Raw genomic sequence first — 144,179 nt, forward strand, 5'->3', positions numbered from 1 at the left:
ACGAGAAACTACAATTCATAGAAGAACCAGTCAAAATCATGGATCGTGAAGTTAAACAACTCAAGCAGAGCAACATACCAATCGTCAAGGTTTGTTGGAATGCTCGAAGGGGTCCCGAGTTTACTTGGGAACGAGAGGATCAGATGAAACAAAAGTATCCACATTTGTTTCCCGACAACGCAAAATAGGTACAACTTTAAAATTTCGGGACGAAATTTATTTAACGGGTAGGTACTGTAACGACCCGGATTTTTCGATCGTTTTATACTTATGAGATTAATATTTACATAAAATAAACCTTACCAACATGATAAGCAATCCAAACTGTTGAGACTTATGTTTTCGAAAAGAGTTTCACACAACGTTTGACCGTCCAATTTGACCGATGATATCACGAACTATATAACACACGATAATTATACGATTATGTATATGCACATATCTATACATATTTAACATGATTTAAGGATGGTTTAACATTTCATTGTGAACTAACAACAATGAGTTATAAGTATACTTTGAGACCACAAACTTAAGTTTTCAAAACGATAACTATATGTAACGTTCTTTGACATATATACTTACAATTTATAATGTGTTGGTGATCTATGTCACCAATATGATTTAAGTGTAATGGGATTAATTTGTAACCAAAATAATCTTGATAAATATCGAACAAGTTTGGGGAAGTGTGGAGTGCACACTTGTTTGAACTTATCTTGATTATGGCGGGGTCCAAGGGGCAGAGCCCCTGGCTGGGGTCGAGCTGCCAGGTCAGCTTGGAAATTTTTTTTTGGGCTAACATTGCTTTATTAAAAATGTCTTAAAATTTTATTTTGGCCCGGTTTGACCCAAAAATAAAAGCCCAGTTTTGAGCCTCTTTTACAGTTATAAACCCGTCCATATTTGAATTCTCGTTCCGATTCCTCAAAATTTCTACAAGTATATCTAGGGTATATGTAACCGTATCATACCCAGCTTCTATACGTATTTACTATTGGTATATACCAATAATAAACTTCAATGATCAGCCACTAGACATGATGTTACATGTGGGAACCAGCCATTTAACCTCATGTGTGACTTTTGTGCAAGAAAACAAACTAAATCTCCTATATATCCATCCCATAATCATGCTATTTTGCACACACACATACAATTTTATTTCCAATTTTCTTTCAAGTTAATTCACTCCCTAATCTCTCTTCATTTACCTACTCAAGAACGTATCAATATAGTCATCCGATTTCAAGGATATTACTTCCAATCTTTCAATCCCACTCCACCACTCTTTTGATTCCAAGATTTTTCTTACCTTTTCCAGTAGCTTTGTTCAAGTAACTTGAGGTAGTAACCTTATTCATAACCTTATTCGATTCATATTTATATAGCTATCTTATTTTGTGTTATAAAATTTTAACAACAAGAACATAGTTTGAGTCATTTCAAACTTGTTCGCAAACTAAATAGATCCTTCTAATTTGATTTTTAATAACACTTCAAGACCTGTAATATATCATATTATGACAAAATCGGATTAATCATATCTTGGCTAATTAACATAATATTTAATATATATTTACTTATGATTTTATTTTATATATTTCAGGACCACCCGTAAACAACACGAGAAGATTAATCATAAGACCTCATGATTGTACGCAACACGCCATTTGACAACACGGTACTTTATGTACGCAACACGTCATTTGACAACATGGTACCATGGGTCAAGATTAATTCTGATCAACACGAATACGATGGGGTCTTTATTTATTTTATTTAAGCAACTAATTGTGGATCACTAACATCGGACTGCTAACTACGGACTAAGAAAATATTAAAAGTATTAAAAGTATATATATATATATATATATATATATATATATATATATATATATATATATATATATATATATATATATATATATATATATATATATATATATATATATATATATATATATATGTAACGATTACTTGAAAAGAAAATATGTTGATATATTATATATATGGTTAGGTTCGTGATATCTATCGGAGACCAAGTCGAGTTAAATACCTTCAAGACAAAAGTGAGTATATAGTCCCACTCTTAAACTCTAAATATTTCGGGATGAGAATACATGCATTTTATGATTTACGTTATGGACACAAGTGATTAAAAATATATATTCTACGTTGAGTTGTACCACTGGCATACTTCCCTGTAACTTGGTAACTACTATTTACATGAGGTATTGTAAACGCGAATCCTGTTGATAGATCTATAGGGCCTGACAACCCCAACCGGACTGGACGACCAGTATTCAACGGTTGCACAGTACTTCGTTTCGGTGACTACACTTGGTACGGTTTAGTAAGATTTCATAATAAAGGGAATATGCGACGTTGTTTAAATGTTAAGTATGGTTATCAAGTGCTCAACAACTTAGAATATTTTTATTAAAACGTTTATATATGAAATCTTGTGGTCTATATTCATAACGCTGCCGGCTTTAAACCTATATCTCACCAACTTTATGTTGACGTTTTAAGCATGTTTATTCTCAGGTGATAACTAAAAGCTTCCGCTGCAACATGTTGAATTTAAGCAAGATCTTGAGTATGCATATTTGTGTCAAAAATAAAACTGCATATCGGAGGATTTGTAATGTAAAATATGTTGGAGGTCGTATTGTTATTATCACATGTAAAGTTTGTAAGTCTAAGATTATCGCTAAACGATAATCATTATTAAGTTGTTTAAACCTTGTATTTGTAACAAAAGCTATGGTTTGTATTGTAAAAACGAATGCAGTTTTTGAAAAATGTCGCATATAGAGGTCAATACCTCGCGATGAAATCATATGTTATTGTATTCGTCCTTATGGTTAAGGTCGGGTTATGACAAATAATAAAAGGTGAAGATAAAAGACAGATTCAACGAATTGAAGACGCAAACGACCAAAAAGCTCAAAAGTACAAAATACAATCAAAGTGGTTCCAATTATTGATAAGAAACGTCTCAAAATTACAAGAGTACAAGACGCGAAACGCAAAATACAAGATATTAAATTATACGCAAGGACGTTCGAAATTCCGGAACCGGGACCAAAGTCAACTCTCAACGCTCGACGCAATGGACTAAAAATTACAAGTCAAATATGCACATAAATATAATATAATATTTAAATAATTCTTAAAATTATTTATATATTATATTTATTTATTAATCCGTCGGCAAAGAAAGAAACAAACTCTTGTGAGCTGGAAAAAGTGGCCATGCGATCGCATGGCCTGGAAGTACATTTTCCATTCGATCGCATGGCAGTAGGTGACATGCCACATCTATAAATTTCACAGTTTTTGAGCAAATATATCCATCTTTTTCTTTCCTTTCTCTGAACGAAAACATATATATATATATATATATATATATATATATATATATATATATATATATATATATATATATATATATATTATAATTTTAATTTTAATTTTAATTTTAATAATAAGGGTATGTTAGCGAATGTTGTAAGGGTGTAAGTCGAAATTCTGTCCGTGTAACGCTACGCTATTTTTAATCATTGTAAGTTATGTTCAACCTTTTTAATTTAATGTCTCGTAGCTAAATTATTATTATGCTTATTTAATGCCGAAGTAATCGTGATGTTGGGCTAAATATTAAAATTGGGTAATTGGGCTTTGGACCATAATTGGGGTTTGGACAAAAGAACGACACTTGTGGAAATTAGACTATGGGTTATTAATGGGTTTAATATTAACTAAATGATACCTCGTTGATTTAATATATAGACTTATAATTTGACGTATTTATATATAACCACATACGTTTGACTGGGTACGGTGGGCGGGATATCTATAAATACCAATAATTGTTCATTTTACAGGACACGAAACTGGATTAATAGTTAATAGACTTGTTGAAACAGGGGTGGATTACATTCATGGGTAATTAGTGTAATTGTTAACAAAGTAGTAAAACCTTGGTTTACACGCAGTCGATAACCTGGTGTATTCATTAAACAAATTATTAAGACCTTGTTACAATTTGAATCCCCAATTAGTTGGAATATTTGACTTCGGGAATAAGAATAATTTGACGAAGACTTCCGCATTTTATGATTATGACTGATGGACTATTATGAACAAATCCGTATGGACATATTGAATAATCCAGGACAAAGAACAATTAACCCATGGGAATAAACTAAAAAAAAACACGTTAAACATCATGATTACGGAAGTTTAAATAAGCATAATTTATATATTTCATATTTAATTGCACTTTTAATTATCGCACTTTTATTTATTGTCATTATATTTAATTGCGCTTTTAATAATCGCACTCTTTAATTATCGCAATTTTATTTTATCGCACTTTTATTTATCACAATTTCATTATCGTTATTTACTTTACGCTTTAAATTAAGTCTTTAAATATTTAATATTTTACTTTAGGTTTTAACTGCGACTAAAGTTTTAAAATCGACAAACCGGTCATTAAACGGTAAAAAACCCCCTTTATAATAATAATACTACTTATATATATTTTTGTATTTTTACAATTATAAGTTAAAACTAATATAGCGTTAAACTTGGCTAGAGTTCCCTGTGGACGAACCGGACTTACTAAAAACTACACTACTGTACGATTAGGTACACTTCCTATAAGTGTTGTAGCAAGGTTTAGGTATATCCATTCTATAAATAAATAAATATCTTGTGTAAAATTGTATCGTATTAAATAGTGTTTCCTTGAAAAAAAATATAACTATTTTATACACCACCTCGCATAACATTAAGTATTTTTGGCGCCGCTGCCGGGGAGACTAAAACGCCGGAAGCGAAACGCTATAAAAAAGATTTTTTTTAGTTTACTTTTGTAAAAATACGCTTTTGTAAAAAAATACGTTTTAATACAAAAATATAAAAAGAAAAACAAAATATATATATTTTTAAGAGTTTGTTTAAAATATATAAAATTATAAAGTTCCTTTATTTTTATTTTAGTTTTTAAAGTACAAGTTTTTATTTGTTTATATTTATTAAAACAGAAAAAAAAATATAAAAATACTCGAGGCCCGGTACTGTAGCAGCCCAACTCTGGCCCGAAACCCTAGCTCATGCGATCGCATGAGCCCGAAGGCAAAACTTCATGCGACCGCATGAAGCTGTCTGACACGCCACAGTTGACTGGTTCCAGCAATAATTACGTAATTATTATTATTATTATTATTATTATTTAATTAAACCCTAATTAGGTTTTTATTTATTTATAATTTAGTTTAGTTTTATTAATTAATTTGTATTTTTAGTTTATTTAGTTTTATTAAATATATAAAATTAATAGTTTTATAAAATAAATAATATAAAAATAATATTTTTATAAAAATTGTACTTTTTTCAACTTTAAGTATATTTTTATATTTTGTACCCTTTTAATCGTTTATTCATAATATTTGTATTTTTCGCTCGTATTTAGTTTTAAGTCATAGTATTTGTCATAGTTATTTTTATTTCTAGATTTTTAGGCTTTGCCGTAAAATCCCTAAAGTGCTTTTTCTTTAGAATAAGATTTAGGTGCTTTAGAATTTTGCGACGCCGTTTTTATATTTTAGTACCTTTTTAAATAATTGCCGTTTTTGAATATAGAATTCATTTTTAAGCTTTAATATCTTTACACGCAACTTTTAATTCTTAGTTTTTAGTTCCTTTTTAAGTTTCGACGCGCTACTTTCTTTTTATTTTTCGACCTTTTATTTTTTGACATTTTTCGACGCGCAATCTTTTTCTTTCTTATTTATCGACGCTCTAGTTTATAGGACATAGAATTTTTTTTCTATTTCTTCTCTAAAATTTCAAAACGAAAAATTATTTTAAGTGGTTAAATTGATAGACATCCATTTTCTGATTCGTAGTAATAGTTGGATTTGTACGTGGACTGGGTTATTGGAGCCAAACAGTACTCAATTATATTGAGACCAAACGAATCCTGCCCCTCTGCTGCATCTTTTGGCTATTCGAAACGTGGGCAAAATCAGAAAAGTCTATTAATTTGATAACTTATATAATTTTTCTTATTTTTATAACTAATAGGATATTCAGTGAATGCACCGAGCAAAACGTTCACCACCTTTTGTAAGTTCACCACCTGTAACTCGATCAAGACATCTAGCAAATATTGTGGCCGTTGATTTTTCTTTAGAATCGTCATCCAGTCGACCAAGTACTCCAACTCAAATTTCCGATAATCCATTTTTTGAACCCGACCTCACAATTGAGAATCCGGAGAATATTCAGGGACGATTTCGAGATCCTGAACCATTAATCTTTCCTCCCGAACCACCAATCATTCAAACGGAGATTGTAGAGGAACCAACCATTAAATCAGAATCCTATACTGATTCAGATTCAACAAATTCAATCATGGAGAATCTGGAACCTCTAAGTATGGAAGACCGAATGCGAGCTAAACGCACTGGCCAAGGTCACGCAATTACTCAACCAGACATTAATGCACCAGATTATGAAATTAAAGGACAAATCCTACACATGGTAACTAATCAATGCCAATTTAGTGGTGTGCCGAAGGAAGATCCAAACGAACATCTTCGTACCTTTAATAGGATCTGTACACTATTTAAAATCCGAGAAGTGGAGGATGAACAGATATATCTCATGTTATTTCCCTGGACTTTGAAGGGAGAAGCCAAAGATTGGTTAGAATCGTTACCTGAAGGGGCGATTGATGCATGGGATGTTTTAGTTGAAAAATTTCTTAAACAATTCTTTCCGGCATCTAAAGCCGTGAGACTTCAAGAAGAAATTGTTACATTCATACAAAAGCCAAACGAAACTCTATATGAAGCGTGGACAAGATTTGGAAAGTTATTGAGAGGATGTCCGCAACATGGTTTAGACACTTATCAAATAGTACAAATATGCTACCAAGGATGCGACATCACTACAAGAAAAGATATTGATATAGCAGCTGGTGGTTCCATTATGAAGAAAAACGCAACTGACGCTTACAAAATTATTGATAACACTGTTTCCCACTCACATGAGTGGCATCAAGAAAAAGATATCGTTAGATCATCTAAAGCAGCTAGAGCCGATTCTAGCCATGACTTCGATTCCATTTCTGCAAAGATAGATGCTGTCGAGAGACGAATGGAAAAGATGACTAAGGATATTCACTCAATAAGAATTAGTTGTGAGCAGTGTGGAGGACCACATTTGACAAAAGATTGTCTCAGTATTGAACTAACAATGGAACAAAGAAAGAATGTTTCATACATAATTATCAGAATAATTATCAACCGCCAAGACCGATCTACAATCAAAACCAGAATTATAACCGAAATGTTCCATACAACAATCAACAAGGTCCTAGTAATCAACAAGTATCCAACAATACTTACAATCAGCAAAGATCTATTTTTCAAAATAAACCACCACAAACCGATGATAAAAAGCCAAATTTAGAATACATGATGTCAAAGCTAGTTGAATCTCAAACACAGTTTTTCACATTTCAGAAACAAACCAATGAACAAAATGCTCAAGCATTTAGAAATCAACAAGCTTCTATTCAAAATCTGGAACAAGAAGTGAGCAACCTAGCAAGGTTGATAGGTGAAAGAAAACCGAGAAGTCTACCTATTGATACAAATGCTAACCCCCGGAATGAAACAGCTAAAGCCATTACCACAAGAAGTGGTATTACACTTAAACCACCTGAAATACCTGTAATTTCTGATGAAGCTATTCCTACTTCACAAGAACCACAACCTGATCAAGATAAGGAAACCGAACCGGTAGTTGAAAAGGTTAATGAAGATAACACAGTTAAGGCAAAACCTTATGTTAAACCATACCAATCACCACTTCCTTACCCTAGTAAAATGAGAAAAGAAAGACTTGAAGCCGAGCAATCCAAATTGTTGGATATGTTTAAACAAATAAATGTAAATCTTCCTTTCATTGATGTAATTTCAGGAATGCCTAGATATGCTAAATTTCTGAAAGATCTAATCACGAATAGAAAGAAAATGGAAGAACTCTCGGCTGTTACTATGAATGGTAATTGTTCTGCAGTGCTGTTGAATAACATACCAGAAAAATTATCAGATCCAGGAAGTTTCACAATTCCATGTTTTCTGGGTAGTCTTAGTTCAATAGAAGCATTGGCAGACTTAGGTGCTAATATAAATTTAATGTCGTATTCACTATACGCTAAACTAGACCTTGGAGAATTGAAACCAACACGAATAAGCATACAACTAGCAGATCGATCAGTAAAATATCCTAGAGGGATAATGGAGAACATGCTAGTTAAAGTTGGTACTTTAGTATTTCCAGTAGATTTTGTTATTCTGGACATGGAAGAAGATTCTCGAGTACCTCTCATATTAGGAAGACCATTCTTAAACACGGCTAAAGCAATAATAGATGTGTTTGGTAAGAAACTGACCCTAAGTATAGAGGACGAGAGTGTTACCTTTTCTGTTGATTGAGCCATGCAACAACCGCAATCTGTAGATGATACATGCTATTATATTCAAACTATAGATTCACATACAGAATTGTTAGAAGAATTTCCAGAATTACAAAGAACAGGAGAATGTTCTTTAGAAGAAGGAACTGAACCAATTGATGAAACTGAAATGTTAGCTACACTTATGGCTAATGGATATGAACCAACAACAGAAGAAATTCAAATGCTAAAAGAAGAAGACAGATATCGATATAAATCATCGATAGAAGAACCACCGACATTAGAGTTAAAGCCACTTCCAAATCATTTGGAATATGCTTATTTACATGGTGAATCTGAATTACCTGTAATAATATCGTCTTCTCCTACTGAAAATGAAAAATCTCAACTCATTTCTGTGCTAAAAGCTCATAAACCAGCTATTGCATGGAAAATTCATGATATTAAAGGAATAAGTCCTTCGTATTGCACACATAAAATCCTTATGGAAGAAGGTCATAAAACGTATGTGCAACGCCAACGAAGACTAAATCCTAATATGCAAGATGTTGTTAAGAAAGAAATTATTAAACTGCTAGATGCAGGTTTAATTTATCCAATTTCTGATAGTCCATGGGTAAGCCCAGTTCAATGCGTACCTAAGAAGGGTAGCATGACTGTCATCACAAATGAGAAAAATGAGCTTATTCCTACTAGGACTGTAACAGGATGGCGTGTTTGTATTGATTATAGAAAATTAAATGACGCCACCAGAAAAGATCACTTTCCCTTACCTTTCATTGATCAAATGTTGGAAAGATTAGTCGGAAATAGTTACTATTGTTTTCCTGATGGTTTTTCCGGATATTTTCAAATTCCAATAGCACCCGAGGACCAAGAGAAAACCACGTTCACGTGCCCTTATGGTACTTTTGCTTACAAACGCATGCCATTTGGACTTTGCAACGCCCCTGCAACCTTTCAAAGGTGCATGATGGCGATTTTTCACGACATGATAGAAGAATGCATGCAAGTTTTCATGGATGACTTTTCAGTCTTCGGTGATACATTTGAAACATGTCTACTTAATCTTGAACGAATGCTTATTAGATGCGAACAATCAAATCTAGTACTTAATTGGGAGAAATGCCATTTCATGGTTAAAGAAGGCATCGTTCTTGGTCATAAAATTTCAAAGAAAGGAATTAAAGTGGATAGAGCTAAAGTAGATGTAATTGCTAAACTTCCACATCCCACCAATGTTAGAGGAGTTAGGAGTTTTCTAGGGCATGCCGGTTTTTACTGACGTTTCATAAAAGATTTTTCTAAAATTGCCACTCTTATGAATAAACTCCTAGAAAAAGATGCTCCATTCATCTTTTCAGATGAATGCATCAAATCTTTTAATATTCTTAAAGAAAAACTCACTAATGCGCCGAACATGATAACACCAAATTGGAATCTACCGTTTGAACTAATGTGCGATGCAAGTGATTTTGCAATGGGAGCCGTTTTAGGACAAAGGATTGAAAAATGATTTCAACCTATTTATTACGCTAGTAAGACATTACAAGGAGCACAAATGAATTACACAACTACTGAAAAAGAACTCCTTGCTATTGTCTTTACTTTTGACAAATTTCGTTCATATCTCGTTCTAGCTAAAACGGTGGTCTATACCGATCATTCTGCTCTTAGATACCTATTTTCAAAACAAGATGCCAAACCACGATTAATCCGTTGGATCTTACTCTTACAAGAGTTCGATATTGAAATCCGAGATAAAAAGGGAGCAGAAAATCTCGCCGCTGATCATCATTCTCGTCTTGAAAATCCCGAATTAGAAGTTCTGAATGAATCGGCCATACAAGACAACTTTCCTGATGAATATCTATTGAAGATAGATTATAATGAAATTCCATGGTTTGCAGACTATGCAAACTACTTAGTATGTGGATTCCTTGAAAAAGGGTTGTCGTACCAAAAACGAAAGAAGTTCTTTAGTGATATAAAACACTATTTCTGGGAAGATCCACATTTGTTTAAAAATTGTCCCGAAGGAATAATACGCCGATGTGTATTCGGAGATGAAGCTAGTCAAATCTTAAACCATTGTCACACAGGACCAACAGGAGGGCATTATGGGCCTCAACTAACAGCAAGAAAAGTTTACGATGCTGGATTCTATTGGCCTACAATTTTCAAAGACGCACACCTTCTTTGCAAATCCTGTGATGCTTGTCAAAGGGCCGAAAAAATAAGTCAACGTGATGAAATGCCACAAAATGTCATTCAAGTATGTGAAGTATTTGACATTTGGGGTATTGACTTTATGGGTCCATTTCCAAAATCTCATAATAATCTCTATATTCTCGTTGCCATTGATTATGTATCTAAATGGGTGGAAGCACAAGCTCTCCCAACTAACGATGCACGAGTTGTAGTCAACTTTTTAAAATGCCTTTTTACAAGGTTTGGAACACCGAAAGCTTTAATAAGTGATCGGGGTACTCATTTTTGTAATAATCAACTTGAGAAAGTTCTTAAAAGATATGGAGTAACTCATAAAATCTCCACTGCTTACCATCCACAAACAAGTGGACAAGTTGAAAATACTAACCGAGCATTAAAACGTATTCTAGAGAAAACCGTAGGATCAAATCCGAAGGAATGTTCCATTAAATTGGAGGATGCACTTTGGGCTTTTAGAACAGCCTACAAAACTTCAATTGGAACCACACCTTTCAAACTAGTTTACGGAAAAGCATGTCATCTTCCAGTAGAAATTGAACACAAAGCATTTTGGGCTTTGAAGACATGTAATCTTGATTTACATGAAGCCGGACGTCTAAGATTAAGTCAACTAAACGAATTAGAAGAATTGAGACATGAAGCATAAAAAAATTCGTTAATCTATAAGGAAAGAACGAAGAAATGGCATGATAAAAGAATCAGAAGTTCAAAAGAATTTAAAGAAGGAGATAGAGTTCTTCTTTTCAATTCACGATTCAAGCTATTTCCTAGAAAATTGAAATCAAGATGGTCTGGACCATTTATAGTCAAAAGAGTTTTCCCATACGGAACAATAGAGTTAATAAATTCAAATGGGATTGAATTTAAAGTTAATGGTCACAGAGTTAAACATTACATACATGGTCCGATGGAAGTTGACAATGAAGTCAATCATAATTTCACCACCCAAAAAAACCTTCAAAATGAAAACATAAATATGTTATCAACAACATATGAAAAATCAAAATTGGTAAATAGGGAGGATTCAAATTGGAGTGATGAAGAAGAATTCCTATATAAACCTTCCATTCCAAGAAATGAAGAAAAAGAAGTTCAAATAGAAGTGGAAGAACCAAGAAAAGAACACCCGAAAAAGGTTTACAAACCAACTCGACTTACTAAAGCAGGAGACCCGGGTGAATTTATAATTTCTTGCTTGCTTAATGATGGTGTTGTATATAATGGACTTGAAGATTTAGGAGCAAGTGCAAATATTATGCCTCTTTCCTTATACAAAAGATTATGTATGGGTAAATTAAAACCAACCAAAATAGGTGTTCAATCATTTGACCTAACCATTAAACACCCGGTTGGAATAGCAAATAATTTACTTGTTAATGTGGGAAGTTTGGCCTTTGTTGCAAACTTCATAGTTATTAATATGGAGGAAAACCTTGATATTCCTCTAATTTTAGGTCGCCCATTTTTAGCAACCACCGAGGCGTTCATTGAAATAAGAGAAGGTAGAATGACACTTAGGGATGGTGATAAATCGATCACCTTTGTGAACCGAAAGTTTAGATCTCCACCAACCAAAACTGTTAGACCAATAAAAATACATAAGTGTGGGGAAGATGAAGAAACACTTAATGATGATCCAATCACAAAGAACCCCGTTGATGATACAAAATTAGATGAACTCATTTTTAACAGTTCAATGAAGAAACTTTATAAACGGATTCACGATGCTAAGATTAAGGGAAACTTTAAGTTATGTAACCGATTAGTATCCAATTTAACGCCAAAAGAAAAGGCAATGTTAGTTGAATTTGTGAAAGTTACGGAGAAAATCAACAAATGGATTGAAGCAAAAGTCAAAGATATACAAGTTGTTGATAGTCCAATTGAAAACAAAGTTAATCACAATTTCAGCACCAAATCTAACTAAGTGTGGGGAGGTTCAAATTTTTTAGGGTGATATGTATTTCTGTTAGAGTTAGATATTCTGTTTTCGTGTAGTTGTCGAGAATGGAATTAGAATGGTCTTTCCCTAGCAGACCCTAAAGAACTAGTCTTCTCCCCCCATTCTGAATTTTTATTTTTTTTAGGTTTTACGAGATGAAGACTTCCTGTGAATTAAACCATGGTCTAATGCTACACGCTTTGATCACTAAACGTAATAATGACACCCTTCCAAGTGAATTGGTATCATTAATCAGAGGCAAATTGGACGGGGTAAGAAAAGAATCCAGGAACAAAAATAATAAGTTATATTTTGGTAAAGGAAAATCAAAATCCGCAGCGAAAAGAAGAGCACGAAACCTTGAAAGATGTCACAAATGCGGAAAATGGTCACACGAAGGTAAATGTTTAAATAATCAAACATATTCAAATACCGAATTTGTTACTTTATGCAGAGAAGGACCATTCATATGTTTCGAAGAAAAATCGTTGAATGCTCGAGGTTACGCCTATGTAGCTATGGAAAACCAATTAGTCCGACTATCTTATGAGTGGGCTAAAGCAGGTCACTGAAAATTCTATTTCACAGGTAGGTATGTACAGTTTTTATTTTTATTTTATTGTTTTTAACCTTTTGATAATAAACGCTAAATTGTTCCCTATAAAGTATTAAATTGATACTCAATAAAATTAGGTTTTGCGACCGAAGTTATTGATATCATACAAAAATTTATTACATCACTGCAAAATTTACCGTTTATTCTTAAGGTATAAATATCTTTAATCAATCAACCCAAAATATTTCAAAAATTCGTCAGGAGTAAAACTAGGTAATATAGCCGAAATTACTTTACCGAAAAGAGGGGCGTATATTTTTGATAATATTTGATTGATTAAAGTGGGATAAAAGACCAAAAAGATTTTTAATTTTTATTTTTACTTTATTTTTAAAATTAATATATTAATATTAAATTATTATTGTAAACTTTTTAAATCAATATATTTAAATTTATAAATATTTAAAAAATTAATATTTTTAATATAAGTTTGTATGTATAAAAAAAATATAATATAAGTTTGGTATGAATTTTTAATAAAATGAATTTTTAATTGTATGCATTTTAAATTTAAGTTTGGTGTGAATTTAAAAACAAAAATTTACTTTATTTCGTTAAGTTAAAAATATGATTTTTAAAATTCGTCGTAAGTTGAAGACTAGGTCATTGAACCGAAATTGCTTTACCCAAGGGAGGGACGAGAACTTTTATTATCATTATTTTTAGCCTTATTGAATTAAAGTATACCAAAAACATTTAAAAAACCCAAAAATCTTTGCTTTTAAAACTGAGCTTAAAAATGATAAATTTTAAAATTTTGTCGAGGGACGGACTAGGACAACGATCCGAAATGCCCTCATCCTAAAAAGAAATAAATTTTTAAAATTTTATTAATTTATGTTTTAAAAGTTATAAGGTTTTTTTTTTAAAAAAAAAATAGCAGACCCATGCGATCGCATGGGGTTTGCACTGCAACCTCATGCGATCGTATGAGGCTGGAAATCAGGCCAGAAACAAAACTGGCAGCGAGCTGCTCTCTGTCTCCACTTTCACACATACACACATACGAACATACACACACAAACACCTCTAAATCCATCATTTTAACACACCAAAATTCACCAAATTTCTCGCTACAATCCGCTCTAAACATGAATTTGATAAGGACTTTATCAAAAAGGGTAACAATTTCACCCCTAAATCTCTTTAAATTTAATTTTTAGTGTTCTTGAACTATATTTTACCTAATTTGATTTTGTTAATTTCTAGTGTAATTAGTGTTAAATTGTTAGTATATTATGCATGTATAACCTAGATTGATGCTATTTAACATGATTTGAAGCCAAAAACTTCAAAATTTTTAGAAATCTAGGGTTTGTGTTCTTGAACAATTTGGGTTTTTTTTTTATATAAATAGGTTATGACTGATTTTTGTCATGAATTATTGCTAAATTAAGTAGTGTAACATGTTTAGGTAGCTAAATGATCCAAACTTTGATCCTAAACATGATTTTTGAGAATTAAAGTGGACTTTTTAGGTCCAAAATTCATGAACTTGATTAATTTGATATAATTGTCATTTGAGACTTGTTTAATTGCTAGTAATGAATATTTTGACATGTTATTTGAGTTAAATGCTTATGAACTTTGTATACATTTTCATATATGCTTATTTGAAAAAGTGTAGAATTGTTAAAATTGTGAAAATGTGTATAAGTTTAATTTTGATTGAACATGTTATTGTAATTGTGTTAATTTGTTATTTTGCTAACACTAATGCATATTTGGATGCACAAAATTTGTGTTTAATGTGTTTTGCAGAGATTTACTAATACTGAAACTGGAGGTTCATCATCATCATCTAGACGACCTGCTCCAGAACTTGAGCCAGAAATGCAATACGAGCCCGAACAAGAACAACAACAGGAACCACAACAACAGCCTGATCAACACGTACCTTATTATGATCCGCTACAATTTGTTGATGCCTTTATAGTATTTCCGATACATCCGCCAGTAGAATACCCAACGATTCCTGAACACACGTTGCATCCTAATCTGAGATTCGATAGAAGCTGGAGGGATTACCCGGCATATCAAAGTAATAAATTCAAACTAATACCGAAAAATGTAGAAGTGCCAAGAGTAATCGATTGGGATCCTTCGAAAAGGGTCCAACTAGCTAACTCAGTTAGAGAGCATCTGATTCAAAGGTATGGCAGTTCTTCTTTTACCGATTGGGAACGTCTATTCACCATTCGTAGACCTGTATATAAGGAATGGTGTATAGAGCTTATGAGTACTATAGCATTAAATGTAGATGTAGATAGATTAGATGATAGAAGTTTTCTTAGATTTATACTTGGCCGTAGGATGTACTGGATGTCCATGCTGGACATGGCCAGGGCATTACAGATTTACACTCCTAGTGAATTGCTACTACCCGATTGTATGAATTTGATTTATCGTGGTGAAAGGGTAGATAGGAATTTTGACGCTAACGCCGTCTGGAGGCGTATGTCAAACTATAATGTTTTTACGCTGGGAGGAAAACACTCCTACTTGCATATTAACAAAGCCGAACTTCGTATAATTCATAGATTTCTGGCTAACTCGATTACACAGAGAGGTCACAACAAAGACAAAATGACCTTACATGATTTATTTTACCTAAAGTGTATTCGAGACCCAAGAAGCTTTGTTAATATCCCATACTGTGTTGGTTTTTATTTATCAAAAATGGTGGAAGGAATACTGGAAGGGGGGATTATAGGAGGAGGTATTTTTGTTACTCTCATTGGAGAGTATTTAGGTGTAGATAGGGACCAAGGGGGTTCACTTATGGTATGTAGGGAACAGGTTGAGCCTTTAGGATTGAAGGTCTATCAGGGTGCTAAGGTATTGAAGAGCAGACGTAACCAGGCAGTACCCTATGAAGGTAGTCATCCTCAGGTAGAGAGAGTTTCAGATGAGGAAATGGAGGAAGTGGATGACATTAGGGATGTCATTAGGGAGGCTATGACTGATGTCTACCAGCGTGTAGACGAGGTAGATATGACAAACGGAGAGAGATTTAGTCGGATGGAGCAGTGGCAAGCCCAGAATGATTACGAGCATTCCATGTAACGACAGAATGATAGATGGGACTATCATCAGTGACAGATTATGAGCCGGCTGTCACCTCAGGATCACTACATTCCGACCCGACCCGCTTACTATCCTCCACACCAGCCCGAGATGAGACCACCATATACTCTCTACGACCCTAACCAGGCCTACCAGTACACCTTTCACCAACCATGGAACCCGGACGACGACATGAACTCGAACCCCTATCCAGATTGATAGTTCCGTTGGTGATTTCTATGATTTTTATCTTTTTATTATATCTATTTATTTATGTTTAAACATATGATATTGTGATACATTATTGTATTGTTTAATATTTTTATTATTTTGTACTAATATTTCACATTTGATTTGAAAGTGGGATTTTAAGTTCCATTTCAAATTACCATGCATGTTTATATTTGTATGTATGTATATTGTCAATTGTACACAACAGGGTAAAACAGCGCATTTTCAAAGACTGGCATTAAGTTCAGCAAAAACTAGTACTTTTGACAACAAAACGAAAAACAAATGTGATGTAACAACAAGACGGAACGAATAAATGATGTGCACCATTTATCATTCAACAAACAAACACCAATATGTTTGGAAACTTTCGTAAAATTTAATCATTTTTCTACGCTAATCACCCTCAATAATTTAAATTGTTACTGATTTCTTGCAAATGAGGGCATTGCAAGATCTTAAGTGTGGGAAGGGGTTAAATTATTTCGGATTTTTAAAAATTTTAACTTAAACACTTGGTTACCATTAGAAATACTAGTAACGCAGTAGTTGTATTAGAATCTAGTGCTCTCTGATAATAAAGAATAGCCCTAGTCTTATATACTGACTACCCAATTCTAGTAAAAAATTTTCAAAATTTTCAATTAAATGAACTCAAAATCATGTTTATACATATTTATGAACGATAAAACTAGGTGTTAACACCGAAATTATTGTTACCTCGGAAAGGACATAAATTGAGAAACAACCCAAAATGTTAGAATTCATTTAAAATAGAATAGAGGACAATAAAAAGGCAAAGAAAGGGAAATAAAAGCCAAGTGTGGGAAAAATTTATCAAGTTATTTAAAAACATATATCACATATTTTTGTACAAATAATTGATGATACTTTTGTTTTGGACAAAATTAACCGTTTTACCCGGTAAATTGTAAGATATTTGAAAGAAAGATGGATCTACACGATGAATCAATTCCATCATTAAAAGGAAGTAAAGTCTTCTGAAAAAGACACGCGCTTCTTGATTTAGGTCAGGAAGTTGTCGTCCAGACCAGTTGTAGAGTCTACGAAAAACCTTGAAAAGTTTTCTCGAAAATCAGCGGGAAATCCACGGACCTCGGCATCAAACAGGGTCGCCAAGTGGTCAGACTTATCCTAACCATGAGAGGATCTGTCTCGTAAAATGGGGAGGGCGCCGTGCAAATTAGCTTGATAAGACTAATGAATCAGACCCCTATAAAGGATAATCTCCTTAAAGATTAAAAATCAGCTTTTAAGCCTGATATTACTCAATCCTTGAGATTGACTTTAAAGATTGAGAATTACAAACTCATGGAATTCAATGATATCTAAACTCGAGCTTGAACGAGAAAATATTTTGATCAAAATTACAAACCGATTTGTTTTCTGAAAACCTATTTTCAATGCGTTCATTACTTTTGAACGTAAAATCCTAGGAATTCACCTGGAATTCATTAGGTCACCTGAACCAAATTGGGTATCAACCGTAAGAACGGTGGTTGCATATCATGGTCAAAGACAGGACCTTGTGGCAAACCGAAAAATTATAAGGTGATCTTTACTATTGCTCCTACCAAGGATAGTAATTGCATCCGACACATTATAGACCATAATTAAAAGCATGTCAGGGGACATTGCCTTAACTTTTTGCTTGTTCAACGCTTTCCTTTACAACCGGACGGTAGTTTATCGAAAGGTAATATACGGAGCAAGTATACTGGACGTGTTGCTTTCCCAATACAAGGTTAGCTAGTGGGTGACACAAAACCGCAAGTTTTGAACTAAAATTTTCAAATCTGAAACCCACAAAACCCACAAAACCCACAAAAACAATTTGCAAACACCGGTGAAGGGTTATTCCGAAAAACTTATCTAGGGTAAAAACTAGATTTAATTTTCAAAAGATCAAATGTTTTCATAAAGATCCAATTTCCTTAAGGATCTAAATTTTTATAGTCACATGGGACTGTAAACCACATCGTTACTACCATTGTTTATGTAGTGACCCGAACTTTTCCATGTTTATATATATTAATTGAGATTGATATTTACATGATTAAATGTTTCCAACATGTTAAGCAATCAAACTTGTTAAGACTTGATTAATTGAAATATGTTTCATATAGACAATTGACCACCCAAGTTGACCGGTGATTCACGAACGTTAAAACTTGTAAAAACTATATGATGACATAGATATGGATATATATATAGTTAACATGATACTATGATAAGTAAACATATCATTAAGTATATTAACAATGAACTACATATGTAAAAACAAGACTACTAACTTAATGATTTTTAAACGAGACATATATGTAACGATTATCGTTGTAAAGACATTTAATGTATATATATCATATTAAGAGATATTCATACATGATAATATCATGATAATATAATAATTTAACATCTCTTTAGATATAATAAATAATGGGTTAACAACATTAAATGAGATCATTAACTTAAAGGTTTCAAAACAACACTTACATGTAACGACTAACGATGACTTAACGACTCAGTTAAAATGTATATACATGTAGTGTATTTAGATGTATTAAAATACTTTTGGAAGACTTCAAGACATATATCAAAACACTCATACTTAACGAAAATGGTTACAGTTACTTTTCCATTCTTTTCTTTCATCAAGAATTCTAGTCGTATTCTTACCCGTATTATACACAACTTCAAAACGTACTTACTATGAGTATATACCAATAGGAACTAGCATGGGATTCCAATCTTGATTATGTCATGTATGACTAATCAATTTTAACTTCTACCATGAGCTAGTCAACTAACTAGAACTCCTTTTAACCCCACTCACCACTCACCAATTACCACTCATCATTCACTCCATTTCACTTCCAATTCTCTTTCTAATTCTCTCTCAACACACACACACACACTATTATGAACGTATTTTTCCAGTAGTTAATCATCATCTCCATCAAAAATCACTTCAAGAATCAAGCTATAATCATCATAGGAAGAACACTTCAAGAACACTTCAAAAATCCCTTCAAGTTTACTAATTTACTTCCAAGCTTTCTATTCCATTCCAAGTAATCATCTAAGATAAAGAAACCTTTGTTATATACAGTAGGTTATCTTTCTTACTCAAGGTAATATTCATATTCAAACTTTGATTCAATTTCTATAACTATAAACTATCTTAATTCGAGTAAAAATCTTACTTGAACTTGTTTTTGTGTCATGATCCTACTTCAAGAACTTTCAAGCCATCCAAGATCCTTTGAAGCTAGATCATTTCTTGTCACTTCCAGTAGGTTTACCTACTAAACTTGAGGTAGTAATGATGTTCATAACATCATTCGATTCATATATATAAAACTATCTTATTCGAAGGTTTAAACTCGTAATCACTAGAACATAGTTTAGTTAATTCTAAACTTGTTCGCAAACAAAAGTTAATCCTTCTAAATTGACTTTTAAAATTAACTACACACATGTTCTATATATATATGATATGTTAACTTAATGATTTAAAACCTGGAAACACGAAAAACACCGTAAAACCAGATTTACGCCGTCGTAGTAACACCGAGGGCTGTTTTGGGTTAGTTAATTAAAAACTATGATAAACTTTGATTTAAAGGTTGTTATTCTGAGAAAATGATTTTTATTATGAACATGAAACTATATCCAAAAATTATGGTTAAACTCAAAGTGGAAGTATGTTTTCTAAAATGGTCATCTAGACGTCGTTCTTTCGACTGAAATGACTACCTTTACAAAAACGACTTGTAACTTATTTTTCCGACTATAAACCTATACTTTTCTGTTTAGATTCATAAAATAGAGTTCAATATGAAACCATAGCAATTTTATTCACTCAAAACGGATTTAAAATGAAGAAGTTATGGGTAAAACAAGATTGGATAATTTTTCTCATTTTAGCTACGTGAAAATTGGTAACAAATCTATTCCAACCATAACTTAATCAACTTGTATTGTATATTATGTAATCTTAAGATACCATAGACACGTATACAATGTTTTGACCTATCATGTCGACACATCTATATATATTTCGGAACAACCATAGACACTCTATATGTGAATGTTGGAGTTAGCTATACAGGGTTGAGGTTGATTCCAAAATATATATAGTTTGAGTTGTGATCAATACTGAGATACGTATACACTGGGTCGTGGATTGATTCAAGATAATATTTATCGATTTATTTCTGTACATCTAACTGTGGACAACTAGTTGTAGGTTACTAACGAGGACAGCTGACTTAATAAACTTAAAACATCAAAATATATTAAAAGTGTTGTAAATATATTTTAAACATACTTTGATATATATGTATATATTGTTATAGGTTCGTGAATCAACCAGTGGCCAAGTCTTACTTCCCGACGAAGTAAAAATCTGTGAAAGTGAGTTATAGTCCCACTTTTAAAATCTAATATTTTTGGGATGAGAATACATGCAGGTTTTATAAATGATTTACAAAATAGACACAAGTACGTGAAACAACATTCTATGGTTGAATTATCGAAATTGAATATGCCCCTTTTTATTAAGTCTGGTAATCTAAGAATTAGGGAACAGACACCCTAATTGATGCGAATACTAAAGATAGATCTATTGGGCCTAACAAACCCCATCCAAAGTACCGGATGCTTTAGTACTTCGAAATTTATATCATATCCGAAGGGTGTCCCGGAATGATGGGGATATTCTTATATATATGCATCTTGTTAATGTCGGTTACCAGGTGTTCACCATATGAATGATTTTTATCTCTATGTATGGGATGTGTATTGAAATATGAAATCTTGTGGTCTATTGTTACGATTTGATACATATAGGTTAAACCTATAACTCACCAACATTTTTGTTGACGTTTAAAGCATGTTTATTCTCAGGTGAATACTAAGAGCTTCCGCTGTTGCATACTAAAATAAGGACAAGATTTGGAGTCCATGTTTGTATGATATTGTGTAAAAACTGCATTCAAGAAACAGATTTCGATGTAACATATTTGTATTGTAAACCATTATGTAATGGTCGTGTGTAAACAGGATATTTTAGATTATCATTATTTGATAATCTACGTAAAGCTTTTTAAACCTTTATTTATGAAATAAAGGTTATGGTTTGTTTTAAAAATGAATGCAGTCTTTGAAAAACGTCTCATATAGAGGTCAAAACCTCGCAACGAAATCAATTAATATGGAACATTTTTAATCAATAAGAACGAGACATTTCAGTTTATACCGCCGCATAGAAATCACTGATGTACAAAGTGTGAAGAATAAAGAAGTGATTCTAGTATTTTCATTTCAAGACTATATTGTTTGAGGACAAACAACGCTCAAGTGTGGGAATATTTGATAATGCTAAAAACGAACATATATTTCATAGCATTATCCCTCAAGAAAGACAAGCTTTTAGTTGCAACTGTTCTATTTACAAGTGATATTCGTTTAAATAATAAAAGGTGAAGATAAAAGACAGATTCGACTAATTGAAGACGCAAATGACCAAAAAGCTCAAAAGTACAAAATACAATCAAAGTGGTTCCAATTATTGATAAGAAACATCTCAAAATTACAAGAGTACAAGACGCGAAACGCAAAGTACAAGATATTAAATTATACGCAAGGACGTACGAAAATCCAGAATCGAGACCAAAGTCAACTCTCAACGCTCGACGCAACGGACTAAAAATTACAAGTCAACTATGCACATAAATATAATATAATATTTAAATAATTCTTAAAATTATTTATATATTATATTTATTTATTAATCCGTCGGCAAAGAAAGAAACAAACTCTTGTGAGCTGGAAAAAGTGGCCATGCGATCGCATAGCCTGGAAGTACATTTTCCATGCGATCGCATGGCAGTAGGTGACAGGCCACATCTATAAATTTCGCAGTTTTTGAGCAAATATATCCATCTTTTTCTTTCCTTTCTCTGAACGTAAACATATATATATATATATATATATATATATATATATATATATATATATATATATATATATATATATATATATATATATATATATATATATTATAATTTTAATTTTAATTTTAATTTTAATTTTAATAATAAGGGTATGTTAGCGAATGTTGTAAGGGTGTAAGTCGAAATTCTGTCCGTGTAACGCTACGCTATTTTTAATCATTGTAAGTTATGTTCAACCTTTTTAATTTAATGTCTCGTAGCTAAATTATTATTATGCTTATTGAATGCCGAAGTAATCGTGATGTTGGGCTAAATATTAAAATTGGGTAATTGGACTTTGGACCATAATTGGGGTTTGGACAAAAGAACGACACTTGTGGAAATTAGACTATGGGCTATTAATGGGTTTTATATTAACTAAATGATACCTCGTTGATTTAATATATAGACTTATATTTTGACGTATTTATATATAACCACATACGCTTGACTGGGTACGGTGGGCGGGATATCTATAAATACCAATAATTGTTCATTTTACCGGACACGGAACTGGATTAATAGTTACTAGACTTGTTGAAACATGGGTGGATTACATTCAAGGGTAATTGGTGTAATTGTTAACAAAGTAGTAAAACCTTGGTTTACACGCAGTCGATAACCTGGTGTATTCATTAAACAAAGTATTAAGACCTTGTTACAATTCGAATCCCCAATTAGTTGGAATATTTGACTTCGGGAATAATAATAATTTGATGAAGACTTCCGCATTTTATGATTATGACTGATGGACTATTATGGACAAATCCGTATGGACATATTGAATAATCCAGGACAAAGAACAATTAACCCATGGGAATAAACTAAAAACAACACGTCAAACATCATGATTACGGAAGTTTAAATAAGCATAATTTATATATTTCATATTTAATTGCACTTTTAATTATCGCACTTTTATTTATTGTCATTATATTTAATTGCACTTTTAATTATCGCACTTTTTAATTATCGCAATTTTATTTTAACGCACTTTTATTTATCGCAATTTCATTATCGTTATTTACTTTACGCTTTAAATTAAGTCTTTTATATATTTAATATTTTACTTTAGGTTTTAACTGCGACTAAAGTTTTAAAATCGACAAACCGGCCATTAAACGGTAAAAAACCTCCTTTATAATAATAATACTACTTATATATATTTTTGTATTTTTACAATTATAAGTTAAAACTAATATAGCGTTAAACTTGGCTAGAGTTCCCTGTGGACGAACCGGACTTACTAAAAACTACACTACTGTACGATTAGGTACAGTGCCTATAAGTGTTGTAGCAAGGTTTAGGTATATCCATTCTATAAATAAATAAATATCTTGTGTAAAATTGTATCGTATTTAATAGTGTTTCCTTGAAAAAAAATATAACTATTTTATACACCACCTCGCATAACATCAATGTGCATTAGCTGTTTTCTAGCCATTATGCTGTCCGCGTGACCTATGATGTTCAGGATGTAAATTCTGAAAATGCATAAGTGTTAGGTGGACTTTTAGCGACGCTTTTTGTGACTGATTTACTGTACTGTCCTGTTTTGTGTTAACGGGCAGAAACTAACTTGATTTGCCTTATATTCAGGTGATAAGGATAAGGAAGCCGCTCAGTGATAGATTATCTGAGCTTATTGCTGGTATTCGGTGAGTGGGTCTATCTCCGGATAGAGTATTAAGTAGCTGACACGCTACTTGTTCAGACTCTTTATTATTATGTTTATGCCTTTTATGATTGCCATGTGTAGTTAGATATTGCCATGCTAGTTAGGACGATTGCATGACTGAATATCTGTGATATTATGTGTGCACTGTTAGTTGGACACCAACCGAGGAGGCAAGGTTGGGAACCCACCGAGGCGGCAAGGTCGGGTTGATGTAAGGTCGACTGTGGTAGCCTGGTTGGGTCATGGTATTACTGATTGTTTAGTATAGCATAGAAGGACGCATGTGTTGCGTCTAGATGGTTATGCAGTAGAGTTAGTAAAGCGGACTATCAGTAGACTGTAGCTTGATCAACTAATTCTTGTGCTCGTACAAGCCGCCGATCCTCATATTGTTAGTTGTTATTATATGCTAGTTCAGGACGTTAGCATATTTGTGGCCTTTGCATGTTCAGTTGCTTATGATTGATCTGTTAGATAGTATCCATTCACTTAGCAGTTGTGCTTATTCCCCCACATTTCCATCCCTTGCAGGTTTAGGTACTACTGTTTAGGATAGGTGTTGCGGACGGGTTTGAAGACATGTTTGACTATGTGATTAACTCTGATGTTTTCTATTTTAACTAAATGTACTTCCGCTGTTATAAAAAAAATCAGGGTGTTACATAGCCCTAACCCTAACTACAAAGGTAGCCTTCCTCAGTGTAAGAGATGCTACAAGCATCATACTGGATACTGCAACGTAGTGTGTGAGAAGTGTAAAAGGACTGGACACGTCGACAAAGATTGTATGATCACCGCCCCAGCTGTGAGGACAAACCCAAATGGACCAAGGAAGTGTTTTGAGTGCGGTCAGCAGGGCCACTTCAAGAATGAATGTCCTAACAAGAAGAAGGATGACGGGCCAACACGTGGAAGTGTCTTCAACATGAACGCCAGAGGTGCCCACGAAGATCCTGACTTGGTTACAGGTACATTCACTATCAATAAACTATTAGCTTCTGTCTTGTTTGATACAGGTGTCGATAGGAGTTATGTATGTAGACACTTTTGCTCTAAGATAGATTGGACATTAGTACCTTTGGATGAGAGTATTCTTGTTGAAGTAGCCAATTGGAAACTTGAGAAAGTTGACCAAATTGGCCGAGGAGGTATTATAAACTTAGCTGGTGTGGATTTTGAGATTGATTTGATACCCATTAAATTGGGGAGCTTTGATGTGATAGTCGATATGGATTGGCTGTCCAAGGTGAAAGCAGAAGTTATCTGTGGTGAGAAGATTCTTCGTATACCTCGCGAAGATGGTGAGCCATTAATTGTTTACGGGGATAGATGTAGCCCAAAGCTGAACCTTATTAGTTGCATGAAGGCAAAAAAGGTCATGAGAAAAGGGCGTTTTGCTGTTTTGGCGCATGTGAAAAAGTTGGAGGCTGAGGAGAAAAGCGTGGATGATGTACGAATTGTGAACGAATTTCCCGACGTCTTTCCAGAAGAGTTGCCTAGATTACCTCCGCAGCGATCAGTGGAGTTCCAGATCAACCTAGTACCGGGAGCTGCACCTGTAGCTCGCGCACCTTATCGACTTGCACCTTCCGAGCTGCAAGATTTGCAGAGTCAACTGCAGGAATTGCTAGACCGTGGATTTATTCGACTGAGTTCATCGCCTTGGGGCGCACCTATTTTGTTCGTGAAGAAGGACGAATCTTTATGCATGTGTATCGATTATCGTGCATTAAACAAGCTGATGATCAAGAATCGGTATACCCTTCCCATGACTGACGAACTATTCGACCAGCTGCAAGGATCCAGTGTTTACTACAAGATTGATTTGTGATCAGGTTATCACCAGTTGAGGGTGAAGGTGAGCGATGTACTGAAGACTGCATTCTGAACTCGTTATGGTCACTAAGAGTTTCTGGTGATGCCATTCAGTTTAACTAACGCACCTGCCGTGTTTATGGATCTCATGAATCGCGTATGCAAGCCATAACTAGACAAGTTCGTTATCGTCTTCATAGATGATATCCTAATCTATTCCAAAAGCGAAGAAGAACATGAGCAACATCTTCGACTCATGCTAGAACTTTTGAGGAAAGAGCAACTCTATGCCAAATTCTCTAAGTGTGAATTTTGGTTGAAGGAAGTTCAATTTCTTGGCCACGTTGTTAGTAGCCAAGGTATCAAAGTCGATCACGCAAAGATCGAAGCCATCAGCAAGTGGGAAACCCCCACTACTCCTACTCATATCCGCCAATTTTTAGGCCTCGCCGGTTATTACCATAGATTCATCGAAGGTTTCTCTCTGATTGCACGTCCCTTGACCGAGTTAACTCACAAGGGGAAGAAGTTCGTTTGGAAAACCGAGCAAGAGTCGGCATTCCAAACCCTGAAGCAGAAGTTAACCACCGCACCTATCTTTTTCCTTCTCGAAGGCAGTGATGACTTCATTGTGTATTGTGATGCCTTCCGACAAGGTTTTGGGTGTATATTGATGCAACGGAAGAAGGTTATTGCTTATGCCTCCCGAAAACTGAAGATTCACGAGCGAAACTACACGACACATGATCTCGATCTTGGAGTTGTGGTCTTTGCACTCAAACTGTGGAGACACTATCTGTATGGAAACAAGAGCACTATCTTCACCGACCACAAAGCCTCCAACACATTTTCGATCAGAAGCAACTGAACATGAGACAGTGACGGTGGATCGAGATTTTGAACGATTATGATTGTGAACTTCGTTGCCATCATGGCAAGGTAAATGTAGTAGCTGATGCCTTGAGCTGAAAGGAGAGAATGGTACCTCTTCATGTCCGAGCCTTGAACATCACCATCCACACAAATCTCAATAGCCAAATCCGTGTAGCTCAAGAGGAGGCTCTTAAATAGGAGAATATTTCTCATGAGCACTTGAACATTCTCGTCTCTCGATTCGAGGTTAAGGAGACTGAACTCTGATATTTTGCCGGAAGAATTTGGGTGCCTAGTTATGGGATTTGAAAGTTTTTCGTATGCCCGAGAGACATATTAAATTAATGTGGCTAATATATTATGATCCAAGTCGGGTCATACCCAATAACAAGCTTACCGACACCTTATTTGTATTTGATTTTAACGATTGGTTCATTAATCAAATACGCGACACTTGAACTTTAAGAAAAATGGTTTTCTGAAATATTACTTGATGTGTATATATATAAATTATGGAATAATTTATATGATATGGATTTAATTATTTATAGGTAAATAATTAATTAATTATGTTACATTTTATAAAATAGGTTTTATAAATAATGTAAACATAATGAATAAAATGTAAGTTTATAAAATAACTTTTATAAAATTCAATTTTATAAAATTATGTTTTATAAAATCATTTTATTTAAATGTATGGAAGTGGCTTTGGGACTCTAGTACACATGCTTAGATTCCTTCTTGGTCAAAGGGTTTTCCAATTCTCCATAAGCATATAATCCTAGGGCTTGTTGGAGAGAAAACAGACATGCAAAAATACACTTTCAAGTCATCAAAAAAACTGCATTTCTTCCCTTGCTGCTGCTGAAAAAAACCGTGGGGTTTAAGGCCATCAAAGGGGTCATAATTTGGGTTTTGCAAGTTCATTTCAAGTGTTAATTAAATCCTAACCAATAGCAAGGGTGTTGGTGCATAGTTTGGGGTATAACTACTTGAGGTTTCATAGTTTTGGAGCTCCATTCATCATCATCATCTTCATCACTTTCAACTAGCTTGGAATAGGTATAACATCTTATTCTTGCTTGTAGTTTGTAAGCTTATTTCTCAACTTGATCCTTTTCTTGGGATTTAACTTTTATATGGTTAAAGATATACAAGTTTCAATTGGTAATTTTACATGCTTCCGCTTTGAATGATTCTTAAAAGGTTTTAAGTATTATGAAACTTGTTAAATCCCAACATTGGTATCTAGAGCCGAAGTTGTTGAAATATGCTTCGAGATGATTTATTTAACTCACTATAATTTTGCATTTTATGTACATGCATGAAAGTAAAATGCAAAATATTATATGTTTGGGTGGGTTACAATGTTTGGCCGAATTTGGGAGGTTTCAAATGGGTTTGGAACTTGCCATTTGGTCATATTTTGTTGTATATTGTTGTTCACAATCAATGCCTAGACCTTGTGGTTGTTTGGTTGCATGCATGGTTGATTAATATTTATTCAATTGGTTTGTAATAATATTTATTCATTTGGCATGTAATAATTCATTTGGTTATGTAATTTATTTTATATTTGGTATGTAAAATAGATTAGGATGTATTTTCATTTTCTAGACAAAATGTATTAGGATATATTTTGTAAAATGATGAAGATGATGAAGACTTGAAGAACACAAGAAGAAGCATTTGGATGCAAGATTAAGTGGGAGATTTTAAAATCTTCTACTTTGTGTTATTACCCTTAACCGGTGGCATTTGTTTTCGGCTAAACAAATGTCTACCAAAAATGGCTTGATTGTGAACATATGATTTTGCATGCATGGTTGTTTTGTATGATTATGTGGATTGTATGTTTGTATGCTACAAGTTAATCACACAAGTTAACAACAAACTAAAATGGCAATTTAAATTGGTTAAAATTGACATTATTAACGACATGCAAAACGTCAATTTAAATGGTTAAATTAAAAATGGCTAAAAGGACATTAATAATCGGTTATTAAGAACATGATTAGGATCATACATATAAAATGGTTTATATCAAAGTAATAAAATTGGCTTTATTGCATAACATGAAAATGGATTTTCAAATAAACCATACACTAAATGCATGTTGGTGTATGGTGCAAAAGTTTTCTCAAACTAGAATTAATGAAAACTTAAAATCCCTTATTAACAAGCTAAACGCCATCCTTTTGTGGAAACACTTAGACGTATTAGGAAACTCTTGATGGGATAAAGGTCACCTAACCGTCATGAGCAAACTAATATGAATAAGGTACACTTCGCATACATGTGGGATAAAGGTCACCTAACCACTTGTATGTTAAGTCTACATGTTTACACAAGTAGGACGACTTGATTTGGGAATCATGAACTTAGGGTCACCGAAGCATGAGGAACAAATAGGCGTTGATGGGATAAATATGCCATGCAAAAGAATTGCATGATCCCATACTCTAGAAGTTGCAAATGGATTGTAATTGTCATTTATTGACTACCTAGCTAAATCAAATTGCGGGATAAAGGTCACCTAACCGAAATTTGGTTTACCGTTGGATTCTAGAATTTAATAATTCAATTTGATTTAGAGGGTATTGAATGTTAAATTAAAATCGATACTTAAACGAACTTTGTTAATTTTGTAGATGGCCGCCAATAACAACAACAACATTCCAAACGCACCACTTAATCTAAACCACCTATCATTAAGGTCTCTCTTAGAGAAAGACAAACTCAACCATACAAACTTTATGGATTGGTTCCGCAATCTTCGGATTGTCCTCAAACAAGAGGATAAAGCGTATGTACTTGAGGACCCCATTCCCGATCAACCGGATGAGGATGATGTGGAGGCAATGGCCTTTTACGATAAGTATTGCCACGACTCCCTTCAAGTCTCATGCCTAATGCTTGGGACTATGATACCCGAACTCCAAAAGGATTTCGAGCATCATAGTGCATACGACATGATAACGCAATTGAAGGATATGTTCCTCCAACAAGCGCGTGTCGAACGCTTCGAAACGGTTCGGGCACTACATGCTTGGCGTATGGACGATACCCAATCGGTTTCATCTTATGTACTCAAGATGAAAAGCCTTATCGATCGTGCTAACCGTCTTAACCTAAACATATCTAATGAGTTAGCCACCGATCTTATCCTTAACTCCCTATTAAAAAGGTTTGATCAATTTGTAATTAATTACAATATGAATGGGATGGATAAGAGCATAGGTGAGCTTCACGGTATGCTTAGAACGGCAGAAACTAGCATGGGTAAAAGGGCTTTACCCGTGTTAACAATCGATCAAGGTGGGTCCAAAGGTAAGACCTCTAAGCCAAAGGTGGCTAAGAGAAAAGGACCCGCTTACCAAGGCAAAGGGAAGGGGAAGATGGTTACCCCAACCATCAACAAGGCTAAGAAGCAAAAGGTAGCCGAAAAGTCAAACCCCAAGGAAGACCCATGTTTCGGTTGCGGTGAGATGGGTCATTGGAAACGAAACTGTCCGGTCTATCTTAAGGAGTTGAAGGACAAGAGGGATGCAGGGCAAACCTCAGGTAATGTATATATGGTATATATAGAGCTTAGTATTACTTCTTCTAATACATGGGTATTAGACACTGGATGTGGAACTCACATTTGCAATTCATTGCAGGGGTTCAAAAGAAGTAGCAAGCAAACGGGAACATCAAGTCTCTACATGGGTAATGGAGCCAAAGTGCAAGTTAAGGCTCAAGGAGACTTTGTGTTAAAACTTCCAAGTGGTTTGGAACTTATTTTGAAAGATGTTTTGTATGCACCCGATTTATGTCGAAACATTATTTCCATTTCCCGTTTGAAACAATGTGGTTTTTATCTTAATTTTGTTAATGATGATATCCATATTTATTTAGATAATGTATTCTATTTCAAGGCTTCACCTTCAAATGGAATTTATGAATTGGTTCATGATGACACATCATCTAGTAGCTCAATGTACCATACAAGCACCAAGAAACTCAAAAGGGATTTGAGTGATTCCTACTTATGGCATTGTCGCCTTGGTCACATAAACAAGAACCGAATACATACACTTCAAAAGAATGGACTTTTGAAATCAAATGAAATGGATTCATTTGAAGTATGTGAATCTTGTTTACAAGGCAAGATGACTAAAGCACCTTTCAAAGGGACCTATGAAAGGGCTAAAGATTTATTGGGATTAATACATTCGGATGTATGTGGACCCTTTAAACCCATGACTAGGAATGGTGAAAGATACTTTGTTACTTTCATTGATGACTTTAGTCATTTCGGATATGTCTACTTATTAAGACACAAGGACGAAACGTTTGAAGCATTCAAAGAATATCAAAACGAAGTACAAAATCAACTCAATAGGACAATTAAGGTACTTCGTACCGATAGAGGAGGTGAATACCTAAGCGATGCCTTCCAAGATCATCTTAGGAGTTGTGGGATTATCTCACAACTTACTCCACCCGGAACACCCCAACTTAATGGAGTTTCCGAAAGGAGGAACCGAACCCTAATGGATATGGTTCGATCTATGATGGCAAGAAGCTCGTTGCCTCTATCGTTTTGGGGTTATTGTCTAAGCTCCGCGGCTCGTATTTTAAATATGGCCCCAACCAAGAAAGTGGAACGAACTCCTCACGAGATGTGGTTTGGTAAACCTCCATCTGTATCATACTTAAAGGTATGGGGATGTGAAGCTTATCCTAAGCGTTACGTCCCTAATAAGTTGAATGCTCGATCCACGAAGTGTATCTTCATAGGATATCCCAAGGATGATATGGGATACTATTTCTATGATCCATCCGAGCAGAATGTATTTGTTGCTCGGAAGGCGGAATTCCTTGAAACTAAGTTCCTAATGGAAGGAAATAGTGAAAGGAAGATAGATCTTGAAGAGGTTCAAGATCAAGTAGATGATACACAATTGGTTGACACTAGCACTCAACATGAAAATGTTGATAGTGATCAAATGGATGATCAAAATACACAAGACATTCGTAGATCTGGTAGGATTAGCAATCCTCCTGAGAGATATGGGTTTCTCATAGATGGTTGCTATACGGTTGATTTGGATGAACCAACAAACTACCAAGATGCTTTATCAAGGATTGATAAAGATAAATGGCAGGAAGCCATGAACGCCGAGATGCAATCCATGTATGAAAACCAAGTGTGGGAACTTGTTGAGCAACCTCCTAGCTCTAAGCTAGTTGATTGCAAATGGCTTTTCAAAATGAAAACCGACATACATGGAAACTTGGATACATATAAAGCTAGACTTGTAGCAAAAGGTTTCACTCAAACTCAAGGGGTTGATTATGATGAAACTTTCTCGCCTGTGGCAATGCTAAAGTCTATTAGGATATTATTTGCCATTGCTGCTCACTACGACTATGAAATATGGCAAATGGATGTCAAAACCGCTTTCCTAAATGGATATCTTATGGAAGATGTCTATATGGTCCAGCCTGAAGGTTTTGTTGATCCAAAATATCCTAAAAGTGTATGCAAGTTAAAGAAGTCAATCTACGGATTGAAACAAGCATCTAGAATGTGGAATCATCGTTTTAATGAGGAAGCCGAGAAATTTGGTTTCATTAAAAATGGTGATGAAGCTTGTGTATATAAGAAAGCTAGTGGGAGCACTATCATGTTCCTTGTACTATATGTGGATGATATATTATTATTTGGGAATGATATTACCACAATGCAAGGAGTCAAAACTTGGCTAAAGAGTTGCTTCTCCATTAAGGATCTTGGAGATGCACAATACATTTTGGGGATAGGGATCTATAGGAATAGATCCAAGAGATTGATAGGTTTAAGTCAAAGTACATACATTGATAAAATCTTGAAAAGGTTCAAGATGGAAAACTCCAAGAGAGGTTTGGTACCTATTCAAAAAGGAACCGTTCTCAGTTCATCTCAGTGTCCTACCACGAAAGATGAACAAGAAAGAATGAAGAAAGTCCCATACGCATCTGCTATTGGGTCTATCATGTATGCAATGATATGTACTAGACCGGATGTGTCATGTGCTCTAAGCTTGACAAGTAGATACCAGAACAACCCAGGAAACAGTCATTGGATTGCTGTTAAAAGTATATTGAAATACCTTAGGAGAACTAAGGATATGTTTCTAATATATGGGTCTGGTGAGGAGGAACTCGCTGTAAAAGGTTACGTGGATGCGAGTTTCCAAACTGATCGAGATGATTCTCGATCACAATCCAGTTATGTCTTCACGTTAAATGGAGGTGCGGTCTCTTGGAAGAGTTCGAAACAGGAGGTTGTTGCGTTATCCACTACTGAGTCGGAGTACATTGCCGCCTCACTGGCAGCTCAGGAAGCTGCATGGATGAAGAAATTCATCGACGACTTAGGAGTGGTCCATTCCATTCAGGACCCTCTTGAGATCTTTTGTGACAACGAGGGTGCGATTGCTCAAATCAAGGAACCTCGTGCCCATCAAAAGACTCGTCACATTGAGCAGAGATTCAACTACATAAGGGATGAAGTTGAAAAAGGAAAGATATGTATTCGCAAAGTTCATACAGATCATAATGTTGCGGATCCACTCACGAAGCTTTTACATGGGCCAAAACATGAGGGACATGTTTGTGCATTAGGGCTTCGATATTCTAGTGATTGGATATGATCTATTTTATGTATTGTACCGGAACAAAATTATTCAAACTCATTAATATAACTATGGTGTTAATTTATTTGAGTTATGTTCCTATTTTGCATATTTCATCCATGAATAAGCAATTATTCTAAATTTCCGTAGTCGATCACATTTGTGGGAACAAGTGTGAGGTTTAGACTATTATGAACTCGGATTGGTATACATTCATAGGTTGAATGTGGGGCAAGGTTGCAACCAAGGTTCATAGATATTTGTGGGAAACAAATATTGGAAGACCCGCTCTCAAGAATTACTGTATAGAGCCTTTTTGGTTGATCACATGTAATCTTGAGTAAAGGCGAATATCATTGTATCCTCTGACCTGAGATACATATTGGGTTCGGATATTCACCAAGTACTGTGCCTTGATTCTTTCATTCGCTATTCTGAAACATGGTAGTACATAAGGAAGAGCTCAGGTATATTACAAAGTGTATATCTAGGACATATGTAGTCAAGATGGAATTTGTCCCTCTTATTCGTTGAGAGTCAGATGTCTAAGGCCTGAAAAGTTAAATCTATAAGAGAGTGATCACTCTGTATCTCTTGGATTTAACATGACATCTAGGACGAAAGGAAATAATGAAAGATTCACCTAATCATATTCGAGATGGGAACTCGAAAGGGATGATGTTATTGAATGGCACAAAGTCATAACATATTAGGGGTGATGGACGGTGTGTTAGGCTGTATCCATCACTTGCATTAATTTCTTATGTTTCTCATGCAAGTGGGAGATTGAAAGTTTTTCGTATGCCCGAGAGACATATTAAATTAATGTGGCTAATATATTATGATCCAAGTCGGGTCATACCCAATAACAAGCTTACCGACACCTTATTTGTATTTGATTTTAACGATTGGTTCATTAATCAAATACGCGACACTTGAACTTTAAGAAAAATGGTTTTCTGAAATATTACTTGATGTGTATATATATAAATTATGGAATAATTTATATGATATGGATTTAATTATTTATAGGTAAATAATTAATTAATTATGTTACATTTTATAAAATAGGTTTTATAAATAATGTAAACATAATGAATAAAATGTAAGTTTATAAAATAACTTTTATAAAATTCAATTTTATAAAATTATGTTTTATAAAATCATTTTATTTAAATGTATGGAAGTGGCTTTGGGACTCTAGTACACATGCTTAGATTCCTTCTTGGTCAAAGGGTTTTCCAATTCTCCATAAGCATATAATCCTAGGGCTTGTTGGAGAGAAAACAGACATGCAAAAATACACTTTCAAGTCATCAAAAAAACTGCATTTCTTCCCTTGCTGCTGCTGAAAAAAACCGTGGGGTTTAAGGCCATCAAAGGGGTCATAATTTGGGTTTTGCAAGTTCATTTCAAGTGTTAATTAAATCCTAACCAATAGCAAGGGTGTTGGTGCATAGTTTGGGGTATAACTACTTGAGGTTTCATAGTTTTGGAGCTCCATTCATCATCATCATCTTCATCACTTTCAACTAGCTTGGAATAGGTATAACATCTTATTCTTGCTTGTAGTTTGTAAGCTTATTTCTCAACTTGATCCTTTTCTTGGGATTTAACTTTTATATGGTTAAAGATATACAAGTTTCAATTGGTAATTTTACATGCTTCCGCTTTGAATGATTCTTAAAAGGTTTTAAGTATTATGAAACTTGTTAAATCTCAACAGGATTTACGAAGCCTTATTCTAGACGAAGTCCACAAGTCAAGGTATTCGATTCATCCAGGAGCTGGTAAGATGTACCACGATCTCAAGGAACAATATTGGTGGCCAAACCTTAAAAGGGATGTTGCTACTTATGTTGAAAAGTGTTTAACTTGTTCCAAGATCAAAGCCGAACATCAGAGGACATCCGGGTTACTTCAGTAACCCGAAATCCCGCAATGGAAGTGGGAAGGAATAATGATGGACTTCATCACAAAGCTACCGAAGACGGTAGGCGGTTATGATACCATCTGGGTCATTATCGGCCGTCTTTCCAAATCTGCTCACTTCCTAGCCATGAAGGAAACCGATACGATGGACAAACTTGCGCAACTATACATAAAGGAAATTGTATCTCGTCACGGTGTACCCTTATCGATTATTTCAGACCGAGATGCCCGTTTCACTTCTAGATTTTGGCATTCTTTGCAAGAAGCTTTGGGAACACGTTTAGATATAAGTACCGCGTATCACTCGCAAACCGACATACAAAGCGAATGCACGATTCAAACCTTGGAGGACATGTTACGAGCTTGTGTTATTGATTTCAGGAAAGCTTGGGAGAAGCATTTGCCTCTGGCTGAATTCTCCTACAACAATAGTTACCATTCGAGCACTAAGGCCGCACCTTTCGAAGCTTTATATGGCCGCAAATTCCGTTCTCCTATCTGTTGGGCTGAAGTAGGTGAAAAGCTAATCACTGGACCCGAACTCGTCCATGAAACAACCGAGAAGATTGCCCAGATCCAAGCGAGGCTCAAGACGGTCGTGATCGTCAAAAGAGCTATGTCGACCTTAAACGTAAAGATCGCGAATTCCAAATAGGTGACCGTGTAATGTTGAAAGTCACACCATGGAAAGGTGTAATCCATTTCGAAAAGCGTGGGAAGCTAAATCCGCGATATATTGGTCCTTTTGAAGTCATGGAGCGTGTTGGACCCGTTGCTTACCGTTTGCATCTTCTGACTCAGTTGAGCGCAGTTCATCCCACCTTCCACGTGTCGAATCTGAAGAAATGTCTTGCTGAACCAGAATTTGTCATACCTCTTGAGGAGCTTACGGTTGATGACAAACTCCACTTCGTGGAAGAGCCTGTTGAAATTATGGACCGTAAGGTCTAAACCTTGAAACGTAACAAGATTCTAATTGTTCGAGTCCGTTGGAATGCTAAATGAGGACCCGAGTTTACTTGGGAGCTAGAGGATCAGATGAAGCAGAAGTATCCTCACTCTTCACAACTCTACCGTCTACCTCAGCTTAAAATTTCAGGACGAAATTTTCTTTAACGGGTGGGTAATGTAACGACCCTACTTTTTTGACTTATATTTGTGCTTCATATTTTCACGAAACTGCGTATTTGTGCGTACTGTGTTAGATTATATCCTGGGATCTTATTTCATGTTGATTACTTTCGTTTATATTTTAGAATGTGTTATTAAGTACGTAGTTACTTAACTTGATCCTCGAATGCTTTTATGACCGTTAGTGTCACTTGACGTTTAGAACGAGCTATGTATTTTGGTACACGTTTAACTTTTGTCATAATTGGAATATTATGGCTACGTAATACTAATTGTTATTTTCTAATGATAATTACTTGGCTTATTGGTTGCTTAATTACGCTTTGTAACTTACTAATGCACACTAGTTAGTCTTATTGGACTTTTTATCTTAATGGACTTAAGCCCACCCTACTCTAGCTAATGGACTCTTAAGTTAACCCAAATTAAATGGATTAATGACCCATTAAGATGTAGGAAAAAAACCCATTAAGATAAGCCAACATACTAGCATTTTTGTTAACCATTACTACAAATGTTGCATGGGATCCCAACAATAAGCACCACCTTTAGACCACCACAGAGCAAAAACCAAAAAGTTGTCCCCTTGTCCCCCCATGCAACCCACGACCATGAGGCCTCACCACCACTATAAATACCAAGCTTATTTCACCCATTTCACACTTGATCTCATTCACATTTCACACACACTTTCTCTCTAATTTTCTCTCTAGTCTTTCTTACACTAAAAATTGTAAGTTTTAAATTTCTTCTTCTTCTTTTTCTTTCCATAATCACGGCATCATCATCATGTTTAGATCAAGATTTCTAGCTTTTTGATCTTGTTATATCTTGTAGATTCAAATTTTGATTTGAATCCTTCAAGAACATGAAAGATTCAAGCTCTCTAGCTTTAAATCTTCATTACTTTTGTTGGATCTAAGTTTTCTAGCTTATGATCTCTTTATTTTGTTAAAAAGATCAAAACTTGTGTTTATGATCTTCATGAAACTTGAAGATCTAGCCTTTTGCTTTAAAGATCTTCAAGAACATAAAAGATTCAAGCTTTCTATCTTTGAATCTTCATTACTTTGATGGATCTAAGCTTTATAGCTTAAGATCACTTTGTTTTTGCTAAAAGATCAAAACTTGTGTTTATGATCTTCATGAAACTTGAAGATCTAGCTTCTTGCTTTAAAGATCTTCAAGAATATAAAAGATTCAAGCTTTCTAGCTTTGAAATCTCATAATTATTTGTTAAAGGATCCAAGCTCTCTAGCTTAGGGTTCCATTACTTTGCTTGATCAAATTTATTTCTTGCTTGTTTGATTGAATCAAAGTTTGTAGCTTTAATCTTGAATAGAACTTGTATTTGTGTTAAGACTAAGAACATGATGTAACATTGGTTCATCATCCATCTAAAACTCTTAAGTGATTTGTATTACTTCTTAGTCTTGACATTATGTGTTTATGGTTGAAACTTGGTCAAAGTGATGCTAAAACATCAAAGAGTTGTACACTTGAAACTTACATGCATCAAGGATGAGAATCGTGATGAGCATCAAGCACCAAGAAACCCGCCGGAGCACTTGTTTACTGGTTTTCGGGGTCTGATCAGACACCTGGGACTTCTGGAAAGCTGATTTTCAGATAGTTCGTTTCGATTAGACGACTTTTCGTTTAAGACTCGCCTAAATCCGATATACGGTTTAGAATTTATAGCCTTTCGAAAATCACTACGCCATTGTAACGACGTGCTGAAAATTCTGACCTACTCGCGCTTGAACCGTCGCCACGGTCAAACGACATCTAGTTAGGATCTGAAAATTGGATAGCGGTACAAGGACTCACATACAAAGCCTTTTCCACTGACCACGCATCTTTTCAGTTTGTATAGAGATCGTAACAGCTGTCCGAAATCAGACTTTTGTTTCGATCTCTATTCTTGTTGAAAACTTACTTTATCTTTTACGAATGATGATGATGATGATGATGATACTTAAGACTTAATTTATTCACTTTAAACCTTTTGGGACAATATACTGACTTAGTAACCTTTGACTTAGGCTGAGGACCTTTCGGACCGACTTACTACTTGCATACTTTTCATATCGACTTTTACCGCATTTATCACTGTGAGTTATAGCTCCCTTTTTACTTTAACTATTTTTGAGACTGAGAATACATGCGCTTTTTATGTTTTACTTACTTGACACCAGTACTTAAACTTTATATATGTGTGGGTTATATAACGGCATAAACTTTCCCCTTAGCACGGTAACGTTTAACTATTGGTTTTTGAACCGGTAGACGCAAATCTTAGATATGGATCCATAGGGTTTGGCATCCCCACTCGGGCTAGTCGCGCTAGCATTTAACAGGTGTTTAATACTTCGAGAACATACCCATTTTCCAAGTGTACTTTTAGTGGGTAATATATTATTTTTACGTTAAGTTAGTTACCGGGTGCCCATGGATAAGCATATACTTTTCATACTGGTTTGAATTTGAAATCTCGTAGTCTACATTATATCACTAATTACAAAAACTATAGCTCACCAACATTCGTGTTGACTTTTTAGCATGTTTTATTCTCAGGTAACTAAGACGCTTATTGCTTCCGCTGTAATAGACTGTTGTGTTAGACTTCCACTGCATTGTTTAGAGATGTCTCAATCATGGAACTTTTATCTTGCATTCACAACTTATATTATTTTTGAATAATGGCTTTGTAATGACCTTTGAGTTACGTACTTATGTTTATGCTTTCTATACGTAGAAGCACGTTATCTTTTGTAAAACTTTTGACGTTATCTTTTCATGAATGCAAAACTGGTTTTTAAACAGCATATAGTGTTTGACCTTGTAATGATCCTGTTGTTGATGATCCGTACACGATGATTTTGTACGGGGCGTCACATCGCATATGCGGGATTGGATTTTGTTGTTGTTGTTGACTTCCCAGCATCCCCTAAATCCATGTTTTTAGTCGTGTTTACTATGTAAACGTTCAATATCTTTTGCTCATGGGTTTGTGTTAATTTTACAACGCTTCGTCATGAGAGGAATGGAAGACTTGGTTTGATAATTGGATGGCCTCGACTTCATAGAAGATTTGTTTGTTTTCTGTTCCAGCGTTGCTTTGAATGATTTGGAGATTTCAAAGTAGCGTAGAATTTAATTCTCATACTATGTCGAAAAACGTCATTTTTGACTTGGTTAGATTATATTCCTTTTTGGCTTAGACATAGAGGGAAACTTGTACTTAGCATGAATTCATGGATTTTAAAGTCTGTCTAATTTGTTTTGCTCTTCTAGCCGCTTGCTAGATAGTTATCTGATAAATTTTTGCTGTTAAAAAAAGCATCTTATGCAGTTGGTTTTCGTAAATACTCTATAAGGTGTACGTCAATGACACACTTACAAAACTTGTTTAAAATTTTTAGCGAAGATGACTCACTCATTTATAAGTATTAATCGAACTTATCTGCGTATGTCCCATACGCCATGTAACACCCTCAGACTGGGCCTAGCTGGAATTGACTATTTTGCCCTTATGTGTTATTATATGTTATTTTAATAATTACGTGTTTATAATTATTTAATTATATAGTTGAGACCAGTTCGTGACAAGGGTCATAGAAAAAGTTTGTTTATTTAAATTGGACCTCGTTTGGACCACTTAATGAGGTGTTTCATATTTTAAATAACTGATAAATACCTGTGTGAGACACGGAAGAGGTTTCCTCACCATGAAGAAACCCCTTAGTCATATATACTTCTGTATTTGTTTTAGTTTCCATTTTTGGAAACCTCTGTACACAAACACATACACAAATGCATCCCTAATCCAAAACCCTAGTTCTTGGTTCTCGTTTTTGTGTTAAATCGATTTGGGTTATTTGCTATCAGTGATTTCGTGATCATTACAAGGTATTTTACATGTCAAATTTGTGCTTTAATCTGTGTTTAATTTGGGTTTTATCAAAGTTTCATATCAAATGGGTGTTTGATCAAATCTTGATTTAAAAGTGTTGTTTGTGTCAAATTGATGTTAGTAAACGTTTGTATACGAGTTATGTATGTTCTCTAAGTGATTTGTAGTGTCAAAATAGTGCAAAAACGAGATTTGGGGCTCAAAATGACGAAAATGGCGACCTGATACTGATGAACAGTTCTTGTACGGTTGCAAGATGCATCCGTATAATTAGGGGTGTATCCGGGCCATTTTGGGTGCAACCGGGCGGTTGCAGGTGCAACCGGGCGGTTGCAAGTGCTCCCGCGCGGTTGCAGACTGTCAGCTTTTTGGAAAACTTTTTTTGGCCGTAACTTTCAAACCCTAACTCCGTTTTCAATGAATCAAATATCGTTGGAAACGTAATGAAGTGTACTTTCCAATGGTAAGGTTTTAAAATAATAATTCAGATTTATTTTGGTTAAAAAGACACGATATCTTATATGCTTCATTTTACACGCGTATAAGGGCTGTTTTCGCATGGACACTTATGTAGTCTTGTTAAATATTGAATGTAGAGTTATATAATGTGGTTTATAGTATTAACTAATGATTATCATTGATTGGAGAAGTATACTAACTCAGTAAATGATGTTCTCATGTGATAAAGGAACGGAGAAGACTCAATAACATTAGACCACTGAGTTCTTGCTGGTAATCGGTGAGTGAGACTATCCTTATGGATATTGGTATTTAGTAACAAGTGTAGTTACTACCCGCTATTATGCTATTAAAGATTATTATAATCTATATATGCATGTTGATTACTGTTTTAATTATAATTAGTAGGTGATACTGCTGTTATCAGGTTGCCTGATTAGATTGAATCTATAGCATGCCTGATTAGGGTACCCTATGTTTATTAGTGATGTTACCTACCATAAGGTTGTAGGTGGTTTATGTGCACATGGGAGAACTGTCCGTGTATAGAAGGGACAGAAGAGGTCAACCGTGTATAAAAGGGTTGGGCTCATTGGTTATTGTAATGGCAGTATATTGCAATCGACGTAGGTAAATGTCAGGAGAGGTATACTGTGTGACAATAACCAGGGCTATCAGTACAGCTCTAGCTTGATCAGCTAGTAGTTGTAGACCTGGCAGGGTCAACGATCCTCTTGTACTTATAGCCGTTAGTACTATGTATAGCCGTTAGTGCTATAAGAGTGAATAGCTGTGTAGAGCTATTGATACTTAGTGAATAGCTATGTAGAGCTATTGATACCCTTATTATATAGCTATGTAAGGCTATGTTGGTGTAGTGCCTTTTGTGCCCTTAGTGAATAGCTTGTTGATGCTATTACTGCTTTGTTAGTTGAACTACTGCCTAGCTCTGTATGTTACAGATGTGTAATGTTATATTATATGATAGCTGTGTAACGCTATGTCCACATGACCATGACCAGATGCATGATCCCTAAAAGCTAGACTTGGTACTTGATAGTAATATCTGTTGGGATATCTCATTCATTTAGCGTTGCGCTAATCCCCCACATTTTCTCTCCTACAGGTTGTATTGTTTTACATGCTAGGGACGGGAGAAGATAGCCGTGCTTGGGTTATGTTTGACACACTGAAGAACTATGATGTTTAATATAACTATGTATAACTATTTTGAAAAGTAACACCAGTTGTATTGTAATATGTAAATGTTATATGATCTAAATATTTCAGCTGTTATTTAAAAAAAAAAAAAAAGAGTACGGTGTTACAAGTTGGTATCAAAGCATAGGTTTGGCAACATGTACACATGAATGTCATGTTCCCAAACCATGAGTTGTGTCAAACATCCTAGTGGGGGAAAGGGAAAAGTGAATGTAGGTGGTATACGTGTTAGTTGCTAGGTACTAACCGATTATCCACTAAGATTTTGTGAGATGTTGTGATAAGACAGGTATGGATGATCAAACTCGAGCTGTCGATACCCCCTTGATCCCCAGAATAATGAGAGCATCCTCAGATGAGCATAGTGCAGAAGATAACTTGTAAAAGTATAATTTTGAGTTACATAGTCGGTTGAAAGAATTGAGGAATAGAATACAGGAACTAGAGCAACAACAGTCACAACTAGTTGATACCACCATTGCTCCAACCATAACTAATTCATTAGCATCACCGGGTTTATCGATACCACAATATGCGTCTTTGCCTGTTAGAGATGCACTACAGCAACCGCAACCACAATTCCAAATTTCACCGCAGTTTAATTATTCACATTCTAACCAAGTGATGTATCCATATCAGATGTTTCAGCAAACCATAGTGGAAACCAAGAAGAAGTATACCTATAAACAGTTCTTAAATTGTAATCCTCCTACGTATTCGGGCAGTGCTAACCCGAATGACACATTAAATTGGCTGAGAGAAGTGGACCGAGCATTTGAAGCATGTCAATGTGAACCAGAACTAAGGGTTATTTTTGCTTGTTGGTTATTGAAGAATAAAGCTATGGTATGGTGGGATTCTGTCATTACCCATGTAACAAAGGAACAATTCGGTCAAATCACTTGGGAGCAGTTTTATGAAAAGGTGTGTGAACAGTATTGTACCCCGTATGAGATTGGAAAGTTAAGGAGAGAATTTTTGGAGTTAAAGATGACCGAGCAGATGTCTGTAGACGATGCAATTGAACAGTATACTGATAAACTAAGATTTGCGTATCAATGGGTTCCTGATGAACAATCCAAAATTGATCATTTTGTGGCGATGTTGTTGTCGGAGTACAGAACCATGGCAAGAGTTGCCACTACTTTGTCTCAAGCTTTTGTTATGGCAAAAATGGCTAAGGATGATATTAAGGCTGCAATTAATCATAGAAAGGAAAATGTAAGTGTTCAGCAGTAAAGTCAAACAATGAATCAATCTAGTTCCAAGTCAAAGAAAACTTTTTGGAATAAGATGAAAAGAAAACAGACTCAGGGTGTAGCTAAGTCAAAATTGGAAACATGGGGTGTTCATTGTAGAGCAACTCATGTTGGACAGAGTTCTGAAAGGACTTGTCGATGTTACCATTGTGGTTTGATAGGACACGATGTTCAGTCTTGTTCGTATAAAGATAATGTGTGTTGGAATCATCAGAGTGAAGGTCATCGATCTGATCAGTGTCCATCCACGAGAAAGTCATATTCTAGATTAGAGTCTGGGCAAGGTCAGGGTCAATCGGGGGTTCGACAAGGGGATCACCAGGTTTAGTGACAGGGCATAAGAGGAGGAAATCCTCTTGAATCTAAAAGGTATGTTCTTAATAAACTTTATATTTATTATAGTATTGTTAATTGTTGGCAAACACATGATGTGTCTATAGTCTGCTCTGACTGACTGTAATTGTGGAGATATACTTGCGTGTTCCTAATGAGGAAGAGGTAGCTGGTGATGCAACAACTTTAGTAACAACAACTGTGTTTAGAGTTGTTAAAGTTATTATTGGAATCTTATTCCCTTTGATTGTTTGCCACGTTTCTTGTGACTACCTTGCTTCCTTTGATACTTGTCAAGTGTGATACATATGACTTAATTGTTATGCATATACCTTGTCATGATATATATATATATTGGTATGCATGATTTAACGAAAGTGTTCATGATTTATATGAAATGTATTCTCTTTCCTTTGATGGACTAGACACACGTAGTGATCTGTAGGGATTGGGATTGGGTAGTAACTTAGAAAAGCCTTGATCCTTAACCGAAATATGATTTATTTCGGGTTTGTGTGTTGTATAAAATTTTAAGCTATTATCACATTGTATGCCTTAAACTTCTGTGATATGATGAAGTTGCATGTTAATTTGTTGTTTGAGCTTTTAAACTAGAATTTATTTGATGGCTCTAGTTACATCAGCTGTGCTTAGAGTTGCTATTGATATTACTGTGATATTGATCCCTTTGATTAGTTTTCATGACCTCTCTGGATTGTAGACTGCCATGCTCTCGGGGATTTGGACAAATCTAATGCATGATATGGATTTTCCATGCTTTTGGTAACTTGTTAGTTATCGTATGAAACTTTTCTATTGTATTTGACTTGTTATAGTGATATCTATGATTTGATAATACTGCCTAGGGATTTTGTGAATTTTGTTTTCTTTCTTTGAACTGATGGGACACATATAGTAGCATCATAAGAATTGGAATAGAGTAGTATTTCAATTGTTTAGTGATAATGGACTTGAACCATGCATGCGGTTGCTATGCGTATGTGAATTGCATGTTATATATATGATGCTAGTCCTACTGTATTACTATACTTGATGGGATTAATTGCGTGAAATCTGTAGTGAAGCCTTAAGGAATTATTTTCCTTCCTTGGACTCGTTTGAATTTGTGGTGACCATTAGAAAGTAAGTGTGGGTAGTGTTCCCGATGTATCTTTTATAAGATAAGGAAACCCTTGACCTGAGTGGGATTGATACCGGGTATATGTTATGACTGAAAGACAGAGACGAGTGTTAGACAATGTTTGGGAATTATGACCAGTGAATCATTAAGATAGAATGGCATGACTTGAAAATTCCTATTCTTGGATAGTTGTATGACATCTTCGTTTAATGGTTATAACTTGCTGGAATTGAACTGAGAATACCTAGATTGTTATTGGTTTAACAATAGTGTGATTTTCGTAAACTGAATTTGGACTACGGTAATATGTTGTAAATGATGACTTGATTGGGTTTAGTTAGATAACCCTATATGAATCTTTTGATGGTTGATGACATATGACTGATGAGACTTGTTGACCAGTGATATAATAAATTTCCCTATTACCGATGCTTAACAGGAAATTGTGTGCCTTGACCAATGATTAAATCAATTAGGATTTTCCTTATCAAGTGACTCAGAATGAAGGTATGATTTAGAATAATATACTTATGTCTGGCCAACAGAAGTATATTGGGATAAGTCATACAGAAATTCTAGGAAGCTGAAGGAAATTTAGATGACTTGAATTGTGCATGGAATGTGGACTGACTGTTGGACAATGAATTGTTGAGCATGAAATGATTAATTTGGACGATTTTTGTAACATCCCGCCTTTTTCCGTTTACTTTCCGTTTAATTATTTAAAGTCCGTTATATGATTATAACTTCTTCCGTTAAAACGCGTTTTAAATTATCTCATTTAGGTAATTCACACACCCGCTTTGAAACTTGAGAGACTAAACTTGCCAAAGGACAAAAGGTTTGACTAGGTCAACTAGTCAAACCCTTCTCCTCCACTCATCCATTCACCTCCCTTTTCTAACTTTTGATACTTCCATTTTCTCTCAACTCACTCAATAAGATTCATCATCTATTCAAGATCTAGCAAGCATCAATTCAAACAAATTACATATTTGGAATCCTTGCATCTTCCTCTTCAAATTCATACCAACTTTATTGCATTTGGGTAATTTTCTAAAAACACTAAATTTTGTGTTCTTGATGTTTTTAACTTATAGAAGTGTCAATTAGTGTCTATGGCTCAAGTCTAACATGAATATATGAGTTGTATGCTTGTTCTTATCATTTTGATGTAACTAGCTTAAACTTGAAATGGGTGTGCTTAATCATGAGTTTTGGTGGATCATATGTTGTTAGATGTTAAAAGTACATGTATTAAATGTGTTACTAGCATCACTAGCTTTAATTTGGTATGTAAGTTGACTTGGAAAAGCCTCATTAACATGATTAAGGATTTTATGATTGTTGGTTAGGGTTTGGTAGCCTTGAATGTGATTTTTTATGCATTAAAAGCCTTGCAATGTTGTTTGTAAGTGTTTAGTAGTATTGTATGTGTAATTACCTACGAAACGGCGTATTATATGTGTGTAGTAAGTTACGTAATCATCTTATGCGTTTTACGAACTTGAAACCTTGATAACGAGCTTTAAATGATCAATCGACGAGAATTCGATTATTGTAAATGATGTTTTTGTTTGATGAAAAGTAATTAGTTGATTCCTTGTTATATTACCTTTTCAACGATATAAGATACGTGTTTTTAATGTTTACGGTTCATAAGTTATGGTTATTTGAAGTTGGATTCGTTTAAGTGTTCAAAACTGCCAGACTTGCTGAACTGATACATGGAGCGGCGCTCCAATACCTGGAGCGGCGCTCCAAACCCTTCTGTCCAAAGTTTCACTTTTTCGTTTAATTCTAACTATGCTACGCACCTCCGATTAACATGAAACTTGTTCTAACATGCTCATATATGATTAAAAACCTCAGAAAAATAGTTCGGGACCGGACCCGAACGTGTTGACTTTTTCGTTGACTTTGACTTGACCAAAGTTGACTTTTGTCCAAACTTAACCAAATACTTATGCAATCATTCTAACATGCTTTTATACTTGTACCTTGCATGAAACTTGACAATTTGATTCACATGCTATAATAATCGAGTCGTAACGAGCCATAGGACTAATTGAACACTTTGACCAATCGTGTTTACCGTTATTGATACGACCTACTTGTTTAGGTCAAGACTAGCATTCGTTCTTGCACACGTTTACTTGTGAAGTACTTTTATACGCTTGCACTCAAGGTGAGATCATAGTCCCACCTTTTCAACAACTTTTACTTTTAGACTATGGGATGAGAAACATATACGTATCATACTTTTATGCTTTGAACACAAGTACGAAAAAAAACATTCCACAGCGAGTTAGAACAAAAAGCCTCAATTTAATTATCATTAGTTACACTTGCAGGGTGTAAACGTGAACTTATGTTATGCGATCACATTGGGCTTGACGAGCCCTCATTCGGACGGTTTGCTATCGTTAGCGGATGAAATATATTTTCGAGTATAGTGTATGTTCTAACACTACATAATAGGGTACAAAACAGTTAAGTCTTGATAATTGGGTGCTCACGAACATACTTTTGGAATACAAACAATTTGGATAATCAACTATATTAAATCTTGTGGTTCAAAAACAACGTTACTATTACACCTATGATTTCACCAACGTTTTTCGTTGACAGTTTTCTATATGTTTTCTCAGGTCCTTGAACGCTAGGTGAAACATGCTTCCGCACATTATTTTTGATACTTGCTTGGATGTCGAGTATACATGCATACGTGGAGCGTCTTTTGACTTAACTTAATTTGTGTCGCATGGGTTTCAATTGTACTTAAAAAGTTGTAACATGTTTAGACTTAAACTACTTTGTAAACTTTGAAACATCTTTATAATTGAAATGAATGCGACATATTTTGGTCAAACGTTGTTTTAAAGACTTATGACCACGTAACGGGACCTAAGTAGACGGTGCCATCAATGACGATTTTTTCGGGTTGCTACAGATGGTATCAGAGCGTTGGTTGTAGGGATTTAGAGTTCATTGGTGTCAACCCCGAGTCATAGGGTACAATAGTGAGTCTTGACTACAACCGACATATAGACTTGAAATAGGAATTGCTTGACTACTTGTGCATTTATACTCGGACTCTTCGATTCATATCTAACTTTTATTTCATCTTAATCTCATGTTGTTTAATTTGATTGACACGCCACCTTGACTTAGTGAAATAATGTCGAATGCACATATGAATTAGGGTAATATAATTTTCGGGATTATATTACGGTGACTCATGTGAACGTTCCGACATTATGACATAAAGAATTTAAGGTGAGTCAAGGAAAATCTTCTCTTTATCCTCATTCCATATCACGGTTAGTATTATTGAGAATACTAATCAATGATATTCTTGTGTTTTGAAGGAAAAATGCCTCCTCGTCGTGTACCACGCAACGAAACTCCCGAACAAGCTCTTCAATGCATGATATCCACCACTGTGGACGCGGCCATGGCCGGTCACTCATCCAACAATAACAATAACAACAACCACAACAACAACAACAACAACAACAACAACAACAACAATGGAGCCGGTAATTCAAATGAGGGATGCTCCTATAAAGCTTTCATGGGATGCAAACGTCACACCTTCGATGGAACCGGGGGAACGGTTGTGCTCACCCGATGGTTTGAGCAAACGGAAGCCGTCTTTAGCATAAGCAGTTGTCGGGAGAAAGACAAGGTCAAGTACTCCACTCAATCTTTCGCCGGTGTCGCTCTCACTTGGTGGAACACCTATGTGCAATCGGTGGGTACCGATGAAACCCATGCCCTCTCTTGGGCCGATTTAAGGGAAAAGATGATCATCGAATATTTCCCTCATGAAGAAACCCTAAAGTTCGAACAAGAGCTAAGAACTCTAAAAGCGGTCGGAAACTATCTCAAGGCTTATAATCAATGATTTTTCGAATTAGCCTTGATGTGCCCAAACCTTGTGAACCCCGAGTCTTCAAGGGTTGAACCTTACATGGATGGTCTCCCAAAGAGCATCAAACACGGAGTAATGTCATCCAAACCCACTAATCTTCAAGAAGCTTTGAATATGGCCCGCAAATTGATGGAAACAGTGGACGAAATCATAGTACCGACACCTAAGGCTGAGGATAAATCGGGTGGCAACAAAAGAAAATAGGAAGCCACTCCATCAAGAAACTACCACAACAACACCTTCACCAAAAAGTCTTTCACCTCCGACGACAAGAAAGGTTATGTCGGGATTAAACCATTTTGCAACAAGTGCCACAAACATCATTATGGTGAATGTGGCAAGCCATTTTGCAATAAATATCAAAGGAGTGGCCATGTGGCCAACGATTGTAGAAATGCCGCTCCCGTTGCTCAAAAGGGGCCAAATGCACCAAGACCGGGTGTTTGTTTTGAATGTCGCCAACCGGGTCATTATAGGAATACGTGCTCAAAGAAGAAAGCTAACCCTAATACATGCGGCCGCGCTTTCAACATCAACATCGAGGAAGCCCGGGATGATAATGAACTAGTCACGGGTACGTTTCTTTTCAACGATTCTTATATCTCTTGTTTATTCGATTCGGGTGCCGATAAGAGTTTTGTAACTAAGACTTTGACTCATTCTTTTAGCATTCGACCACTCCCACTAGATACTACTTATACCATTGAAGTGGCCAACGGAAAACTATTGAGTGCCGACAAATTTTACCGGGGGTGTACGTTAAACTTAATGGGTAAAGAGTTTGAAATTGACTTGATACCTATAGAACTAGGGAGCTTTGATGTAATCATTGGTATGGATTGGTTAGCCAAAATGAAATCTCACATTCTTTGCGATCTTAAAGCGATTCAAATTCCTATCGAGAATGGTGAACCCTTGATTGTCTATGGCGATAAGAGTTGCACCGGACTCAACCTCGTCTCGTACCTTAAAGTTGAAAAGTACCTTCGTAAAGGTTGTTTTGCGATTCTAACCCACATTAAGAAAGTTGAAACCGATGAGAAGCATATCAATGATGTGCCAATTGTTAGTGACTTTTCTGATGTATTTTCCGACGAATTGCCGGGACTTCCACCTCTTCGACCGATTGAATTCCAATCGATCTTATTCCGGGAGCCGCACCCATAGCACGTGCACTGTATAGACTTGCTCCATCTGAAATGCAAGAATTGCAAAGTCAAATTCAAGAACTACTTGACCGTGATTTTATCCAACCTAGCAATTCACCATGGGGCACTCCGATTTTATTCGTTAAGAAGAAAGATGGATCCCTACGAATGTGTGTCGACTATCGTGAACTAAACAAATTGATGGTTAATAACCAATATCCTCTTCTACGCATCGATGACCTCTTTGATCAATTACAAGGATCTCTTGTATATTCGAAAATCGATCTCCGCTCGGGTTATCATCAATTAAGGGTTAAGGGGGAAGATGTCACCAAAACTGCTTTCCGGACTCGTTATGGTAGTTATGAATTTCTTGTAATGCCATTTGGTCTCACTAACGCACCAGCGGTGTTCATGGACCTTATGAACCGCGTCTGTAAACCGTATCTCGATAAATTCATTATTGTGTTCATCGATGACATCTTGGTCTATTCAAAAAGTGAAGAAGAACACGAACAACACCTTCGACTCGTGTTCGAACTCTTGAGACAGGAACGACTCTATGCCAAATTCTCCAAGTGTGAATTTTGGTTGAAGGAAGTTCAATTTCTTGGTCATGTTGTAAGCGATCAAGGTATTAAGGTCGATCCCTCAATAATTGAAGCCATTAGCAAATGGGAGACTCCTACTACTCCTACTCACATTCGTCAATTCTTGGGTCTCACCGAGTACTATCGTAGATTCATCGAAAACTTCTCTTTGGTTGCACGTCCTCTAACCGCGTTAACTCACAAGGGAAAGAAATTCATTTGGACGACCAAAAAAGAATCCGCGTTTCAAGTCTTGAAGACAAAGCTAACTACCGCTCCTATCTTATCACTTCCCGAAGGCAATGATGATTTTGTGGTATATTGCGATGCCTCTAAACATGGTTTTGGGTGTGTATTGATGCAACGAAAGAAAGTCATTGCTTATGCCTCTCTACAACTAAAAATTAATGAACGGAACTACACGACACATGATCTCGAACTTGGAGTCGTTGTCTTTGCACTCAAAATGTGGTGACACTATCTTTATGGAACCAAGAGTACTATCTTCACCGACCATAAAAGCCTTCAACACATCTTCGATAAAAAACAACTAAACATGAGACAACGACGGTGGATTGAAACTTTGAACGATTACGATTGCGAGCTTCGTTACCATCCTGGGAAGGAAAACGTAGTAGCCGATGCTTTAAGTCGAAAGGAAAGAGCGGTGCCTCTTCGTGTCTGAGCTTTAAACATCACCATTCACACCAACCTCAATAGTCAAATTCGTGTAGCCCAAGACGAGGCTCTCAAGGATGAAAACATCTCTCTCGAACACTTGAACGTCCTCACCTCTCGATTCGAAGTTAAAGAAACCGGACTCCGATATTTCGCCGAAAGAATTTAGGTACCTAGTTATGGGAACCTACGAAGCCTTATTTTAGATGAAGCCCATAAGTCAAGATATTCAATTCACCCCGATTCCAATAAGATGTACCACGACCTCAAGGAACAATATTGGTGGCCGAACATTAAAAGGGACGTCGCTACTTATGTTGGAAAATGCCTAACTTGCTCCAAAGTCAAAGCTGAACATCAAAGACCATCCGGACTACTTCAACAACCCGAAATCCTACAATGGAAGTGGGAAAGGATAACGATGGATTTTATCACCAAACTACCAAAGACGGTGGGCGGTTATGATACTATTTGGGTTATTGTTGACCGTCTCACCAAATTCGCGCACTTCTTAGCCATGAAGGAAACTGACAACATGGAAAGACTTGCACAACTTTACATTAAAGAGATCGTAGCCCGTCACGGTGTGCCTTTATCAATTATTTCCGACCGAGATGGCCGTTTTGTTTTTAGATTTTGGCGTACTTTACAAGAAGCGTTGGGAACGCGTTTAAACATGAGCACCGCATATCATCCACAAACCTACGGACAAAGCGAACGCACAATTCAAACCTTGGAAGACATGCTACGAGCTTGCTTTATCGATTTCGAAAAATCTTGGGACAAGCACTTGCCTCTCGCCGAATTCTCCTACAACAATAGTTATTATGCGAGTATCAACGCCGCACCATTCAAAGCGTTATATGGCCGAAAATGTCGTTCTCCTCTTTGTTGGACCGAAGTAGGCGACACACAAATCACCGGACCCGAACTCATTCATGAAACAACCGAGAAGATCGTTCAAATCCGAGATAGGCTTAGGACGGCCCGAAGTTGTCAAAAGAGCTATACCGACAAAAGATGCAACGACTCGAATTCCAAGTCAGAGATCGCGTGAAGTTAAAAGTCACACCTTGGAAAGGTGTAATCCGTTTCGGGAAACGAGGGAAGCTAAATCCGCGGTATATTGGTCCTTTCGAAATCTTGGAGCATGTTGGAATCGTTGCTTATCATTTAGACCTTCCACCTCAATTGAGCTCCGTTCATCCTACTTTCCATGTATCGAACTTGAAGAAGTGTTTTACCAAACCCGAACTCGTCATCCCTCTCGAGGAACTTACTATTAATGACAAACTTCATTTTGTGGAGGAACCGGTTGAAATTATAGACACCTCCGTCAAGACGCTAAAACAAAGTAGAATTCTGATCGTTAAGGTCCGTTGGAATGCCAAAAGGGGACCCGAGTTTACTTGGGAAAGGCAAGATCAAATGCAAAAGAAATACCCTCATTTATTCGTGGATTCGGAAACGCAAGATCCCGAGGAAGAAACAATGACTACTACGCCTACTTAAATTTCGGGGCGAAATTTCTTTTAAGGAGTAGATAATGTAACATCCCGCCTTTTTCCGTTTACTTTTCGTTTAATTATTTAAAGTCCGTTATATGATTATAACATCTTTCGTTAAAACGCGTTTTAAATTATCTCGTTTAGGTAATTCACCCACCCGCTTTGAAACTTGAGGGACTAAACTTGCCAAAGGACAAAAGGTTTGACTAGGTCAACTAGTCAAACCCTTCTCCTCCACTTATCCATTCACCTCCCTTTTCTAACTTTTGATACTTCCATTTTCTCTCAACTCACTCAACAAGATTCATCATCTAGTCAAGATCTAGCAAGCATCAATTCAAACAAATTACATATTTGGAATCCTTGCATCTTCCTCTTCAAATCCATACCAACTTTATTGCATTTGGGTAATTTTCTAAAAACACTAGATTTTGTGTTCTTGATGTTTTTAACTTATAGAAGTGTTAATTAGTGTCTATGGCTCAAGTCTAACATGAATATATGATTTGTATGCTTGTTCATGTCATTTTGATGTAACTAGCTTAAACTTGAAATGGGTGTGCTTAATCTTGAGTTTTGGTGGATCATATGTTGTTAGATGTTAAAAGTGCATGTATTAAATGTGTTACTAGAATCACTAGCCTCAATTTGGCATGTAAGTTGACTTGGAAAAGCCTCATTAACATGATTAAGGATTTTATGATTGTTGGTTAGGTTTTGGTAGCCTTGAATGTGATTTTTGATGCATTAAAAGCCTTGCAATGTTGTTTGTAAGTGTTTAGTAGTATTGTATGTGTAATTACCTATGAAACGGCATATTATATGTGTGTAGTAAGTTCCCGAATCATCTTATGCGTTTTACGAACTTGAAACCTTGATAACGAGCTTTAAATGATCAATCGACGAGAATTCGATTATTGTAAATGATGTTTTTGTTTGATGAAAAGTGTTTAGTTGTATTCCTTGTTAAAATTACCTTTTCAGCGATATAAGATACGTGTTTTGAATGTTTACGGTTCATAAGTTATGGTTGTTTGAAGTTGGATTCGTTTAAGTGTTCAAAACTGCCAGACTTGCTGAACTGATACATGGAGCGGCGCTCCAATACCTGGAGCGGCGCTCCAAACCCGGCTGTCCAAAGTTGCTACGCACCTCCGATTATCATGAAACTTGTTCTAACATGCTCATATATGATTAAAAACCTCAGAAAAATAGTTCGGGGCCCGACCCGAATGTGTTGACTTTTTCGTTGACTTTGACTTGACTAAAGTTGACTTTTGACCAAACTTAACCAAATACTTATTAAATCATTCTAACATGCTTTTATACTTGTACCTTGCATGAAACTTGACAATTTGATTCACATGCTATAATAATCGAGTCGTAACGAGCCATATGACTAATTGAACACTTTGACCAATTGTGTTTACCGTTATTGATACGACCTACTTGTTTAGGTCAAGACTAGCATTCGTTCTTACACACATTTACTTGTGAAGTACTTTTATACGCTTGCACTCAAGGTGAGATCATAGTCCCACCTTTTCAACAACTTTTACTTTTAAACTATGGGATGAGAAACATATACGTATCATACTTTTATGCTTTGAACACAAGTACGAAAACAAACATTCCACAGCGATTTAGAACAAAAAGCCTCAATTCAATTATCATTAGTTACACTTGTAGGGTGTAAACGTGAACTTTTGTTATGTGATCACATTGGCTTGACGAGCCCTCATTCGGACGGTTCGCTACCGTTAGCGGATGAAATATATTTTCGAGTATAGTGTATGTTCTAACACTACGTAATAGGGTACAAAACAATTAAGTCTTGATAATTGGGTGCTCGCGAACATACTTTTGGAATACAAACGATTTGGATAATCAACTATATTAAATCTTGTGGTTCAAAAACAACGTTACTATTACACCTATGATTTCACCAACGTTTTTCGTTGACAGTTTTCTATATGTTTTCTCAGGTCCTTGAACGCTAGGTGATACATGCTTCCGCACATTATTTTTGATACTTGCTTGGATGTCGAGTATACATGCATACGTGGAGCGTCTTTTGACTTAACTTAATTTGTGTCGCATGGGTTTCAATTGTACTTAAAACGTTGTAACATGTTTAGGCTTGAACTACTTTGTAAACTTTGAAACATCTTTATAATTGAAATGAAAGCGACATATTTTGGTCAAACGTTATTTTAAAGACTTATGATCACGTAACGGGACCTAAGTAGACGGCGCCGTCAATGACAATTTTGTCGGGTCGCTACAATTTTGATCAACCAAAGACGTATTTTATGAACATTAAGTATAGAATTTATTAAAATAAATGAAATCTAGTTGCCATTACTTGGAAATTTGAGGGAATTTAACTGTATAAAATGTCAAACGTGATAACGATCTGGTGGATTGGATGATATCAAGTGTTAAAGTATCAGGAATGGGATCTTGATTAATGAGTTGAACTCGGAAATTATGCATGGTAATGGTTAGTTGAATGACTTATAGAGAATATGTCATTGTTTGGACGGTGGTTTGTCATGAGAGTTAGCTATCATTTGTATTTTATCGGGAACAGTGATGGCTTCGAATGACAAAAAGTTGGGATTGACTGGTGATTTTAGTATTTGAGTCTGTAGAATTTGTTAATTTAAAGCTTTTAGAGGGTAAGACGACCGAGTACGTGAGTTAGAGTACAAAGGGTATTATCATATGAATGCAAACTTGAGTTTGAAATTAGAGGTTATGTTGAACCTGTGACTTTTGTGATCGTGATTGACCAGATTTCGAGGAGGGAATCTCCTTTAAGGGGGGTAGATTTGTAATACCCTCAGACTGGGCCTAGCTGAAATTAACTATTTTGCCCTTATGTGTTATTATATGTTATTTTAATAATTACTTGTTTATAATTATTTAATTATATAGTTGAGACCAGTTCGTGACAAGGGTCACAGAAAAAATTTGTTTATTTAAATTGGACCTCGTTTGGACCACTTAATGAGGTGTTTCATATTTTAGATAACTGGTAAATACCTGTGTGAGACACCGAAGAGGTTTCCTCACTGTGACGACCCGAAAATTTTCGACCAAAATTAAACTTAATTCTTATATGATTTCGACACGATAAGCAAATTCTGTAATGTTGAGTCTCAAAATTTTTAACTATTTCATGGAGACATTTAACCACAGACTGTGCCCGATGATTCACGAACTATTGTTTTGAAAATAAAAATGAATATATATATATATATATATATATATATATATATATATATATATATATATATATATATATATATAAGTATATATAAGTATATATAATAAGTTGAAATAATGAGGTACAACTTAAATCAATTGGAATTGAAAATGTAAAATACTAATAATTAAGTTACAATTAAAATGAATATATGTATAAATATATATATATATATATATATATATATATATATATATATATATATATATATATATATATATATATATATATATATATATATATATATATATATATATATATATATATATATATGATATTATTATGAACCAATATATGATTCCTATTAATAATTATTGAAATATTGTAATAAAATGTATAAATAATAAATATTCAATAAAAGTTGTTATATAATATATTACATGATAAAAAAATTACATAAATAATAATATATACATAATTGTTGAAGTAGTATTATTACTTTCGCTATATTTAATAAAATATATAACAACATTAATAATATGATGATATAAATATAAAATTTGACACATACATATTGTTATATTATTATTATTATTATTATTATTATTATTATTATTATTATTATTATTATTGTTATTATTATTATTATTAGTATTATTATTATTATTATTATTATTATCATATTATATTACTATTTGACACATACATATTGTTATATTATTATTATCATATTAATATTGTTATAATTAGTATCAGTATTAATATTAATGATATTGTTGTTATAAATCTTATAATTATTATTATCAAAAATATTATTTATTTGTTAATTTTATTTATAATATTATTATTAATATAATTAGTATTATTATTACATTATTTAATTATTAGTTATTAATCATTAATTATTAGAATTATGAATATTATTATCATTAATATTAATTTTATTATTATAATTATTACTTATATACTTATTATTAGTATTAATACAAGTATATATTTTTTTAATACAAATTAAAATCAGATGCATATACATATACCAAATACAGTACGTGTATACTCAGATACATATATACATAAATATAAAAAAAATACAGTATAAATATATATAGATATAGATAAATACGCATAATAATTAAGAGAATCAAAATTATGTTCATGTTACTTTCATACTATTTCTGATTTATGAAATTCGTACAAATTAGAATCTTGACACTGGGATGAATCCAAGTTTCTGTTAGCAATCTCATTCAGTTTTATATTTTTTATTTTATTTTTGTACCAGATGATTGAACCTGTCGACTAGTAGAGCGATATAGCAAACGAATTTGGTCAGTAATATTAGTTAACTCATTCTGTACTTCATCACCATTATCAATTAAAATCACTCCAACCCTTTGTCTGATCGAATTTTTAAACAGAAATTTCAAAATCAAAATAAAGTCCCCTGTTCTTGAACCTTTTTATCAAAACTTCAAATTTCAAACCAAATTAAAAATCTAAAAATGTAGAGTTGCTAGAAATCTCTTTCTAAAACTGTCTGCAAAGTTTCTGATTCTAATTCGTTCTATCGGGTTCCAATTATCGAGTCAAAGTTTGATTTCAAAAGAGTCAACCAACGTGTTCATAGCAAAATTTGTATTTGTTTTGGTGTTTCAATTCAAATTGACAATCCAGAAAGTGTTTAAGAACGTTTTACCACCTATTTCATGTTATAAGTTTCTTCTAAAACAAGCTGGAACTCGAATTCTAATCTTGAGTTCATATCGAGTCAAAAGTTTGTTATAGTGACATTTTAAATTTCAATCTTTTGATTTAATTAACTTAATCAGTCATTTGTTATTTTGTATCATTTATATAATCTAAAATAAACGAGTTTTAACAGTAACGAATTCGAATTATACCCAAACAATTTGTTTTCTGATGATGAAGAAGAACATACACATATACGGTTTATATCAAAATAAAAGGGATATAAAACAGAAATCGGGCAACAGCCCAGCTGGTTTAGGGGAGTGACGGGTTTCGAGAAGTCTCGGGTTCAATTCTCGCTTGGTGCAACAATTTTTTTTAGAGCTCCTAAGGTAGTTTTAAATACCAAAATTATTATTATTATTATTATCATTATTATTATTATTATTATTATTATTATTATTATTATTATTATTATTATTATTATTATTATTATTATTATTATTATTATTATTATCATCATCATCATTTACATTATTGTTATTATTATTATTATTATTATTATTATTATTATTATTATTATTATTATTATTATTATTATTATTATTATTATTATTGTTGTTGTTGTTGTTGTTGTTGTTGTTGTTATTAATATTATTATTGTTATTATTAGTTATTATTAATGCTACTAGTATTATAATTATTAAAAGTATTATAATTAGTATTGTTAACATAGTTATAAATATTATTATTATTATTATTATTATTATTATTATTATTATTATTATTATTATTATTATTATTATTATTATTATTATTATTATTATTAAATATCATTATTGTTAATATTATGTTAATATTATTAATATGACTATTATCATTATCATTTTTAGTTATTATTAAGTAGTACCATTAAGTATTATTAGTATTATTAGTAATACCATTTTTATTAAAAGTAACATCTGTACTATCATTATTATTATTATTAGTAGTAGTATTACCAATATCATTAAAATTATTATGATTACGAAAATAAAGGTTTAAAGATATTGTTAAGGTTATGTGTATAAAAATAAAGATTTCATATACGAAAAAATGCATGTAAATTACATAACTTAACTATATTAATATTTCTATATATACATAAAATGAAAAAAAAATATATATATAAATAAATAATGAAATTTATAAATTATTAATATAACAAATACCTCATTAAATATAATATATAGATTTATTCAATTACGAGTATATATTTTAGTATATATACAAATGATATAGGTTCGTGAATCCGAGGCCAACCCTGCATTGTTCAGTATCGTCGTACGAATATTTTTACTACAAAATATTGTAGAGTGAGTTCATTTGCTCCCTTTTACTATTTACATTTTTGGGACTGAGAATACATGCGTTGTTTTTATAACTGTTTCCTAAATGCTTTTGAGATATATTTTTTGAACTGAGAATACATGAACTGCTTTTATAAATGATTGACGAAATAGACACAAATATTCAAAACTACATTCTATGATAGAATTATTTGGATTCAGAGGCTCGATTTAATAGTTAACGGAGAGATGATTTTGCATTGCGTACGCATTAGCTCCCGTTTTAACTACCATCAGCGGGATGATTTTGCATTGCACGCACGCACTAGCCCCCGATGTATTGAATTGTATTATAGTCGACTTTGTAGTTGGTAATGGAGGGATGATTTTGCATTGCGTACACATTAGCCCCCGTTTCAGCTATCCTCGGAGGGATGATTTTGCATTGCGTACGCATTAGCCCCCGTTGTAAGAATTATATTATATTAACTTCCACGGTGAGATGATTTTGTCATTGCACTACGCATTAGCTACCGTTGGTGAGTTGTTTGAAAGGTTCCAGTGTTCTTCATATGAATGATTTTACAGCAGGAATAGACCTGCACAGATTGTTTTCTAATTAAGAGTATCTTGTGGTCTATTATATTATTGAAAATGATTGATTATGAAAAACTAATGAACTCACCAACTTTTTGGTTGACACTTGAAAGCATGTTTATTCTCAGGTATGAAAGAAATCTTCCGCTGTGCATTTGCCCGTATTAGAGATATTACTTGGAGTCATTCATGACATATTTCAAAATACGTTGCATTCGAGTCGTTGACTTCATTAAGATTATCATTAAGTCAATTATAGTTGGATATAGTATGAAATGGTATGCATACTGTCAACTTTCGATGTAATGAAAGTTTGTCTTTTAAAAACGAATGCAATGTTTGTAAAATTTATCATATAGAGGTCAAGTACCTCGCGATGTAATCAACTATTATGAATTGTTTGTAATCAATATGGATTTTGTCTAGATGGATAAGGACGGGTCAAGAAAGTTGGTATCAGAGCGGTGGTCTTAGCGAACCAGGTCTTGCATTAGTGTGTCTAACTGATAGTTGTTTAGATGCATTAGTGGGTCTGGACTTCGACCGTGTCTGCATGTCAAAAGTTTTGCTTATCATTTAGTGTCGAAAATTACCTGCTTATCATTCTTAGTCTAGACACTTCTTATTGCATTGATTGCATGAATAATGTAGAGACAAATTCAGATCTTAGCGTATCTATTACTGTAGACTTTGTCTGACACGTTTCCTTAATTTCCTCCGTAATCTACGGGATCTTCTGTACTATACATAGATATTCTATGTAATCAGAATATCATCCGATATCCGAAAATCATTTCATAAAATCCTTTACCTAACCGTGCAAGATGAATTCCGCAACCAGTTCAAGTTCGTCGGATGCCGATAACTATTCCGATATGGATATTCACTCGAGCTCCAAAAGCAGTGTAACCGGAATGGATCAACCGATTAGCCATCATCTATTCTGGATGAATTGGGGCTGGGTTCATAGCCTCCTCAATCATTGGAGACAAGAAGAAGGTGATCCTTTTCATCCACCACATTGCCCTCTTGGCGAAGAACCTGAAGCACTTACCGGCGAACCTGTCCGAAACACCATTTTCTCTCTCATTTCCAGAGTATCTCGTCATGATTATATACTATATCAAATTTTAGATCTCATTCATCCGCTCATTTCGACCGACAATCATTCCGGAATAATAGAAGAAGTCAACGAACTTCGCGCTCGAGTAATCAATTTGGAGAATATGGTGCAAAATTTACCAGCTTCAGCAACATCACCGGCACCAACAGTACCATCAATAACAGCACCAGTACCATCAACAATCCATACCTCAACATCTCATTCTGTACCTCGAGTATAATCTTCGTTCTACGTATCGTTCTACATCATTGATCTTCGTTCGACATGATGAATATGTAATCTCTAGTGTTTTAAAGATTATATATTCTTGTTCTAACGATAAATCAAATGAGTTTAATATCATATTAACTCATTAAATCCATGATTACATCTGAAGAAAATATATATGTATATATGTTTTCATAAAGATTGTAATTGAAAATTCTTTTGTACAAACTGTTAATGATGAAAATATTTTAACGGGTAGGTAATACCCGAGGAATATTTAGATTTCACATTAATAAGTTACACTATACATTCTTCGAATCTGATTCAACAGTCATTTACTATCCTACTTACAACCACCGATATACGTATCCGTTCACCGCAGAATAACCATTTTCATTCAATTTTATATTTGGATTTTGACCTATCAGAATCCAACAAGTAGCATAACGAAGAAAACATTTGACAAAATAAAATTTGTTAGAAACAAACAAAATAAATATGAGAAATTTTGTTAAGAAACCACGCTAACAAAATCCTAGCTAACTGTTCCTAGCTAACTGTTAATTCCTTATTGTACATTTATTTATCGCAATTTATTTATTGCAATTTTAATTCTCGCAATTTTATTTATCATCATTTAATTTTTGTTATTTATTTTACACGCTTTATCGGGACACGTATACAATGTTTTGACATATCATATCGACGCATCTATATATATTATTTGGAATAACCATAGACACTCTATATGCAATAATGTTTGAGTTAGCTATACAGGGTTGAGGTTGATTCTACAATAATATATATACTTTGAGTTGTGATCGAGTCTGAGACATGTACACGGATCACGATACGTATTAATTAATTCGAATATTATAAACTATATATAAATTATTGAATTTGTAACTGTGGACTGCTAACTGTGGACTACCAATATTGGACAATTAAAATGAATTAAAATATTAATTATAACATATGAAACTAAATAATTCTTCAAGTTTTCCACTTGATTTCATCTTAAACATCATTTGTATCTTGACAATTCCAATCTGCGTTCAAACCTTTTATGATTCTCAAAAACACCCCAATCGAGAGGATAAACCAACCACACTTCATTTACAAAAGGAAGAACTTATGCATATGGGCATGCACCTGAAAAACTCTCAGAAACTGAGTAAATGTCTAATACGTAGCTGTGCTAATTCCTTTAGCGTGGTTATTACCGAAAATAACTTTGCAATTCCTTTTCAAATTAGACAGTTTTGTCACAGCTTCAACAAATCAATTTCGACTTTTCATTCAAATAAGCTCGATTAGAACCTTGATGTATAAGTTGCCTTTCGTCATCGTTACCGATGAACCGTTTATATTCCACCACATTAGCAGTAAGCTTACCAGCAACTTCATTAATCTTGGACTTTCTGAAAAATCATTACATTCAGTGAAACCCTATAATCTACTCATTTACATCTTATAACGAGAATTACTATACCAATTACCGGGAATTAGCAATCAGTATTTTGAAATCTCGCAGCATGTCTACATCAACAGTTATAAGTATACATATAACCTTATCTCTTAGAATTATGACCTTCCATTCTGAAATTCTGAAAAGCACCCAGTCCACAAATCAATACTTCAAATTCTAAAAAAGCTGAATACAGCAGCAAAAACTGTGCACGACCTTAACAGTCGAAGGTATAAAGATAAAGAATAAGTGTGTTTGCAAAGCTCAGAAAAGTTGGAACTGAAAAACGGATTAAGCAAACCATGAAGGAGGCTGTGGACAAATCACAAAGACTAAACCTGCCCTCAAAGAATCCAAATGATTCAGTACCTGCTGAAGTCATTAACGAATACCTTGCTTCCGACTCTAAACTCTTGCAGATAAATTTTCTTCATCATCCATCGATATTAGAAATTCTAAGATATCATCGTATCTTTCTTTATTAATATCCTCAATATTTCTGAAGATATCTTCATAAATATTCTCGTCTGATATTAATTATCTCTCTGCGCTATCTGTATTATATCATAAAAGGAAACTGTTTTAGTTTCTATATTCTGTGAACCTTCGAATTTAAAATATGAACGTTTTTTAAGTAGTGTTGAAAATTGATGCATGAGTTAGTATAATATAATGACACTTGATCAACGTGATTATATTACAGTAAGTCATGCTGAGTTTTTAATGAAACGTGATGATTCACAGATTATAACGTCATCATGTACCATATTACACGACTCTTACATTCTACCTAATCTCTAAACAAATCGAGAACATATTTTCTTAATAGTTCTATCTTTTCTCTTGAATACTGGTAATTTAACCAATCAAGATCGTGCTATTACAATTTCTCTCTTAGAACGTTAGTCATGTTCATTCGAAACTATATATTTACGAATTCTGAACCATTATTCGCTTGACTTAAAGTCAGGAAGAGAAAACAAAAGTATGGAAATCCAAAATATAAAGGAAACGAAGAGGGTGAATTTATAGTGAAATATCATATAGATAAATCAAGACAGATTATCGCATTTAATCAAAAAGAATCATAATTTCCTTAAATCCCGAAGAATCAGATCCTATTTAGATTTCAAAGATTTCTTTAAAATCCCTTGAATTCCGGAAAATCCACCGTGACTACGTCAAAAGTTAAATCTCTATCTCAATCTTTTGTGATAGCTTCACTCATACATTTCGAATAATCAAATTGTTTTATCTGTATTACTCAATGATGATAAAATTGTATTTCATCAATTCATATTCGTCATGAAAACATATTTATTGTTAACCATGACAACCACACTCAAATTTCAGGACGAAATTTCTTTAACGGGTAGGTACTGTGACGACTCGAAAATTTTCGACCAAATTTAAACTTAATTCTTATATGATTTCGACACGATAAGCAAATTCTGTAATGTTGAGTCTCAAAATTTTTAACTATTTCATGGAGACATTTAACCACAGACTGTGCCCGATGATTCATGAACTATTGTTTTTAAAATAAAAATGAATATATATATATATATATATATATATATATATATATATATATATATATATATATATATATATATATATATAAAAGTATATATAATAAGTTGAAATAATGAGGTACAACTTAAATCAATTGGAATTGAAAATGTAAAATACTAATAATTAAGTTACAATTAAAATGAATATATGTATAAATATATATATGATATTATTATGAACCAATATATGATTCCTATTAATAATTATTGATATAATGTAATAAAATAAATAAATAATAAATATTCAATAAAAGTTGTTATATAATATATTACATGATAAAAAATTACATAAATAATAATATATACATAATTGTTGAAGTAGTATTATTACTTTCACTATATTTAATAAAATATATAACAACATTAATAATATGATGATATAAATATAAAACTTGACACATACATATTGTTATATTATTATTATTATTATTATTATTATTATTATTATTATTATTATTATTATTATTATTATTATTATTATTATTATTATTATTATTATTATTATTATTATTATTATTATTATTATTATTATTATCATCATATTATATTACTATTTGACACATACATATTGTTATATTATTATTATTATCATATTAATATTGTTATAATTAGTATCAGTATTAATATTAATGATATTATTGTTATAAATCTTATAATTATTATTATCAGAAATATTATTTATTTGTTAATCTTATTTATAAAATTATTATTAATATAATTAGTATTATTATTACATTATTTAATTATTAGTTATTAATCATTAATTATTAGAATTATGAATATTATTATCATTAATATTAATTTTATTATTATTATTACTTATATACTTATTATTAGTATTAATACAAGTATATATTTTTTAATACAAATTAAAATCAGATGCATATACATATACCAAATACAGTACGTGTATACTCAGATACATATATTGTGACGATCGCTCCAAATCCATATGGATGAACACGTCATTAATCGATTTCATTGCGAGGTATTTGACCTCTATATGATACGTTTTGTAAACATTGCATTCTTTTGAAAAGGCACACCATAAATTAATATTTAAATCAAAGGTTTTCGACATCTGATGATATCTACATATAGACAATCACTGTAAATAATAGTTTACAATAGTACTTCCGTTGACAATGCAGTCAAAATAAGATACATGATGATGATTTGGTGAATGCAATGTTTATTTGAAAAATATGTCATGTAAGACTCCATGCACATAGCTTGTCTAACATATAAGCAAACAGCGGAAGTCTTCTAGGGAACCTGAGAATAAACATGCTAACAAGTGTCAACACAAAGGTTGGTGAGTTCATAGTTTTAATATATCGTATAATCTGTATATAAAGGTGGATCACAAGATTTCAGTTGTTTCATCCAGAAACGTTTATCAAAATATTCTACGAAATTGAGCACCCTGGTAACTAAACTTAACGTATATATAATTTGTACCCTTTGTATAATCATCTTAATAATACACACAAACCAACGTGTACGCTTCTCAAATAGAATACGTCCGTTAAAAGGCTAGTGCTCTAGATCGGACGGGGATATCAAGCCCTATGGATCCATATACTACTACTCGCGCCCACCAGTTCTTATAACCGGCAGTTACTAGTTACCAAAGCTAAGGGATTTTCGGTTCAAACTCAGTATAGAATTTAGTATGTACTTATGTCCATTGTGTTTAAAATAAAGTGCATGTATTCTCAGGCCAAAAATATAGATTGCAAAAGCAATTAAAAAGGGAGCAAATGAAACTCACCTTAGCAGCATATAAAGTCGTTCACCAAAATGTGACTGAAACTCAGATTACCAAATAATCGTAGATCTCAACCTAGAGAACATATGTTGGTCAATAAATGTCTATCAAGCTAGGTCAGGTCATAGTGTATAACAATCCTAATGCTCGAGATCGACATACAAAAGTTATCCAAATTCGTTTCAAAAAGTCAATTTTGACAATAATTCAACAAAACAAGACGTGCCTTATATATGGATTCATTTACTTGGCTGATAATATTCAAAAATCCAATTTATCAATCTTAAAAATAAGTTTCAAAAGCAATTTCAATTAATGTCAATCATAATTCAGTTGATCACATCTTTTAATTCGTTCACCGAAATTACGCGATTTCTAAATGAAAAGTTATTGATTTTTCGCCAGCTTTCCAAAAACATGCATATCATATACCTTTTATCAGTAATATATGTATTTACTTCGTGATTCATCATAATTGTTTAACGACAAAATTTAGCATACAAGCATGCATAAATATATATACTCGAGTACTAGACATGGATACACAATTAATATATAAAAGATAAGATATGAATGCTCACGTATCAATATTGTGATCCAATATTGCAGGAAAGTACGTAGACGCAACAGAGATGATAAACAGTAGGTTTGTCTTGCGAATAATACCCATGAATATTACCCATAACTTCCATAGTTATAACCCATAATTTCCTTAGCTCTATCCCGTTTGAAAACCCATTTTGAAAGTGACACGCTCATGACCTCGTCGTAGTATTTTATGTATAAATAATAATAATACTAATACTACTAATAATGATAAGATTAATAATAATATTAATCTTAATATTAATAATAATAATAATAATAATAATAATAATAATAATAATAATAATAATAATAATAATAATATATAATTTAAATATATACTGAGTAAAATGATTGAAGAAAAATAACTGAACGAAATCGAGTTTTTATAGTATGTGGCCTGCTACAGTACCCCATGCGATCGCATGAGTTTTCAGTGTTTTTGCCATGCGATCGCATGGCCGCCTTATCCGTTTTTGTTTACTAGTTCGTCGACATCAAATAGTGTACTGTAGCAATAGTGTTTACTGTAGCAAATAGTGTTTTACTGAGCAAATAGTGTTTTAATGTAGGAAATAGTGTTTTACTGTAGCAAATAGTGGTTTTCACTGTAGCACTGTAGCAAAGTACGGTTTCACTGTAGCAAATAGTGTTTTACTGTAGCAAATAGTGGTTACTGTAGCAAATAGTGTTTTACTGTAGCAAGTCATTTTTACTGTAGTAAATAGTGTTTTACTGTAGGAAAGTCGTTTTTACTTGTATATATATATATATATATATATATATATATATATATATATACATACATATAATTGTTCATGAATCGTCGAGAACAACCGAAAGGTATTTGAATATATGAAAGTAGTTCAAAAATTTTGAGATTCAGTTTTACAGACTTTGCTTATCGCGTCAGAAATGTTGATCATACAAAGATTAAGTTTAAATTTGATTAGAAATTTTCGGGTCATCACAGTACCTACCCGTTAAAGAAATTTCGTCCCAAAATTTGAGTGAGGTTGTCATGGCTAACAATAAAAATGTTTTCATGACGTATATGAGTCGATAAATAGAGTTTTATCACCGTTGAATAATATGGATAAAGCAATCCAATTACTCGAAGCGTATGAGAGAAGTTATCGTAATCGAGTGAAATGGAGAATAGAGATGCGTCTTATCTCTTGACGTAGTAACGATTGATTTCCGGAATTTAAGGAATAGAAAATCTTCATAATCTAAATAAGATTTGATTCTTCGGATTTTGAGGAAATTAAGATTTCCTTTGATTAAATGCGTAATCTGCCTCGATTGCTATGTCTGATATTTTGCTATAAATTAACCACTTCCGTTTCATTATTTTCATCACTCCTACATCTTCTTCCTTAATTCATACTTTCAAAAGATTGTGAAAATGCTTCATCCAGTTCTGATTCTTGATATACTCCTAACTTTTATATCTGTCATTCTTCTTTTTCATCTACCACCGGAGGAAGTTATTTTCTTCTACCATTACCTTGGGGTTATAGTGTTTTTCATTCTCCCGTGTCTTTATATTGCTATACGCATTGATATACATGGTTTGTAAATTTCGAGGTTGTTATCGGGCTTATATTCTCCTTTATATTTCGGAGCTTCATGCTTTCGTTTTCTCTTCCCGACTTTAAGTCAAGCGAATAATGGTTCAGAATTCGTAGGTATGAAATTTTGGATAAACAATACTAACGTTCTAAGAAAGAAATTGTAATGGCACGATCTTGATTTGTCAAATTACCAGAATATCTGGAAAAGACCGAATTATCAAGAAAAATAATTTCTTGATATGTTTAGAGATTAGAATGTAAGAGTCGTGTAACATGGCACATGATGAGGGTGGAATCTGTGAACCTTTATCACGTTTCATTAGAAACTCAGCATGACTTACTGTAATATAATCACGTTGATCAAGTGTCATTATATTATACTAATTCATGCTTCAGTTCCCAACACTACTTCAAAACATTAAATTTTTTTCGAATTTTTCAGATGTTAGAAACTAAAATAGTTTCTTTTATGTTATAACACAGATAGCGCGAAGAGATGAATGATTTCAAATAAGAATGGTTATGAAAATATCTTCAGAAATATCGAGGATATTTATAATGAAAGATATGATGATATCTTAGAATATTTAAGATAATGATGATGATGAAGAATATTGTCCGCAAAGGTTTTAGAGTAAGGACCAAGGTATTTACTAAGGATTTCAGCAGACACTGAATTATTTAGATTCTTTAGAGGCAGGTTCAGTCTTTGTGATTTATCCACAGCCTCCTTCATACTTTGCTCAATCCATTTTCCAGTTCCAAACCTTCTCTTTTTCTCAGCTTTACCACCATACTATTCTTTATCATTAAACTTTTGACTATTAAGGTCGTTTACAGTTTTTTTTTTTGCTTCATCAGCATTGTTCCAATTTCAGAGAACTAGTTCATAGTTTGGGATGTTTTTCAGAAACTTCACATTCGAAGTATGTAAATCTAGAAGATAGACATTATATGTATATATATAACTGTTGATGTAGAATTGCTGCGATATTCGAAATACTGATTGCTAATTCCCGGTAGTTGATATGGCAATTATTGTTACAAGACGTGGATGAGTACATGATAGGGTTTCAATGAATATTATGATTTTTCGAAAGGTCAAAGATCAATGGAGTTGTTGGTAAATTTACTGCTAATGTGGTGGAACATGAAAGGTTTCCCAGTAACAAGAACGTATATATCAAAGTCACAATAAGGCTAATATGAAAAGTCGAAGTTGGTTGGAAGTGTGATAAAACTGGATACTTTGAAAAGGATTGCAAGATTATTTTCGGTAAAAACAACGCTAAAGGATCTTGCACAGTTTTGAAGTCAAAGTATAGCTTTGAAAGATGTCGAGATCTAAGAATGATGTCACCGGTTCAGAGTTATGACTTGGATTCTGATCCGTCAAAATGTAATCGAATTTGTATGAAAACGATTGTATATCGTTGTGAGCATTGTTAATAATTTTTGAATCAAAGTTGAAGAATGTACAGTATAACATATTAATTGTGAACTTATATATTTCCCGAGTATTACCTACCCGTTAAAGATTTCACAATTAATACTTTGTACAAAAGAATTTTTATTACCATTTTTATGAAAATATATGTATGTATATTTTCTTCAGATGTAATACAGATTTAATGAGTTAATATCATATTAAGCTCATTTGATTTTCGGCTTGAATTAGAAATGAATAATCTCTAAAATATTAAAGATTACATAATCTTTGCGGAGTATTTCGCTAATGAAATCAATAATTCATTATTTATTCTTATTGATATTCCTTGGTGAAGGGTGTTGATATTCGTGGAATTCTTGCAAACTTCGCAAGGTGCAAATGATGTTTTCTAGAAAGTTTCGAGTGCATCGAAGATGAAAGTGTAAAATCAACCATATTATTGAATAATACACTTGGTTTATTATGAAACGAAATTCATTGGATTGAAATAGAGATTGTAGTTAACGAAGGTTAAGTTGTTAACGAAGGATGTACATCATAGCATATTAGTAATATGAATTTAACCGAGTAGTATTTACCCTTTTTCAATTCATACTTAATAGCTTAGTACGAAAATATTTATGATGGTTTTAAAATATATATAAGATATACATATAAATTCTTCAGAGGGAATGAGTTAATATTTCATAACTCGTTGATACAAATAAACGCGTTGTTGACTTGTAATAATATCCACAGTGCTTTCTTGAACTAGCGGAGCTTGTGATGTTAGAGGTGCTGATGATTCTAATGATGTTGACAGCACTGACTGTGCTGGTGAGGCTAAGGGTACTATTGATGCTGTTGGTAAAACAAGTCTAGCTTGTACCTTACTCATCATTCTTGTCAGGGTTTCTATTCTTCCTTCTATTCATCTGATTTACGGTTAGAACTGGAATAAATAATCTCTAAGATTTTAGAGATTACATAATCGCCGTAGAATATTTCTTCGATGAAGTTATGAATCAATACTTCATCATTTATTGTTGTTGGCACTCCTTGGTATCTACGGTGCGTATGATGTTGATGTCCGAAGTATAGTTTTTAGATGTGATATTGAGGTATAGGATGCGGATGTGGTTATTGGTGGTGGTAATGGTACTGTTGTTGTTGATGATGGTGGTACTGGTTATGCTGCTGGTGCTGCTGCTGGTGTTTGTAACCTTCGCACCATATTCTCCAAAGCCACTACCCGAGCGCGAAGCTCGTTGACTTCTTCTATTATACCGGGATGATCGGTGGTTCGGACGAGCGGACGAATAAGATTTAGAATGTGAGATAGTATATAATCATGACTAGATACTCTGGAAATGAGAGAGAAAATGGTATTACGAACAGGTTCGCCGGTAAGTGCTTCAGGTTCTTCGCCAAGAGGGCAATGTGGTGGATGGAAGGGATCGCCTTCTTCTTGTCTCCAATGACTAAGTAAGCTACAAACCCATCCCCAATTCATCCAGAATAGGTGATAGCTGATTGGTTGATCCATTCCGGTTACACTGTCTTTGAAATTCAGGTGAATATCCATATCGGAATAGCTGTCGGAGTTTAAGGAATTTGAACTAGATACGGGATCCATCTTGTATAATTAGAGAGATGATTTTTTATATGAATTAGATTATAGAATTTAGTTTGGTATTCTTCAATACATAATTTACATATGTATATATAATAACAAATTCCATAAATCACGGAGAAATTTTCGGAAGATGTCTGGAAAAGTTTACAGTAACAAATACGCTAAGATATGAATTTTTGTCTATACACTATTTATGCAATAAATGCAGGAAAACGTGTCTAGACTTAAGAATGATAAACATGTAATTTCCGACAAGAAATGATAAGCAAAACTTTTAACATGCAGACATGGTCGAAGTCCAGACTTACTAATGCATCCTAACAACTATCAGTTAGACACACTCATGCAATACCTGGTTCGCTAGGACCAACGCTCTGATACCAACTGTGACGATCGCTCCAAATCCATATGGACAACACATCATTCATCGATTTCATTGCGAGGTATTTGACCTCTATATGATACGTTTTGTAAACATTGCATTCTTTTGAAAAGGCACACCATAAATTAATATTTAAATCAAAGGTTTTCGACATCTGATGATATCTATATATAGACAATCACTGTAAATAATAGTTTACAATAGTACTTCCGTTGACAATGCAGTCAAAATAAGATACATGGTGATGATTTGGTGAATGCAACGTTTCCTTGAAAAATATGTCATGTAAGACTCCATGCACATAGTTTGTCTAACATATAAGCAAACAGCGGAAGCCTTCTAGGGAACCTGAGAATAAACATGCTAACAAGTGTCAACACAAAGGTTGGTGAGTTCATAGTTTTAATATATCGTATAATCTGTATATAAAGGTGGATCACAAGATTTCAGTTGTTTCATCCAGAAACATTTATCAAAATATTCTACGAAATTGAGCACCCTGGTAACTAAACTTAACGTATATATAATTTGTACCCTTTGTATAATCATCTTAATAATACACGCAAACCAACGTGTACGCTTCTCAAATAGCATACGTCCATTAAAAGGCTAGCGCTCTAGCTCGGACGGGGATATCAAGCCCTATGGATCCATATACTACTACTCGCGCCCACCAGTTCTTATAACCGGCAGTTACTAGTTACCAAAGCTAAGGGATTTTCGGTTCAAACTCAGTATAGAATTTAGTATGTACTTGTGTCCATTGTGTTTAAAATAAAGTGCATGTATTCTCAGACCAAAAATATAGATTGCAAAAGCAATTAAAAAGGGAGCAAATGAAACTCATCTTAGCAGCATATAAAGTCGTTCACCAAAATGTGACTGAAACTCGGATTACCAAATAATCGTAGATCTCAACCTAGAGAACATATGTTGTTCAATAAATATCTATCAAGCTAGGTCAGGTCATAGTGTATAATAATCCTAATGCTCGAGATCGACATACAAAAGTTATCCAAAGTCGTTTCAAAAAGTCAATTTTGACAATAATTCAACAAAACAAGACGTGCCTTATATATGGATTCATTTACTTGGCTGGTAATATTCAAAAATCCAATTTATCAATCTTACAAACAAGTTTCAAAAGCAATTTCAATTAATGTCAATCATAATTCAGTTGATCATATCTTTTAATTCGTTCACCGAAATTACGCGATTTCTAAATGAAAAGTTATTGATTTTTCGCCAGCTTTCCAAAAACAGGCATATCATATACCTTTTATTAGTAATATATGTATTTACTTTGTGATTCATCATAACTGTTTAACGACAAAATTTAGCATACAAGCATGCATAAATATATATACTCGAGCACTAGACATGGATACACAATTAATATATAAAAGATAAGATATGAATGCTCACGTATCAATATTGTGATCCAATATTGCAGGAAAGTACGTAGACGCAACAGAGATGATAAACACTAGGTTTGTCTTGCGAATAATACCCATGAATATTACCCATAACTTCCATAGTTATAACCCATAATTTCCTTAGCTCTATCCCGTTTGAAAACCCATTTTGAAAGTGACACGCTCATGACCTCGTCGTAGTATTTTATAGATAAATAATAATAATACTAATACTACTAATAATGATAAGATTAATAATAATATTAATCTTAATATTAAAAATAATAATAATAATAATAATAATAATAATAATAATAATAATAATAATAATAATAATAATATATAATTTAAATATATACTGAGTAAAATGATTGAAGAAAAATAACTGAACGAAATCGAGTTTTTATAGTATGTGGCCTGCTACAGTACCACATGCGATCGCATGAGTTTTCAGTGTTTTTGCCATGCGATCGCATGGCCGCCTTATCCGTTTTTGTTTGCTAGTTCGTCGACATCAAATAGTGTTACTGTAGCAATAGTGTACTGTAGCAAATAGTGTTTTACTGAGCAAATAGTGTTACTCGTTTTCACTGTAGCACTGTAGCAAAGTACGGTTTCACTGTATCAAATAGTGTTTTACTGTAGCAAATAGTAGGTACTGTAGCAAATAGTGTTTTACTGTAGCAAAGTTATTTTTACTGTAGCAAATAGTGTTTTACTGTAGGAAAGTCGTTTTTACTTGTACATATATATATATATACATACATATAATTTTTCATGAATCGTCGAGAACAACCGAAAGGTATTTGAATATATGAAAGTAGTTCAAAAATTTTGAGATTCAGTTTTACAGACTTTGCTTATCGCGTCAGAAATGTTGATCATACAAAGATTAAGTTTAAATTTGATCAGAAATTTCCGGGTCATCACATATATAGATATATATATATAAAATACAGTATAAATATATATAGATATAGATAAATACGCATAATAATTAAGAGAATCAAAATTCTGTTCATGTTACTTTCATACTATTTCTGATTTATGAAATTCGTACAAATCAGAATCTTGACAGTGGGATGAATCCAAGTTTCTGTTAGCAATCTCATTCAGTTTTATATTTTTTATTTTATTTTTGTACCAGATGAATGAACCTGTCGACTAGTAGAGCGATATAGCAAACGAATTTGGTCAGTAATATTAGTTAACTCATTCTGTACTTCATCACCATTATCAATTAAAATCACTCCAACCCTTTGTCTGATCGAATTTTTAAACAGAAATTTCAAAATCAAAATAAAGTCCCCTGTTCTTGAACCTTTTTATCAAAACTTCGAATTTCAAACCAAATTAAAAATCTAAAAATGTAGAGTTGCTAGAAATCTCTTTCTAAAACTGTCTGCAAAGTTTCTGATTCTAATTCGTTCTATCGGGTTCCAATTATCGAGTCAAAGTTTGATTTCAAAAGAGTCAACCAACGTGTTCATAGAAAAATTTGTATTTGTTTTGGTGTTTCAATTCAAATTGACAATCCAGAAAGTGTTTAAGAACGTTTTACCACCTATTTCATGTTATAAGTTTCTTCTAAAACAAGCTGGAACTCGAATTCTAATCTTGAGTTCATATCGAGTCAAAAGTCTGTTATAGTGACATTTTAAATTTCAATCTTTTGATTTAATTAACTTAATCAGTCATTTGTTATTTTGTATCATTTATATAATCTAAAATAAACGAGTTTTAACAGTAACGAATTCGAATTATACCCAAACGATTTGTTTTCTGATGATGAAGAAGAACATACACAAATACGGTTTATATCAAAATAAAAGGGATATAAAATAGAAATCGGGCAACAGCCCAGCTGGTTTAGGGGAGTGACGGGTTTCGAGAAGTCTCGGGTTCAATTCTCGCTTGGTGCAATTATTTTTTTTAGAGCTCCTAAGGTAGTTTTAAATACCAAAATAATAATAATAATTATTATTATTATTATTATTATTATTATTATTATTATTATTATTATTATTATTATTATTGTTATTATTATTATTATTATTATTATTATTATTATTATTATCATTTACATTATTGTTATTATTATTATTATTATTATTATTATTATTATTATTATTATTATTATTATTATTATTATTATTATTATTATTGTTGTTGTTGTTGTTGTTGTTGTTAATATTATTATTGTTATTATTAGTTATTATTAATGCTACTAGTATTATAATTATTAAAAGTATTATAATTAGTATTGTTAACATAGTTATAAATATTATTATTATTATTATTATTATTATTATTATTAAATATCGTTATTGTTAATATTATGTTAATATTAATAATATGACTATTATCATTATCATTTTTAGTTATTATTAAGTAGTACCATTAAGTATTATTAGTATTATTAGTAATACCATTTTTATTAAAAGTAACATCTGTACTATCATTATTATTATTATTAGTAGTAGTATTACCAATATCATTAAAATTATTATGATTACGAAAATAAAGGTTTAAAGATATTGTTAAGGTTATGTGTATAAAAATAAAGATTTCATATACTCAAAAATGTATGTAAATTACATAACTTAACTATATTAATATTTCTATATATACATAAAATGAAAAAAATATATATATAAATAAATAATGAAATTTATAAATTATTAATATAACAAATACCTCATTAACTATAATATATAGATTTATTCAATTACAAGTATATATTTTAATATATATACAAATGATATAGGTTCGTGAATCCGAGTCCAACCCTGCATTGTTCAGTATCGTCGTATGAATATTTTTACTACAAAATATTGTAGAGTGAGTTCATTTGCTCCCTTTTACTCTTTAAATTTTTGAGACTGAGAATACATGCGCTGTTTTTATAACTGTTTCCTAAATGCTTTTGAGATATATTTTTTGAACTGAGAATACATGAACTGCTTTTATAAATAATTGACGAAATAGACACAAATATTCAAAACTACATTCTATGATAGAATTATTTGGATTCAGAGGTTCGATTTAGTAGTTAACAGAGAGATGATTTTGCATTGCGTACGCATTAGCTCCCGTTTTAACTACCATCGGCGGGATTATTTTGCATTGCACGCATGTACTAGCCCCCGATGTATTGTATTGTATTATAGTCGAGTTTGTAGTTGATAACGGAGGGATGATTTTGCATTGCGTACGCATTAGCCCCCGTTTCAGCTACCCTCGGAGGGATGATTTTGCATTGCGTACGCATTAGCCCCCGTTGTAAGAATTATATTATATTAACTACCACGGTGAGATGATTTTGTCATTGCACTATGCATTAGCTACCGTTGGTGAGTTGTTTGAAAGGTTCCGGTGTTTTTCATATGAATGATTTTACAGCAGGAATAGACCTGCACAGATTGTTTTCTAATTATGAGTATCTTGTGGTCTATTATATTATTGAAAATGATTGATTATGAAAAACTAATGAACTCACCAACCTTTTAGTTGACACTTCAAATCATGTTTATTCTCAGGTATGAAAGAAATCTTCCGCTGTGCATTTTCTCATATTAGAGATATTACTTGGAGTCATTCATGACATATTTCAAAAGACGTTGCATTCGAGTCGCTGAGTTTATCAAGATTATTATTAAGTCAATTATAGTTGGATATAGTATGAAATGGTATGCATATCGTCAACTTTCGATGTAATGAAAGTTTGTCTTTTAAAAACGAACACAATGTTTGTAAAATTTATCATATAGAGGTCAAGTACCTCGCGATGTAATCATCTATTGTGATTTGTTTGTAATCAATATGGACTTCGTCCAGATAGATTAGGATGGGTCATGAAACTCACCATTAAAAAACCCCTTAGTCATATATACTTCTGTATTTGTTTTAGTTTCCATTTTTGGAAACCTCTGTACACAAACACATACACAAATGCATCCCTAATCCAAAACCCTAGTTCTTGATTCTCGTTTTTGTGTTAAATCGATTTTGGTTATTTACTATCAGTAATTTCTTGATCATTGCAAGGTTTTTTACATGTCAAATTCGTACTTTAATCTGTGTTTAATTTGGGTTTTATCAAAGTTTCATATCAAATGGGTTTTTGATCAAATCTTGATTTAAAAGTGTTATTTGTGTCAAATTGATGTTAGTAAACGTTTGTATATGAGTTATGTATGTTCTCTAAGTGATTTGTAGTGTCAAAAATAGTGCAAAAACGAGATTTGGGGCTCAAAAAGACAAAAACGGTGACCTGATACTGATGAATAGCTCCCGTACGGTTGCAGGATGCATCCGTATGGTTACGGGGTGTATCCAAGCCATTTTGGGTGCAACCGGGCGTTGCAGGTGCAACCGGGCGGTTGCAAGTGCTCCCGCGCTGTTGCAGTGTGTCAGGTTTTTGGAAAACTTGTTTTGGCGGTAACTTTCAAACCGTAACTCCGTTTTTGATGAATCAAATATCGTTGGAAATTTAATGAAGTGTACTTTCCAATATTAAGGTTTTAAAGTAATAATTCAGACTTTATTTTGGGTCAAAAAGACACGATAGCTTATATGCTTCATTTTACAAGCGTATAAGGGCTGTTTTCGCATGGACACTTATGTAGTCTTGTCAGATATTGAATGTAGAGTTACATAATGTGGTTTATAGTATTAATTGATGATTATCATTGATTGGAGAAGTATACTAACTCAGTAAATGATGTTCTCAGGTGATAAATGAACGAAGAATACTCGGTAACATTAGACCACTGAGTTCTTGCTGGTAATCGGTGAGTGGGACTATCCTTATAGATATTGGTATTTAGTAAAAAGTGTAGTTACTAACCGCTGTTATGCTATTAAAGATTATGATTATCTATATATGCGTGTTGATTACTGTTTTTATTATAAGTAGTAGGTGATACTGCTGTTATCAGGTTGCCTGATTAGATTGAATCTATATGCCTGATTAGGGTACCATGTGTTTATTAGTGATGTTACCTACCATGAGGTTGTAGGTAGTGTATGTGCACATGGGAGAACTGTCCGTGTATAGAAGGGACAGAAGAGGTCATCCGTGTATAGAAGGGTTGGGCTCATTGGTTATTATAATGCAGTAGGTAAACGTCAGGAGAGGTATACTGTGTGACAATAACTAGGGCTATGGGTACAGCTCTAGCTTGATCAGCTAGTAGTTGTAGACGTGGCAGGGTCAATGATCCTCTTGTATTTATAGCCGTTAGTGCTATGTATAGCCGTTAGTGCTATGAGAGTGAATAACTGTGTAGAGCTATTGATACTTAGTGAATAGCTGTGTAGAGCTATTGATACCCTTATTGTATAGCTATGTAAGGCTATGTTGGTGTAGTGCCTTTGGTGCCCTTAGTGAATAGCTTGCTAATGCTATTACTGCTTTGTTAGTTGAACTACCGCCTAGCTCTGTATGTTACAGATGTGTAATGTTATATTATATGATAGCTGTGTAATGCTATGTCCACATGACCATGACCAGATGCATGATCCCTAAAAGCTAGGCTTGGTACTTGATAGTAATATCGGTTGGGATATCTCATTCATTTAGTGTTGTTCTAATCCCCCACATTTTCTCCCCTGCAGGATGTATTGTTTTACATGTTAGGGACGGGAGAAGATAGTCGTGCTTGGGTTATGTTTGACACACTGAAGAACTCTGATGTTTAATATAACTATGTATAACTGTTTTGAAAAGTAACACCAGTTGTATTGTAATATGTAAATGTTATATGATTTAAATATTTCTGCTGTGATTTAAAAAAAAAGAGTACGGTGTTACACGCCAATTTGTGTACGACGGATGCACCTTTTGTAATATTGTAAAAAATTCCCGTTGCATCAAAAGTTTCCATAAATTTTTATAATATATTGGAAGAGATTCACTTGTGTGATTAGATATACCTAGTGACATACGAAGAAAAAAATGACATCACATACGAAACCTTCTTTTAGACATGTTTGGCGGATACTTTAACGTGTCTAAAAAATAATCATCTCATATTCTTTGCGCCGCTACTTCACTTTCTCTCAGAATGTGTATATATACTAGTGTAGAGACCCGTGGAATCATAGGGATTTTAAAGAATTTTTTTTTGAATGATACGTTATATAATTATGTAGATAAAATAACATAATTCATCAAGTTTTACGAAATAGAAAACAACAATGTTTAACTGAATACTCAAAAGACATAGTAAAAATTTACCAAAGAAAGATATTGAGAAAAAAGAACGTCTAATAAGAAACGAAACAACAGATTCATAACATATGGCTTCAATCTATACAATGTAGTTATTTTGGACAATAGTCAACTTATTACTTGTCCTTGATAAAACATACATTTCATAGAAATGGTATGTTTTAATCCTCCATTAAAAATGAAAGACTCGGCTTATAAACTGCACTGCTGAATAATCAATAACTTTATATTAATGGTAAAAATCATATCAGAAGACCATAGTTAAGAAATCGTGATACCACCAACTATTTAATATCCTGATCGTGTTATATTCTTCTTTAGTTATAGTGTACGGTCAACTTTATGGCATAGAAATGGTGTACCAAAAATTTGACATAGAAATCATTTGTGGCACTTGTACAGTCAACTTTAAACATATTCAGAAACAAATCAAATAGAAGTTCTTGAATTTTCTTTTCTCACTAAAACTTGCATGAAAAAGTGCGTCAAACACATGGTTTGTGTCAAAAAAGTGCTTATAATTTGTTTTAGTAACAAAACTTAACATTACTAATACCCATCAGAACAGAAGATTATATAAGCATAAGTAGAGAATACATCAGAACGGAAGATTACATAAGCATAAGAAAGCGCTAATATCATATTTTTTTTTACCTATTTATTACGATAAATGACTGGTTCAATAAGCTTCAAGGGCCAGGTTTCATACACGATAAGAACACCATGTGAATTCTCAGAGGAATTATCTATCATCTTCCTCATTGAAGCCATGTGTACTGAAACATGTTATTGGATATCCGGAAAATCACACATACAATTTGATCAAGCATATTTTCACGAGGTCAAGGTGAACCTACGCTTGAGTGCATAATGGGGTTTAAGGACTAACAACATTTGGAAATCTGACGCATAGTCGTGGATAACCCACATTGGCATCGTTTCGATTCCAACAGGGTGGCCGATTTGAGAGTCCACCAACAACCTAGCATACGAGGTTGAGTGGCCCAAAGACATGAAGGTTTTATAGTTCGAGACATACCTGAAAGTCTTTAAGATCGTAAGAAGCTTTGTTCGTACGATGAAGATTTGTATGCTGTGGTTTACGTATGAGTAAACGAATGAATGTATATGTATTAGGGTTTATGAGCTATGTATTTATAGGCTCATGAATTAGGGTTTCGGTAAAAATCTCTTTCTTAATTAAATGCAATCTTATCCCAACTAACTTTCGTTATTTAAGGAAAAGAATCCGAATTGATTATACCGTACATTCTTCTAGAATGTACTGGATCCTTATGTAAGTATATGAAACTCGCATCAGATGGTATAGGCACACAAGGTGCGACTCTACCCGTGACATTTACCTTTGTGTGCGGTTTTAGGGCTTCGAATGCGCATCCGCACAATCTTGCGGATATGCGTATCATTAAGTCCCCCCAGTTCGATGTTATATACATTGAAATATAGTGTATGACGTCGAACTAGTAAGAAAAAATGTATACACAATGAACCTTAACGACACCTTTAAATCAGATTAGCATGCTTAATAGTGCAAATATAAATCCTAGTTGGATTTCATATGTAACCGGACAGATTGTGAGGTTATTTAAATATATATGCGTAACCGGATACTGTATTAGCATTAAATGCAATGTATGCGTGCAGTCACCAAACTGTCTTTTCGGCTGCATTTCCTGCACTCGAGGTGACAACTGTCACTGTTTACCGAAAAGGTAATGATTGTAATTATACAACCGCCTGTTGATGCTAATGTGCACCGGACCTTTTAACAAGGTATTTAGCTCGAGATTGATACACGTGTACGGCTATTATTATACCCGCGTTACTTTTTGACTCCCGTATTTTCTTTATAAATAGCCTTTTGGCTTTTTCATATCTCACAATGTTTTTCCTTTGTAAATCACTCTACCCTTTTCATCTTCTCTGAAAAAAGCCTAAAAAAGGTATATCTCATACTCTTATACTTTTCCCTTACACGATGTAACCCTAGTTACAAGTTTTATGTATCACACATTTATTGTTTTATCATTGCAGATGAAGTTGGAATCTTACGCAGCCAATCCGACCGATTCCGGTAACCATTCGAGTTCGCCAGCTAGTCATTCAGATACACTGCCTTCATTATACCAAACTCCCAGTACTAGAGGGCTAGGTAACCATAAAAGGTTACATGACGAAGGTATTAATTTCATCCATCGACCTTTTAATTGAATTTCGATGTTAAGATTTTTATACGCCATGCTTATTGTTTTTGCAGGTCCAAGTAGTGTAGTTCATCACTCCAAACGTGCATGTACAAATCCAGAAGATTTGTCTCTACTTATTCCAAATGCCAAAGAATTCATGAAGATTCCTGTTTCAGTATTCGCCCAACAATTTTCTTTTCTACAATCCTGCACCCCTCAGCAGTTAATTCAAAAGTTTTCCACACTCTCACCTACCGAGGAACTGTACATGGACACGCAAGCAACGCTGTTCAACTTTTCCAAGGACCTCAATCGTTTTCAACTCAAATCTGCTGCGCTCGCTCATCCACCACCGCCGTCATCCACAGAGACTTCCTTGCAGCAAGAAAACGTAAAACTAACTGCTCAGCTGGCGGTTGCGGTAATTGCGCACAAGTAGGCAGAAGAGCGAATCAATGTTATGATGTATAAAAGGCAACAAGAGGAGGATCAGCATATTGCTGAGAAACAGTTTATGGAGTCGGAGATTACATCGCTGGCTGCAAAGCTCAAAGAGTCAGAGAACCATGTCATCTTTTTAAATGAAAGCTTTAGTAACTGGATTGCATCACAGGAGTCTTGGGTCACGAAACATGAAACTTTAAAGGTGGAGTATGACATTCTCTACAAGGGTTTACCTAACCTTGTTCAGCATGCTCTCGACTGCAAAGCCGTCGAGCGGCAATTTGGTGCAGCCAGGGTTGCTGCATGTGCATATGAGCGAACCCTGTTCTGGAATGTTATTCGCCAGGAACTGTATGTACCCCCATGATTCCCCCTATATTTCTGAGTTGCTCGTTGATGGAGCCAAGGAAAAATGTGAGGAAGCTTGTTCCTAACTTCAACAAATCTCGATCCCCCGTCTTCAATTTCTCATTAACGATCCAACCATCTCCACGCAGGAGATAATTATTGACAAACTCAATTGAGTTTGTTAAGCTATCCATGGGTGGCTTGGTTTTGCCAATGAGGGATGAGCCTTGCAGTCTTGGAGGTTTCGCATCCCTATATTATATTTTTCTTTTATGTTGACTGCGGAGTGTGCGTCTGATCGCTGCGTGCGAGGATGGCATACTCTCCTTAGTGTAGGGCAAACGTTCCAACCAATGCCACCCCCTTTTTTATTTTTATATTAGCTTGTATTAGGTCAAATTTTGGTACGTGTCCCGCTTTTATGCTAAGCGGTTGAAAAAATATTTTATGACTGTAATTTATTATCTTTTGACTGGGTATAATTCCACATCTTTTTTGGTTAAAGTGCATATATTGTATCTTTACGAAATCACTACGGCGGTTATAATGATTTGTTACAAAATTATGTATTTAATAACTCTTTATGTAGAATAAATTCCATGACTTCATGACGGGAGCGACCCCTCAATCGTTTCATGATCTTTTTATTCTTGCGCTAACAATCCAATGTTATACGCAACAGTAAGCAAACCAATGCTTATAAGTTTATACTCAAGACTTTTGTAAAAAAATTTATAAGTACGTACACGTATACAATCCAATGTAAATTACCCGTACTATATACAAACCAATGTCTATACTCAAGAGTCTTCCGGCCACGCCAATGTCCGGGTTATTTAAACAAGTAACCAAACTTGTATTTTATAGTCTAGACTATGCAAGTCTCCGTCTTGCGCGGTGTACGAGCGTTTGAAACAAACCAATGTTTTACTACTGTCACCATTAAAAATAGTATTAGTAACCAAACTAAACTATGCCACTTGAGACTCCGAGTGTGTCCCTGTGCAGCTTAAGGGGCATGCAATCAACAAATGTAAAAAAAAATGCACAAGTTATTGGCTTAAATTGCATAATTCAATTTATTTCAAACATATCTTTTGACCAGCACTTAGCTGTCATGTTTACAATGGAAAATAAAAATTCACATGATAAAAACTTTAAATAGTTGTTTGAGGTGATCAGTCCCGCTGCAGTTTTTCATATGTAGCACCGTTTCAGTGTCTGCGCATGCCAGGTGCGCTTTATTGCTCTTCTATCCAAACTTGCTAGACGATACGCCCCTGTATCACTTACGCCAATAACCTTGTAAGGTCCTTCCCATTTAGGTCCAAGCTTACCCGTATCCTCTGCCCTGCTTGCTTCGTTTTTTCGCCACACCAAGTCATCCAATTGGAAAGATAATCGTTGTACGCGCTTATTATAGTAGCTTGCAATTCTTTGTTTATTGATTGCTTCTTTTATGGCCGCCATTTCTCTGCGTTCTTCAACTAACTTTAGATTTTCACGTAGTTCTTCGCTGTTGCTACTTTTATCGAAGGAAGCTATGAGCATAGTTGGCACATTTATTTTGACGGGTATTACAGCCTCGGACCCGTAGACCAAACTAAAAGGTGTTTCATTAGTTGCGCCCTTTGGAGTTGTGCGGTGTGCCCACAAAACATTAGGCAGTTCGTCTATCCAACCCCTTCGACACAATCCCAGCCTTGCTTTGATTCCTAAAACGATATCCCGATTCGTAACCTCACACTGACCATTCGCCCGAGGGTGTGCGACTGATGTAAATATTTGTTTTATATTCAATTCTTGGCACCAATCACTAAATGGATTACCTTCGAACTACGTACCATTGTCGCTTACTATTTCATTTGGTATTCCAAACTGACAGACGATGTTTTCCCACACAAAATTTCGAATTTTCTTGCCCGAAATTGTTTTTAGTGGTTTGGCCTCTACCCATTTCGTGAAATAATCAATGGCCACTACCAGAAATTTTACACCCCCTGGTCCTGCAGGGAATGGCCCCACTATGTCGATTGCCCATTTGCAGAACGGCCATGGAGACGCGACCGGTATCATAGGATGTCGCGGAGCCTTGCTTACCGGTGCATGAAGTTGACACGATTGACACTTGCATATTACCTCTACAGCATCTCTGTACATTGATGGCCAGTAATATCCAAGCCGAATTATTTTGGACGCAACTGTTTTGTATCCCTAAGGCAGAGCTCACATTCCCTCGTGTACTTCCCGTATGATTGACTTCGCTTGAGTTGGATTAAGGCACCGCAAATGAGGTCCCAGAGAAGACTTTCTATATAAAATTCCCTTGTCTAACAGATACATTGGTGCTTTCATCTTAATCTTTCTTGCTTCACTTGAATCTATTGGCAATGTACCTTTGGTTACAAATTCTATTATTGGTGTCATCCAACTCTGCTCCTCTTCTTCAACTGCAGCCGAAACACTGTCTTCTTCAATAGATTTTACTTTAACTTCCTCAACCCAAATTTCTTTCTTAAAATGACTGAATGTTAATGCGGCTAACTTACTTAGCGCATCCGCCTTTTTATTCAGCGTCCTCGAAACCTGAGTTATCTGGAATAAATCGAAGTCAACTGCTAGCTCTTGCACAAGCTTTAAGTATTTTTGCATTGATTCATTGTGTGCTTCCAATATTCCGTTAAATTGGTTTGCAACTAACTGTGAATCAACATATACTGACAGTTCTTTAATCTCCAACTATTTTGGTACCCGCATCCCAGATAACAATGCTTCATTTTCAGCTTCATTATTTGTGACAGGAAAGCTGAATCGCAGTGCGAAGGTATATTCCTCTCCTTCTGGACTTTTTAGGACTATTCTCGCCCATGCGCCTTCTGGGCCACAAGCCCCATCTGTGTGCATTTTCCACAGCTGTTCGGGCGGAGGTGGTATTTCTTTTTATTCATGCGAGACTTCGATATCTCCGGCTGTTTCAGCCAGATAATCTGCTAGGACTTGCCCTTTTACCGCACTTCATGGTGAGAAGCTTATTTCATGCTCTCCTAATTCAATAGCCCATTTGGCCATGCGACCAGAATTTTCTGGTTTATATAGCACCTGATCAACAAGTATCAGCGAATGTAAATTTGTTAGGATTTATCAAGCAATTTCATATTTGTTTGACGACAAATTGTTGTTTGTCGTACCTGCTTTATCAGCTGATCTGTTAGGACCCTTATTGGGTGCGCTTGGAAATATCTTCATAAGCGTCTAGCCATATGCACCAATGCATAAACCAGTTTTTTGATTGTAGGATAGTTTAATTCGCTTCCTGTCAAAGCTTTGCTAACAAAACAGGCATTTGTACCTGTTCGCACAGCATAATTATATAACTTCAAATGCATGTTGATTGTAAATTAGCTATTTTTAATTTTATAGTGCGTACCTGTCCTCTGTCTGCTATTAATACTGAACTTATTGCTTCCTTCGATGCTGTTACGTATAGTATCAACGTTTCTCGTGCAATCGGCACAGTCATTGTTGGCAGCTCTTTCAGCAACTTTTTCATTTCTTGAAATGCCACTTCTGCTTCCTCCGTCCACTTGAAATCCGTTTTCTTTAAGAAATTCTTCAATGTCCCGAAAAAGGGGAGTGATCGCTCTGCGGATTTTGATAAGAACCTCGTTAATGCCGCCAACTTACCCGTTAAACTTTGTACTTATTTTTTATTTCTTGGAGACGGCATATTCTCGATTGCCTCTATTTTCTTTGGGTTTGCACGTATCCCGCACTCAGTTATTATATGACCAAGAAACTTTTCTTCTTCCTCTCCAAAACTGCACTTCGACGGGTTGAGCTTCATATTAATCTTTCTTAACGACGCGAACATTTCTAATATGTCTTCCAATAGACCTTGTTCTGTTGTGCTTTTTATAACTAGGTCGTCAATGTATGCTTCCAAATTTCTCCCAATCTGACCTTTGAAAGCTTCGTCTACTACCCGTTGGTATGTTGCTCCAGTATTTTTTAAACCAAATGGCATCTTGGTATAGCAGTATATGCCCTGGCTTGTGTGGAAAGCAGTCTTATCTTCGCCGTCCGCTGCCATCTGTATTTGATGGTATCCTTTGTACGCATCCACAAAACATTTGTATCGGAATCCAGCTAGCGATTCAACTTTCCAGTCTATTTCTGGTAGAGGATAATTGTCCTTTGGGCAAGCTTTATTGATATCCGTGAAGTCAACACACATGCGTCAAGACCCATCGGGCTTTTTTACCAGCACTGGGTTTGCTACCCACGTTTGGTACCTTACTTCTCGCAAGATGTTTGCTTTGACCAGCTTATCGACTTCTTCCTTTAACCATTCGCTTCTTTCAGGAGCCATGCCGCGTTTCTTTTATCGCACTGGTGTCAGACTAGGATTTGCGTTAAGCTTGTGCTCAACAATTTCCCTTGGTACGCCCGTCATGTCCGCTTCTTTACATGCGAAGATGTCCGTATTAGAAGCTAATATATTACGAAGCTTAAACTTTGTCTCATCAGACAATCCTCGGCCAATTTTAATTTTCTGTTCTGGATGTCGCGGATTTGCGATGATCATGCAGCTTTGAATTTGCTCTACCTCACTCGGCTGTTGTTCTACTTGTTCTACGGCCGCAATGCTTGCATCTTGCTTTTCTGACCTTATCGTTGCAATTCCTAACGATGTTGGGAACTTGATAAGGCCATGTACCGTGGAAGGGATGGCTGCCAATTTTTGCAAAGTTGTGCGCCCTAAAAGCGCGTTATATTTTGAGTAAGACCTTACGACGGCAAATTCTACTATCGTGCTTCTCACTAACTCCTTATTATCATCGTCCATGTAGTGACCCGAACTTTTCCATGTTTATATATATTAAATGAAAATGAGTTTTACATGATTAAGTGTTTCCAACATGTTAAGCAATCAAACTTGTTAAGACTTGATTATTTGAAATGAGTTTCATGTAGACAATTGACCACCCAAGTTGACCGGCGATTCACGAACGTTAAAACTTGTAAAAACGACATGACGATATATATATATAGATATACATATAGTTAACATGAGATTATGATAAGTAAGTATCTCCATAATTATATTAACAATGAGTTATATACATAAAAATGAGACTACTAAGTTAAGAAAGTCGAAACGATATATATAACGATTATCGTTATTACAACGTCTTACTAAACACATATGTATCATATTAAGATATTATTAAACTATATTTAACATGATAAAATGATAATTATATATGTTAACAATGAACTACATATGTAAAAACAAGACTACTAACTTAAGGATTTCGAAACGAGACATATATGTAACGATTATCGTTGTAACAACAATTAAATGTATATATATCATATTAAGATATAATAATATATCATAATATCATGATAATATAATAATTTAACATCTCTTTAGATATAATAAACAATGGGTTAACAACATTAAATGAGATCGTTAACTTAAAGGTTTCAAAACAACACTTACATGTAACTACTAACGATGACTTACCGACTCAGTTAAAATGTATATACAAGTAGTGTATTTAGATGTATTAATATACTTTTGGAAGACTTCAAGACAGATATCAAAACACTCATACTTAACAAAAATGGGTACAGTTACATTCCCATTCTTTTTTTTTCATCAAGAATTCTAGTCGTATTCATACCCGTATTATACACAGCTTCTAGACGTACTTCCTGTGGGTATATACCAATAGCAACTAGCATGGGATTCCACTCTTGATTATGTCATGTATGACTAATCAATTTTAACTTCTACCATGAACTAGTCAACTAACTAGAACTCCTTTTAACCCCACTCACCACTCACCACTTACCACTCATCATTCACTCCATTTCACTTCCAATTCTCTTTCTAATTCTCTCTCAACACACACACACACACTTATGAATGAATTTTTCAAGTAGCTAATCATCATCTTCATCAAAAATTACTTCAAGAATCAAGCTATAATCATCTTAGGAAGAACACTTCAAGAACACTTCGAAAATCTTTTCAAGTTTACTAGTTTACATCCAAGCTTTCTAATCCATTCCAAGTAATTATCTAAGATCAAGAAACCTTTGTTATTTATAGTAGGTTATCTTTCTTATTTAGGGTAATAATCATATTCAAACTTTGATTCAATTTCTATAACTATAAACTATCTTAATTCGAGTAAAAATCTTACTTGAACTTGTTTTGTGTCATGATCCTACTTCAAGAACTTTCAAGCCATCCAAGATCCTTTGAAGCTAGATCATTTCTTGTCACTTCCAGTAGGTTTACCTACTAAATTTGAGGTAGTAATGACGTTCATAACATCTATAACGACCCTCATTTTTCCATTATATATTTTTCCAATATTAAATGCCCAAACAATATAATCAAAACTTAATGATTAAACTTTAATCAACAATTGTTAAGTATTAAGAGTTAGAAAACATATTAATTAACTTTGTGCAATAATTGACAAGTTAATAAAAGATGAAAATAATAAACTGTTAGTCGACACTCACTGCTAATTAAAATTTATGCATTTATGTAATATTATAACTGATAACCTATAAGTAATAAATAAAAATTGACATTTATATAAATAATAAAACAATTGAGAACTAAATATATACAAGTCATGAATTAGTAAAAAGAAAATAATACTTATCATGTAGTAAATGTAAAAAATAATAATAGTAATAATAGTAATAATAATGAGACTAAAGAATCTTAAACAATTACATCCTTATGTTGACTAAAAATTAAAATAATATATATATAAACTAGTACCACCTATTGTTGACTAAAAATTATAAAATAAAATAAAATCATTAATTAGAACATCCTTATGTTGACTAACACTCTAATACTTGCACTATATAAACTCCTAGTTTCTCATTCACAAATCACACCAAAATCCTCTCTCAAAAACAATCTCTCCCTCTCCCTCTCTTGTGGTATTCGGATCTTCAAGCTTGTTCTTCGTGTTCTTCAAGAATCTTCAAGGAGTTCTTCAAGATTTTCAAGGCTTTGATCTTCCATCTTCATCGTGTTCATCTTTTCTTTGTTAATTATCTTGAATCTTCAAAGGTATAACATAAACCCTAAACTATTTACATAAACTTTAATCTTTGTTAATTCATATTCATATTATAAACTTGTTATCCATAAACACACCTAGATTTATATATACATATATACATGTAAAAAAAAAATATATATATATTTTTATATATACATATACATATTAAAACCTTAAACCCTAATACTACTTATACTAGTACTTAACATGTATATACTATTACTATTACTAGCACCTATAACCTACTACTTATATTGTAGCACACAAACATTTTGGGATATGTATTAGAGATGTATAGATCTTCGAACTTTCTTGACGAATGGTTTCTACGAGATTCTAGGCAGAGGGTTTGGACTTCCGATTTAAAGGGTCCTATGGCTCAAGCCCCTAGATCTAAATTAGCCATTCGAAGGGAAAGGGGTGATTGGAAGCTTATCTAATACGGCAAGTATCCTAAAATGGAAACACTCATAAAAGTAGAAACTCTCTAGTCATAGAAACTTAGTAAAATAAGAAACTTTCTAAAAATAGAAACTTTATAAAAATAGTAACTTACTAGGAATAGAAACTTAGTAAAACAAACTATACTTAAACACATACTTAAACTTAAACATGGGCAAAACACTTAACTACTCTTAAATGTCAATAGGTTGACTTTCCTGCTCACTCGTTCAACTCTCTATTCTGAGGAATAACTCTCTCTCTACTTACTAAGGTGAATTCATAGCCCCACTCTTTATTGCTAGCAAACTTATTTAATTTATTTGGGGTGAGACACATGCTGCTTTTACTATTTACAATTTAGACACAAGTACCAACTGCTAAAACTATGCTATACCCGGCTATGTCCGACTAAGTCCCTACAGTGATATTTTTAAGTGCTGCGGCATGCTTATTTATTGGGGGTAGGCCTATCGGGAGTAACGTCCCCGATACATTTGACTCAGTCTTTGTATTACTTGATAATGAAATTTAAACCGACAAGGACAGACACAACTTGTCATGGGGCAAACTTGAACGTTTAGTCTAAATATCACGCACTGGCATAACTTTTTGATCCTGCGGGAGATCAACCTTACAAATTAAATCTTGTGGTCTAAAACAAACGGTCAAACTTATTTGTTAAACCTATGAACTTCACTCAACCTTTTGGTTGACACTTTAGCATGTTTTGTCTCAGGTGCTGTTTGATTCAAGCTCTTATACTTACTGCTTATGTGATGCTACTTGGACATAGGATCAAGAGATATCGCATTTATTACTTCTGCATGTGAACATTTCCATTATTGTTATTCCTATCATTGTAACTACGTTTCATTTTCCGCTGCGTGCTCAATAAAGTTTGTTTTATCATTTAGTATTGTTCTCGTATATTATAATATGTTGGTTGATTTGATATTAAGTCACATTTCACCCAGGCCCTAACTGGGGGTGTGACAGATTGGTATCAGAGCAAACCAGGCTGTTATAGAGAACCAGGATTGCATTTTTATGTGTGCCTTACTTGTTAGCTAGGGTGCCTTAGCAATCTAGGAAACTATAACCTTTCCTGCCTTGGACTTAAAGCACTTAGGATTGTCGTATAATCTTAACAATTATGCTTTAATAAACTTGACTCAAAGATTCTAATCAAGGTCTCTTTCCTAATGATAGGATGTCAAGCTCAAGCGTTAACAAGTCCAACAAAGCAACTCACAACCCTACCACCGAAGTAGGTGTTGGACACTCTTCAACTTCAAGACCAGTTCGAAGTCCTCTTTATAATCCTGCTTCACCACCGCTGAATTATAGCCCGAATACTATTTTAGATTCACATGGGTCTCCTCAATACTACCCAACTCCGAGAACCCAAGATAAGGGAAAGCGGCATGAAGAAGTTGGTCCATCAAGGAAGAGAGCCCGATCTTCTTTTTATGATGGTCCTAAGTATGAAATCATGAGATTACGAAACGATACCGAGAGAAACATTGGAGGTCTACTTCGCCACATGGAAAGAGCGGATCGTCGAATGAAGAAACTTATGAAAGAAAACGTCGAGCTAAGAAAGGAGTTGCTGATGCTAAAGTGCGAGGAAGAACGCAACACTCGCTGGGGAAAGCAATCACTTGCTTACCTCAAGGAGGATGTTGATGTCCGAATGAAAATGGAGAAAGGTCGAGTCGACGAACAACTTGCCATAAGAGAGTACAACACTAATGCCGTAAACAGTCGTGTTACCAACCTTTATGACAACTTCGAGTATCTCTATGAGAAACAAAAGTCGAAAAATGAGAAAGTTGAGGAGTTTATGAAGAAGGTTGGAGACGAAATATGAAGACTACTTCAATCTTAATATTTCCTAGTTATTTTTCCTATTTTCCATCTATGTAAAGGCTGTGCCTTAAACAATTTCTATTTCCGAATCGTGTAATAAAGGCTTATTTAATGCCTCGTTCTAATAATATAAAGTGTTTTATTAATATCATGCGATATCAATACTTTAGTTTATTCATACTTGTGATTACTCAAACTTATAACTTGTTAAACTTATCAAATATATGTTCACTTTTATGTAGTGACATCATGGTTCGTCCAGCTGCACCTACCGTTAACAACGTTGTGTTAACTACTGAGCAATTCCAACAGTTACTCGCTGCTGCCCAAGGCAACGCCCAAGCTAATCATGCTAATACTCAACCAAAACCTTGTTCCTACAAGGACTTTACAAACTGTCACCCTCCCGTTTTTAAGGGAAACGAAGAAGCTGTCGAACTAGTTCGTTGGTTCGAAAAGATGGAATCTATTTTCCGTATTTGCAACTGTGGTGATGATGATCGAGTAAAGTATGCCACTAGCTCGTTGGGTGGTAATGCTTTAACTTGGTGGACTGCTTATGCCAAGTCCGTAGGAATTGATAATGCTAATGCAATTCCATGGGACGAACTCAAAAGTATGATGGTCAACAAATTCTGCCCAAGGAGTCAAGTTCAGAAGCTTGAAGCTGAGTTCTGGGAACTCAGGGTCAAGGGTACTGACATTGAGAATTATACCAATCGTTATCTGGAGCTTTCTACTCTATGTCCTGAAATGTTTCCTACTGAAGCTAGAAGAATTGAGCGGTATATTGAAGGTCTTCCCGAGGATGTTCAAGGGAATGTTATTGCTGCTGAGAAGGTTACTTTGGATGCTGTGATTCTCATGGCACAAAATCTCATGTTGGCCAAGAGAAGAAGGGCGTCGGCCAATAAGCAAGTTGAAACCAAGGGTAATGATGGTAAGAGGAAGTTTGAGCCGTCTCAAGGTTCAACTCAGAATGTTAGTAAAAAGCTTATGGATAGTACAAGGACGAATTATAAGGGCACTTATCCTTTTTGTGTTCGTTGTGAAAGGCATCACCCGGGGCAGTGCACTGCCACTTGTTCGTTGTGTAAGAAAGTGGGACACGTAGCTAAGACGTGTAGGACTCCTCCAAAGAATAAATCTATTGTTCCTGCCAAAGCTCCTCCTACTTGTTATACTTGTGGGGAAAAGGGACACATTAGTCCAAATTGCCCTAAGAAGAGAGATAATCCTGCTACTGGAGCCAATACTACTGCTGCAAAGGGTCGTGCATTTGTTATTACTGCTGCTGAAGCCCGAGATGAAGATGAGGTCATCACGGGTACGTATCTCGTCAATAATTGCTACGCAACTATTTTATTCGATACTGGTGCCGACCGAAGTTACGTATCTAATGAATTTTGTACCCTATTTACTGAAAAGCCTCAACCCTTAGAAACTAAACGATTAGTAGAAGTAGCCAATGGAAAGATCATGAAAGTTGATAAAATTTATAAAAACTGCAACCTAATCTTAGCCAGCAAAGAATTTAAGATAGACCTTTTGCCGGTCGAGCTAGGAAGTTTCGATGTCATAGTTGGAATGGATTGGTTACGTCCATTAAGAGCTGCGATCATGTGTTACGATAAAACCGTTCATGTTCCATTAGGAAATGGAGAGACTCTTATTATCCAAGGTGAAAAGAGTGGTTCCAATCTCAATATTATCTCCTGTATTAAAACCCGCAAATACCTTATGAAAGGTTATCCAGCTATTCTAGCCCACGTTAATCTGATTGAATCGAAAGAGAAGCGAATTGAAGATGTACCAGTAGTTAAAGACTTTCCCGATGTGTTTCCCGAAGATCTTCCGGGTATTCCACCTCCTCGACAAGTTGAATTCCAAATTGATTTAACTCCTGGTGCTGCTCCTGTTGCTAAAGCACCATACCGTTTAGCACCTTCCGAAATGAAGGAATTATCCAACCAACTCCAAGAACTATTGGATAAAGGTTTCATTCGTCCAAGCTCGTCCCCTTGGGGAGCTCCTATTCTGTTTGTTAAAAAGAAGGATGGTACATTAAGGATGTGCATTGATTACCGCGAACTTAACAAGCTTACTATCAAGAACCGTTATCCGTTGCCACGTATAGATGATCTATTTGACCAACTTCAAGGGTCAAGTGTTTATTCAAAGATTGATTTAAGATCCGGTTATCACCAACTCAAGGTCAAGGAATCCGATATTCCTAAGACTGCTTTTCGCACTCGTTATGGGCACTATGAATTCTGTGTCATGCCTTTTGGTTTAACTAATGCTCCTGCCGTGTTCATGGACCTCATGAATCGTGTTTGTAAACCGTATCTTGACAAATTTGTCATCGTATTCATTGACGACATCTTGATCTATTCGAAGAATGAGAAAGAGCATGAGCAACATTTGCGCATGATTCTTGAACTCTTACGAAAGGAACAACTTTATGCTAAATTTTCTAAGTGCGAGTTTTGGCTCAAAACCGTACAATTTCTCGGACATGTTGTTGATAGAAACGGAATACATGTCGATCCAGCTAAGATTACTGCTATTCAGAACTGGGAGATACCAAAGACTGCAAAGCATATTCGTCAATTTTTGGGACTTGCCGGTTACTATCGAAGGTTTATAAAAGATTTTTCTCTCATTGCCAAACCTCTTACAAAGCTGACTCAAAAAGGGAAGAAATTTGAGTGGTCCGAAGAACAGGAATCTGCTTTCAAGATTCTGAAGGAGAAGTTGACCACAGCCCCGATTCTTTCTTTACCTGAAGGTACCGACGACTTTGTTGTTTACTGCGATGCCTCAAAGCATGGCTTTGGTTGTGTTTTAATGCAACGAGAGAAGGTTATCGCCTATGCATCTAGACAGTTGAAGAAACATGAAGTAAACTATACCACACATGACCTAGAGTTAGGTGCCGTGGTATTTGCATTAAAGATATGGAGACATTATCTCTATGGTAATCACTTTACGGTGTACACTGACCATAAAAGTCTTCGACACATCTTTGATCAAAAACAGCTGAATATGAGGCAAAGTCGATGGCTCGAGACATTGAACGATTATTATTGTGAGCTGAAATATCATCCTGGCAAGGCGAATGTAGTTGCCGATGCCCTTAGTCGAAAAGACGATATTAAACGTGTTCGTGCTTTAAACCTAAAAATCAAATCGAATCTTATTTCACGAATCTGTGAAGCTCAATTGGAAGCTATTAGACCGACACTTATCGAAGGTGAAGGACCTATTGGTTTTGAGAACCAACTTCAAGTGAAAGCTAATGGTACACGGTACTTTGGCAATAGAATCTGGGTTCCTCGTTTTGGTAATCTTCGCGAACTAGTCTTGGATGAAGCACATAAGACTAGATATTCTATCCATCCCGGTTCCAGTAAGATGTATCACGATGTGAAGGAATTCTACTGGTGGCCTAACATGAAAGCCGATATTGCTACTTATGTTAGTAAGTGTCTCACTTGTTTGAAAGTCAAGGCCGAACATCAAAAGCCTTCTGGTCTATTGACACAACCCGACATTCCGCAGTGGAAGTGGGAAGGTATCACTATGGACTTCGTTACTAAGTTACCTAAGACTTCGAACGGTAACGATACTATTTGGGTCGTAGTTGATCGTCTTACTAAATCTGCACATTTCATACCAATCAAGGAAACCGACAAGATGGAGAGATTAGCACAGCTTTATATTAAAGAAATCGTCTCACGTCATGGTGTTCCTATCTCGATCATTTCTGATCGCGATAGTCGATTTGTTTCTAGATTTTGGAAAACTTTACAATCTGCTCTTGGAACTCAACTCGACATGAGTACAGCTTATCATCCGCAAACCGATGGTCAAAGTGAACGAACCATTCAAACTATGGAGGATATGCTACGTGCTTGTGCAATCGATTTCGGCAAAGGATGGGATAGACATCTACCTTTGGTTGAATTTTCTTATAATAACAGTTATCACTCCAGCATTAAGGCTGCACCTTTTGAAGCTTTATATGGACGGAAGTGTAGATCCCCTTTGTGTTGGGATGAACTTGAGGACAGACATTTAACTGGTCCTGAAATTATTCACGAAACTACCGAAAAGATCGTTCAAATCAAGCAACGTTTAGAAACTGCCCGTAGCCGACAGAAAAGCTATGCCAATAAGAAACGAAAAGACATCGAATACCAAGTTGGAGATAAAGTCATGTTGAAAGTATCCCCTTGGAAAGGTGTTGTCCGCTTCGGTAAGCGAAGTAAACTCAGTCCACGATATGTTGGACCATTCACAATCACTAAAAGAGTCGGTCCCGTGGCATACCGATTAGAACTGCCAACCGAACTTAGTCAAGTACATGATGTGTTTCATGTCTCAAATCTTAAACGGTGTCTTGCCGATGACACACTCGTTATTCCTCTGGATGATGTCCGCATTGATGAGCAAATGCACTTCGTTGAAGAACCTATAGAAATCATGGAAGGAGAGGTCAAACAAACGCGTAAAAGCAATATACCTATCGTTAAAGTCCGGTGGAATTCGCGTAGAGGCCCCGAATATACCTGGGAACGCAAAGACCATATGAAACGGAAATATCCCCATCTCTTCTCAACTGCTGATGCAAACGAGAAAACTACCTAAAAACTTCGGGACGAAGTTTTCAATAACGGGGAGGTACTATAACGACCCTCATTTTTCCATTATATATTTTTCCAATATTAAATGCCCAAACAATATAATCAAAACTTAATGATTAAACTTTAATCAACAATTGTTAAGTATTAAGAGTTAGAAAACATATTAATTAACTTTGTGCAATAATTGACAAGTTAATAAAAGATGAAAATAATAAACTGTTAGTCGACACTCACTGCTAATTAAAATTTATGCATTTATGTAATATTATAACTGATAACCTATAAGTAATAAATAAAAATTGACATTTATATAAATAATAAAACAATTGAGAACTAAATATATACAAGTCATGAATTAGTAAAAAGAAAATAATACTTATCATGTAGTAAATGTAAAAAATAATAATAGTAATAATAGTAATAATAATGAGACTAAAGAATCTTAAACAATTACATCCTTATGTTGACTAAAAATTAAAATAATATATATATAAACTAGTACCACCTATTGTTGACTAAAAATTATAAAATAAAATAAAATCATTAATTAGAACATCCTTATGTTGACTAACACTCTAATACTTGCACTATATAAACTCCTAGTTTCTCATTCACAAATCACACCAAAATCCTCTCTCAAAAACAATCTCTCCCTCTCCCTCTCTTGTGGTATTCGGATCTTCAAGCTTGTTCTTCGTGTTCTTCAAGAATCTTCAAGGAGTTCTTCAAGATTTTCAAGGCTTTGATCTTCCATCTTCATCGTGTTCATCTTTTCTTTGTTAATTATCTTGAATCTTCAAAGGTATAACATAAACCCTAAACTATTTACATAAACTTTAATCTTTGTTAATTCATATTCATATTATAAACTTGTTATCCATAAACACACCTAGATTTATATATACATATATACATGTAAAAAAAAATATATATATATTTTTATATATACATATACATATTAAAACCTTAAACCCTAATACTACTTATACTAGTACTTAACATGTATATACTATTACTATTACTAGCACCTATAACCTACTACTTATATTGTAGCACACAAACATTTTGGGATATGTATTAGAGATGTATAGATCTTCGAACTTTCTTGACGAATGGTTTCTACGAGATTCTAGGCAGAGGGTTTGGACTTCCGATTTAAAGGGTCCTATGGCTCAAGCCCCTAGATCTAAATTAGCCATTCGAAGGGAAAGGGGTGATTGGAAGCTTATCTAATACGGCAAGTATCCTAAAATGGAAACACTCATAAAAGTAGAAACTCTCTAGTCATAGAAACTTAGTAAAATAAGAAACTTTCTAAAAATAGAAACTTTATAAAAATAGTAACTTACTAGGAATAGAAACTTAGTAAAACAAACTATACTTAAACACATACTTAAACTTAAACATGGGCAAAACACTTAACTACTCTTAAATGTCAATAGGTTGACTTTCCTGCTCACTCGTTCAACTCTCTATTCTGAGGAATAACTCTCTCTCTACTTACTAAGGTGAATTCATAGCCCCACTCTTTATTGCTAGCAAACTTATTTAATTTATTTGGGGTGAGACACATGCTGCTTTTACTATTTACAATTTAGACACAAGTACCAACTGCTAAAACTATGCTATACCCGGCTATGTCCGACTAAGTCCCTACAGTGATATTTTTAAGTGCTGCGGCATGCTTATTTATTGGGGGTAGGCCTATCGGGAGTAACGTCCCCGATACATTTGACTCAGTCTTTGTATTACTTGATAATGAAATTTAAACCGACAAGGACAGACACAACTTGTCATGGGGCAAACTTGAACGTTTAGTCTAAATATCACGCACTGGCATAACTTTTTGATCCTGCGGGAGATCAACCTTACAAATTAAATCTTGTGGTCTAAAACAAACGGTCAAACTTATTTGTTAAACCTATGAACTTCACTCAACCTTTTGGTTGACACTTTAGCATGTTTTGTCTCAGGTGCTGTTTGATTCAAGCTCTTATACTTACTGCTTATGTGATGCTACTTGGACATAGGATCAAGAGATATCGCATTTATTACTTCTGCATGTGAACATTTCCATTATTGTTATTCCTATCATTGTAACTACGTTTCATTTTCCGCTGCGTGCTCAATAAAGTTTGTTTTATCATTTAGTATTGTTCTCGTATATTATAATATGTTGGTTGATTTGATATTAAGTCACATTTCACCCAGGCCCTAACTGGGGGTGTGACAACATCATTCGTTTCATACATATAAAACTATCTTATTCGAAGATTTAAACTTGTAATCACTAGAACATAGTTTAGTTAATTCTAAACTTGTTCGCAAATAAAGTTAATCCTTCTAACTTGACTTTTAAAATCAACTAAACACATGTTCTATATCTATATTATATGCTAACTTAATGATTTAAAACATGGAAACACGAAAAACACCGTAAAACCGGACATACGCCGTCGTAGTAACACTGCGGGCTGTTTTGGGTTTGATAATTAAAAACTATGATAAACTTCGATTTAAAAGTTGTTCTTCTGTGAAAATGATTTTTCTTATGAACATGAAACTATATCCAAAAATCATGGTTAAACTCAAAGTGGAAGTATGTTTTTCGAAATGGTCATCAAGACGTCGTTCTTTCGACTGAAATGACTACCTCTTACAAAAATGACTTGTAACTTTTATTTCTGACAATAAACATATAGTTTTTCTTTTTAGATTCATAAAATAGAGTTCAATATGAAATCATAGCAATTTGATTCACTCAAAACAGATTTAAAACGAAGAAGTTATGGGTAAAACAAGATTGGATATTTTTTTGATTGTTGTAGCTACGGGAAATATTGTAACAATTCTATACAAATCATAACTTAACAAGCTTATATTGTACTATTCATGTATTCTAATATATATTATGTAATCTTGGGATACCATAGACACGTATACAATGTTTTGACATATCATATCGACCCATCTATATAATATATTTTGGAACAACCATAGACACTCTATATGCAGTAATGTTGGAGTTAGCTATACAGGGTTGAGGTTGATTCTAAAATAATATATATATTTTGAGTTGTGATCTAGCCTGAGGCTTGTATACACTGGGTAGTGGATCCAAGATAATTTATATTGATTTATTTCTGTACATCTAATTGAGGACAACTAGTTGTAGGTTACTAACGAGGACAGCTGACTTAATAAACTTAAAACATTAAAATGTATTAAAAATGTTGTAAATATATTTTAAACATACTTTGATATATATGTACATATTTGTTATAGGTTCGTGAATCGACCAGTGGCCAAGTCTTACTTCCCGACGAAGTAAAAATATGTGAAAGTGAGTTATAGTCCCACTTTTAAAATCTAATATTTTGGGATGAGAATACATGCAGTTTTATAAATGTTTTACGAAATAGGCACAAGTAAATGAAACTACTTTATATGGGTGAATGATCGAAGCCGAATATGCCCTTTTGCTTGGTAGCCTAAGAATTAGTAAACCAATCTACTAATTGATGCGAATCCTAAAGATAGATCTATTGGGCCTAACGAACCCCATCCAAAGTACCGGATGCTTTAGTACTTCGAATTCATTTTTATCATGTCCGAAGGATTTCCCGGAATGATAGGGGATATTCTTATATGCATCTTGTTAATGTCGGTTACCAGGTGTTCACCATATGAATGATTTTTATCTCTATGTATGGGATGTATATTGAAATATGAAATCTTGTGGTCTATTATTATGATTTGATAATATATAGGTTAAACCTATAACTCACCAACATTTTTGTTGTCGTTTTAAGCATTTTTTTCTCAGGTGATTATTAAGAGCTTCCGCTGTTGCATACTAAAATAAGGACAAGATTTGGAGTCCATGCTTGTATGATATTATGTAAAAACTGTATTCAAGAAACTTATTTTTGATGTAATATATTCTTATTGTAAACCATTATGTAATGGCCGTGTGTAAACGGTATATTTTAGATTATCATTATTTGGTTATCTACGTAATGCTTTTTAAACCTTTATAGATAAAATAAAGGTTATGGTTGTTTTAAAAATAAATGCAGTCTTTGAAACAGAAAATTGTATTAGTGTGTCTTACCGAGTTTGTTAGGATGCATTAGTGAGTCTGGACTTCGACCATGTTTTTCTTCAAAAACGATTGCTTAACATTTTTTTGTTGGAAACTATATCTTATTAACATGTAAATATTATGTGATATATTAATCTCTTAACGTGTTTGATATTGTGTGATAGATGTCTACCTCTAGTACAAATTCCATTGATTCACCTAATAATAATGAAGAGTCGAATATATTTTGGGAAGATTCACAAATTCCCGAAGAGGAACCGGAAGAGGAGGAATCGGAAGAGGAGGAACCGGAAGAAGAGGAATCAGAAGAGGAGGAATTGGAAGAGGAGGAATCAGAAGAAGAAGAGGTTTCGGAGGAAGAAATATTGATACCTGTAGTAAATCGATTACATAAAAGAAAATCCTCAACCAACGGACCAAAGTTAAAAATGGTCAATGGTGTTTCCGCCGAGGAAGCAAAATATTGGGAAGATTACCAATATTCTGATGAATCGGATCCCGATGAGGATTCCGATGATGTTATAGAAATTACCTCGACCCAATTTAATAAAGCGAAAGAAAATAATAAGGGAAAAGGTATAAAAATAGAGAAACCCGATTCCAACCCCGATGAACTTTATATGTATCGACAACATCCGTATTTCCTAAAATGTAACAATGACCCGGGAACCTCTAAACCACCAGGTTTCTCTAAACCATTATGGAAAACGACGGCTCGTATTAGAGGAACACCATATATTCCTAGAAAATTAGGAAAACGAACCAAGGCCGAAGAAGAAGAAACCAGTGATTCAGATTAGAGGGTTGTAATCATGTTGTGTATCATATGTATTGTAGTATGCTTGTACTTTTATGTTCTATGTAAAAATTTCTTGTATTGTTTGTTAATTATCTTTTACGAATATAATCCTTGTCTATTTTACAGTATAAAAACAAAATGGACGTTAAGGGTAGACAACCGAATATTTTAGAAGACCTACCAGAGGATATGATTGAGGAAATCTTGTCTAGAGTCAGTCAGAATTCATCAGCACATTTAGTTATGGCGAAATTAACTTGTCAAACATTTGAAAGACTTTCCAGAAATGTCTTAGTTTATAAAAGGCTTTCCTTTGATAGGTGGGGTATATCACATTGGGGAGACCGTAAGTTACGCCGTGTTTTCTTTAAAGCATTAAATGTGGGGAACCCAAATGCAATTTTATGCTACGGGTTAAGAACCTATTTTGACTCAACATATCCCAACATAGGATTTTGCGAGTTAGAAAGAGCTTCTAACATGCAACATAAAGAAGCATGTTATACTTACGGGTTAGTGATGTTTGCTTCTTACCAAAGTGAGAAAAAGAATATCGGATTACAACTTTTAAATAAAACCTTTTCACAAGTGACGGATTCAGTAGTTGAGGTGAGAAACAAGGTTTTTAGATTATTACGGGGCTGTTGGACATTACGAAACCCTTGTCCTTTTGACGACATTACAACATGCTGCCTAGCCAATGGTCATAACGGTTATTTTCCACAAGACCAAGGATGGGAAGTCGTCTTAGTAAAACCAGAATGCATGACTTATTTCTGGACTTATGAATTACGTGTCTTTATTTCCTTTGCTGAACAACTTGCGTATTAACTAGATTTATCTTCAAAACTGTCCTGTATCATAGTGTACTATATTTCATGTTATATGTAATATAGCGAAGTTGTAAGTTTCAAGAATATTTGTATGTGATATATTATTATAATCCGTTTTTCATATGGAATTGTAGTAGTTGAATTGTATATTAGCTATTAAGTATGAACTTAACGGGTAGGTAGTACCCGAATTTAAACTTATAAAACGCTAATATGAAGAAAAAGCTTTTATAAATGAGTTCATATTATGCTACGAAATACTATTGAATACTCTTAATATTCTGTATGATTAACTAGATTCAGTTGGCTATTTTGAAGGAAATGGCACCGACTACTCGACACACCATGAATATGAGCGAAGAGGAATTTCGTACATTTCTTGCTGCAAACATAGCCGCAGTACAGGCTGCGCTACATACTAACAATAACTCTGAATCTAGCAATGCAGCTAACGGCGCAAGAAATCGTGTAGGATGCTCCTACAAAGAATTCACTGCCTGCAAACCTTTGGAATTTGATGGAACCGAAGGACCAATTGGATTGAAACGGTGGACAGAGAAAGTCGAATCGGTGTTTGCCGTAAGTAAGTGTACTGAAGAGGACAAAGTTAAGTACGCTACGCATACCTTCACAGGTACTGCGTTAACGTGGTGGAACACCTATCTTGAACAGGTAGGACAAAATGCTGCTTACGCAGTACCGTGGTCGGCATTCAAGCAATTGATGAACGAGCAGTACCGTCCTAGAAACGAAGTCAATAAAATCAAGGCAGAACTTAGAGAGTTACGAACACAAGTGTTCGACGTTACCACATATGAACGACGATTCACAGAGTTGTGCCTATTGTGTCCGGGAGCGTTCGAAGATGAAGAAGAGAAGATCGACGCGTTTGTAAAAGGGTTACCAGTAAGGATTCAAGAAGATGTGAGTTACCACGAGCCCGCTTCTATATAGAAGGCAAGTCGAATGGCTCATAAACTCATAAATCAGATTGAGGGAAGAATTAAAGAGCAGGCGACCGAACAAGCCAATACGAAATACCTCAAGAGGAAGTGGGAGGAAAACGGTGACAAGAGTCACTAGTACAACAACAACAACAAAAACAATTACAACCACAATCGCAACAACTATCCCAACAACTGCAACAACAATCGCAACAATAACCGCAATCCTAACAATAACTACAACAAACATCCCAACAACAACAACAACTACAACAACCGTTTCAACAACAATAACAATCCCAACAACAACCTCAATAACAACAACGGCAACAAAAACCAAAAATAGCCATGTCATAGGTGTGAAGAAAATCATCAGGGGTTTTGCACGACATTTTGCAACAGGTGTAAAAGAAATGGTCATAGAGCGACAAAGTGTGAGGTCTACGGACTAAAGTTTAACAGAACTAAAGGAACAAATAATGTCGGAACAAGTAATACTGAAACGAATAGTGTCGGAGCAAGTAATACCAATGCTGTTTGTTATAAATGTGGGAAACTGGACCACATTATTAGAAATTGCCCGAATCAGGGGAATACTAATGGGCAGGGCCGTGGAAGAGTTTTCAATATTAATGCGGCAGAAGCACAGGAAGACCCGGAGCTTGTTACGGGTACGTTTCTTATTGACGATAAATCTGCTTATGTTTTATTTGATTCGGGTGCGGATAAAAGCTATATGAGTAGAGAATTTTGTGCTAAATTAAGTTGCCCATTGACCCCTTTGGATAGTAAATTTTTAATCGAATTAGCAAACGCTAAATTAATTTCAGCAGATAATATATGTCGGGAGAGAGAAATTAAACTGGGGGATGAAACGTTTAAAATTGATTTAATACCAGTCGAGTTAGGGAGTTTTGATGTAATAATTGGCATGGACTGGTTGAAAAAGGTGAGAGCAGAGATCGTTTGTTACAAAAATGCGATTCGCATTATGCGTGAAAAAGGAAAATCTTTAATGGTGTACGGAGAAAAGAACAACGCGAAATTAAATCTTATTAGTAGTTTGAAGGTGCAAAAACTAATAAGAAAAGGTTGTTACGTCATTCTAGCACACATCGAGGAAGTTAAACCTAAAGAAAAGAACATCAGTGATGTTCCCGTCGCAAAAGAATTTCCCGATGTATTTCTGAAAGAATTACCGGGATTACCCCCACATCGATCCGTTGAATTTCAAATAGACCTTATACCAGGAGCTGCACCAATAGCTCATGCTCCATACAGACTCGCACCCATCGAAATGAAAGAATTACAAAGTCAGTTACAGGAACTTTTAGAGCATGGTTTCATTCGACCAAGCACATCACCGTGGGGAGCTCCTGTTTTGTTTGTCAAGAAGAAGGATGGTACATTTAGGTTGTGTATCGACTACCGAGAGTTGAACAAACTTACCATCAAGAACTGCTACCCACTACCGAGAATCGACGACTTATTTGATCAACTACAAGGCTCGTCGGTTTATTCGAAGATCGATTTACATTCTGGATATCATCAAATGCGGGTGAAGGAGGGTGATATTCCAAAGACTGCTTTTAGGATACGTTACGGTCATTACGAGTTTATGGTTATGCCGTTTGGATTGACTAACGCACTAGCTGTGTTCATGGACATCATGAACCGAGTGTGTGGGCCATATCTTGACAAGTTTATCATTGTTTTCATCGATGACATATTTATTTACTCGAAGAATGATCAAGAGCACGAAGAACATTTGAGAAAAGTGCTAGAGTTGCTGAGAAAATAAAAACTGTACGCTAAGTTTTCAAAGTGTGCATTTTAGTTGGAAGAAGTTCAATTTCTCGGTCACATAGTGAACAAAGAAGGTATTCAGGTGGATCCAGCAAAGATTGAAACCGTTGAAAAGTGGGAATCCCCGAAAACTCCGAAACACATACGCCAGTTTTTAGGACTAGCTGGTTACTACAGAAGGTTCATCCAAGACTTTTCCAGAATAGCAAAACCCTTGACTGCATTAACGCATAAAGGGAAGAAATTTGAATGGAAAGATGAACAAGAGAAAGTGTTTCAATTGTTAAAGAAAAAGTTAACTACGGCACCTATATTGTCATTACCTGAAGGGAATGATGATTTTGTGATTTATTGTGACGCCTCAAAGCAAGGTCTCGGTTGTGTATTAATGCAAATGAAAGTAATTGCTTATGCATCTAGACAATTGAAGATTCACGAGCAGAATTATACAACGCATGATTTGAAATTAGGCGCGGTTGTTTTTACATTAAAGACTTGGAGGCTCTACTTATATGGGGTCAAAAGTATTATATATACCGACCACAAAAGTCTTCAACACATATTTAATCAGAAACAACTGAACATGAGGCAGCGCAGATGGATTGAATTGTTGAATGATTACAACTTTGAGATTCGTTACCACCCGGAGAAGGCAAATGTGGTAGCCGACGCCTTGAGCAGAAAGGACAGAGAACCCATTCGAGTAAAAGCTATGAATATAATGATTCACAGTAACCTTACTACTCAAATAAAGGAGGCGCAATAAGGAGTTTTAAAAGAGGGAAATTTAAAGGATGAAATACCCAAAGGATCGGAGAAGCATCTTAATATTCGGGAAGACGAAACCCGGTATAGGGCTGAAAGAATTTGGGAACCAAAATTTGGAGATATGAGAGAAATGGTACTTAGAGAAGCTCATAAAACCAGATACTCAATACATCCTGGAACGGGGAAGATGTACAAGGATCTCAAGAAACATTTTTGGTGGCCAGGTATGAAAGCCGATGTTGCTAAATACGTAGGGGAATGTTTGACGTGTTCTAAGGTCAAAGCGGAGCATCAGAAACCATCAGGTCTACTTCAACAACCCGAAATCCCGGAATGGAAATGGAAAAACATTACCATAGATTTCATCACTAAATTGCCAAGGACTGCAAGTGGTTTTGATACTATTTGGCTAATAGTTGATCGTCTCACCAAATCAGCACACTTCCTGCCAATAAGAGAAGATGACAAGATGGAGAAGTTAGCACGACTGTATTTGAAGGAAGTCATCTCCAGACATGGAATACCAATCTCTATTATCTCTGATAGGGATGGAAGATTTATTTCACGATTCTGTCAGACATTACAGCAAGCATTAGGAACTCGTCTAGACATGAGTACTGCCTATCATCCACAAACTGATGGGCAGAGCAAAAGGACGATACAAACGCTTGAAGACATGCTACGAGCATGTGTTATTGATTTCGGAAACAGTTGGGATCGACATCTACCGTTAGCAGAATTTTCCTACAACAACAGCTACCATTCAAGCATTGAGATGGCGCCGTTTGAAGCAATTTATGATAGAAAGTGCAGGTCTCCGATTTGTTGGAGTGAAGTAGGGGATAGACAGATTACGGATCCGGAGATAATACAAGAAACTACCGAGAAGATCATCCAAATTCAACAACGGTTGAAAACTGCCCAAAGTCGACAAAAGAGCTACGCCGACATTAAAAGAAAAGATATAGAATTTGAAATTGGAGAGATGGTCATACTTAAGGTTACACCTTTGAAAGGCGTTGTTCGATTTGGTAAATGAGGGAAATTAAATCCAAGGTATATTGGACCATTCAAGATTATTGAGCGTGTCGGACCAGTAGCTTACCGACTTGAGTTACCTCAACAACTTGCGGCTGTACATAACACTTTCCACGTCTCGAATTTGAAGAAATGTTTTTCTAAAGAAGATCTCACTATTCCGTTAGACAAAATCCAAATTAACGAAAAACTTCAATTCATCGAAGAACCCGTCGAAATAATGGATCGTGAGGTTAAAAGACTTAAGCAAAATAAAATACCAATTGTTAAGGTTCGATGGAATGCTCATAGAGGACCCGAGTTCAGCTGGGAATGAGAAGATCAGATGAAGAAGAAATACCCGCATTTATTTCCAGAAGATACGACAACACCTCCAACTGCTTAAAATTTCGGGACGAAATTTATTTAACGGGTAGGTACTGTAGTGACCCGAACTTTTCCATATTTATATATATTAAATGAAATTGATTTTTACATGATTAAGTGTTTCCAACATGTTAAGCTATCAAACTTGTTAAGACTTGATTATTTGAAATGAGTTTCATGTAGACAATTGACCACCCAAGTTGAGCGGCGATTCACGAACGTTAAAACTTGTAAAAATGACATGATGATATATATATATATATATATAGATATACATATAGTTAACATGAGATTATGATAATTAAATATCTCCATAAGTATATTAACAATGAGTTATATACATAAAAATGAGACTACTAAGTTAAGAAAGTCGAAACAATATATATATAACGATTATCGTTATTAGAACGTCTTACTAAACACATATGTATCATATTAAGATATTGTTACACTATATTTAACATGATAAAATGATAATTATATATGTTAACAATGTACTACATATGTAAAAACAAGACTACTAACTTAAGGATTTCGAAACGAGACATATATGTAACGATTATCGTTGTAACGACAATTAAATGTATATATATCATATTAAGATATAATAATATATCATAATATCATGATAATATAATAATTTAACATCTCTTTAGATATAATAAACAATGGGTTAACAACATTAAATGAGATCGTTAACTTAAAGGTTTCAAAACAACACTTACATGTAACGACTAACGATGACTTAACGACTCAGTTAAAATGTATATACATGTAGTGTATTTAGATGTATTAATATACTTTTGGAAGAATTCAAGACATATATCAAAACACTCATACTTAATGAAAATGGATACAGTTACATTCCCATTCTTTTTTTTTCATCAAGAATTCTAGTCGTATTCATACCCGTATTATACACAGCTTCTAGACATACTTACTGTGGGTATATACCAATAGGAACTAGCATGGGATTCCACTCTTGATTATGTCATGTATGACTAATCAATTTTAACTTTTACCATGAACTAGTCAACTAACTAGAACTCCTTTTAACCCCACTCACCACTCACCACTTACCACTCATCATTCACTCCATTTCACTTCCAATTCTCTTTCTAATTCTCTCTCAACACACACACACACACACACACACACACACACTTATGAATGAATTTTTCCAGTAGCTAATCATCATCTTCATCAAAAATTACTTCAAGAATCAAGCTATAATCATCTTAGGAAGAACACTTCAAGAACACTTCGAAAATCCTTTCAAGTTTACTAGTTTACATCCAAGCTTTCTAATCCATTCCAAGTAATCATCTAAGATCAAGAAACCTTTGTTATTTATAGTAGATTATCTTTCTTATTCAAGGTAATAATCATATTTAAACTTTGATTCAATTTCTATAACTATAAACTATCTTAATTCGAGTAAAAATCTTACTTGAACTTGTTTTGTGTCATGATCCTACTTCAAGAACTTTCAATCCATCCAAGATCCTTTGAAGTTACATCATTTCTTGTCACTTCCAGTAGGTTTACCTACTAAATTTGAGGTAGTAATGATGTTCATAACATCATTCGTTTCATACATATAAAACAATCTTATTCGAACATTTAAACTTGTAATCACTATAACATAGTTTAGTTAATTCTAAACTTGTTCGCAAATAAAGTTAATCCTTCTAAATTGAATTTTAAAATCAACTAAACACATGTTCTATATTTATATGATATGCTAACTTAATGATTTAAAACCTGGAAACACGAAAAACATCGTAAAACCGGACATACGCCGTCGTAGTAACACCACGGGCTGTTTTGGGTTTGATAATTAAAAACTATGATAAACTTTGATTTAAAAGTTGTTCTTCTGGGAAAATGATTTTTCTTATGAACATGAAACTATATCCAAAAATCATGGTTAAACTCAAAGTGGAAGTATGTTTTTCAAAATGGTCATCAAGACGTCGTTCTTTCGACTGAAATGACTACCTCTTACAAAAATGACTTGTAACTTTTATTTCCAACTATAAACATATAATTTTTCTGTTTAGATTCATAAAATAGAGTTCAATATGAAACTATAGCAATTTGATTCACTCAAAACGGATTTAAAACGAAGAAGTTATGGGTAAAACATGAGTGGATATTTTTTTTTATTGTTGTAGCTACGGGAAATATTGTAACAATTCTATACAAATCATAACTTAACAAACTTATATTGTATTATTCATGTATTCTAATATATATTATGTAATCTTGAGATACCATAGACACGTATACAATGTTTTGACATATCATATCGACCCATCTATATAATATATTTTGGAACAACCATAGACACTCTATATGCAGTAATGTTGGAGTTAGCTATACAGGGTTGAGGTTGATTCCAAAATAATATATATAGTTTGAGTTGTGATCTATCCTGAGGCTTGTATACACTGGGTCGTGGATTGATCCAAGATAATTTATATTGATTTATTTCTGTACATCTAATTGTGGACAACTAGTTATAGGTTACTAACGAGGACAACTGACTTAATAAACTTAAAACATTAAAACTTATTAAAAATGTTGTAAATATATTTTGAACATACTTTGATATATATGTACATATTTGTTATAGGTTCTTGAATCGACCAGTGGCCAAGTCTTACTTCCTGACGAAGTAAAAATCTGTGAAAGTGAGTTATAGTCCCACTTTTAAAATCTAATATTTTGGGATGAGAATACATGCAGTTTTATAAATATTTTACGAAATAGACACAAGTAAATGAAACTACTTTATATGGGTGAATGATCGAAGCCGAATATGCCCCTTTTGCTTGGTAGCCTAAGAATTAGTAAACCGATCTACTAATTGACGCGAATCCTAAAGATAGATCTATTGGGCCTAACGAACCCCATCCAAAGTACTGAATGCTTTAGTACTTCGAATTCATTTTTATCATGTCCGAAGGATTTCTCGGAATGATAGGGGATATTCTTATATGCATCTTGTTAATGTCGGTTACCAGGTGTTCACCATATGAATGATTTTTATCTCTATGTATGGGATGTATATTGAAATATAAAATCTTGTGGTCTATTATTATGATTTGATAATATATAGGTTGAACCTATAACTCACCAACATTTTTGTTGACGTTTTAAGCATGTTTATTCTCAGGTGATTATTAAGAGCTTCCGCTGTTGCATACTAAAATAAGGACAATATTTGGAGTCCATGCTTGTATGATATTATGTAAAAACTGCATTCAAGAAACTTATTTTTGATGTAATATATTCTTATTGTAAACCATTATGTAATGGTCGTGTGTAAGCGGTATATTTTAGATTATCATTATTTGATAATATACGTAATGCTTTTTAAACCTTTATAGATAAAATAAAGGTTATGGTTGTTTTAAAAATGAATGCAGTCTTTGAAAAATGTCTCATATAGAGGTCAAAACCTCGCGACGAAATCAATTAATATGGAACGTTTATAATCAATATGAACGGGACATTTCAGTCCACCAGCTCCAGCTCTAATTCGATGATCTCGATTGGCCAGGCGGACTCCCCAGAAAATCCTGATAACGCAGTGTTAGGAGCCACTAGCTTGGCTCGCACAGCTCCTGGCAGCAAGCAGAAATAGTGCTCGTACATTATATCAACACCGCAACTGGTGTCTATGTGCAGTCACTTGATGATGTACCCGCAGCTCTTAACACGTCCCTTAATTGTGATGGGCGCATCCGAGGGTTCCTGCGCTATGGCCGGGAACATGATGGGAGTGTTTTCCCATTCTTCAGATACTTCCAACTTACGCCTCTGATTTGCTCGTCCGCTGGTTACCATATTTATGGTTTTATCCATTTCCTTTCCCTCATTCTTCTTTTGCCACGGATATTCTTTTTCTCCTTTTGACTTATCGGTTGGTGCTCTTGCATTTTTCTTCAGGTGTTGCAATCTTCCTCTTTTAAGTCCAGCAACTACCTTTTCAATTAAATGCCGATATTCGTTGGTTTCATGACCGTAATCATCATGAAAATCACAAAATTTACTTTTGTCTCTATTCCCATACTTTGACAAAGGCACTGGGGGGTCGAAGCTTTTGCACACTGCCTCTGTAGCCAAGATTTCTTTTGGTGTTTTTGTGAGGTCTTTTATTAACGCAACATTCTCTGTGTGGCTGCTTTTAAACTTCTAACTTCCTCCCCCTTTGTTATTGTTGAATTTGCGATATTTATCATTATGATAGTTACCACCCCTGGGTTGCCCATTACTACCATAACGCTTTCCAGACTCTGACCCTCTTCCCTGCACTGGATAATAATCATCGTCGATGTCCATATTTGAAGAGGTGCTTCCGCAATTCTATTTTATATCTTCTTATGCCCGCATGTAATCATGCGTTTCTTTTACGTCCTCTGCTAAGGTTTCTAGCACTCTTGTACGTAACCGTTGCCATAAAGATAGGTGTCTATTGGTATCTATACAATGTATAAAGCCGGACACCTTCTGTCTTTCTGGAAATTCTTGTATTTTAGCCACCTCCTTGGTATATCTCCCAAGCTTTCTTTTGATTTCTGCTTAATGTCGTGCAAATTTAATAAAAATCTTGAGCACAATTCCCCAAATCCTGTAATGCTTTGAGCTGGAAAATTATTGAACCACTCTCTTGCTACTCCTTGCAGAACTATTGGTAGCATATGGCATGCTACCGCATCTCCCCAGCTATGTGTTCTTGCGGTTCCTTCAAACTTTTGTAAAAAGTCGTCTGGATCTGATAACCCGTCATAACTTTCAAGTGTTAGAGGAAACACAGGTGCGACTGTAAAGGGATGATTGGCGATATGTGGCACAAACGTTTCTGTTGTGGGAGCTAATTCAATGCTTTGCTTAGCTTTTTGCCCTTGCATTACTGCGAACCAATTGTTCATAAATTCTTATACCAGTGCTGGCTCATTGAAAGCTGGTGCTAAGTGTGGTGGCGCGACTTACTGCAATTGAGATATGAAGCTGTTTGATTGAGTTGCGGCATAATGCGCCCTGCTATATTGGTTGCTTACAACAGTATGGGCTGGTTGTGAAGACGCATAAGTCGTTGACCCTTTTTGTGGTGTCAGCATGATATATGAACCATCTGGATTTCTCAGACCCATTTGCTTGATTCTTTCCTGAGCTTTCTCGGTAGTAACCCTTTCAATCAGTGTTTCAGGTTCAACTGAGGTAATAATCGGTATTGTGCCCACACAGGTAGTTTAAACTTTATAACCTGGCGGAACCGTTTCACTTGGAGAACCGAAGCTCAGAATTTTTGGCTGCAGATCCTCAAATGGTTTGAAGCTAGTTCCTATTTCCAGTAAACTTCCATCGGGAGTGTTCCACCATCCTTTAGATGATTCATTCAGGACAGTTTCTGATGTAACCGGCCCTGTTCCAACACTTGGTGTCAATGGAGGCTTTGATGCGCCCTTGGTTGGTGCTGGTGGCGTAGACGGTGTATTCGTAACAGTTGCCGTAGGTGTTTAAAACCTTGGACTTACTGGAGAGTCCGATCGCCCTTGGTTTTTTGCACCCTTACTTCCTCCACCCATTTTTGCTGACAATTAAAAACCTGAAAGTGACCGATTAATTAAACAAAGAAGCTTTACGGAAAAAAGATACGTATAAATTATATACAACGTAAATTCCTATCTTGTTTGTTTCATATAACCGGTCCCACGGATGGCGCCAAATGATCAAGCATATTTTCACGAGGTCAAGGTGAACCTACGCTTGAGTGCATAATAGGGTTTAAGGACTAACAACATTCGGACCTCCGACGCGTAGTCATAGATAACCCACATCGGCATCGTTTTGATTCCGACAGGGTGGCCGATTTGAGAGTCTACCAACAACCTAGCATACGAGGTTGAGTGGCCCAAAGACATGAAGGTTTTATAGTTCGAGACATACCTGAAAGTCTTTAAGATCGTAAGAAGCTTTGTTCGTACGATGAAGATTTGTATGATGTGGTTTACGTATGAGTAAACGAATGAATGTATATGTATTAAGGTTTATGAGCTATGTATTTATAGGCTCATGAATTAGGGTCTCGGTAAAAATCTCTTCCCTAATTAAATGCAATCTTATCCCAACTAACTTTCGTTATTTAAGGAAAGAATCTGAATTGATTATACCGTACATTCTGCTAGAATGTACTGGATCCTTATGCAAGTATATGAAACTCGCATCAGATGGTATAGGCGCACAAGGTGCAACTATACCCGCGACATATGTCTTTGTGTGCAGTTTTAGGGCTTCGGATGCGCATCCGCACAATCTTGCGGATATGCGTATCATTACAATTTTAAAGGAATAATGGGTTGGAATGAGAGGAATAGAATATGAAATTGAAAAGAAACCTATATAAACACATTACTTTATGAAAAAATTTCAGAATACGACACAAAGGTACCTACAATTATATGATGCTAAACAAAGCTATATATACAGTTGACATATAACTACTTTGCTTTTGTAAGAAAAAATCTTATTGAAACAGATTTAAAACAGGTGTAAAACTCTTAACTCGTATTACTGACATTCATCTCATTAGCACTTTTATCACTCATTCAAATACCTAATACCTTTAGATGAAACCTTAGAAAGTTTGACCCATTTAGATGTAACAAATTAGACCCATGATATAAATTAATGGTTATCACAGATAAGCTAAATGGGTCAAATGTACCTGCTGGAAGTAACATCTTCAAATATATGGAGTAACATTAAACCTTGTTTCTTAGAATTTCACCAGGAATAACTCATTGTCGTATGTTTTATGAACTCGATCGAACACTTTCCTTCCTAAACCTTTCTTCCCGACTGGATGCCCATCTCCATTGAACAAAGAGACCTCATCATTATTAAAGTATATGAAAATATTTGAAAAGCTCAATTAATTATTGCTAAGAGTAAAATTTACATGTTAAAAAGATAAGATAAGTACCGTAACCACACATTAAAAAGATAAGATAAGTACCGTAACCACACATTTCTAGATGTTGCTGTCAAGAAATTTTTATACAAAATATATCAGAAATTTTGTTAGTTTTCAAACATATTTATAAAATAAGCAGCAATGCATACAGGGTATAAAACATACAATTAAGAATACAAACATATGGTATTTAAAAAACATTGAAATCTAACAAAATTGGATCAAAATGGATCAAATACAGCAAAGTAAGGTTAAATCTTTATAAAGATTCAAGTAAACCTTGTTACAATTTCAAATCATATTAGTATAATGATACATAAACTTAAACAGCAGAAGAACAAAATCCAACATACTAACCAAGTATTTGAAATGGATCAAATGTAGCACAGTAAGGTTAAAACTTTATAAAGATTCAAGTCAACCTTCACCCAATTCCTAAATCAGCAGTTATGTTTCACAAAGGCACATGTAAAGAAATCAAATTTGTCAATTTTTTCATGACATATCAAAACAAAACGAACCTGAAGAAAATTAGGGCAACGACCGATTGTATGAAGGAAAGCTTCGATTCCTTCAAAAAAATTGATAATTTTCTGAAGCAACAAAAACAAATATAAGCAAAACACTAACGATTAAGCCAAAAAAAAAAAATGCTTATGAAAAAACTAACGCTTAAGCAAGAATCGAAAAACCCTAAATCGAATTTCAATTCCATGCTGCAGAGTCGATATAGTTTTCAAGACATCTATAAGATTTGTGAAGGATAAAATTGAACGAAGATACAATTTTCTTGGAATTGGATATGTTCCAAACCTCAAGAGTTGAAATTCCCATTTCAAAACAGATAGAGGATGATCATGGTGAACTTTCATCAAACCCTAAAAATGAAAGAAAAATGTTAAAAAATTGAAGAACCCTAAAAAAAGCATTTGATATAAACTAAAAAATTGAAACATTATAAGCATTACATGTTGAATTTGAAGAAAATATCGATATCGATTTACCTTGAATTTTAAACTTTAAGTGTTGAAGGAGAAGATAGCAGCATCGGCAGTGGTAAACGGCAGTGATAGCAGCAGTGGAGCAACGATGGTAGTAACAGCAATGGCAGCGGTGGTGGTGGTTGATGAATGATGAAGGATGAAGAATAAAGGATGAAGATGGTGGCGGTGGTTTTTTTGATGTGGGAGATTTTTAGGAAGAAAAATAATTTTGAAAGTGTATGGGAGAAGAAAGAAGCTTTTTACTCATAGCATGCGAACGATTTTTGTCAGGCACGCGTGGAATAAATAAATATTACACCGTTTTTTTATGTTCCTTTTTTTCAAATAAATAATTAAAAAGTTTATGTAATGGATGATGTAAGCAAGGTGTTTTAGATTAGTGACATGTTTCCCCTTATATTTTTTAAGCTAAGGTAAATATTACACAATGATGTCATGTAATTGCCATTTTCATAGCATGTAATAGATAGGATTTCGTGGAATTCATTCTTTCAGGAATCGACTACCTTGCCCCATCACATACTTTTGATAATGTCTTCTTGTTCCGAACTGGATGCAAAAATAAAGTCGTATAATTTCATAATATTTGGTGTAAAAGATAAAAATGAATATTTGTGAGTGATCTTGTATTTTTTATGTGAAAATCTATAAAATAGATTTGATGTAAAGATAAAAATGAATATCTTTGTGAATGATTGTGTATATTTTATGTAAAAATTTATAGATGTATATTTATAATAAAATAAATTATATTATATTATACTATACTATAATACTAATTAGGATGAGTAGTTACTGTTCACAAGGTCAGTTTGGTCATTTTAGCTCACAGGGACATTTTCATCTTTTTATACTCTTTAATAATTACACTAATGTTTTTGCTAAAAAAAAATATGACATCATCCTCCTTGCTCCTGCCATCATCAACCTACCAACAGCTAATTTCAAAAAATAGACGTTGGACTGCTCATAAACGGCTATAAGTGTAACATCGGCCATTTTTTTTTAAATACACAGCGGAAGACTTTATTAACAAACACAATATAAGTCACGTCATTACGTTTAAGTTTACACAACGGTGTTACGTTATCACAAAACATTATTTATACAAAAGTCCACATCAGAGTTGGGTTGTCAAACATGTCTTCTGCAATAGCACCTTTCCCGACTAGCAGTACCTAAACCTGCAAGGGGAGAATATGTGGGGGATTAGCGCACCGCTAAGTGAATGGAATCTATCTAACAGATATAGCTTAAGTCACACACAAGCTATATACTAAAAACAACACATGCTAACTAACAACTAGCATACAATAAGACAATACGAGTATCATCGGCTTGTACGAGCACACGACTCCTAGCTGATCGGACTTGAGTCTACCGATAGTCCCAGCTACTCAATTCACAGTATAGTTATCCAGATGCAGGGGATGCATCATTTCACACTATACGCTACAATCAGTAGCCTATGGACCCAACCTCCCCTAAGCACGGTTGACCTCATACGGACTCTAACCTCTCCTAGGCACGGTCTCGAGTCCCCAGTCTCCCTAGGCCCGACTGGTGCCATTCACACAGTGTACACATAATTCACATACAACATCAGGCATACTATATTATTCTAACATGGCAATTTCTACACTATGCATGGTAAAAGAGTCAACCACAGTAATATGATATGCTACTTAAACTCTATCCGGAGATAGACCCACTCACCAATTACCACCAACTGCTCAGTTGTTATTTCTGAGCTTCCTCCTTGTCCTTATAACCTGAGAACAACACAAACAAAGTTAATATACCTATCCAATAAATAATATAATCATTTTATATGATTAACTAGGTCATAACACCATATATTCATAATTTTATGAGTCTACATCATGACTCCACTCAATAATGGCATACAGGTGCGTGCAAAACACGACATACACACTAAAACTCCTTTTCTGGCCCAAAAATAGTTTGATCTAGTTTCTTAAAAGTTCACCATTAAAAAGTATTCTTTATTACGATTCTAACGATAGTTTATTCATCAAAAACGGAGTTACGTTTTGAAAGTTACGCCCGTTTCAATTTCATAAAAGTACTGTAGCAAATAGTGACACTGTAGCAACTCGGGTACTGTAGAAACTCGGTACTGTAGCAAATAGTGACACTGTAGCAAATAGTGACACTGTAGCAGTTCGGGTACTGTAGCAAAATACTGTAGCAACTGGGTTTCGAACTTCTTACGCTGATTTTGAGCATTTTTCGCCCAAAACTCGATTTTTGAGTGTTTTTGATCCGTTTTTAAGCACATGGAAGCTACTAAACATATATACAACCTATTTCTAACATCAATTAAGCATAACAAACACCAAACATGAAGATTCAAGCTTAAAATCACACTTTTTATTCAAGAACACAAAACCCATTTTGAGCAAGAATTAATACATGAATCTATGATATGCATACCTTATATTGATCATGAAATCACAAAGAATATATCTCTAGCTTCAATTAATCCAAAGGCTCACAAAATCAAATTAGGGTTTATGTGTATGTTTGTGTATGTGTTCGTGTGTGTGTTTGATGACATGAGAAATGGATAGAACTATCCAGATACATACACTTAAATGAGTTATAAACTCATACCCCATATTACACAGGTATTTACTAGTTATCTTATCTGATAACCTTTCGTATCTCCTTAGGCGGTCCTAACGGAGTCCAAATTAAATAAACCAACCTGTTCTGGGACCCTTGTCACAAACTGGTCACAACACAATTATAATAAAACACTAATAAAATAATTAAAATAAAAGCACTTAAGACTAAGCACAAACTCTAAGGGCAAAATAGGCAACTTACAACTAGCCCGGGTTTTAGTCTGTTACAAATCCACCCCCCTTAAGAAGATTCCGTCCTCGGAATCTGGTCTTGGTCAAACAAATGAGGGTAACGTTTTCTCATCAACTCTTCCGTTTCCCACGTAAGATTAGAACCCAAACTGTGTTTCCACTCAATCAACACCATCGGAATCTCTTTCTTTCTCAGCTTAGTCACCTTTTGGTCAACGACACGGACCGGCTCTTCCACCAACTTCTTATTCAAATCGACCCTTAAATCTTCTAAAGGAAGAAGTTGTGTTTCATTGTCGACTTTACACTTACGAAGATAACATACGTTGAATGTATTATGAATACCAGCTAACTCTGGCGGAAGATCTAACACTACAGTCTGATCATTCAACACTTCACTGATCGAAAACGGACCAATAAATCTCGGTGCTAACTTACCACGTTTACCGAATCTGATAACCCCTTTCCACGGCGAAACTTTCAGATACACTCGTTCACCCACATTAAAGGTTACCGGACATCTACGCGGATCAGCATACATTTTCTGCCTATCTCTAGCGGCTTTCAACTTTTCTCTCGCAATTGCAACTTTTTCAGCTGTCATTTGAACAATTTCGGGACCTGCAAACTGTTTCTCCCCGGCTTCTAACCAACAAGTCAGATTTCTGCAACGACGACCATATAACATTTCATAGGGCGGCATCCCTATACTCGAATGATATGAATTATTATACGCAAATTCGACCAACGGCAAATGTGTATCCCACGAACCACCGTATTCTAACACACAAGCCCTAAACATATCCTCCAAAGTCTGTATCGTTCTTTCACTCTGACCGTCTGTCTGAGGATGATAAGCTGTACTTAAATTCACACGTGTACCCAAATTCTGTTGAAGACTATTCCAAAAATTCGACACAAATCTGGAATCTCTGTCTGAAACGATCGATAATGGCACACCATGTCGACTAACTATCTCGTTTATATACAATTCGGCTAACTCACTTAACGAAGCTGTTTCACGAGTAGCAAGAAAATGAGCACTTTTAGTTAGGCGATCCACTATTACCCAAATCATATCATGTCTTTTCTGAGTTTGAGGTAATTTGGTCACAAAATCCATCGTTATATGTTCCCATTTCCACTCTGGAATCTGTAACTGACGTAACGAACCATAAGGTTTCTGATGTTCGGCCTTCACTTGAGCACATATATGACACTTTTCGACATAACGGGCGATATCTGATTTCATTGTTGGCCACCAATACACTGTTTTCAAATCATGATACAGCTTATTACTACCCGGATGTACTGTCAATCTGGATTTGTGAGCTTCCGTCATGATTAAATCCCTCAAATCTCCAAGCTTAGGCACCCAAACACGATTGTTTAAGGTCTTTAGTCCACGTGAGTCATCAATTAAGTCCACTTTTCGTTTGGTCATTTGTTCAGATTTAATATGTTCGTCCTCTAAAGCACAGGCCTGAATGGTTTTTAAGCTGTTAATCAAATCTGATGTTATATTCAAACGAAGAAATTTCACATTTTCACTTGACTTTTTACGACTTAGCGCATCTGCAACCACATTTGCCTTACCCGGATGGTATTTAATTTCACAATCGTAATCTTTGATCAACTCTTGCCATCGTCTCTGACGCATATTCAATTCTTTCTGTGAGAAGATATACTGCAAACTCTTGTGATCTGTACATATAACACAATGGGTTCCATACAAATAGTGTCTCCACAGTTTCAAAGCAAACACTACTGCAGCCATTTCAAGATCATGCACTGGATAATTCTTCTCATGAACTTTCAACTGTCGTGAGGCGTAGGCGATTACTTTATCTCTTTGCATTAATACACAACCCAACCCAGCAAATGACGCATCACAGTATACCAAGAAGTCGTCTGAACCTTATGGTAAAGCTAATACTGGTGCCTGACACAGTAGCTGTTTCAAAATCTGAAGAGCCTTTTCCTGTTCATCAGTCCATCGAAAGGCTACATCTTTACGAGTCAACTTAGTCAACGGACCCGCTATTTTTGAGAAATCCTTGATAAATCTGCGATAATAACCGGCTAATCCCAGAAAACTCTTAATCTCAGTCGGAGTCTTCGGAGAATTCCAATTCATTACCGCTTCTATCTTTGTCGGATCAACTTTTATACCCTCAGCACAAATCACATGACCCAAAAACTGCACTTCACGTAACCAAAATTCACACTTTGAAAATTTTGCAAATAGTTGTTCACGTTTCAACATGTTCAAAACCTGTCCCAGATGTTCAGCATGTTCACTTTCGGTCTTTGAATACACTAGTATATCATCTATAAACGCAATCACAAACTTATCTAAGAACGGGCGACACACTCTATTCATTAGATCCATGAAGATTGCTGGCGCATTCGTCAACCCAAACGGCATGACAAGAAATTCATAATGACCATACCTTGTTCTGAACGCTGTTTTCGGTATATCTGATTCAGCAACACGAACCTGATGATATCCGGATCGTAAGTCTATCTTAGAAAAGAATGAAGCACCCTGTAACTGATCGAACAAATCGTCTATTCGAGGTAACGGATACTTATTCTTCACTGTTCTTTTGTTCAATTCACGATAATCAATACACATACGCATTGACCCATCTTTCTTTTTAACAAACAATACCGGAGCACCCCACGGTGAAGAACTCGGTCGGATAAACCCACGATCTAATAGTTCTTGAATCTGTGACATCATTTCACGGATTTCAGACGGCGCTAATCGGTATGGAGCTTTTGCAACTGGAGTTGTTCCAGGAATCAATTCAATCTTATATTCAACTTCCCTTACCGGCGGCAGACCTGGTAACTCATCTGGAAACACTTCGGGAAATTCTGATACTATCGGAATATCGGCCACTGTTTTCTTTTCTTTCTTCGCATCAATCACATATGCAAGAAATGATTCACAACCCTTTGCCATCGACTTTTTTGCTTTCATCATGGTTATCAACAGAAAATTATACCCTCCCCGCTCCCCTCGGGCCACAACACGGGTTCCATCGGTCGAACGAAAGGTAATCATTTTCCTATCACACTTAATATTAGCCCTAAGCGAGCTCAACCAATCCATTCCTAGTACTACATCAAAGCTAGGAATAGGTAACACTAAACAAGTCACCGGGAAAGACTTCCCTTCGATCTCTATACAAACCCCAGTCACATAGGTTGTGACGGGTGTAGTCTTACCATCAGCTACTTCTACACTAACCGGCTTGGATAACACAGTAGCTGGTAAATTCAACTTAGCACAGAAATCTAGGGACATAAAACACCTATTGGCACCACAATCAAACAATACGCGAGCAGGTATTGAGTTGATTAGAAACATACCGGTGATTACTTCGTCGGTTGCCACAGCATTTTCCACCGAAATCTGAAAAGCTCTAGCCTCTGCTGTTGGAGGGTTCTTCCTCTTCTGCCCACTCGAGGCAGTTGACCCTCCAGCTGATGCTGAACGCGCCCCTGACCCTGCCCCGGAACTACCACTCTTCGACGGACAACTAATTGCACGATGCCCTGGTTTGTGACAACTCCAACACACACTATTCGGATACGGGCATGCTGAAGACTCATGCCCAACAACACCACACTTTAAGCATCTTCTTGTAGCCTCAGAACACTGACCACTGTGAGAAGATCGACACGTGTGACACCAATTCCCTTTACCTGATCCAGATCCAGTACTACTCTGACCACTTTTACCCTTCGATTTAAACCCACTAGACTTCTTGAATTTAGATCCTGATTGACCAGATACTTGCCCACCTTGTTGTAGCACATTACCAAACATTCTGTTTCTCGCAGCCTGAACATCACTTTCTACCATCTTAGCCATCACAACAGCTTGAGACAATGATGTAGCTGTTCTAACAAAAGTTCTGTACTCAGGCAGAATGATATTAACAAAATGCTGGATACGAGATGCTTCGTCTGGCACCCATTGTTGTACAAACCTCAGTTTATCCATAAACTTCTCTACTACCTCATCGATCGTCATTTGAGGTGTCATCTTCATTTCAAGAAACTCAGTCTTGATTCGGTTCATATCAAATGGATTACAATATTGTTCACACACCTTCCCGTGAAACTGCTCCCATGTGATCATACTCACTTGCTCTTTTGGTATACTAGAAATCAAAGAATCCCACCAAATCATAGCCCTACCTTTCAACAGTCTACTAGCATATGTTACCTTCAGCTCGGGTTCACACTGACACGCTTCAAATACCCTTTCAACTTCTCGCAACCAATTGAGAGTTACAGTCGGATCAGTACTTCCAGAGAACTCGGAGGGTTTGCAATCACGGAAGTTCTTATACGTACATCTTTTGGGTGGTTGCATGTAAGGTTGATGGAACATTTGCATTTGGTATGGGTTCATCATCATGGGATTTTGGTAAGTAAAGGTGTTTTGTGGTGGCATATAATATTGGTTAGGTATTTGATTCTGAAACTGGTTCTGGGTCACATTAGGTATCGTTTGGGATTGCGCGGTTGGGAATCCAAGTGGTGTATCATCATTTCCAGAATGCCTCGCCAATTCAAGCTCATTAATTTTGTCCTCGGCCTCTTTTAGCTTGCTTTCTAACTGAAGGATGTAACTACTCTGATCATCATCTGACTCAACACCTTCTTCTGGTGCTCTGAATGTTCCGGGGTTAGATGGGCCAGTTGCGTTTCTATCAGCCATACCTGTGCTACAAAACAGCTCACACAAAAGCTTAGTGGGTAACAGTTAGTTCAATCACAACTAACACACGTATATCCTATTTTCACTTAGCCCTCACTCCCACAGACATGTTTGACTTGCCTCAGGGTTTGGGAACAAAATACGCGCACGTATTTGCTGCCAAACCATGCTCTGATACCAACTTGTAACACCGGCCATTTTTTTTAAATACACAGCGGAAGACTTTATTAACAAACACAATATAAGTCACGTCATTACGTTTAAGTTTACACAACGGTGTTACGTTATCACAAAACATTATTTATACAAAAGTCCACATCAGAGTTGGGTTGTCAAACATGTCTTCTGCAATAGCACCTTTCCCGACTAGCAGTACCTAAACCTGCAAGGGGAGAATATGAGGGGGGGATTAGCGCACCGCTAAGTGAATGGAATCTATCTAACAGATATAGCTTAAGTCACACACAAGCTATATACTAACAACAATACATGCTAACTACCAACTAGCATACAATAAGACAATACGAGTATCGGCGGCTTGTACGAGCACACGACTCCTAGCTGATCGGACTTGAGTCTACCGATAGTCCCTGCTACTCAATTCACAGTATAGTTATCCAGATGCAGGGGATGCATCATTCACACTATACGCTACAATCAGTAGCCTATGGACCCAACCTCCCCTAAGCACGGTTGACCTCATACGGACTCTAACCTCTCCTAGGCACGGTCTCGAGTCCCCAGTCTCCCTAGGCCCGACTGGTGCCATTCACACAGTGTACACATAATTCACATACAACATCAGGCATACTATATTATTCTAACATGGCAATTTCTACACTATGCATGGTAAAAGAGTCAACCACAGTAACATGATATGCTACTTAAACTCTATCCGGAGATAGACCCACTCACCAATTACCACCAACTGCTCAGTTGTTATTTCTGAGCTTCCTCCTTGTCCTTATAACCTGAGAACAACACAAACAAAGTTAATATACCTATCCAATAAATAATATAATCATTTCATATGATTAACTAGGTCATAACACCATATATTCATAATTTTATGAGTCTACATCATGACTCCACTCAATAATGGCATACAGGTGCGTGCAAAACACGACATACACACTAAAACTCCTTTTCCGGCCCAAAAACAGTTTGATCTAGTTTCTTAAAAGTTTACCATTAAAAAGTATTCTTTATTACGATTCTAACGATAGTTTATTCATCAAAAACGGAGTTACGTTTTGAAAGTTACGCCCGTTTCAATTTCATAAAAGTACTGTAGCAAATAGTGACACTGTAGCAACCCGGGTACTGTAGCAACTCGGGTACTGTAGCAAATAGTGATACTGTAGCAAATAGTGACAATGTAGCAGTTCGGGTACTGTAGCAAAATACTGTAGCAACTGGGTTTCGAACTTCTTACGCTGATTTTGAGCATTTTTCGCCCAAAACTCGATTTTTGAGTGTTTTTGATCCGTTTTTAAGCACATGGAAGCTACTAAACATATATACAACCTATTTCTAACATCAATTAAGCATAACAAACACCAAACATGAAGATTCAAGCTTAAAATCACACTTTTTATTCAAGAACACAAAACCCATTTTGAGCAAGAATTAATACATGAATCTATGATATGCATACCTTATATTGATCATGGAATCACAAGGAATATATCTCTAGCTTCAATTAATCCAAAGGCTCACAAAATCAAATTAGGGTTTATGTGTATGTTTGTGTATGTGTTCGTGTGTGTGTTTGATGACATGAGAAATGGATAGAACTATCCAGATACATACACTTAAATGAGTTATAAACTCATACCCCATATTACACAGGTATTTACTAGTTATCTTATCTGATAACCTTTCGTATCTCCTTAGGCGGTCCTAACGGAGTCCAAATTAAATAAACCAACCTGTTCTGGGACCCTTGTCACAAACTGGTCACAACACAATTATAATAAAACACTAATAAAATAATTAAAATAAAAGCACTTAAGACTAAGCACAAACCCTAAGGACAAAATAGGCAACTTACAACTAGCCCGGGTTTTAGTCTGTTACAATAAGGCCTATAGCCTTGACCAATAGCATCGTGACATGTAGCAAAGACTAGTGTCAATCACTCGGTCTTAGAAAAAATTACACCGTTGGTACACTTGGTTTGTACTTATTTTCATGACAAAACCTATACTATTTTTTTACATGGTTGATACCTAGGCTTTCTAGTATTACGTTGTTGATACGAATGACTAACGTCCGTCAAGTTTGTAAGTTTAACTCTCACATGTGTCACGCATGTGAGGGTAATTTCGTCTATTAAGAAAGTGTTATACTAGCAAAAGTCTAGGTATCAATCGTGAAAAAAATAGTATAAGTTTATAATGCAAATGAGTACAAACCACAAGTACCAAATGTATAATTTTTTCGTCAATCTTATATCTCCAAAAACAAAAGGATAAAAACAATTGTATTGTGGCAATCCGACAACCCACATATTAATTATTTATCAGCTAATCCTTTTGCATGCATTATTGGATGATGAAACATTTTCTTTCTTTTTGACCAAATACAAAACAAACTTCCACGTCAATCAATTACCAAATTTCAAGCATCTAATTACGGTGATATCATTGTGAAAAAAGAGGGTAAAAGGTACAATGATTTTTTTTCTGTTAGGGCTATTTGAAAGAGAGAGTAATTCGACTTGATACTCAGATTTGAACTTAGAAACCTCTTATACAAAATTTATGATTTCAACCATTGACCTATTCTATGATGGTTAATGGTGTAGAAAAAAAAAATTCACGCTCTTCTAGATTTAGTACTTTCAAACATTATTTTTTCATAACGTTAATATTTTCCGCAATAAATATTACTAAGTTTGAATTTAACATACATCAATTTATATGTGTTTTAACTCACAAAAACAGTCATGAAGGTAATATTTGAAACATTAATTTTGATGGACATTTGTTAAAATTTGTTTTTGTTCTAAGATAGTTCGTGATGAATATTACCCGGTTAAAATTATTTCCCCTAAATCATCTCACATATGTGTCCAAAATAAAAATAAAAGTGCATTCTTAGACCATAACTTCGCTAGTTCTAATGAACATAATGATTAAAAGAGAGGACCCCTAAGGATATATATTTTAGCTTGATTAATTGACATAACGTGATTTGATTAAATTAAAAGGTGATGATTTGATTAAATTAAAAGCGACTACAAAAGCTAAAAGGTATATCATCTATCACCTAAACAGGTTTTACTAGTCACATTTGTTGATTTTTATCTAATGATGCACATAACATTAACTCTATCATTTACAATTCTCAGTTTAGACTCCGAAAACGGACGACGACACATTTAATTCTTGAGCTCCAGTACATCTTGACCTTTCATATTCTCACCAGGTCCGCCAAAGGATTATATCGTCTCAACATCGGATCATTTCGTGGGCATTGAATCATTGAGTCCTGACATTGGATTAGATCGTCCCGACATTAGATCATCTTGCCCCTGCATCAGATTATCTCGTCCCGATATCAGATCGTCTCACTCTTAGAAATGACAATGAATCACATATGGATCGGGTGATGTCATATTCCTATCCATCTATTTTTTTAAATCCATATTTATATCCATTTATATATATCTCTTCCATCCATACACATATCCGTTGAATTAAACGGGTTAACGAATATCCGTTAACTTAGACGGGTTAACTAATATCAATTGGATGTTAGTTCTTTTTAAAGATATTTCTATTATGAACTAAAATTATCAAAGTATTTGAAACAAATATAAATATAATATAATTTGATGAATTATGTTATTAGTTCTTTTTAAATTATGTTGAATTAAGCGGGTTAACTGATATATATACTAAATCCCGAATATGACATTTCATTATGATTGGTCAAAATTGGGCGGTGTTACTTTAAACTAATTTTTTTTTTATCTATACTCAAAATGTGTATAACTAATATTTAGTGTAAAATTTAATATTATTAAACAGTCACATAGATAGTTGTATCTTAACAATCAAAATTTTCCATGATATTTCAATAGTTTATAATGTATGAGTATAAGGAATGCAAATGTATATGTGAATGTATATGCATATGTTTTAGTAAATATGTATATATGTATTTCGGGTGATAAATGGATATATGCGTAGATGATGAATTGTTATCCATATACGATCCACTAATTTTTCACATCATTCATATCCGTACCATATCGATATCTGCTTATCATCCATTTAGATCACCTATATCCATTTAGTTGAACCGAATTGAGTGGATATCCAATGAATCGAACATTCATTGTCATCACTACTCACTCTGGAATGTAATCTTCTCGTCTTGGCATCCCATACTCGAACATTTCATAACCTTCACAATAAGGTCACGAAGAGCTCGGACTATATCCATATTAAAAAGATAACTAATCCTTCGAAGAGCCCGACCTTGTCATGACCACTACACCAATGTTATACCGCTTGGAGTGTTTACTGTTGACAGAGTATCAGTCTTGAACAATGACAATTAATTCCAGTACCTCAATTCTTTTCTCTATTACAACCATGTCTTTGGTATAACATCAACATTATCTAATTAAGGCTTGTCATTTATTAATGGTCATTCCCTCTAGCATGTCTTTGTCAATTGTGTAATAGCATATAATAGGAGGTCCTTACATGCGATATGCTAATTCATAACATGTCAATGTCTTCATGAACCTCACATACCAAACTCTTACAACTAAGTTTTTATACCTATTAGAAGTTAGAATTTTTTCTATAAGACCACTAGTATCGGGCTCATCATTGGGCCGTCTTTGGTGGCACCCTTCAACGGTACCAATACTAACAAGGGTGGTTAGGGCCACCATTGATGCGCCGTGGTTCAATATGCTGAACAACGGTAGGTTGGAAGATTTTCATATATTGATATTTGAATAAAAAAATAAAAAATAAATAAAATAGTTGTTACATGCCAAAGGTTATATTTATATTTAATTTAGTATCTTTTTTATTTAAAAACCAAATATCCTATATAAACTAACACTTTCAACTCATATCCATATCAAACTATTTCATTCCAAACACTACAAAACACATATTTTTCCCATATCTCATTCCAAACCTCAAAAAATATTGAAAAAAACAAAAAAAAAAAAAGTACCGAGCAAGCTTCAAACGCTATCGATAATGATATGTGCCAATCGTTACTCCAAGATAACGCAGAATACAACATTGTCATTCCAATGTTGGGATCATCTTCTTTCCCCCAACAAACTTTTCCCCGAAAAATTTACCCCAACAAATTTTCGGCTTCGCAGGGTACGGACCGCCACAACATTTCGGCAGTTACCCACCTCCACCTAGCGGTTTCGAGGATTTCGCACCTCAACCACAATTCGAAAACCCCCACAAACTCCTGTATCAACAAAATGTTAATACATCAATTAGCACACCGTCAGAAAGTTCCAACCCGAGCCGGATGTGGTCCAAGAAACTCAATTTGATGCTGAAGAAGTTGAAGAAACACAAACATCTGAATCGGTTGGAAAAGGAAAATGGGCGAAGGTTATGTGGTCTGAAGATGAAAGCCGGATTTTAGGGGAATGTTGGTCACGCGCTTCGCAAAACAACATTATCGGGAACTCTCAAACTACCGAGACATCTTGGGCCACTGTCTGTAACAGAAAATAACCTGGGCTAGACGTAAGATGACTAATTTTCCCTTAGGTTTATATTTGTGGTTATAAGTGCTTTTATATTAATTATATGTTTAGTATTATCTGATAGTTTTGTTAAGATCAGTTTGTGTGATGACCCGGAAATTTCTGACCAAATTTAAACTTTATCTTTAAATGATTTAATGTTTTCGACACGATAAGCAAAGTCTGTAATGTTGATTCTCAAAGTTTTGGAACTATATTCATGTAATCAATTATTCTTTGACTGTTCTCGAAGATTCACGAACAATATATATATATATATATATATATATATATATATATATATATATATATATATATATATATATATATATATATATATATATATATATATATATATATATATATGATTTCAAGTTATTTAGTAAACGATATTAACATTCGATTATTGATTCAATTAATATTTAGATAAGTTAACTAAAACGTTTAAGATGAACCAGTAAAACACTAATTTGCTACAGTATTTTCGAATTGCTACAGTACCCGAAAAGCTACAGTGTTTTCGAAAATCACTATTTGCTACAGTAAAAAACTTTGCTACATTAACTTTGCTACAGTAAAACACTATTTCAAAATGAAAATGTATATATAATATATATATTAACAAATAGCGAGACGATGATTTATAGAAGTAAATGACCAAAACACTCGAAAGTTTAAGATATACTTTGAGTGGTATAGTTTATGGATAACTTAAGGCTATATTTTGACAAAGGTACGTGACACGAAACGTAAAATGAAAGTTTTCTAAATGTACGAAAGAACGTTCGAGAAACTGGAACCGGGACATAAGTTGAGTAACGACGTACGACTTATCGAAACAAAAATTACAAGTTATCTAGGTACGAGAATATAATATAATATATAATTAATTAATATAAATTATATATATTATATATTAATATAAAAATACGTCGACAAACTAAAAACCAAACAAGTGTGAGCTGGATCCTCCAGCCATGCGATCGCATGGCCAAGGAGGCTAAACCCCATGCGATCGCATGGGGTACTTTTTCAGCTGAGGTCCTATAAATTCAAACGATTTCAGTGCTGTTTTCCTCACATTATTCTTAATATTACTTCGTAAGTATTTATTTATATTATTTATATTATTATTATTATTATTATTATTATTATTATTATTATTATTATTATTATTAAGATTAATATTATTATTAATCTTATTATTATTAGTATTATTAATTAGTATTATACATAAAATACTACGACGAGGTCATGAGCGTGTCACTTTCAAAATGGGTTTCGAGCGGGATAGAGCTAAGGAAATTATGGGTTATAATTATGGAGGTTATGGGTAATATTCGCAAGTCAAACCTAGTGTTTATCATCTCCGTTATGTCTACATACTTTCCTACAATATTGAATCTCAATATTGATACGTAAGCACTCATATTTTATCTTTTATATATTAATTGTGTATCCATGTCTAGTGCTCGAGTATATATATTTATACATGCTTGTATGCTAAATTTCGTCGTTAAACAGTTATGATGAATCACGAAGTAAATACATATATTACTGATAAAAGGTATATGATATGCATGTTTTCGGAAAGCTGGCGAAAAATCAATAACTTTTCATTTAGATATCGAATAGTTTTGATGAACGGATTAAAAGATATGATCAACTGAATTATGATTGACGTTAATTGAAATTGCTTTTGAATCTGCAATTAAGATTTAAACAAATGGTTTACGAGATTGATAAAATGGATTTTTAAATATTACTAGCCGAGTAAATGAATTCTTAAATAAGGCATGTCTCGTTTGTTGAACAATCGTCAAAATTGACTGTTTTATCATGTTTTTTAAAGCTTCATAAAAACTATAGTTTAATTTTACAAGAATTGGGAAACTATATGAAATGTTAAAATGGTTCGATTGCCATGATCATTCAACTATTGTATTGAATCAGATTGACTTTTTGAAACAACTTTGGATAACTTTTGTATGTCGATCTCGAGCATTAGGATTGTGATACACTATGACCTGACCTAGCTTGATAGACATTTATTGACCAACATATGTTCTCTAGGTTGAGATCTACGGTTATTTGGTAATCCGAGTTTCAGTCACATTTTGGTGAACGACTTTATATGCTTCTAAGGTGAGTTTCATTGATCCCTTTTTAATTGCTTTTGCAATCTATATTTTTGGGCTGAGAATACATGCACTTTATTTTAAACGCAATGGATACAAGTATATACTAAATTCTACACTGAGTTTAAACCGAAAATCCCTTAGCTTTGGTAACTAGTAACTGCCAGTACATAGGATATGGACTGATGGGCGCGAATAATAGTATATGGATCCATAGGGCTTGACATCCCCGTCCGGGCTAGAGCGCTAGCCTTTTAACGGACGTATGTTATTTGAGTTTAGGACACGTTGGTTTGCGTGTATTAAAACGAATGGGGTATTTATCATTATAACGTTAAAGTTTAGTTACCAGGGTGCTCTGTTATGTAGAATATATTGATAAACGTTTATGGATGAAACAACTGAAATCTTGTGATCCACTTTTATATACAGATTATGCGAAACACTAAAACTATGAACTCACCAACCTTTGTGTTGACACTTGTTAGCATGTTTATTCTTAGGTTCCTAGAAGTCTTCCGCTATTTTCTTATATGTTAGACAAGCTATGTGCATGGAGTCTTACATGACATATTTATCAAGAAAACGTTGCATTCACCAAATCATCACCATGTATATTATTTTGACTGCATTGTCAATGGAAGTACTATTGTAAACTATTATTTACGGTGATTGTCTATATGTAGAAATCATCAGATGTCGAAAACCTTTGATTTAAATATTAATTTATGGTGTGCCTTTTTAAAAGAATGCAATGTTTACAAAACGTATCATATAGAGGTCAAATACCTCGCAATGAAATCGATGAATGACGTGTTCGTCCATATGAATTTGGAGCGATCGTCACAGTTTGTGACAAGGGTCACAGAACATGTTTGTTTATTTGATTTAGACTTCATTAGGTCCACCTAACGAAGTACGAAATATATCTTATAACTGGTAAATACCCGTGTGGTGAGGGGTATGGTTTTAACCCACTTAAGTGTAAATTATCAGCTCATTTTTTCCAGACACTTCTCGCTCTCTATCACACACACATACACACTCTTTCTCTCTCTCTCTCTCTCTCTCTCTCTCTCTCTCTCTCTCTCTCTCTCTCCCTCTCTCTCTATCTCCCTTACCTAACATCTTCAACCTCTTGAAATTCTAAGTCTCTAAATCTCAATTTGAATTCAGATTTGTGTGCTTTAATCGTTCCTTGTGTTGTTGTGATTCTAACAAGGTAAGTGATTTCATGTCCAAATCTATGATTTAATTGGGTTTTTAGTTAGATTTTTACAAAAGTGAGTTTGATGTCAAATGTGATGACCCGGAAATTTCCGACCAAATTTAAACTTTAATCTTTATATGATTCCGACACGATAAGCAAAGTCTGTAATGTTGAGTCTTAAAAATGTTGGAACAGTGTTCATATATTCAATTACCCTTTGACTGTGCTCACCGATTCACGAACATTTAATTGTAAATAGATATGTGTGTATGTATATATAAATAATAATTCGAAAAATAATTTGAAGTATTCTATGTTGTTAAAAATTAATAAAATAAAAATAAGATATTATAATAATTATTATTTAAAATATATCTCTATATATAAATAAAGTATATTAAAAATAAATATTAGATGATTGTAATACTCGTTTGATGTTCCGATTAATATTAAGCAAATCTAAAATGAACTTATATGATTTTAAAATAAACGGTGATCCGAAAATGAGTTTTATAAATTTTAGGCTTATTAATAATATATTTAGAAGTTGTTTGTCAAATTTTAAAACTTTTTATATTTTACTTACAGCTCACCACCTTTGTCAACCTCCAAGAACGTTCACCTACAACTCACCACTTTGAACCACCATAACTATCTCCACCATCGGTCACCTCAATACCACCCTCAAACCACCATCGAACCTTCATTTTTTTTTTCTTCTGTTAACGAGGAATAACGATGAAGACTGTGAAATGAAGAAGAATGGTAACAAGAATGATGAACGAGGATAATGTTAGTAATGATATCCAGCAAACTGTTTTACTCGACATTCATCGAACCCATATATATATATATATATATATATATATATATATATATATATATATATATATATATATATATATATATACATATATATACATATATATATGTATTTTTCTTTTTCTATACCAAAATAATGAAGATGACAATATTAGTTGATGATGATGTCGATGATTATGAACACGAAGGTGATTGTTTGATGAAGAGGATATGGCAAGGAAAAATGGTGAATAGTTCTGGGTCTCTTGTTTTTTTGAAGAAGATAAAAACAGTAAAGGTTAAATAAATGATAGGTTTGATATAATTAAGAAAGAACAAGGCAGAGCAAACGATTAGGAGGTGAGTTGATGAGTGAGAGGTCCTAGGTTTGAAACTTAGCCACGACATTTATTTTCTTTTTAGTAATAAAAGGTTGCTGCTGGGCTATGTTCCATTGTGTGATTGGGCCGTGAACTTGTCTTATTAGTTGGGTCGTACTATTGGGCCAAGATCAGGCGTATGGACTGCAAGGATAGTGATTAAGTAATGATAATGATAATGGACGTACGATGATGATGATCATGGAGAATGATATGATATTTGATGATAATGAGAATGATAAAACGTTTCATATGATAAAGAAATATTCAGGCAGTTTAAAATAGATACAAATTAATGGTTCAATGGTTGGGAAGGGAGTTGTTAAACGAGAGGTTGCGGGTTCGAATCTTGGCTGTGACATATTTGGTATCTTTTTAAGGTAGTATTATTATTTATTATTATTAATACTACTACTACTACTATTATTATTATTATTATTATTATTATTATTATTATTATTATTATTATTATTATTATTATTATTATTATTATTATTATTATTATTATTATTATTATTATTATTAAACCAGTAATATCACGACTACCATAAACAAGTAAAATTAATATTTTTACAAATACTATTATTAATAACATTGTTGTTATCATTAATAGGGTTATTATAAATATATGTATATTAGTAATGTTATTATCATTATTTATTTTCACTAATAATAACTTAGTATAATAGAACTACTGTTTGGATAAACAAATTAAAATGCATACAAACAAAGTATATACTAAAAATTTATGTAAGACTTTTACAAAAATAATAATATATAAACTTGTTTAATTGATATTATGTGTATTAATATAAATAATTGATATAGGTTTGTGAATCCGAGGCCGACCCTGCATATTTCAGTATAGTCATATGTATTTTTACTACAAAATACATTAGGTGAGTTTCATTTGCCTTTTTACCCTTTATATTTTTGGGCTGAGAATACATGCGCAACTTTTATAACTGTTTTACGAAATAGACACAAGAAATCAAAATTACATTATATGGTTGAATGATCGAAATCGAATATGCCCCTTTTTATTAATTCTGGTAATCTAAGAATTAGGGAACAGACACCCTAATTGACGCGAACTCTAAAGATAGATCTATCGGGCCCAACAAGCCCCATCCAAAGTATCGGATGCTTTAGTACTTCGAAATTTATATCATGTCCGAAGGAGGATCCCGGAATGATGGGGATATTCTTATATGCATATTGTGAATGTCGGTTACCAGGTGTTCAATCCATGAATGATATTTTTGTCTCTATGCATGGGACGTATGTTTATGAGAAATGAAAATATGAAATCTTGTGGTCTATTAAAATTATGAAATGATTATATATGTTAAACTAATGAACTCACCAACCTTTTGGTTGACACTTTAAAGCATGTTTATTCTCAGGTACGAAAGAAATCTTCCGCTGTGCATTTGCTCATTTTAAAGATATTACTTGGAGTCATTCATGACATATTTCAAAAGATGTTGCATTCGAGTCGTTGAGTTCATCAAGATTATTATTAAGTCAATTATAGTTAGATTTATTATAAAATGGTATGCATGCCGTCAACTTTCGATGTAATGAAAGATTGTCTTTTCAAAAACGAATGCAATGTTTGTAAAATGTATCATATAGAGGTCAAGTACCTCGCGATGTAATCAACTGTTGTAAATCGTTTATAATCGATACGGACTTTGTCCGGATGGATTAGGACGGGTCTTCACAGTTAGTATCAGAGCAGAGGTCTTAGCGAACCAGGTCTGCATTAGTGTGTCTAACTGATAAGTTGTTAGGAGGCATTAGTGAGTCTGGACTTCGACCGTGTCTGCATGTCATAAGTTTTGCTATTCATTTCTAGTCGGAATTCATTTGCTTATCATCCTTAGTAAATTACCTGCTCATTATTCTTAGTCTAGGCACATCTTATTGCATTGACTGCATGAAAAGTGTATAGACAAAATTCATATCTTAGCGTATCTGCTAATTCATATCTTAGCGTATCTGTTATTGTTATCTTTGCCTGACAGTTTCCGTAGATTCCTCCGTAATTTATGGAATTTTAGTATTATATATGCATATGTAAATTATGTATTGCAGGGTACTAATCTACATCCTATAATATATTTCTTATCAAAAAAAAAAAAAAAAAAATCCTTCATCTGATCGTACGAGATGAATCCTGCAACCAGTTCGAGTCCCTCAGATTCCGATAGCTATTCTGATAGTTATTCCGACAGCTATTCCGACATAGACGTTCACCTAAGCTCCGAAAACAGCGTCATCGGCATGAATCAACCAATCAGCCATTATCAATTCATCTGATGGGTTCGTAGTCGACTTAATTAATGGAAACACGCAGAAGGTAATCCCTTCCACCAGCCGAATTCACCTCTTGACAATGAACCTGAAGCGTTTACCGGTGAACCTGTTCGAGACACCATTTTCAGTCTCATTTCCAGGGTAACTCGACAAGATTATATTCTATCCACAATTCTGAACCTTATTCATCCGCTCGTTCCGACTGACAATCATCCTGGAGTAATAAGTCAACGAACTCCGCGCTCGAATAATCAATTCGGAGAATATGGTGCAAAAATGTACCAGCTTCAGCAACATCACCGGCACCAACAGTACCATCAATAACAGCACCAGTACCATCAACAATCCATGCTTCAATATCACCATCTGTACTTCGAGTATGATCTTCGTTTGACGTATCATTCTACCTCATTTATCTTCGTTCGACATGGCGAATATGTAATCTCTAAAGTTTTAGAGATCATTTATTCTAGTTCCAACCGAAAACTAAATGAGTTTAATATTAAGTTAACTCATTAAATCCATGATTACATCTGAAGAAAATATATATGTATATATGTTTTCATAAAGATTGTAATTAAAAATTCTTTTGTACAAACTGTTAATGGTGAAAATATTTTAACGGGTAGGTAATACCCGAGGAATATTTAAATTTCACATTAATAAGTTACATTGTACGTTCTTCGAATCTGTTTCAACAGTCATATACTATCCTACTTGCATCCACCGATATACGTATCCGTTCACCAAATAATAACTATTTTCATTCAAATTCAAATTTCATATTAGGATTTTGACATATCAGAATCCAATAAGTGGCATAATGAAGAAAAAAAATGGACACAATAAAAATTGATTAGAAACACACTAATTAACAATATGAAATTTTGTTAAGAATCCACGCTAACAAAATCCTAGCTAACTGTTCCTAGCTAACTGTTAATTCCGTATTACATTTTATTTATCGCAATTTATTTTATCGCAATTTAATTCTCGCAATTTTATTTATCGTTATTTAATTTATGTTATTTATTTTACGCACTTTAAATATCGGGACACGTATTTAAGGTTTTGACATATCATATCGACGCATCTATATATATTATTTGGAATCACCATAGACACTCTATATGCAGTAATGATCGAGTTCTCTATACAGGGTTGAGGTTGATTCTACAATAATATATATAGTTTGAGTTGTGATCGAGTCTGAGACGTATACGGGTCACGACACGTATTAATTAATTCGAATATTATATATTAAACTATATATATGAATTATTGGACTGTCAACTATGGACTATCGACTGTGGACTAATAACATTAAACAATTAAAATAAATTAAAATATTGATTATAACATATGAAACTAAACAAGTCTTCACGTTTGCCACTTGATTTCGTCTTAAACATCATTTGTATCTTCACGATTACATTCTGCGTTCAAACCTTTCACGATTCTTGAAAACACCTCAATCAAGAGGATGAACCAACCGCACTTCATTTACGGGAGAAAAGATTGATGCATATAGTTATGCACCTGAAAACACTCGAAACCTGAATAAACGTTTAACACGTAGCTGTGCTAATTCCTTTAGCGTTATTATTACCGAAAATAACTTTGCATCTGTTGTTCGAGATAGCCAGTTTTGTCACAGCTCCAGCAAGACAACTTCGGCTTTTCGTACGAAACAACCTTATTATAACGTTGATATATACGCGTGCTCTTTTATTGTTACCAGTGAACCTTTCATATTCCACCATATTACCATCAGCGTTTAATCATCTAAAAACATAATTTTCCTGAAATCACCTCGGATTAATAACCGATGATTCAGATATCATAGCATTAAATGCAGTGGAAACAGGAAAATGGTAGATGGTCTAAACGACCAAAAGTTTGATGATAAAGAAAGGAGTGTTAGGAATGCTCGTTAGAAAATTGGGTATTGAAAAACAGATTGAACTACCCATGAAGGAGACCAAGGACAATACAAGGACCAAACCCTACATTCAAAGGATTCAGGTAATTCTGGATCCGTTGAAATCTTTAGAGAATATCTTGCTCGGAAGTCATGTTAAAATCTTGCGGAAAATCTTTTTCCATCAACCATCGAACTTAGAAATTCCAAAATATCATCATCAATATCTTCGATATTTCTGAGGATATTTTCATAAATATTCTCGTCCGAAATTATATACCTCCTCCTGCTTCCTGTGTATCATTATATTGGAAACAGTCAATAGAAAATTTAATACTGAAAAGCGGATTATGCGAAACTATGAAGGAAACCGTGGACAAATCACAAAGAATAAGTTTGACTTTAAAGAATTCAAATGATTCAATGTCTGCTAAAGTCTTTAGTGAATATCTTGCTCCTTACTCTAAACCCTTGCAGACAATAGTTTCTATCATCCTCTGATCTTAGATATTCCGAGATATTATCGTATCTTTCATTATAAATATCCTCGATATTTCTGAATATATTTTCATAACTAATCTTATCTGAAATCATTAATCTCTTCGTGCTATCAGTATTACATTATATAGAAACTGTTAGTTTCTATATTCTGTAAACTTTCAAGCTTAAAATATGAATGTTATTGAAGTAATGTTGGGAACTGATGCATAAATTAGTATAATATAATGACACTTGATCAACGTGATTATATTACAGTAAGTCATGCTGAGTTTCTAAATGGAACATGATGATTCACAGATTATAACGTCATCATGTGTCATGTCACATAACTCTTTTATTCTACTTCACTCCTGAACAAATCAAGAAAATGTATTCTTAATGGTTCTATCTTCCGTGATGCTGATAAATTTAAAAATCAAATCATGCTATCATGTTCCTTCCTGCTTAGAATAGTATAATCATTCAAAACTCTATATCTACAAATTATGGACCATTATTCGCTTGACTTGTAGTCGGGAGGATAAAACAAAAGCATAGGACTTTGAAATATAAGGGAGAATATAAAGCCCGATAACCACACATAAATTACAAACCGTGTATATCAATGTTTAACGCAACATAAAGACACGGGAGAATTAAAAACATTATAATCCCAAGGGCGAAGTAGAATAAAGCAGATTCCTCTGGTGGAAGTTGGAAAATGAGAATGATTGTTGGGATAGTAAGGATGAGGACAAGGATCAGAACTGGATTAAGCATTTTCACAATCTTTTGGATGTATGAAATAAGAAAGAAAGTATAGAAATGGTGAGAATAATAGAATAGAAAAGTTTAATTTATAATGGGAATACCAGACGGAGTAATCGAGACAGATCACCGTATTAATTATAGAGATCTTAATTTCCTTATTCGTCGAAGAATCAAATCTTTTAGATTTTGAAGATTTTCTCTATATCCCTGAAATTCCGGAATTCAACCAAGGTAACGTCAAAAGTTAAGACGCATCATGTTTTCTAAATTCAATCGTGACTACGTCAAAAGTTAAGATGCATCTTACTTTCAAAATTTAACCCTGACTCTGTCAAAAGTTACGACGAATCTTTACTTATCCTATTTCAATCTTTTGTGATAATTTCACTCGTACGCTTCGAATAATTGAGTTTTTTTTATTCAAATCACCTGATGGTGATAAAAATTTAATTATTGACTCATATTCGTCATGAAAACATTTTTATTGTTAGCCATGACGACCACACTCAAATTTCGGGACGAAATTTCTTTAACGGGTAGGTACTGTGATGACCCGGGAATTTCCGACCAAATTTAAACTTTAATCTTTATATGATTCTGACACGATAAGCAAAGTCTATAATATTGAGTCTTAAAAATGTTGGAACAGTGTTCATATATTCAATTACCCTTTGACTGTGCTCACCGATTCACGAACATTTAATTGTAAATAGATATGTGTGTATGTGTATATAAATAATAATTCGAAAAATAATTTGAAGTATTCTATGTTGTTAAAAATTAATAAAATAAAAATAAGATATTTTAATAATTATTATTTAAAATATATTTCTATATATAAATAAAGTATATTAAAAATAAATATTAGATGATTGTAATACTCGTTTGATGTTCCGATTAATATTAAGCAAATCTAAAATGAACTTATATGATTTTAAAATAAACGGTGATCCGAAAATGAGTTTTATAAATTTTAGGCTTATTAATAATATATTTAGAAGTTGTTTGTCAAATTTTAAAACTTTTTATATTTTACTTACAGCTCACCACCTTTGTCAACCTCCAAGAACGTTCACCTACAGCTCACCACTTTGAACCACCATAACTATCTCCACCATCGGTCACCTCAATACCACCCTCAAACCACCATCGAACCTTCATTTTTTTTTCTTCTGTTAACGAGGAATAACGATGAAGACTGTGAAATGAAGAAGAATGGCAACAAGAATGATGAACGAGGATAATGTTAGTAATGATATCCAGTAAACTGTTTTACTCGACATTCATCGAACGCATATATATATATATATATATATATATATATATATATATATATATATATATATATATATATATATATATATTTTTTTTTTTTCTTTTTCTGTACCGAAATAATGAAGATGACAATATTAGTTGATGATGATGTCGATGATTATGAACACGAAGGTGATTGTTTGATGAAGAGGATATGGCAAGGAAAAATGGTGAATAGTTCTGGGTCTCTTGTTTTTTTGAAGAAGATAAAAACAGTAAAGGTAAAATAAATGATAGGCTTGATATAATTAAGAAAGAACAAGGCAGAGCAAACGATTAGGAGGTGAGTTGATGAGTGAGAGGTCCTAGGTTCGAAACTTAGCCACGACATTTATTTTCTTTTTAGTAATAAAAGGTTGCTGCTGGGCTATGTTCCATTGTGTGATTGGGCCGTGAACTTGTCTTATTAGTTGGGCCGTACTATTGGGCCAAGATCAGGCGTATGGACTGCAAGGATAGTGATTAAGTAATGATAATGATAATGGACGTACGATGATGATGATCATGGAGAATGATATGATATTTGATGATAATGAGAATGATAAAACGTTTCATATGATAAAGAAATAATCAGGCAGTTTACAATAGATACAAATTAACGGTTCAATGGTTGGGAAGGGAGTTGTTAAACGAGAGGTTGCGGGTTCGAATCTTGGCTGTGACATATTTGGTATCTTTTTAAGGTAGTATTATTATTTATTATTATTAATACTACTACTACTACTACTACTACTATTATTAGTATTATTATTATTATTATTATTATTATTACTATTATTATTATTATTATTATTATTATTATTATTATTATTATTATTATTATTATTATTATTAAACCAGTAATATCACGACTACCATAAACAAGTAAAATTAATATTTTTACAAATACTATTATTAATAACATTGTTGTTATCATTAATAGGGTTATTATAAATATATGTATATTAGTAATGCTATTATCATTATTTATTTTCACTAATAATAACTTAGTATAATAGAACTACTGTTTGGATAAACAAATTAAAATGCATACAAACAAAGTATATACTAAAAATTTATGTAAGACTTTTACAAAAATAATAATATATAAACTTGTTTAATTGATATTATGTGTATTAATATAAATAATTGATATAGGTTCGTGAATCCGAGGCCGACCCTACATATTTCAGTATAGTCATATGTATTTTTACTACAAAATACATTAGGTGAGTTTCATTTGCCTTTTTACCCTTTATATTTTTGGGCTGAGAATACATGCGCAACTTTTATAACTGTTTTACGAAATAGACACAAGAAATCAAAATTACATTATATGGTTGAATGATCGAAATCGAATATGCCCCTTTTTATTAAGTCTGGTAATCCAAGAATTAGGGAACAGACACCCTAATTGACGCGAACTATAAATATAGATCTATCGGGCCCAACAAGCCCCATCCAAAGTATCGGATGCTTTAGTACTTCGAAATTTATATCATGTCCGAAGGAGGATCCCAGAATGATGGGGATATTCTTATATGCATATTGTGAATGTTGGTTACCAGGTGTTCAATCCATGAATGATATTTTTGTCTCTATGCATGGGACGTATGTTTATGAGAAATGAAAATATGAAATCTTGTGGTCTATTAAAATTATGAAATGATTATTTATGTTAAACTAATGAACTCACCAACCTTTTGGTTGACACTTTAAAGCATGTTTATTCTCAGGTACGAAAGAAATCTTCCGCTGTGCATTTGCTCATTTTAAAGATATTACTTGGAGTCATTCATGACATATTTCAAAAGATGTTGCATTCGAGTCGTTGAGTTCATCAAGATTATTATTAAGTCAATTATAGTTAGATTTATTATAAAATGGTATGCATGCCGTCAACTTTCGATGTAATGAAAGATTGTCTTTTCAAAAACGAATGCAATGTTTGTAAAATGTATCATATAGAGGTCAAGTACCTCGCGATGTAATCAACTGTTGTAAATCGTTTATAATCGATACGGACTTTGTCCGGATGGATTAAGACGGGTCTTCACATCAAATTTGTTGGAATTTGATTTTTTTTTTGTGCTAAAATCTTGGGATTTATGCCTTATGATGATTTATAAACATCATGTATTGGGTTTTATGGTCAAAATCGAGAGGATTATCACTTTTTTGCCCATTTTTTCACCTTTTTGTGTTGGAGCCAAAAAAAAATTGCCAAATTGCCCGCGGAAGGCGCAAGGTACCTTGCGCCTTGCGTCCTTGCACCTGAGTGTGCCTAATGCAACCTTGCTTTCCGGGGACGCAAGGAGCCTCTTGCGACCTTGCTTCCAGGGGACGCAAGGACGCAAGGTGCCTCTTGCTCCTGCCTGATCATTTTCCTTCAGACATTTCATCGAACGCCTTATGTGCATGCAAATTATTCATTGATTGACAGCCAAATGTGGAGCTTGTAAACCTTGCATCTAATGCGATACCACTATTTTTATCATGCAAGTCTAATTTCATGGATCAAAACAAACAACTCCACAAATAATCACATACGGAGTAATTATTAGTATCCTTATTCATTCGAATTTTCATTCGCACTTTATAAATGTAAGCTTTTCATTATCTTGATGATATTCTTCCATCCCACATAACATGTGAAGTGAATTTGAATAAAGTTCTACATAAATAATCACATAAAAATATGCATGTACATAAGGTGTTCGATGAAATGTCTGAAGGAAAACGATCAGGCAGGAGCAAGAGGCACCTTGCGTCCTTGCGTCACCGGGAAGCAAGGTCACAAGAGGCTCCTTCCGTCCTTGCGTCCCCGGGAAGCAAGCTCGCAATAGGCACACCCAGGTGCAAGGACGCAAGGCGCAAGGCACCTTGCGCGGGCAATTTGGCAATTTTTTTTGGGCTCCAACACAAAAAGATGAAAAAAAGGGGCAAAAAGTGATAATCTCAAAATCGAGTCCAAGATCGAGATTTGGTGATTTTGGGGCAAAACCCGTAACTTTGCTGCTGGTGTAGCTCAAGAACACATTCGGCCGACTGTCTCTGGACAGTCGGTAGTTTGTTTCTGGACAGTCGACAGTTTGTCTCGACAGTCGATGGTTTGTCTCGAAAGTCTGCAGTTTCTCTCTGAACAGTCGGTAGTTTGTCTAGACAGTCGACCGACTGTCTATAACAAGCTACCGAAATGGGCAGTTTGGGAAAATTTTATGAAAAGTGTCAGTTTTTAGCCGTTATGCTGCTCGTATGTCTAATTTTGATTAGAGCACCATACTAACTTTGTTTTTAATGTTCTCAGACGATAAGAAGAAGAAAGAAGCTCAAAAGTTAGATAACTGAGCTATTGATGGTAATTGGTGAGCGGGTCTATCTTCGGATAAAGTTTAAGTAGCATGTTATGCTATTGTGTTGTATTGTATTACCATGATTTTGTGTGATGTTATTGCCACGTTTAGATAATGGTTGTCATACTAGTTGGATTTTGTATGTGTGCACACCGTGTTTGACACTAGTCGGGCCGGAGGAGGCTGGGGACTTGTAAACAGGTTTGAGGAGGTTAGAGTCCGTATAAGGTCAACCAGGCCTGAGGAGGTTGGGTTCATGTCCTGTTGATTGTGTATTGATTCAACAAGAAAGGACTATCGGTATACACTAGCCCGATCAGTTAGTTGTCGTGTGCCCGTATAAGTTGCCGATCCTCGTATTGTCTTTATTGTATGCTAGTTGTTTGTTAGCATGTTAGTGATGTTGATTGCATGTGTGGTGCTTATGTGATATCTGTTAGATAGTATCTATTCACTTAGCGGTACGTTAACCCCCCACATTTACACCCTTGCAGGTTTAGGTTCTGCTTTTTGTAAAAACCTCACATTGGGCCTAGTGGTAATTGTCTTAATTGCCCTTGTGTGTTATTATATGTTATTTTAATAATTATATGTTTATAATTATTTAATTATATAGTTGAGACCAGTTTGTGACAAGGGTCACAGAACAGGTTTGTTTATTTAATTTGGACCTCGTTTGGACCACTTAATGTTGTGTTTCGTATTTTAGATAACTGATAAATACCCGTGTGTATCACGAAGTAGGATTCTTCACTATGAAAAAAGCCTTGATGAGTTAAAAACCCTGGTTTCTTCTTATTTCCTCTTTTGGAAATATAAAACACCGAACTTATACTCTCAAATACTCAAAAACCCTAACCCTTGATTCTCGTTTTTATGTTAAATTGAAGTTGGAAAATCATTCTTTGTGATTTCACGAATCCAACAAGGTAAACTAATCAGATTTTCATAGCCTAATCAGTTTGCAAAATGGGTTTTTGTTTAGGTTTTGGTAAAAGCGGGTTTTGAATCAAAAAGTGATTTGAATGTGTTTTTTTATGTCAAATTGATATTAGAAAACGTTTGTATATGAGTTATATATGTTTCCTAAGTGGTTTGTAGTGTTAAAATAGTGCAAAAACGAGATTTGGGGCTCAAAATCACGAAAACAGCGACCTGATGCTGATGAACAGCTCCCGTACAGTTGCAGGATGCATCCGTACGGTTACGGGGTGTATCCGAGACATTTTAGGTGCATCCACGTGGTTGTAGGGTGCATCCGTACGGTTACAGGTGCATCCGTACGGTTGCAGGGTGCAACCGCGCGGTTGCAGTCTGACAGATTTTTGGAAAACTTGTTTT

The 144,179-nt window shown here is 34.4% G+C and overlaps 1 protein-coding gene across 1 annotated transcript; it reads right to left on the reverse strand.

Annotated features, from left to right (window-relative positions):
* Positions 1-83,320: 83,320 nt before the first annotated feature.
* Positions 83,321-84,283, reverse strand: LOC139854268 (uncharacterized). Its single transcript, XM_071843583.1, has 2 exons — positions 83,968-84,283; positions 83,321-83,895 (listed from the first exon to the last, which is right to left on the reverse strand). Exons 1-2 carry the CDS (start codon positions 84,281-84,283, stop codon positions 83,321-83,323), a joined length of 891 nt encoding a protein of 296 aa, XP_071699684.1.
* Between the last annotated feature and the right edge of the window lie 59,896 nt (positions 84,284-144,179).

This window comes from Rutidosis leptorrhynchoides, chromosome 6, assembly GCF_046630445.1.
Source record: "Rutidosis leptorrhynchoides isolate AG116_Rl617_1_P2 chromosome 6, CSIRO_AGI_Rlap_v1, whole genome shotgun sequence".
NCBI classification, from domain to species: Eukaryota; Viridiplantae; Streptophyta; class Magnoliopsida; order Asterales; family Asteraceae; genus Rutidosis; species Rutidosis leptorrhynchoides.

Excerpts from the sequence above, each read along its gene's own strand:
- LOC139854268 (XM_071843583.1), bottom strand. The coding sequence starts at position 84,283 with ATGTACAGAGATGCTGTAGAGGTAATATGCAAGTGTCAATCGTGTCAA. Across the intron at positions 83,896-83,967 it reads TGAAATAGTAAGCGACAATG|TCGCACACCCTCGGGCGAAT; the intron begins GTACGTAGTTCG and ends TATTTACATCAG.